Source organism: Anabrus simplex, chromosome 2, assembly GCF_040414725.1.
Source record: "Anabrus simplex isolate iqAnaSimp1 chromosome 2, ASM4041472v1, whole genome shotgun sequence".
NCBI classification, from domain to species: Eukaryota; Metazoa; Arthropoda; class Insecta; order Orthoptera; family Tettigoniidae; genus Anabrus; species Anabrus simplex.
This window is the reverse complement of record NC_090266.1, coordinates 141,748,239-141,892,417: the sequence shown is the minus strand read 5'-3', so window position 1 is coordinate 141,892,417 and position 144,179 is coordinate 141,748,239.

Below are 144,179 nucleotides of genomic sequence, written 5' to 3'. Positions count from 1 at the left end.
AAGGTGAACTCTACATACTATCAGCAAGAGATTCAACACACATGTACAATACAGACATCTCAGCACTGTATGGGAGGGTGAAAAAATCAGGTATAGGTACATCAAGATAAAGCATCCAGTCACACCTTTCGTTCGACTCCCTTTTTCTTAGAGAGAATGGAGATGGAAACAGTAATCCATGCAATTCCTTTTACTGACATTCCGATGAAGGCACCTGATGGGTCAGCCATGGACTTCTGTGTATTTGGAGTCCTAAAAAGGGCTATCAACTGCATTTCGAAAGCTTGTCAGGAGGAGGAAATATCTGCTGCAATGGAAATTACGTTCTCGGGTTATAGCTAGAAAGGCTGACTTTAAAATTGAGCATGGTCGTTTGTTGAAACGTGGCTTTCCATGATCCAGAATGACCTTCTATAGCTACCGGCTCGTACAGTCATAAATGTGGGCATATATGACGATGTTTTTAAACTGAGTATCATGTTAGGACAAACTTTGCAACCTGTACCCATTTTGTAGACAAATAATTTGATGATTTTATCTCAAACACTCTTTGAAACGAAAGGAATGCCAAGAAGATCCGTTGTATACCTATAGGTCGTAGTCCGAGAACGCCTGATATAGAGGATGACAACAATAACATTTGAAATTAGCAAGCCTTTCGACGGATTCAGAGTGGGATAAGCATTTTACACCTTCAAGTACTTATAAAATGCTTTTGTTCAGTAGGGCCTAGAGTCTTATTTTGTGTCCGACATCCTTCAACTGCAAACATTTTCAGTTCAAGAGAAATCAGTGATACTTAATATTTTCAGTACCGAGCTGTATAATTGGACGAATCCATTTGTAGTCTTACCGGTAGATTTCACTCAGGCACGCAAGTAGGCAAACAAGAACCTTGGCATTGCGACAGGAGCGAAATCTAAATGAACGATCACAAGAGGAGTTCCGCTTAGTTATCCGTATTCTAAAGACTAAGCACGGACCCTATCAACATCCACAAAAGGACTCTGCCTATTTACGGAGAGAAAGTTGTGTCCGTCCAAGAAGTGTGGATTTGAGGCCGTGAAATTGTAGGAGTTCAAACAACTGTGAAATATGGAAGGCGGTGTGACAGTCGATCAAGATCAGGTGCATTCATTAGTGCCAGTGATGAAGTGGTACGGGAGAACATTCTTCTTCTCCTTCTTCTACCGCTTTTCCTGCACCTGTGGGGTCGCGGATGTGAACTGTGTCGCACGTGTGAATTTGGCCTTATATGGAAATATGTAATCACTATTGCGTGTTTATGTGGTGGTTGGCAGTGTAGTGTGTTGACGTAACAAGAAGTAGGGAAGTGTTGGGACAAACACAAACACCCAGTCCCCGTGTCAGAAGAATTAATCAGACGCGATTAAAATCGGTACGGGAGAACAGACATAGTACTAAATCAATTATACATGATAAAAGAACAAGATACTTTCCATCGTCATTTTACGCTTTGACAAACGCTTGAATAACTTCGGTGAATATGTTGAAAAATAAAGGATTGATGCCGAAATAAAACAGTGCGCTTTCTGTCTTTACCTGTTCACCTAAAAACTTCTGGAAGCTTGCTTCTTGATTTGTCTTCGTATGTACGAGCAAATGTACTGTTGATACATTCAATATCTGGCCGAGTGCTCTCGGCAGTAATGCCATATCCGTAACATATTTACGCTTCAAAATCTCGCCTTATTGATCTAGTTCATCGAAGCATAATCTTCGGAAATTCACCCGATTTAATTCTGATTGAGGGAGTGTGGAATGAAGGATTATTTATTAACATTTAGCAACTAAATTCCAGGTAATTTATAGGATAATTTTTCATGGAACCATAATGAAGGGTTAGCTGCAGGATCCTCGTAGTATGTCGAAAGTATACGTCTCAGTGTAAGTAGTACAAAAACAATGGAGATAGACTCTAGATATATTACAACTACCATCTTTGAATATCATAAGACTTTCATACCACCCTGAGCGTTATAACAAAAGTAAACACATGTGTAATATTCTTCAGTTTGTCAATTTCTAATTATATTGTTGATTGTAATAAACTGGCCTGTTACTGTAGATACGGTTAACCATTCTTTTAGAAAATTTCAGTATTCGCGTACAATGAGCATTGAAAGAGTCAGACAAAATTTAATATAAAGCCATGTTTGAAGAAAAATACTATTTACTGAGTTTTCCTAAAGAGTATAAAATGGGATATTATGTGAATTTCAGATGACGCAACTATAACACAGAGCCACACAATTTGTCTACAAAAAAGTTAAATATACTTGATCCAGCTGTGAAGTATGCTCCAAAAATAATCATTTTAATTTTAACTTCTGTTTGATTTCTAGAGTCTAATTACCATAAAAAGATATACACTACACAGTACTTAATGAAGAAGAAATATGAGCACCACACATGCAACCACCTATTACGTGAACCTTTGACGGGACGATGGGCGCATCCTGGGTGAGGCAAAATTCAGGGCCCATCACATCGAAAAATAGGTTTCATTAGTACTAACATTTCAGAATTTACACCCTGAGGATTATAATATAACCCAAGCCTTGCACAAAATTTACGCTGTTCAGACCTTGTTGGAATATTCATTTGAATTCGTAATAGACTACATTTATAGCACTTCCGTCAACTTTAACATTGCTTCTATTTTATATCCCATTACGCAACTAAACTCGTATTTTTCATAATGATTCAAGACAACCTGAAAACGACTCTGATTATACTCGATTTAAACTGATCTTCAACTTACCGAGGGACAAATTTATTGCAGATTCTCTTCATAACAGCTTCAACTGATTGGATGACAAATTCATCAAGCAGCATTGTCTTTCACGAGCCTCAAACACATTGTGGTACATTGAGTTAGTAATATTTGTTCCGAACGTAAAATATGACACACTAACGGAAAAAATATTCAGATCTATCTTTAGGCTAATATTGTTTTAGGTTTTATGTTTCACGGTATGCATGTGAATGACTGGTAGAGGAGAAGATTTATTTCAAATGATGTTCAAAGTTCAACTACATTAAACAAACTTATATTCTTCAGAGAAAAAATCCGTATAGAAGGTACACTTATAGGAAATATTTTCTACTTTTAATCTCATATATTCAATTCTTCACATTATAATGTAATCATAACATATCATCTCCCATAAACCTAAAGAATTCCGTTTCCATTTAATTTCCAGAAATTAAAACTTTAAAAGTTAAGTTCTTGTGAGTTTGTAAGGAAATCTATTTTTTCTTCGCTCTAACGATATTAACACTGTTCTATACTGAAATGGTTTATTTTCCAGAATAACACAGTTGGAAGGATGACAGAATTGAAGGAGGAGATGATTTTTTTTATCTTCAGAGAAACATCTTTACAGATGAGACTACCCTATTACAACATCTAAAAATATCATTCCCATAAGCACTGAAATACTGTGGAATATTTTGAACATAAACTTTACGCTGACTTCAATTAGTTCATTTTGAAATGTATTTTTGAATTTATATTATTTCTCTATGTGGACTTGCACTAAATTATCACTGCTTGTTTGATTCTTCAACATATATCGTATAAAATAAGTATGTATATCGATGGATTTCTGTTAAAACCTCGTATGTCCAAATGCTCTTCCTACCCATTATATTCCTTAAGACGGAACACGCCTCCCAGCCAATTATTTATATTCAGTCCGTCAGAATAATTTCCGTTGTGTTCATTTTCCTATGCTGACATGTGAAGGAAATGAGAATGAACCTTAAATTTATCTTAAGTGCCATTCAAGCAACATCCCTACAATAAGGTCCACTTTTCTTTACATGTTACCGTAGTAAAATGAACATAACGAAAATAATTCTGATTGATTGCATATAAGTATGTGGCTGGGAAGCGTGACCAGTCTTGAGGAATATATTGGATAATGGATAGGAAGAGCATTGGGACATACGAGGTTTTTAAGAAAACTATCGATATGATACCGACAAAAAATTGCGTTCAGACAATGTAGGAAGTGACCAGTTGACCAGTAATATTGGTTAGGGAAGTTAATGAAACCCTGAAACGCATGCGTGCTCACTTCTAGACTTACTAGGTACATCACTTTATTCACTTACGAATATTTCCATATGCAAAATATTAAAATTCTTTTAAAATTATTCGTCACTGACACACATGGAACGCTTGTTGCAGTCACAACAAACTTTTATCGAAGGTCAGCTTAAAGATAAAGTCAGAGATTGGGACCAAAATGTTGTTTTATCGGCTCTACACACGTCCGAAACTGACTAGGTGTCAATCCAGAGTCCGTCGTCTGGTTGGTCAGAATACAAAATAAACTTTTCACATGCTGTAATTCCGCAATTTGACCGACAACAAACGCCAATGTGCCAAATAGCACACTCAAATTGAAAATTATTTAATTATGAGCTTCAGCCGTAACGTGCCTCTAAAATCAAAGAACTCTGCGCACATTTACCAGGCCATTAATTACTGCTAAGTCCATCTTTCAAATGAAACGTGAAGATATTAATCTGTTTTTGTGGGTATTATATTTGAACATCAACTTCTTTTCTTGAGTCCAGCAATTTCATCTATATAGGCTAGCGATATTAGAAACAGCTATGTTGATATAGCATATCGTCGCTTCACCGGTAAAACGTTGTATTCCGCAAAGCTCTTCCTATCAATTATTCTCCTTAAGAGTGGTCACGCCTCCCAGCCACATGTGGATATGCAGTCCATCAGAACAAATTTCGTTGTGTTCATATTTTCCTATGCCCACGTGTAAAGGACAATGAACCCTACTGTACCCTACTGTAGGAAAGTACGTACGTTTGCATTGCGTATTTACGCACTCCTAGGGTATAATGCACGTAAGGTTCATTTTCGTTTATTCGTCGATATAGGAATACGAACACAACGGACATTGTTCCGATGGACTGCGTATCCATATGTGGCTGGGAGGCGTGACCAGTCTTAAAGAGAATAATGGAGAGGAAGAATATTGTGGGATACAACGTTTTACGGGTGAAACTACAATATAGTAATTGTGGGAAATTACCCATTTACTCGCGCAGTCATGCAGTCTTCACTGATATACCACTGCGTTTTTTAAGAATGGCTTACTGGAAACAATGTCCATGCTTTAAAACGGAACGTTCACATGTCCATAAATGAGTGACTGAGATTACGTTTACATTGTCCATTTAACTTTCATGTACGTTACTGCATTTGAAGTCTCAACTATACAGAGAGGTAAATTCTTAGACGGTGTATTATTATCTTGTATCATAAGAAGGTAGCGTTAACACTAAATGGTATTTTCGCTTTAAAAATATATTACGATAAGAAGAAACTGGTATACACCAAACGGTTGGTTGTGGTGAAACACCTTCCGCAGAAATTTCGTATTCCAACCACTGTGCTTTAAGACAGTTAAAATGAACTACATTCTGCTCTTCTGACAGGATGTGAAGTTTATTCAGTTATTTCTCATTAATTAAAATACCGCACAAGTTATGGTGTCCCTAATCTTTGAATGCTAAATTCTATTATAATAAATTGTGTTTTAGTTAATAGTAGATTAACGTTTTCTCGACCTGCGGTGTTTGATCCCGTGTTTTCCTTATTATTTATTTACGGTGTAAGCCGATGTACCTAAATTTATTTCACCAATCGCAAGTGGACCCTGAGAGTTGTATAGAAGAACTTCTTATAATATTCGCAGTAATAACTGAAGACATAAATTGGAACTTACATTCGCTATTATGGAATAAAATGTATTTCAAGGTCAAATTTCAGCTAGTATCCCTGTAAAGAGATCAGACGAGGCACACTTCCCTCACGACCTAATGATCTACTGTGCCTGCAGGATAATTTCAGCTAAAGATACGCCTGTACGGCAAGAATGTAAACTTTCTAACGATATTCGAATAATAGCTAAGTTATAGACATTAAGTAATGCTACCAACAAAGGCAAAGAAGCCTATAAAGCATAAAACAGCAAATATACTCCCGCTTGCAACCGCTCAGGTGGTAGCTTCTTCCCAAAATTGAAGAGAAAGTAGGAATCAAACCACTCTCAAAAAAGAAATAAGAAGAAAATATTCTGCCTAGAGGGCTGTGCATTTTCCAGTAATTGAACATAAAACCAACATAAAAGATCTAATGCGAAAAAAGAAGACACATTTAACAGATTACTGATTGTACAATCACCACAAAAATATACAAATACGGTATTTTTCAAGACTCGCATCCTGAACTCAAAAAAACATCACAAGTCACGTTTTAAGTTAGCATAAAATTCGCCGTTACGAGTACCGACTGCGTCGTTTTATTCGTACTGATTGAAATTCATTCCGTTTTAAAGAAGATGTAATCAAACTTTCCACACAATGCTACTTTACATGTAACGTTCTTGGCTTCTATCATTTACGTTATTACTGAAGTATATAGTGCGAATACACAATAAATTGTCATACATTTCACACAACTTTAATGTTATCCTTTCGAGTGAAGGAATTCGAATGTTTCCTTATTTCTAATGTTTAGCGAGGGTCTTATATAAATAATTTTGTAACTATTCTTTCATGTTGTGTAAATTTTCACACATCGTCATCAAGGCTGTCATTATTCATATGATTTTACAAATAACAGCTTAACGAATTGGGAATTCTAGAATCAGGAATAAAGACAGAGATAGGACGAATTTTAAACTCTATTTTGGTCTATTTTATAGTTATCGAGATAATATCATGAGTGTGATAGAATTTTGTCAGAGCAGTTATTACTGCAGTGTTTGATATTCTCTGTTGTTTAATCTTGTTTTTGTTATGTATTAAAGGATACGTAGCTTCAGTGATCTAACATTGACATTTTAATGGTAGTTTACGTACAGTAATATGTGTGAATGATTATATCGCTAGCGCTGAAGACGCTACACATCTACGCTAGTAACTGTTATAAAACTGACACGTATAACATTGTATGCTCATTTTAGGAAATGTCTATATTCTTGTAATTTAAAACGAAGGCTTTCTAACGTGGCCACGGTCCACATGCTCAGTTTCCATGGCCTGCTACCTTGATTATAACACAGAAACAACAGCGCACGGTACATTTCTTTGCCATAGCGTTAGAAATACCACGTGTACTAGGAATTCATACACCTACAACCCGCACGTGTTCAGGTCACGTGGTTACAAATGCAGACGCCCTCAACACTCACTCGTACCTATTCATGAAATTTCGCAGCTGAGACGCGTATTGATTACAAAATTACCCAACCTATCCTGTTGAGAGGAGCTCCGCATGTTACAATATGGTAAGGTTGTCACTGAATGTGTACTGGGGTACTGAAAGGTGTGTATCGATGTAGTAGCTATAGTGAATAGCTAAAGAGAAAAGATACAGAGATAAAGAGTAAACGTTAAATAGTGTGTAAAGAAGCTCACGGAATATAGTTGTTAGTACAATATGATTTCTTTGCATGCTTTACCTGTAAAAGTTGGCTGTCCCCATAGATAGTCTTCAGAAGCGTACGTATAGACCTAACAGCTAATTGTAGTACTGTATTATATAATATTTACATGTTGGTGCAGAGTCGTGGGGCAGTGCTGTCGGCCGTCATGGTGGTAAGTCCCCCTTGCTCTGTCCACCACTCGTCATCGTTAGTCCTCTACTTGTTTACTGCTCCTCATTGGCCAAACACGCACACGAAACACTGCTGCACTCATTCCACTCCACTCCACTGTCACACTTGTTCCCGTCGCGGCGCCAGACCTACAAGGGCGACACCCATGGTATTTCTACCCGAGTACTACCCGCGAAACAACCCCCCAAGCCAAGGAGCGGAGCGGAAAGGACGGGTCGCCGAGTAGGGAGCGGACTGACTGGCTGGCTAGCAGAGCACACGCCGTCTGCATCGCGTACCGCGTTCCATCACCATAGCAACGACCTTGGAGCACGTGCGATCAGGTCGCGCATCCACCATCAAGTTAAACGCGAGATAAGGTGGGGCCACAGCCAACAACAGTTCACATTACTTGTCTAAATAGCACCATCCGTTAGTTACTTAATTTCTCAATTAGAACCATACAGAGCTATTTATTTCCTACTTCTCTGAACTCACCGCCCCATTCACATTCATTTCCTAGCTTATAACAGCTCAGGTGGGATGACGCAATGGAGAAATATCAGTATTCTTTATTTTAAAGAGGGGGTTTGAATTTGTGTCACTTAATGCACAGAGGTACATGTGAGGCAGAATCATTTCTACACTAAGAAGACACATTTGATTTATTAAGTGCGACTAGTATCCAGTATTCGGGAGATAGTGTGGTCGAACCCCGCTGTGGGTAGCCCTGAGATGGTTTTCCGTGGTTTCCCATTTTCAAACCAGGCAAATGATAGGGCTGTATCTTAATTAAGTCCACTATCGATTCCTTCCCATTCCTAGCCCTTTACTATCACATCGTCGTCCGTAAGAGCTATCTGTGTTGGTGCGACGTAAACCAACTTGCGAAAAAAAGCATTTGATTTAAACGTTGCGGTCATGATGGTTCAACGAAGTTATCCGTAGCTTCTCACTGAGACGACGCTATTCGAATCTCAGCCAATGCATATGAAAGTCCTTGAAATGGGAAGTCATATTTGAATAAACGCAAGGCTCAAGGTTGCATGGCTTGTGATCACGAGATTATTATTATTATTATTATTATTATTATTATTATTATTATTATTATTATTATTATTATTATTGTCCGGTTCCATGGACGCAAATGCAAACTCGTGTCCTCATCCTGAGGTTGTGCAGCTCTTTTCAGGAACACCCCCATTGGAGGAGAGCTGCATGTACCATTTCAACCACATACCAGCCCTCCTGCCATTCTTAAATTCCTGGCAGTACCGAGAATCGAACCTGGGCCCCCGAGGACGGCAGCTAGTAACACTAACCGTTACGCTACGGAAAATGGTCAGCACGTTGGCCTTTGGTTTAAGGGGTCCCAGGTTCAATTCCCGGTCGGTCGGGTTGAGAAATTTTAACCTTCATTAGTTTATTCCTATACCTTGGAACGTCTCAGGATTAGATTTCGTCTTCGGTAGGTCCCCATCCTCACAGATCCGCAGGTCGCCTACACGGCGTCAAATCGAAAGAACTGCAGCAGGCCTCTCCGGAGGCCACGCGCCATTATTATTATTATTATTATTATTATTATTATTATTATTATTATTATTATTATTATTATTATTATTATTATTATTATTATTATAAGGCGCAGTGATAGAGCCAATAAAATACCAACCCGACTTTCCTGGATGTGGATCCCAGTGAAATCTAATGGGATTTTTATAAGTACATAAATTCGAATCCTAAACTAAGCCTGGGTAATCATGCACCTCACATAGAACTGAGATGGTGCGGTTAAATAATAATAATAATAATAATAATAATAATAATAATAATAATAATAATAATAATAATAATAATAATAATAATATTCTGCTCACATGCTGAGCTCCTACTTGGACGTTTTAATTGCCCCATCTCCAACAGCGGTACGATATGCTCCTGGACTCGAAGGTTAGTTAATTTTGCCCAAGCAAACGCGGAGTTGATTTACAAACCCGAGGTCATTAACATGCCGAAAAGTGTGACATGGAATTCCAAGATGCTCGATCGCACTTCAAAATTCAACTAACTCTTCATCGAGGAGGAAATCCATAAACTTGGGGTGATGAGACGAACACTCTACTTCTGATCCTTTGTGGTAACAAAGATTATCAACTGACTTCAGTGACGCAATTGATTAATCGTCGGGCTCCTGTTCCGAAGATGGCAGATGCGATTCCAGGTAAGGTTAGTAATACTCGAGTGTGCGGAAATGTGATAACTCAACGTCGTTAGCACCCGTCATGTTAAGTAAATCCTCTATGTGAAACTTCTGGCACCCTGGTGTCTACTACACGACTATTACTATTATTATTATTATTATTATTATTATTATTATTATTATTATTATTATTATTATTATTATTATTCGTTCATATTTATGACTAAGTGGTAGAACGTTAGCGTTTGTTTAGAGGGTTCCCGGGTTCTATTCTCGACCGAGCTGTTACATTTTATCAGGCTGAAGTTAATTTCTCTGGATCAGGGAATTAGGTTGTTTACCTAATACTCAATTCTAGCCATTAGCCACCGTTAATAACACATGGCAGACTCCATTCACTACCATCAGAATGGAAAACTTAATTTCAAAAATTCCCACGCATTAACAGGATTTAGAATCAAGACCGCCTTAGCGAGAAGCCAGAGATGATGTCATTCGGGTAGCACACATCGTATTATTATTATTATTATTATTATTATTATTATTATTATTATTATTATTATTATTATTATCATTATTATAAATAATAAAATAAAAGAAATAAAAACCAGTTCAGGTTCAGTTTCCAACTAAACAGAGAGGAGGACTTTTTTGCATATCGATGGATTCCTCTCAAGGTCTCATATGTCCAATTGCTCTTCCTTCCATTATATTGCATGCGATAGATCACGCTTCCCAGCCACATAATTATATCGCCGTTCCCGGGACAAAACATCCTATGTGATAATATTTTTGGAGATATCGTCGCTGCCGGGACAAAACCTCATATCGACGGCTTACTTCTAAAACCTCGTATACCTCAGTGCTCTTTCTATCTACTATATTCCTTAAGACCGGTCACGCCTCCCAGCCACATCTGAATATGCAGCGCCTCAGAACAATTTTCATTGTGCTCATTTTCCTATGGGTGTGTGTAAAGGAAAATGAACCTTAAATACATTATACTGTAGGAGTGCGTAATTTTGCTTTCAAACAACATCCATACAATACGGTACGGTAAGGTCTATTTTCCTTTACACGCCAGCACAGGAAAATGAACACAACGAAAATTATTCCGATGGACTGCATATAAATATGAGGCTGGGAGGCGCGACCAGTCGTAAGGCATGTAATGGATAGGAAGAGAATTGGGACATACGAGGTCTTAGAAGTAAGCCATCGATATGTAAAATATTTTAGTTTAGAACATCGGCCGGTAAGGTTCTGTCATCTTTAGGTGCAATATTGTGTGAATATTGTCAAGGCATTCTCGCTCTTCATAATGTATGTGCTGCGGGTCAGTATATCTCCGAAAATATTATCACATAGGAGGTTTTGCCCGGCAACGACGATATACTGACCCGCAGTACATACAGTATGAAGAACTAGAATGCCTTGAAAATACTCAGCCAATATTGCACCTTAGATGACAGAACTTTACCGGCCGAAGTTCTTAGTTAAAATATTTCACATAGGTGGTTTTGTCCCGGCAGCGACGATATGAAGGCCATCAGAATAATTTTCGTTGTGTCCATTTTCCTATGCCAATGTGCAAAGGAAAATACATGATACTGTAGTATTGCTTTATTTCGCCACGCAAACAACATCCCCAAAAATACGCTATGGTAAGGTCCATTTTTTCTTTACATGCAAGCATAGAAAAATAAACACAACGAAAATGATTCCGATGGACTGCATATCAATATGTGGCTGGGAGTAGTGACCAATCCTAAGGAATATATTAGGTAGGAAGAGCATTTGGACATACAAAGTTTTAAAATAAAGCCAATATATATATATCGTCGCTCCACCGGTAAAACGTTGTATTCCACACAGCTCTTCCTATCCATTATTCTCCTTAAGACTGGTCACGCCTCCCAGCCACATATGAATATGCAGTCCATCAGAACAATGTCCGTTGTGATCGTTTCCCTATGCCGGCCACTAAACGAATATGAACCTTACATGCTTTATACACTAGGAGTGCCTAAATACGTAATGCAAACATACATTCCTATAGTACGGTACAGTAAGGTTAATTTTCCTTTAAACATGGGCACGACATATTTACCCACTCCTAGCTCTTGATGTATTTAATGTTCATTTTCCATTACGCACGCGCATTGAAAATTTAACTCAACGAAAATTGTACTGATGTACTGCATATCAGTACGTGGGTCGGAGGCGTGACAATTCTTAGGGGATATGGTAGATAGGAAGAGCATATTTTTTCCTGCAGCGCAATACTAAGACACTATAACAGATGCATTATACGCCTCGTAAACCTTGATCAATGGAAGCAGATCGCTAGTCGAATGTTTAGAAATGCAAAATATGGCAATCCTAGGGAAGTTAGCGCACAAAATATTAAGGGAATTAAGTATCCCTCAGATACAACACAATTGATTTCGTTCTTATAGTTATTTGTTTAATTTCCATTAAATTTGTTCTCTGAAGATTCACGCTTTTGCACTAACACTATTATCCCTTTTTAACACTAAAATTTCAGAATAACATTTTCAGTTCATTAATAATAATAACAATAACGTGGTAAGATAGTGGACTCAAACAATTTAAAAATGGAGGGGAAATTTTGTAACGAGAAGGACCAAGCATTCGGCATGAGCTACATTCTTCCTTTATCACCAAATGTGTGACTTCCTGTTGATAAGAGGATACGCGTGTAATGCGTGTTTCACGTCACCGTCAGTTCTCGTCGCGACCGCCCTCTTATTGAGCGACTTGTATTATATAAGATTTTACAACCTGTTGATATACACGTGAGTACTAAGAATTGCGTGAGTTATTTACGACCTGACCTAGAGCTACTTGATATGTGATGAACGATTATGTCACTTGTTTAGTCATTGACTGTCACGTTATTCAGCTAAATCTTGTCTAACGAGCACATATTTCTTTATATTTTAAGTATGACACAGGGAACCGCGGAAATCGAGTCGAGTGTCGGAAATCGAGTCGAGTGTCGGCTATTGTATTCGGGAGACGCTTGAGTTCGAGCCCCAGCGTCAGCTGTCCTGGTTTCCCATTTATCCTTCCAAGCCACAGCTAATTCGTTCCACCCCTTTACCCAATTTTATTCACCACTATTCATTTCATCTTCATTAGCTCCTCAACTGAGGTTGCCGTCAGGAAGGGCATTATGTTGTAAAAAAAAGCCATATACATTCATCTCATCTCATCCCAGGCCCCTAATCGTTCGACTCGTTGACTGAATGGTCAGCTTACTGGCCTTCGGTTCAGAGGGTTCTGGGGTTGATTCCCGGCCGAGTCGGGGATTTTAACCTTCATTGGTTAATTATAATGGCCCGGGGGCTGGGTGTTTGTGCTGTCTCCAACATCCCTGCAACTCAAACACCATATATAACACAATCCTCCACCACAATAATACGCAATTACCTACACATAGCATATGCCGCCCACCCCATCGGAGGGTCTGCCTTACAAGGGCTGCACTCTGCTAGAAATAGTCACACGATATTATTTATTATTATAGACCCCGAATCAAGAAATTGGTCTATTGGATAGATGTACACTGGAGACTGCCAAGCCAGAGCGGTAAAAATGTTCAGTGAGAAGAACATGGTTTTAGTTCCCAGTAATTAACTCAAAAAATTAAAACCAATATTTCTACTTCTCGAGAGGCACACGGACTCGGGATTCATTCAATCTACGACAGAAATGATTACCTGGTTAATTTCCGTGTGTAAAATATCAAAACCCCCCACCACAGAAAGTGCAGAGTTTACATTAAGTTAAGCGATTTACCTTCCATAACACAGGGGCCCTTTACAATCATTACGGATTTGTCCTTTCCTAGCTTGGTTAGACTATGACACAGTTATTTCGCTTACAATAATTATACTTACGATTACATTATAATTAATTACTAAATCTTATATCTAGGCACTTATAATTTGCAATATTAAAGATATTTGTTGTATGTCTCATGAACAACTTCAGGGATTTTGTTTACGTCGACTTGCCGAAATCTTCGTCCCACACTTCCTTTACGTGATTGTAAATCTACAGATATGAGGCTGGCATAACTTGGGCTCAGAAAGCCAGCATTCTACCAACTGAGCAATTCAGCTTACTTCGTATGGTGATTTTATAAACTAATTCATATTAACTTACTAGCCATGCTCCATTGCTACGTGGTTAGCGTGCTGGCCTTTAGTGAAAGGGGTCCCGGACTCGATTCTCGACCAGATCGGAAATTTTAAAATTAATTGGTTAATTCCGATGGCGGTGTGTGTGTGTGTGTTCCGTCATTCATCATAAATATGGCCCCATTCTAACAGACGCGCAGGTCGCCTATGAGCCGTCAACTCGAAGGACCTGCACCAGGCCTCTCCGTAGGCCACACGCTATTATTATTATTATTATTATTATTATTATTATTATAATTATTATTGTACCGGGCGGTACACCTCTACACCGTTTATTTAAAAGTTGCGCCAGTTGAAACTCCTCTTCTGGAGGAAGGTTGAACTTTATCTACTCTATTAATTCTCTACTTTCTCAGAAGATGTCACCACGTGGAAAATTTTGAGTTTTTGAACTGTGTCACTTTTGATGTGTTTTTGTTTAGCTTGAAGTAAGAAGTGTGAACTTTCTCTTCTAGAGGACACTACTGAAGATCAACAATAGTGCAACCTAGTGCGGAGTCAAAGAACTATTTTGTTGAAGAAATTTTTATTTCAAATGTTTGTTCTTTGCTAAATTTCTTTCTGTTATTGTTTAAGTTGGCTGAATACCCCTCTCTTTCCCCTTGTTTTGCATGTAGCCAATCCCGAATTTCTTAAATTAATTTCTATCCAATCAGATGTATCTTCCCCCAACTTGAATCGATTGCGGGGTCCTAGCCAATAAAATAATTGTGGGCGGGTGTTTTCATTCCCCTAACGCCTAGAACCTTCCACGAGAGGTTATAAACTGCTGATTTTTGGGTCTCCGTGCCACTTCTGTTCCATCTTTCAGTGTATTAAGTACATCGCAGGAGGCGGGTAGCGCCTCTTTCTTCTGCAGCGGTCAACAATAAGGTAATGGCCGATTAATAACTTCTTTCTTTGCTAGCTCAGCAGTTTAACTTTCGGGGCGGGTTCTAAGCGTTCAACCATGTAACCTTTTCCTAAAATGTAACTACTCTTTTCATATATTCTCTTTTAAAGCTTCATTCTGGGATAGAGAGTGCTAACCCTCTCGAGCTCCCACTCATATTGTTGTGAGGTGAACTTAGTTTTCTCAATCTATTCTTCGTTAACGTAAAACAAATTGTTCTCTTCTTAAGTCACCTCTTTAGTATGGGATTAGCCCTTGTATTAACGGCCTAGCGCCAAGTAGGTCTTAAACAAAGTGTATTAGGAGTGCAAGTTCGCCTCCTCTCAAATTGTTTTAGAGGTCATTTAATTAACCTTCTTGTCATTTAATAGACCTCAGTAGGTTGGGTATTTTACCCCTGTGTATATGTCCTTTGAGGACAGCTTAAAGGTGGAGTTTGGTGTGGCCTGGGAGAGGCTTAAAATTGAGAGCGAGTGGCTCTTTTGAAAATGGTATATTGTATGCCTCGAGGAGGCTTTTCAGTGTAATTTGGAGCAAGGGCTCCTAGGTATGAATGGGGTTTTCTGCCCCTCTGTTAAAATTGTGTTTGGGGTAAAACTGAGCTGATTGCCCAAGAATTATGTTTCTGACTTTTGAAGCCCCAAATGGGGTACCTATGTAAATGTATTTTTCAATTGTGTTTCGGCTACTAAGTACCTGTTCTATTTGTTGTTACCTAATTTTGAAAAGAAAATATAACCTTGTTAAATTTTAAAATTAATTTCACTTTAGTAGCTTGAGATCTATTCACCACCCAGCACCTTCTTTCACGCATAACTACCACCAAAAACACGGTAACAAGAGGTAGCAGAGCGTGGTTGAATGGGTCTCAATTTAGCCCCTTTTGACGGCTAAACACTGTTTTGATCCGAACTCTAACCATTTTCTCAGTTGCTGGAAATTTTTTATTGAGGTTGTTCAAAATTTTTGTTCGTCATCATGCCCGGCCCTCGCGATGTTCTCCTCCTTAACTATTTGCGCAAAGAGGAGTTGATCTACGAATTAACTATTAGAAACGTGCAATCTGGAGGCACGGTTGCTATCGACACTAACAAACTTAGAGAGTCCCTTGATTTGCCCATTTCCATCCCCAATTTGGGAGAGAAAGAAATTGATGACTCTCTTTCCACGATCGTCGAGAATATTTCTGGGCTAGCATCTGTAGTTAGTTTTTTTGATGAAAATGATCCGTCTCTTAATCAAATTAAGCGTGTGCAAGGCAGACTATATCACTTTTCAAATAGAGTTAATGATCTGTTGTCTCTAAAGGTGAATGACGTTCAGAGGAAGGAAGCTAATACGCTCCTTGAAACTATTTCTGAATTGTCTAGTAAAGTCACTCAATTGTTAACTGGGGAAGTTCCTCCCAAATCTGATCAGCCCACCATAGTGAATGCAGGTAGTGAGGAAGCGCCTCCCAAGGGAGAAGTCAATAGGATAACCGTTGCTGCTCAAACTATCCCGGCCCCATTGGACACCGAATCTGAACGCCGTGCATCGTTGAGTAACATCCGTTCTGAATTAACTCCCTTACCATTGAAACCTTTACCTACTATGTCACCCGGGTCTAGCAGCTTGCCTCATCCATTGGCAATGTTGCTCAGAGGTATTTCTAAGTTTTCTGTTAACACCACCAGTGATGTAATTTCATTTTTAAGATTTCTAGTTGAATTTCAGGATCACGCCCTTGTGTTTTCTCTTTCCCCTTGTCAAATTTTGCAAATTATCTATCCTTATGCTATTGGTGTTCTCTCAGATAAAATAGTAAGAGCTATTGCTGAACAGTCATCTATTGAAGATTTTCACGCACACTTGCTTGCAAATTTCATTCCTGCCCGCGCGAGGTCATCTCTGATTCAGAAATACTATTATCGGGTACAGCGCTTGGATGAAAACTTGGCTGATTTCATACAGGACATTAAGTTTTATACTAGGGTGTTTGCTCTCCACTTCCCTGAGGATCAGATCGTGCAAGCTATTGTTGAAGGGATCTCCCCACCCTACAGGTCATATTTGTGTTTCGCGGCATGCCCGCAAACTTTCTCGGAACTTGAAGCATTGGCCGTCTCAGCGGAAGGAGTTAGATACGCCGATTCCTTGCGTGTTGCGAAAGAACCCCCGCCTTCCTTTAGTAACACTCGGCCTCCACCTCGCCGATCAGTCACCCCTCGTAAATGTTATGCTTGCGGGTCGCCTGACCATCTGCGCAATAAGTGTCCTCTGATCAAGTCTAGTAGTGCAAATAATGGAGCTGGTTCATCACAGGGCTGTTTTAAATGTGGGGCTTTCTCACATATCGCCAAGAATTGTCCCAATTCGAATAGCACCCCCTCCTGCTCAACTTCTGGGGTAACTTCCAACAACAGTCAAAAGTGACCAGTGGCTTCGGCTGAGTCAACTAATCCATCTTCCCAAGGCTCAGCCCCTGGCAAAAAGGTCGAGAATTCAGGGAACGATAAGTCTTCGAATACATCTTTTGAATGCCCCAAAGAGTGTCTTAGGATTGCGGCGGATATCCCCGCACCTGTTCCTTTTCTTAAGATTGAGATAAATAACGAACCTATAACAGCTCTATTAGATTCAGGCAGTGTTTGTTCCATTATTTCGGCTGAATGGTACTCCAAATTGAAATCTGTTTGTAAACTACCTGTCTATGACTCTTCTCCTGTTAAATATGTTTCGGCTAATACATCTCCATTAGAAATTCTAGGTTCCTTTCTGGTCAAAATTCGTATTTTTAAGTTTACATGGAAAATCAAACTGTTTGTGGCTAAGCACTTGTCTTGCCCCATCATACTGGGAGCGGACTTTATTTCTCACACTGGTCTTGTGCTCGATCTCCAGTCTAGGTCGTGCACATTCAAATTTGCTTCTAGTTGTAAAATCCCACTATTAACGTGTAATTCTGTGTCATGTTTCTCTATTTCGCCTACCCAGGATGAGATGTTGTTAGACCTTAGACATCTACCTGAGGAGCAGGCTAATAGTATTCGTAAATTATGTCAGTCATTTCCTGAGGTATTCACTGATACTCTTGGTGTTACTGATCTTATTGAATACAAAATTGAGGTCACGGATTCGATTCCTGTCCGTTTTCCACCTTATAGGCTATCTCCACCTAAAATGAAGGCCCTGAAAGAAATCATCGATCAGATGTTGAAGGATGGTATTATTAGGCCCTCTAAGTCGGCGTATTCATCGCCTATTTTTCTAGTCCCGAAACCCCAAGGAGGCTTCAGGCCTGTCATTGATTACAGGGCTCTCAATCGGAAGGTGGTGTTGCAATCTGTGCCCCTTCCTGACCTTCATTCTTGTTTTTCATGGTTTCGTAAGGCCAAGTTCTTCACTATCTTGGACTTGAATCAGGCCTATAATCAAATTCCCCTTGCCGAAGAGTCTAAACACCTTACAACGTTTGCCACGGACTGGAATTTATACGAATACAACCGCGTGCCTTTCGGGCTCCCCACGGGGGCAGCTGTGCTCACTAGGCTACTAGATAGGGTCTTCTCCGACATCAAATTTGAATACTTATATCACTACTTGGATGATGTCGTCGTGTTTTCGGAGACCTTCGAAGAACATCTAGATCATCTGCGAGAAGTTCTGAATCGCCTTCGTAAGGCTGGGTTAACTGTTAAGTTGTCCAAGGTTGCCTTTGCTAAGCCCTCTATGTCTTTCCTAGGGCATATTGTGTCACCTGATGGTGTAGCAGTCGATCATTCTAGAACACAGGCCATCCGTGATTTTAAACCTCCCAAGGACATTAAAGGCATCGCCAGGTTTATTGGTATGGTGAATTTCTTCAGAAAGTTCATTCCTAACTTTGCTAATAGAGCGGCGCCCTTAAAACTTCTTCGTAGGAAAGGCATCAAATTCGAGTGGGGACCTTCTCAACAAGCCGCTTTTGAAGATCTGAAATTAGCTCTCTGTAATGCCCCTGTCCTTGCTATGCCTGATTTCTCAAAGAAATTCATCGTCCAAACGGACGCGTCGTCGTCAGCTGTAGCTGCAGTCCTTCTTCAAGAGCCTGAACTAGGGAGGCGACCCATCGCCTATGCATCTAGGACTTTGTCGGCTCAAGAAGCCAATTATTCCATCTATGAGCTCGAAGGTTTGGCAGTCTTATTCGCCTTAGAGAAGTTCCGTCTCTATCTGGAACATGTCAAATTCGACCTGGAAACAGATAATCAAGCCTTAAGCTGGGTCTTAGGTAGGCCGCGTCGTACTGGTCGTATAGCCCGTTGGGCCATTCGTATTTCTGCCTTCCAATTCGATGTCAGGCATATCAGAGGTACTGAAAATGTTGTTGCTGATGGACTCAGCCGTATGTTTTCAAACGAGGTCGAGACCCACGAACCGGTCGACAGTTCATCACCTTCCGAGTCCATACTATCCGAGGTTAATGCCATCCTAACAGATGCTCCCATGCATTTTAGAGATATTGAGAAATACCAACGTGAAGATCCGACGCTGGTTCCGATAATGGAAACCCTTTCTTCTGGGGAACAGGTTGTCCCTTATGTTCTGAGGAATGGTGTTCTATGTTGCCCATCGAGGCATGATAAGATGATGAAAGTTGTCGTTCCAGCCGTTCTGGTACCTATGATCTTCAAGTATTATCATGAGACCCCATTAGGAGGGCATCTTGGAATCTTTAAAACCCGTGAAAAGATTCGTGAAATGTTCATCTGGAAAGGTATGGACGGTGAAATCCGTGAACTTGTAAAAGCTTGTAAATCATGTTTGCTGAGTAAACCCACCATGTCCACCAAGGTAGGCCTTTTGTCTTCGCATCAAGCGTCGCGCCCCATGGAACGCCTGTATATTGATTATGTAGGACCCTTCCCCCAGTCAAAGGGTAATGCCAACAATTTCATCTTTGTATGTGTAGATGGTTTTACCAGATTTTCTTGGTTATTTCCGACTAAGCTGGCTACCGCTCAGTCCACCATTACCTGTATAAATTCCATTTTTGCTTCTTTTGGTCCGTCCCAATATATTGTATCTGATAATGCTAAGGCGTTCACATCAAATCTTTTTCGTAAATTCTGTTTTGACTTGTCCATCTCTCATGTAACTACTTCTGCTTATTACCCTCAACCATCTCTGGCTGAACGGGTTAACCGTAATCTCAGGTCTGCACTTATTGCCTATCATCATGAAGATCATTCCAGGTGGGACACGTCCCTGCATTGGATAGCTTTTGCTTTGAATTCGGCGGTTCATGAATCTCACAAGTTTACTCCAGCTTCTTTGATGTTCAAGTTTGTTCCCAACTCGCCGCTCTCTAACCTCTGGTCTCTGAATGACATTCTACCCGAGACAATAGATCCGGATAACATTAAAGATCTTTGGAAGAAGGCTAAAGCCAATCTTAAAGTGTCTCATGAAAAGGTTAGGGAAAGGTATGATCGTGGACGGAGATCCACCTCTTTGAAGGTAGGTGACCAGGTTATGGTCAAAAATTTTGTTCCCGCGGGCAAGCTTGCCCCCAGATTCCATGGGCCATGCATCATTCTCGATTTTCTCACACCGGTTACATTGTTAGTAAGCAATCCAGCCACCGAGAGGATATTTAGGGTTCACCTGTCCCAGGTGAAACCGGTGTAAATTTTGTGTCAACTTGCTTCATATAATTTGAAAGGAATATGATGGTTATATTTTTTTTGAGTTCCACTTTTAAGGCATTCTGCTCCTTCTATTTTATTTTATATGTAAGCATTTCTGTAAACCTCCCCCGATTGTTACACTGCCATCCTGTCCTTGTCACGGCCATTACCACGCTCCCGTCTCCTGCTCCACTAAATACAGTGGCTGGCTTAGATGAAATGCCATGGATATCGCCACGCCGCTGGCCCCTCAATCTACATGCCTGTGCCCTCAAAAAAAAGATGATGGTCCAACACAATTTTGCCACCGAGCTTTTATGTTTCAGTGCCCCCGCAGCCGCGCAGCGCCGTGCAGCAACTGGGGAGGGGGATGGGCCCCCTCCTCTCCAGCGAGGACGACATGTGTACGGCGAGCCGGAGCTCTCCTCCCGGCCAAGGCTGATGTGCGGCGCACGACCTGCTACTGGCCCGCAGCCTGTATATGTTCACCGCGGGCGCGGCGTATTTCAACACCTCTGCTCCCCTCATAGTGCGGGCGAGCGGTATCTCAGGGTACTTGAGGGGTCCGAGCGGCCTCCTTTCGACGCAAGCTGCAACGGCCGGTCTGGCCATCCAACTTAATCTACATCAACTACATGGACAGTCACCATAAGCAATAATTACACTTGCGAATTCAACAACAATATTTGGTGGACATTGCAAAATTTTCTTCACTTTTAAGTAGTAAAAGTTTATCTTCAGAAATTCAAATTCTACAAACATAAAGACTTTCATTCACCTGCAACAACAACATTTTGAAACTGAATTAAGAAATCTTGTAAATGCTCCTGCTATCTATCTTCATATCAACATCATTACTTGGACTTTGTTTCAAACTGATCTCATGCGTCACCCCTGGAGGAACTTTTGGGGGGGGAGGTCTGTACCGGGCGGTACACCTCTACACCGTTTATTTAAAAGTTGCGCCAGTTGAAACTCCTCTTCTGGAGGAAGGTTGAACTTTATCTACTCTATTAATTCTCTACTTTCTCAGAAGATGTCACCACGTGGAAAATTTTGTGTTTTTGAACTGTGTCACTTTTGATGTGTTTTTGTTTAGCTTGAAGTAAGAAGTGTGAACTTTCTCTTCTAGAGGACACTACTGAAGATCAACAATAGTGCAACCTAGTGCGGAGTCAAAGAACTATTTTGTTGAAGAAATTTTTATTTCAAATGTTTGTTCTTTGCTAAATTTCTTTCTGTTATTGTTTAAGTTGGCTGAATACCCCTCTCTTTCCCCTTGTTTTGCATGTAGCCAATCCCGAATTTCTTAAATTAATTTCTATCCAATCAGATGTATCTTCCCCCAACTTGAATCGATTGCGGGGTCCTAGCCAATAAAATAATTGTGGGCGGGTGTTTTCATTCCCCTAACGCCTAGAACCTTCCACGAGAGGTTATAAACTGCTGATTTTTGGGTCTCCGTGCCACTTCTGTTCCATCTTTCAGTGTATTAAGTACATCGCAGGAGGCGGGTAGCGCCTCTTTCTTCTGCAGCGGTCAACAATAAGGTAATGGCCGATTAATAACTTCTTTCTTTGCTAGCTCAGCAGTTTAACTTTCGGGGCGGGTTCTAAGCGTTCAACCATGTAACCTTTTCCTAAAATGTAACTACTCTTTTCATATATTCTCTTTTAAAGCTTCATTCTGGGATAGAGAGTGCTAACCCTCTCGAGCTCCCACTCATATTGTTGTGAGGTGAACTTAGTTTTCTCAATCTATTCTTCGTTAACGTAAAACAAATTGTTCTCTTCTTAAGTCACCTCTTTAGTATGGGATTAGCCCTTGTATTAACGGCCTAGCGCCAAGTAGGTCTTAAACAAAGTGTATTAGGAGTGCAAGTTCGCCTCCTCTCAAATTGTTTTAGAGGTCATTTAATTAACCTTCTTGTCATTTAATAGACCTCAGTAGGTTGGGTATTTTACCCCTGTGTATATGTCCTTTGAGGACAGCTTAAAGGTGGAGTTTGGTGTGGCCTGGGAGAGGCTTAAAATTGAGAGCGAGTGGCTCTTTTGAAAATGGTATATTGTATGCCTCGAGGAGGCTTTTCAGTGTAATTTGGAGCAAGGGCTCCTAGGTATGAATGGGGTTTTCTGCCCCTCTGTTAAAATTGTGTTTGGGGTAAAACTGAGCTGATTGCCCAAGAATTATGTTTCTGACTTTTGAAGCCCCAAATGGGGTACCTATGTAAATGTATTTTTCAATTGTGTTTCGGCTACTAAGTACCTGTTCTATTTGTTGTTACCTAATTTTGAAAAGAAAATATAACCTTGTTAAATTTTAAAATTCATTTCACTTTAGTAGCTTGAGATCTATTCACCACCCAGCACCTTCTTTCACGCATAACTACCACCAAAAACACGGTAACAATTATTATTATTATTATTATTATTATTATTATTATTATTATTATTATTATTATTATTATTATTATTATTAACTTATTACACAATACCATATCCACGAGGATTCTGTCCTGTTATTGTTCTATTATCTTCAGTGGCATACAAGTCTGATCTCTCTCCTTTTATCTGTCTTTTTCCATTCTTTTTTCCTTTTGCTAGAGGTGTAACGTCGCACTAACTCACCGGAAATTTTCGGAACATAAGGATGCGATAGATCTGGAAAGGAATGGAAAAGTAGCGGCCATGGCCTTAATTACGTTACAGGCAAATGCAAACTTACATCTACGCGACGCTGATCGCGTGGCCAACTCGCTCGGTAGTCTGATCTCGATCAAGTCCAAGGAAGAGGAATCTTTTAAATCCGATTGAATTTCTACATTATTTTTGTAGAAATGCGAAGGGATATGAAGAGATTTGAAAGTGAAAGTCAGCATATACCTCGTAACGAGTTATCTGCACGTGCCGGACTGTGTAATTGCATTCGGAAAATTGTGGGTTCAAACCCCACTGTCGGTAGTTCTAAACATGATTCCCCATGGCTTCGCATTTTCACACCAGGTAAATGTTGAGGCTGTACCTTGCCCTGACCTATTCCACCGTCGCCACAGTATCTTCTGAGCACGTCCGACGTAAAATCAATAGCAATAAATTGAAGACCTGAAAGTTGTAATATCATTGGGGTCAAAAATAATAATGACTGTGGTTGACTGAAACAAAACATGTGGGACCGCGAAAGTAAATCGCGGTATGCCACTAGGAACTAACAGTCAGAGCAGAATAATTTTCAGTCATAATATTTATTATCTTGCCTTGCTTTCCAATTTTATTTTCTCAATTTCATTTATTATTAATTATTTTTACGTTTGAGGATGGTCGGAAACAACGTGAACCGGATATCTGAGCGTTAGGAGGTTGTCAGACGAATGAATAATTTGAAACAATAATTCAACATCAGGCTCCGTTGTCATTTTTTACAGCTGCTGAATTGAGCCAATCAGATCGCTTCGCAGGCGAATTCAAATGGACTTTGCGAGGCGGGGTTGCTAAATCTGCACGTGGCTTTAAGACCGGCTTGAGAGACATGAAAAAAATAAGTATGAAACACAAACACACCGTGGGTTTCAGCCGGTGTCACCGGTAGGCTACTTGCTGGGTTTCATCCGGTGTCACCGGTAGGCTACTTGCTGGGATTCATCCGGTGTCACCGGTAGGCTACTTGCTGGGTTTCAGCCGGTGTCACCGTACGCTACTTGCAGGGTTTCATCCGGTGTCACCGGTAGGCTACTTGCTGGGTTTCATCCGGTGTCACCGGTACGCTACTTGCTGGGTTTCAGCCGGTGTCACCGTACTCTACTTGCTGGGTCTCAGCCGGTGTCACCGTACGCTACGTGCTGGGTTTCAGCCGGTGTCACCGTACTCTACTTGCTGGGTTTCATCCGGTGTCACCGGTAGGCTACTTGCTGGGTTTCATCCGGTGTCACCGGTACGCTACTTGCTGGGTTTCAGCCGGTGTCACCGTACTCTACTTGCTGGGTCTCAGCCGGTGTCACCGTACGCTACGTGCTGGGTTTCAGCCGGTGTCACCGTACTCTACGTGCTGGGTTTCAGCCGGTGTCACCGTACTCTACTTGCTGGGTCTCAGCCGGTGTCACCGTACGCTACGTGCTGGGTTACAGCCGGTGTCACCGTACTCTACGTGCTGGGTTTCAGCCGGTGTCACCGTACTCTACTTGCTGGGTTTCAGCCGGTGTCACCGTACGCTACGTGCTGGGTTTCAGCCGGTGTCACCGTACGCTACGTGCTGGGTTTCAGCCGGTGTCACCGTACGCTACGTGCTGGGTTTCAGCCGGTGTCACCGTACGCTACGTGCTGGGTTTCAGCCGGTGTCACCGTACTCTACGTGCTGTGTTCCAGCCGGTGTCACCGTACGCTACTTGCTGGGTTTCAGTCGGTGTCACCGTACGCTACGTGCTGGGTTTCAGCCGGTGTTACCGTACGCTACGTGCTGGGTTTCAGCCGGTGTCACCGTACTCTACGTGCTGGGTTTCAGCCGGTGTCACCGTACGCTAGTTGCTGGGTTTCAGCCGGTGTCACCGTACGCTACGTGCTGGGTTTCAGCCGATGTCACCGTACGCTACGTGCTGGGTTTCAGCCGGTGTCACCGTACGCTACGTGCTGGGTTTCAGCCGGTGTCACCGTACGCTACGTGCTGGGTTTCAGCCGGTGTCACCGTAGGCTACTTGCTATCGCGTGATCCTGTCAGCTTGGAGGCTCATGTTCATTTCCCGCCTTGGCGAAATCTTCTTCTTCAGTTGGTATTCTCAAGCCGGTCTAAAGCCACGTACAGATTTAACAACACCATCTCGCATAACTCATTTTAATTCTCCAGCGAAGTGATCTGATTGGCTTAATTCAGAAGCTGATAAAATGACAACAGTGCATGATATCGAATTTAAGAAATTATTATTATGATTTATCAGGGTGACCAACCATTCAACGCTCATATACCCAGTTCGTTTTGCTCCAGACCACCCTGCGTACGACGCAAGACATTGTACCAAGGGAAAAATCTCGAACATACTTAGGGTCTATGGGATAGGAGATTATAGGCAAACAAACACAATTCTGTTGATATTCAGATTTCACTAACGTTTTGCATGTATCAATTACTGAAATGTATAAAATGCGGGGTATCCGTTATGGCCACTGAATGAAATTTTACCAGAGAAATAGGCAGCTGATTACTGCCAAACCAGTACACTACAATAGTTTAGTTGGTCTGCATCGTGCATGAAACCAGGAGCCATAGAAAATGAAGGCAATTCAGAATAACATCTTCACGAAAATCTGATAATCACTTCTTACATACAGTAACACGATGTCATCCGTACAATATGGTAATAGGATCTTTTACTGTTACATTCAAGTACTTCAATTATAGATATTTTTGTTATGTAAGGAAAATAGTGCTTTTAAAATTAATATGAAAATCCACAGCCTGTTTCCAGTCATTCGAACGGGTCAAGAATGGAATGAAAGAAGCCACCCATCCATCTATTGGCGAGGATATAAATTGTGCCGACCGGCGAATCCTGACGCACTCCTCAGGGGCAATTATTAATTACCAACAGATGAAATTAAATGATATTGGAGAGTGTTGCTGGAATAAAGGATGACATGGGAAAACCGGAGTACCCGGAGAAAAACTTACCACGCCTCCGCACTTTCCAAAACAAATCTCACATGGAGCGAATGGGATCTGAAGCACAGACCCCAGAGGTGAGAGGCCGAAGTGTTGCTACCTGAGCCTCGGAGGCTCCGTCATTTTAAAATTAATGTGGTATATTAAATATAAAAACTTGTGTGAAATGGAAGTGTTTCATGTTTAGTGCTTCCTTACACTGATATCTTGCTCAGTCATAAGCTGTTGGTGTAAGCGAGCGGCATCCAATTTGCAGAATATCCATGGTAAGAACACAAAAAATCTTTCATAGTATCCAGCGTAACAAAATATTTACGTGAACATAACACGGTTCATACTGGTCATTTCGGGCGACAAAATACCATTTGAAACCACGGTCTCTTTTCAAGCCTTATAATATACATTATGGGAGCACATGGTTAGACGCATGAAAGAGCACATGGAAAGCCATATTATTCTTCTTCAAATTCAACTTTGTCCACGGGTGGACATAGTATGTTTTCCCGGACTGAGTAGCTCAGACGGTGAAGGCGCTGACCTTCTGATACCAACCTGGCAAGTTCGATCCTGGCTCAGACTAGTGTTATTTGAAGGTGCTCAATTACGTCATCCTTGTGTACGTAGATTTATTGGCACGTAAATGAACTTCTGTGGGATAAAATTCTTGGCACCTCAGCGTCTCAGAAAATTATCCAAAGTAATTAGCGAGACGTGAAGCCAATAACATTAATTATTAGTAGGATTTTCGACGATATTCCTTATATGTCAGCGGGAATCGATTAGGGTGGGATATAGCAAGAAGTTTGGCGTAAAAGGCTAACTTAAACTTCATGTCAAATCAGTTTTAGAACTTTCAGTCTAATAGCTTCAAGATCGAAGCGAAATAATAATAATAATGGTATTATCTTTACGTCCAACTAACTACTTTTTCGGTTTACGGAGACGCCAATGTGACAGAATTTAGTCCTAAAGGAGTTCTTTTACTTGCCAATAAATCTACCGACACGGGGCTGACGTATTTGAGCACATTCAAATACCACCAGACTGAGCCAGGATCGAACCTGCCAAGTTGGTTTCGGAAGGCCATCGCCTAAACGTCTGAGCCACTCAGCCCGGCTGAAAAGAAATTCATCGATTATGATATCAGTCATCTCGATGGAAAACTAGATAAGACCATATTTTCAATTTTTAAATGTTGCCTACATTTATTTAGAACAATGTTCGCGATACTTTGACACTAACGAGATAAGTCATTTCGTTATAATATTGATGAAATAGCCAAATTATACCTCCAGATTATTCAAGAACACAATATAGTCCCCGGTAAGAATCAGATAAGTTAACCTGTTAATTTTCTGAACATTCCTTATTGAATGTGGCTTCAACCAAATAAGCCAGTTTGTCTTACGTGTAATATATTTTCTGTGGTTATTGTGGAAGTGAACATTATTATCTTGCAAATGAATTATTGGCAGTGAATTTACACAGTTACCTCCGTGAAAGAGAATTATTAAATCTTACTAGCTAACTGTAAACAAATGTGTTTTTAACGCCTTGGTTTTAATGGTCCAGATTAGAAAATAGTACCCTGTCAATATAGGACACGTCAGTTTTATTCGCGATTCAAAGCAGATACATAATTAATTTTTCGAATTAAACAAAATCCAACGAAAACCATTATTTAAAAAGCTGTTTCATATAACGGAGAATGGTTTGACAACATTTGTTGAATTTTTCAATTTTTTGACTTATGTTGCTATTCACTGGAATGAGTGATAAGGTAATTCGTCGCTCCTATGCCAAAACCGCGATGTGACAATGCTCTTACAATCCATGATTTAACCTTAAGAATGGTCACGCCTCCCAGCCACATATTGATATGCAGTCCATCAGAACAAAGCGTTGTCATATTCGTGGTCTTGGCATGGGAGCGACTCCCGTTATATTCATAAGTTACATGTAACATACATGAAAGCAGAGGAATGATTTCTGTTACCAACAGGAGGTCACTAGCAGTGAGGCTAGGCTAAGTTAGAAGTGGAGGGATGAAGCTGTGCGTATGAACCAACTTCGGCAGTGGGGTCTTGTGAGGCTACACGAGGGAATAATGCACTCGTCCATGGAGAGTAAGGGAAGTGAGAATGTACATAGTCGCTCCTATGCCAAAACCACGAATGTGACAATGCTCTTCCTATCCATAATTTCCCTGGCCACACCTCCCAGCCACATGTTGATATGCAGTCCATCAGAACAATTTTCACTGAGTTCATTTTCGTACGCGCTAGTGTAAAGAAAAATGAACCTTAAATACATCATACACTAGGAGTGGGTAAATATATCTTGCAAACACACATTCATACGCTACAGTACTGTACCGTACTGTAGGAATGTATGTTGCGTGAATTTTCCTATGCTAACGTGCACAGAATATTAAGAATGTCGTTTCAATGGCGAATTTACGCACTCCTACAGTATAATATATTTAAGGTTTATTTTCCTTTACACGTCCGCATAAGAATGTGAACAATACGTAATTCTGATGGACTGCATAGGGCTATAAATATGTGGCTTGGAGGCGTCACCAGTCTTAAGGTATATAATGGGTAGGAAGAGCATTGGTACATAAGGGGTTTTAAGAGAAAGGCATCGATATGAAATAAGTTTTGTCTGTACATTGCTCAGAATTTTAAAAAATGAAATGTTTGTATCCTTTGTGTCCGCAGTAGTAAGGAAATGAAGCTTTTAATTGTCCGCCATGTCTGTTTGTCTATACATATGTAAGCGCATTACTAGAAAATGGAAAATTGGGGAATAAGACATTAAAATCTAGGTTATAGATAATTATATTCACTCTGGGTGAAACGGCAGCTTAGGGGAAGTCCTGAAATTTAATTCTCTAATATTTTCTCTAATATCCTATCGATAAATACCGTATGACTTAAACGATAGAAAATACAATATTTGATCATTTATGTCTGAAATACTTTTGCCGTAGTGGCTATAATAACACACTTATTTATTATTACTTCGTCCATATCAACGCCAAGATATTCGCCCGCGAAGCGATCTGATTGGCTAACTTCAGCAGCTGAAAATAACAACGGCGCGAGATATCGACGTAACTTTTTCAAATTTCTTATCAGTACGACCTACGCTCTAACGCTCATATACTCAGGGACCCTGACGATTACACCCATTGTTTTATGACAGAAACTGTATAAAACATGTTACTGGAAAGTTTTCAGTTGTTAAATACGTCGAGAGTAATACATTGGCTTCAATAACCTCGAGGATGAAATGCACAATTTCACAAATCGACTACAAGGAGAACTTTCCATCATGTTCCCACCGATTTGATCCATTTTCAGCATACGATCAGGCCACTGCGAAAACGTTCACCGGATAAAAGGAGCAACAACCATCCTTTTCCTAGAAAAATAATCGAATATTTCTAGAATGCTTCATGAAACCAGCACGAGTCACATTCCCACAACAAACGCACAGCAAGCTCTCCGCTTAACAAACTCATGTTTCTTGTTCGTTTTTTATTTGTTCCCGTAGCAATCCTCATTCGCAATGCAACTAACACAACGATGCACAATGTACTATATCCAGCTCCTTGGCTAACTGGCTGGCTTCCTTGCCTATGATTAAAGGGGTCATGGATTCAATTTCCGGATGGGTCTGCGAGTGTAACCTTCCTTGGTTAATTTTGCTGGTTCTGGGACTGGGTAGGTATGCTGTCTTCAATACGTACCTTCGTCCAGCGGAGGACCCCAGACTCGCGGACACGGAACGCTCAGCAAATCTTCCGAGTTGACGCATTGTAGGCGGTCCACGCGTCTTTGATGACTAGACCCTGTCTATGATGAATTCTAATGCTGGAGACTGGACACACTTATCCAGCCCCCGAGCGATCGGAATTAAGAAGCGAAGGTTAAAATCCAGAACGCGGCTGGGAATCTAATCCGGGACCCCTTGGAACAAAGGCCAGCACGCTAAGCATTTAATAATAATAATAATAATAATAATAATAATAATAATAATAATAATAATAATAATAATAATAATAATAACAATAATAATAATAATAATAATAATAATAATAATAATAATAAACATGAATGATGAAGTCTGCTGACTGACTGTTAAACACAAAATCAATTTTGTTCTTATACCTGTTATCACAGCCGTGAAAACTGGATCATTTAAAAAGTTACCTGCAACTCTGCCTCCACGTGCTCCTAAAGGCTAGCTCTCCGAGTCACAGTAATATAGAAAATAGGCTGTCAAACTCCTAAAATGTAGTTACATTGCGCATACACGGGACATTTTGATATTTGGAAATAAAATTTATCCTGAAGTTTAAGAAAATTACGCTAAGAAACAGGCAAACCAGGGTTTTACTCCACTGCATCGTTCATTCGAAAATATTGGATACAACACCAGGAATTCCCGAAACTCAGATATACGACAAACTCTTGGGGATAGCCAGAACAGATTCATTCAGCCTACTGCAGAAATGAGCACTTTGTGAATTCCTTGGGGGAACTGGATGAAAGTACAGAACTAACAATCCATCTACAAATAGTATTGAGGTAACATGGAAACCTGGTCTGACTTCGTGGCTAAATTGTCAGCATGCTGGTGTTCGGCCACAGGGTTCCAGGTCCCATTCACGCCCGTGGGATTTTAGCCACTCATAGTGAATTCACTACGGATGGGGTCCAGGATGTTTGTTCCATCATTATCATTCCCTAAATTCGCACACAACACTACACCTCCTCCACTATTCTATTTCTAACTTCAAAAGCCGGCCACCCAAATCCGAGAGTCTTCCTGAAACAGGTTCTAATAGGAATATGTATACATTATATACAGTCGCTCCTCTGCCAAAACGACGAATGTGACAATGCTCCTCCTACCCATTATTTCCCTTAAGACATATTGAAATGCAGGCCATCAGAACAAATTTCGTAGAGTTCATTTTCCTATGAGATGTTGTAAAGGAAAATGAACCTTACTGTACCGTACTGTAGGAATCTGCGTTTGTTTTGCCACACCTTGATTCGATTTTGCGAGGTATTTAATCATCCTAAATACTTCAAACGACCCTGCTGTTCCAGTTTTATATATCTCACCTGACATTCGATCCTTTTAGGTTTCTTTCCTACTGGCATCACGTTAGTTTTTAAATGCTAATTTACGTCATAGGCCCTACTCCACTTTTGATGCACCAAGATATTAGATTGAAGGTTTCCAGCACAGTCTGCCTTTAAGAACGAGTCGCCGGCGTAGGCAAAAGTGCTTACTATATTTCCGACCAATAGAATACACTCCCCAGCCCGCACAATAATTCATTCTACCATCAATTCTCTCTGCAGCCTGATTGCTAATAAACATGCCTTTGATTAGTTGTAATAATCTACCACTAGTTCTATAATCCCTTGTTAAGGCTAACTACTCCTCCGTAGGTACTCAGTAAATATACCATGCATACTGTGAACAACAACGGTGGAAGATTATATCCTTGTCTAACCCATGTAAGTACATCGAACAAAGAGTTCATTCTACCATCAATTCTCTCTGCAGCCTCATTGCTAATATACATGCCTTTGATTTCTTGTAATAATCTATAGCTAGTTCTACAAACCCTTGGTAAGGCTAACTACTTCTCCGTAGGTACTCTGTCACATGCCTTATCTAGACGCACCAAACATAAACGTAACTGTTCATTCCTCTCGTAGCATTTCACAGTTATTTGATGCGCACTGGAAATCGGGCCCTGCACTTTCCTCTGAGTTCTGAAACCACACCGGTTGTCATCCAAGTCGCTCTCCGCCATTAATCACACTCTCCTTTCCGAATTGCCTGCGGACACCTTGACCAGTATACAGATCAATAAATTACTTCTATATCTGTTGCAGTTCTTCCCGTGTAGTTACTGTTATAGCTACTCTCTGAAGCCATTTCGTTCCTGACATCTCACTCTATTTTGTCATTTCAGTGACTTGCACTCCCCGTTATGGCCCCACCATCGGGTTTACAAAATATTCTTATAACTGCAGAACATTTGTTGGTAGAATTTCGAAGACCCAACTAGCCTTTTCAGCCAAAAAAGGTAAAATATTACATCCTTGTCCAAATCTTTTAACAAATTTCAACCAGATCTCATTCAAGGAGTATCAAGGTGCAGCAAAGCAAACCGATTAATTTATCTTAAAATCTCCTATGTCTCAATGCTCTTCCTACCGATTATATTACTTAAGACTGATCACTCCTTCCTACCAAATATTTATAAACAGTACATCAGAATAATTTTCGTTGTGTTCGCTAGTGTGTAAAGGAAAATGCACCATAAACACATTATACTATAGGAGTGTGTAAATTCGCCGTGCAAACAACATCCCTTCAATACGGTATGGTAAGGTCGATGGGAATGAACGACAGAATATATCCACACCATTAAAATCCCATGGCACAAACATTCCATTAAACGTCTTGGCCTGCCCCGACGACTAAAGTCCAAGCAAATGAACAACAAATAATGCAGAGCAATGTGGTCAACGAAACGACTTCCTCAGCCATATTGCTTCACTTTATGGATTTCAGCTAAACACACGCGGCTGCATAAATCTCATTAGGTTCAAGATAAAATACCTGATGACCTAATAATCAAACCCAATTACTCCAGGTAAGACCCCAGCAGGACTTTTTAAAATGCTATTTATTCGGGGCGTCGACCTAAGAAGATCTTTTGTCCCTACTTTGCACAGACTGTATGCTGTGAACCTGCGTGTATTTGGAAATTGCGGAAGTGTAAAGTGTTGAATATGAGGAAAGGAACATTAAGGACGACACAAATACCCAGTCCCCAGGCCAAGGATATTAATTCCCGGCCGGGAATCTAACCCGGGGCCGCTGGGTGACAGGCTGACGCGTTGACCCCTACACCGCGGGACCGGACTCCCAGCAGGTTACATTATTATTATTATTATTATTATTATTATTATTATTATTATTATTATTATTATTATTATTATTATTATTGCCAGCCCGAGTGCTCAAATACGTCAGCCTAGTGTCGATGGATTTACTGACGGGACAGGAAAGCGCAAAGTATGGGAAGGAAGCTATTCTTTTGCTTTACGTCACACCGATACAGGTAGGTCTTATGGTAACGATGGGATAGGAAAGGCCTAGGAGTTGGAAGGAAGCGGCTGTGGCCCTAATTGAGGTACAGCCCCAGTATTTGCCTGGTGTGAAAATGGAAAACCACGGAAAACCACCTTCAGGGCTGCCGACAGTGGGATTTGAACCCATTATCTTCCGGATGCAAGCTCACAGCTGCGTGCCTCTGACCGCACGGCCAACTCGCCCGGTATGGAAGGAAGCAGCCGTGGCCTTCATTGAGGTACAGCCCCAGCATTTGCGTTGTATGCAAATGGGAAACCACAGAATATCATCTTCAGCGTTGAAGACATTGGGGTTCAAATCCACTAATTCCGGAATACGGGATACAGGCCGCAATTAAGGGACTGCTGATATCGAGATCGGTACCGCGTATCCAAATTTCTCGGTTACAGTATCATTATTCTGGATGCAATAGTGTTATATTTTTCACGTCTCACTAACCACTTTTACGGTTTTAGAAGACGCCGAACTGCCGGCATTTAGTCCCGTAGTAGTTCTTTAATTTTCCGGTAAATCTATCCACACGAGGCTTACGTATTTGAGCACCTTCAAATTCCACCGGGCTGAGCAGGGATCGAACCTGAAAAGTTAAGCTCAGGACGCCAGAGCCCAACGAAAGTGTTATATGCTATCGAACAGATTCTACTCATATTGAGGTTCATCCATCGAGTTAATTCCTAAACCAGCCTTACCTCCTCATTCCTAGTAGCCTCCTATCATTTTTCCCACATGTTTGTACTGACAATCATTCATACTACGTTCATGTACGATTAAGTTACTTCCGATGTATGTATAGGAAATAGAAATAAATCGAATGGAATACTTAAAAAATAATGTAGTAACAGCAATAGATTTACTGAACTATAGTTGAGGAGTGTCTGTCCAAACGGTGCTATTTCCACCTTAAGACAGTTGTGGGACAAGCGCAATACACGTAAAATGAAAGACACATGGAGTCCACCCACGATAGGGTTTTGTATAAATTTTCAGAAATTACATCTATCCATAATATCGATAGCTTTTTTGTAACACCTCCTAAGTCCCAATGCCCTTCCTACCCATTATATTCCTTAAGACTGGTCACGCTTCCCAGCTACATATTTATATGCATTTCATCAGAATAATTTTCGTTGTGTTCATTTTCCTATGGTATTGTGTAAAGGGAAATGGACCTTACCACAAAGTATGGGGATGTTGTCTGGATGGCAAATTTACGCACTCCTACAGTATAATGCATTTAAGGTACATTTTCCTTCAAACAGCAGCATAGGAAAATGAACACAACGAAAACTATTCTGATGGACTACCTACAAAAATGTGGCGGGGGGGCATGGCCAGTCTTAGGGATTATAATAGGTAGGAAGAGCGCTGGACATACAAGGTTGTAAAAGAAAGCCGTCGATATTCAACTACTGTAATGAATGTGGACTAAATACTGATCTATTCTTGGAAGTGGAAATGGCACCTTTTGAACATACACTCCTAAAATTACAACTAATATTGCTTTAAAGGTAAATACCTTTTTGCAGCTAACCAAGGGCTATTTTTAAAAATTTCGTTTGTTAATTTTTTTCTTTCGCTGTTGATAAACGGGGCGTATAGATTGAATCCAGACATTTATCTATTCGTGATCACTATCAACTATGAATAGATGTAAAATTCTACAAACCACAGTTCATATCCTCGTTGCGCCTGCGAAAACCGCTATGCGGTAATGCTGTGGAAGAAATACTGGGAATTCCTTGGCATCCTTCACACAATATTGAACTGAAGTATTTCACATAGCTTTCTCCGCAGGCCCAACAACGATTTGAACTTGAACTTTATGATTATCCAGTTTAAGCATAGTAGCCTATATCGATGGCTTTCTTTTTAAATCTCGTATGTCCCAATGCTCTTCCTCCCATTACATTCCTAAAGACTGGTCACGCCTCCTAGCCACATTTTTATATTCAGTCCATCAGAATAACTTTTCCTATTCTGATATGTAATGGAAGAGAATTGGTAGGTAAAGCATTGAGACATACAAGGTTTTAAAAGAAAGCCATCGGTATTCCGTAATACCATTCCCTTTATTTCTGATGCTGACGTTGTAAAAGTAGTTAATTAACGTATTTGGCAAGCTGAAGGTGAATGCAGACATTCAGTGACCTTCTTTGTAATTCTCTCCAGTAATAATGTCCAGACGCATTTCAATCCTTATGAACTCTATAAATCGTTTGCTTTCAGTGTAATTAACAAACAGATTAAGTTGTTGGAACTATATAACATGTACCTATTTACCACCAACATTGAATTAAATGCACTAATTACATTTTTCTGTGAAACTGTGACTCTAGAGCAGCATTAGGAGACAGACCTACATAATTTATGCACATGTACTGCACAGAATCGTTCTTTAAGAGACACAATGGACAAGAAATTTCACGGCATGCCGTGTTAGAGGTGTCTATTAATCTGAATATCGATGTAGCAAAAAAAAATCACATTTCTAGTTCGCGTTCATATTCTTCTTTCAGGTAGGAGGTACATGTCTTCTTGTATACGTGTAATGCAGATTATCCTCTCACATCCTAGCTTCCAGATTCGGAGAAAATCCACAATATAATATACCTACTGAAATGGGCGTGAGAAGGTGTAAAGGTCATATTTATCAGACGTGTATGTATTCCGGAGTGGAACGCTTTGCAAAGTATTTCTCCTTAGTCCACAGAATAAATGTATTATATGTAGTTGTCCCCTTAAAACACGTTTTCCTTCAACTCACCTTCGAGTTGAAAAAGCTTACACAGGACGGAGGCTTAGCACAATATTGAATGGACAAATCCGTCTCGTGTCTTCTTTGACACAACTTGTGTGTTTGATCTCAAAGTACGAATATTGGTGAGAAATCGCTCCCTTCTTATGAGTTAAATTATTTATCGTATCTCTGTAATTAGTATGTTTATATGGATTCGTGACAGGCTTAGTCTCTCTTCTTAATGCGGAAAAATCAAAAAAGATTTCCATAAAACTTAAGTAGATGATAAGAAAGGGTATTCAGTTCTGATATTAGCCTTGGATTAAATTGGGCAAATTCAAACACATTCACTCACGTCATTTCTTTAGATATCGACGTCCTTTTAAAACTTCGTATGCCCCTATGCTCTTCCTACACATTATATTCCTTAAGACTGGTCACACCTCCAGCTACATTTCGATGGCTTACTTCTAAAACCTCGTATCTCCCAATGCACTCCCTATCCATTTTCTTCCTTAAGACTGGTCACGCCTCCCAGCCACATTTCGATGTACAGTCCATCAGAACAATTTTCATTGTGTTCATTTTCCTATGGTTACGTGTAAAGTAAAATGAACCTTACATACGGTAAACTGTAGCAGTGCTTAAATTCGCCATGAAAGCAACATCCCTACAATACTGTATTGTAAGGTCCATTTTCCTTTACACGTCTCCACAGGAAAATGAACACTACGAAAAAGGTTCTGATGTATTGCATATAAATATGTGACTGGGAGGCGTGGCCAGTGCTAAGGAATATAATTTGTAGGAAGAGCATTGCAACATACGAGGTTTTAGAAGTAAGCCGACGATATTTATATGCAGTCCATCAGAATACGTTTTCTTGTGTTCATTTTCCTATGATGATGTGTAAATGAATGGACCTTACCGCACCGTACTGTAGGGATGTTGTTTGTATTACGAATTTATGCACTCGTACGGTATAATGTATTTAAGGTTCATTTGGTTTAGGCATAGGAAAATTGAAACAACGAAAATTATTCTTATGGACGTGAGCATAGGAAAATTAACACAACGAATATTGTTCTGATGGACTGAATATTCATATGTGGCTGGTAGGCGCGACCAGTCTTAAGGAAAATAATGGATAGGAAGAGCATTGGGAGATATGACCTTTCGCCCGAACAGCGACGATTCTTTCTCGAAGCGAGGTCAGTGACGGGATTAAGTCTTGAGATATCTGAAGTATGTTCAGATCTAGAGAGTGTGAACTTATTCGTCACACGTCAAGAGAAAACTGGAGAAAGGGGGCAGTCCATTTTTACATACTGCTTGTTTACTCACTAACATTATTTCACAGATGGACGTGAATGGATAGACAGGTTAAGGATCTTAAATCCTAACAACATTCCCACTTGCGTTCTACCCACTCCAATATGAAATGTTGTTTGAGTATTAGTCGAAAATAAGAAGGAAACGGTTCTTTCGTACCGACTTACCACACGTAAGCACTGTGTAAATTTGACCGTCATTATAAGTCGGTAAACACCTAAGCGTTAAATACAATCAAGCGTGGGAAAACAGTGCACTCCGAGCACTTACCCATCCTCGAACTATCGTTTTCTCCTCCCAAAATGGGGAGAAAAATGATGGAGCATTGTCGTTCACTACTGCGCCTCGTCATTTTGTGGAAGGAGAAATGAACAAACTGCGTTCAGAGAGGGGAGCATGCTTTGAACGAAGATTTTGTCTGTTTATTGCTTAGCCAGTTGCTTTGGTATTTGGGCTGTGTTAAATATCGTATATTATGGATATTATCTGTGTATTAATTTCATACTAATTTTTTACGTTACCAGTTCATCACCTCAGTGGCAAAATTAAGCTTTTCTTGTATTTCTACTCTAGTTATCCTTCAACATGTAATGTCCTTTATCAGTACATTTTCACGTTCGGATTTAGGCATATTTTCATGAAGAATTCGTTTATTAACTCATACCAATTTTACTGTTAATTAAATTTGTATGATGGTTAAGAATATATTAATTGAATTCTATTGACTTTATAGATATATTTTCAATATACATTGCTATACCTTTCAGCGTTCAGTATTCAAGCCTTCCTGAATTAACTAAGCAAATCCAGAATCCTCTACCTACAACCAGCTCTATGGAATCCTTCATTTCCGAACCTCTTACCATTAAATCATTTAAAACTGATTCTATTGCTCTCTCTGTGCAGGAACAACATTGCCAGATAAGAACTAGGACTTCGTTATTCTTCTAGGACAAATATCCTCTTCCACATCATGATTCCACCTAACTTTCACTCCCGTACACCGTAGTCGGTCTGAAAAGGAATCGATATACAGATGTTTCATCTAAAAACTCATCTCTGTCTTTAATGAACCATCACTGATCTGCATATAGGGAATTCAACAATGTAGCAGATTTCGTATCAGAATACTGTTCGTCGCAACTACAAGCTCATTGGATTTTTTGTTAACGACAAGAAATACGTAGAAAAGTTTTGTGCGAATCTCTGTCTTACTATCAAAAACATTCTGTGCAACTGCCTTCAACTGCTTGTTGTGTGACAGTCCACAATCAATATCCTTTAAAGTATATCTATTCTTCCATTGTCTAGTGTATCTTATTTCTGAATGCTAATGAATTCTTTTGAAACTTCTCACTTACTTTATACTAAATATAAATATTCAGGAAATTAACAATTATATTTTCTCCAATTTTGAAACATATTCTTAGGACATTGAAGTGTTAGTGGTTTATAATATTTTTAAATCGATAGCTTTATTTTAAAACTCATATGTCCTAATGCTCTTCCTACCCATTATATTCCTTAAGACTGGTCACGCCTCCAAGACAAATATATATATATATGCAGTTCATGAGAATAATTTATGATGCGTTCATTTTATTAGGGTAAAGTTTAAAGGAAGTGTAACCTTACAAAATTCTACTGTAGAAGTGCATAAATTCGCCGAACAACTAACATCCCTACAATACGGTATGGTAAGGTTCCTACGCGAACTTGTAGAGGAAAATGAACACAACGAGAATTATTCTGATGGACTGCATACAAATATGTGGCTGGGAGGCTTTACCAGTCTTAAGGAATATAATGTGTAGGAAGAGCATTGGGACGCATGAGGTTTTAAAGGAAAGCCGGAATATTACACAAAATTATTCTAAAAGCAGTTCTGACAATGATTGCAGAACCTGTGAATTTTATTGAGATGTAATCATACCCGTTAGACATTGTAACCCAGTCCCACATAACTACCAGACTCGTCAGTTCTGTCTTGCTGTGGAACATGTTTTTATCGTATTGTATTATTGCAGTGGAAGTGGGTAGTTCTTTTACATTCTTCTTTAGTATATCGTCGTTGCACCTGTAAAACCTCGTATTCAACAATGCTCTTTCTATCCATTATTTTCCTTAAGTCAGGTAACGCCTCCCAGCCACATATGTATAAGTAGTACATCAAAACAATGCTCGTTATGTTCGTTTTCCTATGCGGGTGGCTAAACGAAAATGAGCCTTAAACGTATTAAACTGTATGAGTGCGTAAATACGTCATGCAAACACGCACCTCTACAGCGCGGTACAGTAAGGTTCAATTTCCTTTAGCCGCTGGCATACGGAAATGAACACAACGAACGTTGTTCTGAGGGACTACATATCCATGTGTGTCTTGGAGGGGTGACCAGTCTTAAGGGGGATCATTGATCGGAAGAACGTTGGGGGATACGAATTATGTCTTGTGCACCCTCGATAGTTTATATTTAATCCAATTAACCCAGTTTAGACGATCTTGAACTGGAAAAGTAGTAGCCATGTAATTATTTAAGGTGCATCCCCAGGCTTTTCCCGAGAATCGAACCCGTCATGTCCCGCACTTTAGCTTACAACTATATGACTCGCATCTAATATCGAACTATCTTAGTTGTTCTCTTATTACTTATTTGATTGCTTTGATATCTTATGGAATAAAAACATCTCTAAGTGTCTTTATATTGCACTGAATGTCTTACCTTCTTTCAGTGCCTTTTTTATTGCTTGTGGTTTAACGTCGTGCTATCTCAGATTAGGTTTTCTAAACAAATGGCAAAGGGATAAGACTGGGAAGAAACTAGCTGTGGCCTTAGTTATTGTACAGGGGAAGAGTTTCCCTGTTGGAAAATTTCACCTTACCTAATATCACCTTCGCCGTCGCATTCGCTGTTAGGCCTAAGTACTGCTCTCAACATTCTGTATTTATTGAAAATTTCCCGGTGTGAAAGTTAGAAATTTTGGCAATATTCAGAGTAGCCGAAGGTGGAGTTCCAATCAAACATCTCTCGTATGACTACTCAGAGCTTCGCCACGCAGTCAACTCGCATGGTCTTCCAGTGTTTCATTGTGAAGTGATCTTCACCTTGTGGGTTCGAGTGGCCTGTCTCCCTTTTACACTACGAGTTTCAGTCCAATGATTGTCACTCAATTTCTCATCGCCAGTGAGTGCCTCATCTATTACACCCTGGGGTCTTCTTGAGTAAAAATATATTTAAGACGTCGTGAGATACCATCTTCACTACTCCCCCCGCATTCAATGCACCCATCATAACTCAATATTCGTCAACTCTTCAAACTTGAAGTTAGCAGTCTGATAGTATTTACTGTTTCTCCTTGCTGATGCTTCTACAACTGATTGTTAAGAGAATTTGCTGTCCTTAGCACACAATATCCGACGTTGGTGGGAGCCCCTGGGTATTCGAGGCATACAGTATTTTGTTACGTACATATCCTGTAGTCATTGGAAATTCCTCTTATTCTGAAGGTACCGATTTGGCCGTGCGTTTAATGGCACGTAGCTGTGGACTATCATCCTGGAGATAGTGTGTTGGAAACCCACTGTTGGCAGCTCTGGAGAAGATTTTCCGGGGTTTCCCATTTTCACACCAGGCAAATGATGGGGCTGTACCTTAACTAAGACCACAGCCGCTTCCTTTACACTTCTGGTTCTTTCCTATCCCATCGTTGCTATAAGACCTGTGTCGATGCGAAGTAATGTAAATTGTACAAAAAAAATCTTCTCAAGGTTATTATAGTTATCCTCTCCATTTAACCCGAAGGGGAAGAGTTCCCTTGCTGGCTAAATTCACCATACTACCGTCGCAGTTGCGGTTAAGGACTTCACTGGGCTGAGTAGCTCAGTCGGTAGATCGCAGGCCGACTGTGCCCATATTGTCAGGTTCGTTCCCGGCTTATCCAAGTGTTTGTTTTTTGAAGGTGCTCGAATACGTCAACCTCATGTCGGTAGATTTATTGGCACGTAAATGAAATACTGAGGGACAAAATTTCGCCTCCTAGGAGTCTCCAAAAACCATAAATATACAGGGCGTATCCGTGATGACGTTACAAACTTTCAGGGATGATGGAGGACGGCAAATGGCTCAATTTCAGATAAGGAACCATATTCCGGAATGATTGAGTTGGATGTTAAGCAAAATTCTACTCATTTAAGTCCGTTTACCTCGACAAGTTTCACAAGCTGCTCCATTAAAAGTAAATGTTCGAAATGGCTTACACCTGCATCAATGCAGGCATGGCATCGTGGACAAAGTTCTATAGTAACCGTTCGAATGTTCCAGGTGTCGTTTGGACAGCTTCGCAGTCAGCGAGAATTCGCGCCAAGAGATCCTCTTCAGTCTCAACAGGTGTCCCATACACAAGGCTTTCCCCAAGACTCCACAAAAAGAAATCAATTGGGGTGAGGTCAGGTGAACGAGTGATCCACGAAACAGGACCGCCTCTTCCTCTCCACTTAGCATGGAATGTCTGATTCAGGTGTTCACGAACACTCAGGTTCAAAGTGAGGTGGGATTCCATCATGTTGGAACCACGTCCGTTGACGAAGGGCGAGTGGGATGTGATCCAGGAGCGTGGGTAGTACATCTCCACTGTGTACACTGCTGCATTTCGGCTGGAGGGAGGAAGAAACGGACCTACTAAATAATCATTGACTATGCCTGCCCACACGTTGACTGAGAGTTTGTGCTGATGGCTCTTCAAAACATGACTATTTAGCTATTGTGACTATTTAGCTATTGTGACTATTTAGCATTCCGTCTCTTATGAAACAGGCTTCATCTGTGAACATCACATAGGCGGGAATGTGATGATCGATTGCAAGGCGCTGCAAGACCCATTGGCCGAACACGACTCGAGGTGCGAAGTCAGCTGGGTCAAAGACTGCACTTTCTGTGGATGGTACGGCTGTAGCTGCATTTCACGTAATACTTGCCACACAGTCATATGGAAAACATTCATTATCCGTGCAACTGTTCGAGTGCTGATTGCAGGCGCCTCATCCACGCGAGTAGGCACTGCATCTTCTAAGTCGGGAGTCCGTGTAATTCATCTTCCTTCTCGGTCATTGTACTCAGGTACCAATTGCCCGGTTCGCTTATTCGTGGGTACAGTCGTGGAAGCATGGTTTGGGCAGGATGTCTCCTACGTGGATATTTGGTCCTGTACAACCGTTCGGCATCTCAGCTACTTCCATTTGTTTGCGCATACACGAACACCATATCTGCAAATTCCGTAACCGGGTACAACTACATTTGGATAGGGCTGATCAATATGCCGCCTCAACCCGTGAACACTGACTGAAGCCTATAGTACAGATATCGCAGACCGATCACGTCAGCACACAGTACGCCATCTGCATTTTAGTCGTTGAGTTATTATCCCAGCCTCTTCTGCTCGTCGGAATTGTAGTGGTAACAGTATTGGTCTACTAATTCCAAGTTAACGGGTTCAAACCCGACTGAGGCCGGTGGCTTGTAAGGGTGTTTAAGGGTGGCTTAAGGCACGTTAAAGAACTACTACAGGACGAAATTCCAACACCCCGGGGTCTGTTAAGAACGGACGGACGTTAAACAAATTGGATTATTAATAACTTTAGACTCGATCGTGTCCGGATTACGGTTCCTCATTTCAAATTGATCCATTTCCCGTCCTCCATGATTCCTGAACCCTGCATGGTTAGTGGAGAGTAAGTGAAATAATATTATTAGTTTAAAACTTCAGTTAACATTCTGTAGTTACTGAGTTATATTTACAAACATCTTGTCGTTGCCGGGACAAAACCTCCTATGTGATTATACATTGGAGATATACTGACCCGCAGCACATACATTATGAAGGGCGAGAATGCCTTGACAATATTCACACAATATTGCACCTTAGATGACAGAACCTTACCGGCCAAAGTTCTGAGCTAAAATATTTCACATGGCAGTGACGATGTCTTCATTTTACACAGTGAACTAATCTTATTCCTGGCTTTTTCCCCAATTCATGGGGATGAATACACTTGATGTTGATGTGGTTTACATTTGAGGCAGGTCGTCAAACCGATGTGAAGGAATGTATCCACTACTGCAGTGTGATGAGATGTGCGCTGTGTGTGGGAAGAAGAGTGTGTTTAAACGAACACAAACGCACAGACTCAAACCAGGGGAATTAACCCTGCGCAATTAAAATCCTCGATGCGGCTAAGAATCCAACTCGGGGCCTGTGAACCGAAAGTCGATGTACTGACCATTCAGCCAAGTAGCCAAATATTTCATTAATCGATCTAATAATATCTTATCCCATTGTTCTACAATGGGTGATATATAAGTTTCTGCTTATGACTTTAACGGTGGTGAATTCGGGAATCCCAGCCTCTCTAACAGTTTTTTGCAAGTTGCTTTACGTCGTACCGACACAGATAGTTCTTATGGCGACGATCTCTAACAAATAAACTATTGAGTTATAAGACTATGTTTCTAGAAATTCTTGCTGGCTTAATACAGCCGTTGTAAGGCAGACCTTCCAAGGTGAACGGGTGCCATCTGCTGTGTATGAGAAACTGCGTGTTAATGTTTTGGGGGGTATAGTTTTTTTGTGTGGTGTGTGATTCAAAGGAATGTTGGGGGTAGCCTAAGCACCCAGTCTCCGAGCTAAGGGAATTAACCATTTAAGATAAAAGTAACTTAGCACGTTTCGGAATCGAACCCGCGACCCCGACTGCCGAAGGCCAAGACACGGGACACTCTTCCATGCAGCCGAACAAGTACAAGGTAATAAAAGGAATAGCGTATTTACGTTCAATTACGAAAGTATGACTACGCTAAAGTTGAAAAGACCCTCCTTGTAAACTCATATAATAAACCGTTTTATTCATTTATTCACATGAGTCATTGGATGAATGGTCAGCGTTGAGACCTTCGGTCCAGAGGGTCCCAGGTTCGATTCCAAGCCGGGTCGGAGATTTTAATAGCCTTTGATTAATTCTTCTGGCCCAGGAACTGGGCTATTGTGGTTGTACCAACACTTTCCTTTTCATATTCAGACTACACTACACTACCAACCACCACAGGAATACGCCACAGTGATTGTGTCCCTCCATTTAGGTTTGGCGTCAGGATGGACATCGGGCCGTGAAACACGGCCAAATCCACATGTACGACACATTTCGCACCCGCGATCCCACATGCGTGGGAAAGGCGGTAGGAAAAGGAGAAGAGAAAGAAGTTCATTTATTCATATGCACAGTACTATGAAGATGTTACAAAATATAGTAAACTGAATTCTTCACGAACTCTTTCTGCACTCCTACCGGGCGAGTTGTCCTTGTGGTTAGGGGTGCGTAGCTGTGAGCTTGCATTCATGATAGAGTGGGTTCAAACCCACTGTCGGCAACCCTAAATATAGTTTTCAGTGATTTCCCATTTTCACACCAGACAAATACTGGGGATGTACCGTAATTAAGGCCACGGCCGGTCCCTTCCCACTCCTAGGCCTGTCCTATCCCGTCACCATAAGACCTATCTGTGTCCGTAAGACGTAATGCAAATTGTAAAAAAAACTTTCCTGCACACGTTTTATTAATAAATACTATGTAGTAAATTAATCAATAACATTATTCTCATTCTTATTCTTCCTATTCTTCTTCTTCTTCTTCTTCTTCTTCTCCTTCTTAATACTTGATCAATAATCACGGAAGCCTGCAGAAATTCGATGTACTATATAACCATCAGTTTAATATACGGAATGTGTTCTACTTGGATGTGGAGCAATATATGGGATGTTTTTGGGTTTATCACTTTTTCCAATTATACAATTACCTTTCGTTTGTTATTACAACCACAAATCAGCAATTTTCTACTATTTCTTCCATATTTAACTTGTATATTTTTACTATATTTCATGAAGTAATTCATAAATATTCCAACAATACTTACGTTGGGAATAACGGGAGACCGAGTGAGTTGGCTACGTGGTTCGACTCAAGTACATGTGAGCTTGAATTCGGGAGATACTGGATTCGAAATCCACCACAGGTAACCCTAAAGGTGGTTTTCTGTCCTTTCCCATTTTCACACCAGCAAAAGCTGCGCTGTACCTTAATTAACGTCAAGAATGCTTTCTTCCCAGTCCTAGCCATTTCTTATTCCATCATCAACAAAAGATCTATCTGACCTTTCGTGGTGTTAATACACTAGCAAATAAAAATAGCATCACTTAAAATTAGTACGATTTTATTTGGAGGAACATAATTTTTATTTATGGCAAAAGATCAAGTAGGATATTTATTTGCACGTATTAAAATTGAAATTAACTTGTCAGGTTGGTGTTGGGAGTAAACGTTCGTCTCAGACGAATAAAGTGAGGAATGGGCCGAGTTGCTGACCGCGGAATGGAGGCTCTCCTATATCGATTTTGGTGCAGCAGTCTGAATTGCACTGGACACCTATCGGGGATGTTCCGCGGTAACTCTCTAGTAGAACTTGTAGTAAGATTGCTGAAAGGCGTGGCGGCACTCTTTTGATCACCTCTGTCTACCTATCACACGCTTTCATGTATATTGTGTTTCTTAAAGAGAAACATCTAGACACATTTATCGCTAATTTTATCATTTATATCCACACCACGAAAGGAAATTACCATAAAATCAAATGAAAACAGTTTGCTCATCATAACCCATAATACCCCTCCTTCTACTTTTGCCGTTATTTCTCACCCACACACACATACATTTGTGGGGTCGCGGGTGAAAAGTTTGTGCCACATGAAGCCTCCCCCCATGTTTAACGGCGAGATACCCCTCCTGACGTCAACCCTATTTAGTCCAGTCTATAATTTGCTTTACATAATACCAACACAGAGAGGTCCTATGACGACGATGTGATAGGCAAGGACTATGAACGGGAAAGAAGCGTTCGTGACTTTAATTAATGTTCAGACTGGTGTGAGAATAGAGAAACCACGGAAAATCTTCTTCAGGGATGTTGACAGTAGGGTTCGAACCCACCATCTCTCGAGGGAAATCTGACAGCCAAGTGACATAAAATACGCAGTCACTCACTCGTCCTATCCCTATTATTAGATGGATGTATTACTACTGCGTGTTTGTAGTGGTTAGCAGAATGGTATATTGCGTATATCTTCGCTGCTGTGCCAAAACAGCGAATGTGACAATTCTCTTCCTGACCATTATGTCCCTTAAGCCTGGTCACGCCCTCCAACCAATATTAAAATGCAGTCCATCAGAACAATTTTTATTGAGTTCATTTTCCTATGCGAGTGCGTAAAGAAAAATGATATTTACTGTGACGTATTGTAGGAATGTATGTTTGCATGACAAATTCATGATGATGATTGTTGTTTAAAGGGACCTAACATCTAAGGTCATTAGCCCCACGTGACTTGAAACCTACTCCTAGAGTATCATGTATTTAAGGTTAATTTTCCTTTACACATGCGCATAGGAAAATCAGCTCAAAGAAAAATATTATGATGGACTGCATGTCAATATATAGCTGGGAGGTGTGATCAGGGAAATAATGGATAAGAAGAGCATTATCACATTCGCGGTTTTGGCACAGCAGCAACTATATACACTGTCTGACAAAAACGATAAGCATCCAGAAGGAGTGGTTCAATATTATCCCATTTCGGCATACCTGCATACTATTGATGTGAGATTACAAGGATCAGTAATGTGTAGAACGCCTATCAGAGTGTCTTCGTGATGGCACCGTTCTGCTGTTGGTAAGTTGTTACCAGTCAACTGATGTGAGTAAGACCTCCAGAGACGACTGCGTACAGTACGAAGCACTCGCCATGACTCGCATACGCGTTAGACTGCCTATCCACCAATTGACAGCATTTGGCGGAGTCCGCACTCTGAGACTGCATGAGGCTGGTTGGTCGTATCGTGCAATTGCCAGGCATGTTGGCCATTGAGATGTCACAACAGTGGCCCGATGTTGGACTCAATGGGTACATGGAGGAAACCAATCACATCGAGCAGGTATGGGTCGACTAAGAAACACCACCTAGAGGGAGGACCATCGTATGTTGCGCCAAGCATTGCGGGATTCCATTACTTTGGCAACCTCAATCCGCGAACATACTGTGAGATCCCGCTCAGTGTCTCGACGTCTTGCATCCACCCGATTGGAATCCTACCGCCCCATGCGTCGGTTTCCATTGACACCAAAACACCACAGCCTGAGTTTAGAATGTTGCTTTTCCCGGAGTCACGGATAGAGAATGACTGAGGTCGCATCATTTTCAGTGATGAGTACCGCTTCTCCATAACTTCCGATGACCACCGTGTGTGAGTCTCGCAGCATCGAGGGAAGAGGGCAGATCCTGCCCATGCTGTGTAAAGATACACAGGCGTAATCCCAGGCATCGTGGTGTGGCGAGCCATAGCAAATATCTTCACCTTTAATAGTGCTTCGGCAGACTTTGATGGTACAGCGATACGTTACAGATATTCTGCGTCCCCACGTCCTACCCTTTATAGCACAGGGCCCTGGGACAACGTTCCAAGAAGGTAATACACGTCCACACACAGCACGTGTGTTTATGGACTGCCTAGATTATGCTGAGGACCTCCCATAGCCAGCAAGATCCCCGGACCTCTCAATCATTAAAAACGTGTGGGATGACATTGGAAGGGGACTCCGTTCCAGCACTATCCTGCGGTATCAGAAGGGACAGCTACAAAAACTGTGGACGAACTTACCTCAGGAGAGGATCCAAAGGCTCTTTGACATCATTCAGAAGGGCATGCACTGCAGCCAGGAATGGTGCGACACCCTACTGACCTGACGCCAACATGACCTTGTCTCTCTCATTCCATGTTGTAATCTGTTCAGTAAAGGCACATGGTCTTTCAGCATATCGCCGCTGCTGGGACAAAACCCCCTTTGTGAAATATTTTAGCTTAGAATTTCGGCCGGTAATGTTCTGTCTACTAAGGTGCAATATTGAGTGCATGTCGTCAAGGCATTCTCGCTTTTCATAATGTATGTGCTGCGGGTCAGTATATCTCCAAAAATATTATCACATAGGAGGTTTTGTCCCGGCAACGACGGTATGTACTTTCATTCACTTTCAACCACTCCTTCTGGGGGCTTAACTATTTTGTCAGGCAGTGTATGAAGAGGGGTGTATTAGGACAAATACAAACAGTTGAGGAGCCTGAGAAATTAATCAGACGCAATCAATATCCCGGACCAGCCCGAAAATCGAACCAAGGGCGTCCTGATTAAAGGGCTTTAAATGTTGATCTTTCAGCCAAGCAACTGGAAATGAAACGAATAAGAATAAGAATAAGAATAAGAATAAGAATAAGAATAAGAATAAGAATAAGAATAAGAATAAGAATAAGAATAAGAATAAGAATAAGAATAAGAATAAGAATAAGAATAATTAGGTGTGGCTATTGCTGGCCTAATGCAACCATTGACAGGCAGGCGGCATCTACCGCGTGTGAGAAATTGCGTGTTACTGTGGTGGGAGAGAGTGATGATTGTGGTGTGCGGGTTGCAGATAAATTGGGACAGCACGAAAACCTAGTCCCCGAACAAAGGGAATTAGCCTTTTTAGGATAAAACCTCCAACCTGGCCTGGAATCGAACCCGGGTTCCTGGGAGCTAAATGTCATTATACTGCCCATTCAGCCAGGGAGCCGGACAAAATGCAGTTATTTGGATACGAAAATGGCGTTTGGGGGTAATGATGGTGTTCTTTTATTCCACTGCCTGTCTCATTTAGGTCGGTATACTCTTGTAATTATTTCTCTTTTTTACCTTTTTTCTTATTATTTTTATATTTTAACACATCTTTTAAATGTTTAATATTAATATGTTAGTGATTTCTTACGTTGGTTGGTTGGTAATTAATGTTTAATTTCTGGTTATTTATAGGCATAATCAAGTAATTGTTAAATATTATTAAACTGAGTGATTTTTAAGCCTAACTATATTTGTTGAGTTGTAACTGTCATTACCGTCAGACGTGGGAAATGCTGATCAGGTAGGATATTTATTTACGATTTATTGATTAGCTACTCACCACTGTAACGAACCCAAATGTATTACAAACTAGCTGTCCAGAACTACTTTGTTTTGCATGAGAATGAGGAATACCGAAGTAATATTACTAATAGCTTCTTTTGTTTATCATATCAGTATGGTCAAACCAATGGACTGTCCCACTGAAATGACCAATATTCGCCTGTGCTCTTCTAATCTGCTTGTATTTCTTTTAAAGTTATTCACTGTACGAACGAGCGACCTCCTGCAGTTTGTGCGAAGATTAAGAAAATGAAGAACAATTGAACCAGTAAGTACCTATGCATGTTTTAAGACTAAGCTGTCATGTTTCTTGGACTAGAAGGGAGAAGTTGGTTTTGCAACAATTTTGAGTAGCTAAGCAATTCATTTGCCGTTGTGGGTGCCGTTTGTCAAGTTGGTAATCGATGGCTTTCTTTAAAAACCTCGTATTTCCCAATGTTCTTATTACCTATTATATTCCTTAAGACTGGTCAGCCTCCCAATCACATATTTATTTGCAGTGCATCGGAATAATTTTCATCGTGATCATTTTCCTATGTTAATGTGTAATGGAATTCATAATGCATTTATTCAACATCCTCAGTGTATGTATGTTCAGTCTTCAGCCCTAAGGCTGGTTGGATCCTCAACAGCTCTGCCATCAGTTGTTACAGATGGCCTAGGCATCACTGAAGAGGCGTACTAGGGAAATGAGGAGTGAGGTAGTTTCCCGTTTCTTTCCTCACAGAGTCAGAAGTTGCTATTAGATATCAGTCTGCCAAGCCCACTGAAATGCATGCAGCAACCGACCCTATGAGCAACGTTTTCACACCATTCATAGCAGGGACTGGCTGCACAAGGAATGGCATTATTAGCATCGCTCATACCTCAGTCACTTTCATATTGTCAAAGCCAAGGATAAGACAGAGACAGATCAATGAAAGTAACAAAATTGCTCTACCCCATACCAGAAGAATAGTGCACTGTAAATACTAGGTCCTGCCAGCAAAGGCATACATCATCAGTAATAGACGAAATTTGAGTGATAAAAACTACTACAATACCGTGTTCAAGATGAATGCAGGTGAGTACATAAGGTAAACGATATAAAGTCGAGTGAAAGGAAATATTAAGGTTTTTGCACGAATGCCTCAGAAATTGACACTTCCGTAGACTTTATTGAATATTAAAATTATTATTGCAGTCCACTTGAGCCATGCATGTCCGGTGTTCGCTCACGAAGTCCTTTTGAATACATTCACCCCAGGCAAACATGCAATGCTCAAGGTGAGTTCTATGATCCAACACGGTGATGTACTAGTTTCTATAAAATTCGGTGAAAAATGTGTTCAATCTTTCTGAGTAGGCTTAGCAATTGCATAGTATTATGCTAAAGTGAATCAAGTGACATTTCAAAGAAGAGAGTTAATGACACAGAATGAAAGCATAACAAATCATTCTTATGCCAGAGAAAACCATGTCGTTGGTGCACTTGCAAAACCTCCTATCCCACAAAGCTCTTCCTATCCATTATTTTGTCCTACTTGTTGGCTGAACGGTCAGTGTACTGGCCTTCGGTTCAGAGGGTCCCAGGTTCGATTCCCGGCCGGGTCGGGGATTTTACTCTTCATTGGTTAATTCCAATGACCCGGGGGCTGGGTGTTTGTGCTGTCCCCAACATCCCTGCAACTCACACACGACACATAACACTGTCCTCCACCACAATAACACGCAGTTCCCTACACATGGCAGATGCCGCCCACCCTCATCGGAGGGTCTGCCTTACAAGGGCTGTACTCGGCTAGAAATAGCCACACGAAATTATTATATATCCATTATTTTCCCTAAGACTAGTCAAGCATCCCAGCAACATGTGGATATACAGTCCATCAGATCAACTTTCGTAGGGTTCATTTTTCTAAGGTAATGTAAATGAAAATTAACCTTAAATGCATTGCTGCAGGACTGCGTAAATACGTCATGTATATATACATTCCTACAGCTCGGTACAGTAAGGTTCAATTTCCTTCACACGTTCGCATACGAAAATGAACACAACGAAAATTTTCCTCATTGACTCCATATCCATATGTGACTGGGAGGCGTGACCAGTCTTAAGGAGAATAATGGATAGAAAAGGCATTGTGGGATATGAGGTTTTGCCAGTACAGCGATGATGTGTTATTGGTACCACAACAAGATATGAATATGATGAAAGTGAGAATCAAGCAAAGAAGGCAGCTAAGGATAATATGATGGCAAGCATAATTGGCAGTCATACGAATTTTAGTGAAAAATGGAAGGGTATGTATAGGTATTTTAAGGCAGAAACAGGTTCCAAGAAGGACATTCCAGGAATAATTAATGAACCAGGGGAGTGTGTATGTGAGGATCTTCAAAAGGCAGAAGTATTCAGTCAGCAGTATGTAAAGATTGTTGGTTACAAGGATAATGTCGAGATAGAGGAGGAGACTACGGCCAAAGAAGAGATAAAATTTACATATGATAACAATGACATTTACAATAAGATACAAAAGTTAAAAACTAGAAAAGCGACTGGAATTGATCAGATTTCTGGGGATATACTAAAGACAATGGGTTGGGATATAGTACCATATCTGAAGTACTTATTTGATTATTGTTTGGTCGGAGGAGCTATACCAGATGAATGGAGAGTTGCTATAGTTGCCCCTGTGTATAAAGGAAAGGGTGATAGACATAAAGCTGAAAATTACAGGCCAGTAAGTTTGACATGCATTGTATGTAAGCTTTGGGAAGGCATCCTTTCTGATTATATTAGACATGTTTGTGAAATTAATAACTGGTTCGATAGAAGGCAATTCGGTTTTAGGAAAGGTTATTCCACTGAAGCTCAACTTGTAGGATTCCAGCAAGGTATAGCAGATATCTTGGATTCAGGAGGTCAAATGGACTGTATCGCGATTGACATGTCTAAAGCATTTGATAGGGTGGATCATGGGAGACTACTGGCAAAAATGAGTGCAATTGGACTAGACTAAAGTGTGACTGAATGGGTTGCTATATTTCTAGAAAATAGATCTCAGAGAATTAGAGTAGGTGAAGCTTTATCTGACCCTGTAACAATTAAGAGGGGAATTCCTCAAGGCAGTATTATCGGACCTTTATGTTTTCTTATCTATATAAATGATATGAGTAAAGGAGTGGAATCGGAGGTAAGGCTTTTTGCGGATGATGTTATTCTCTATAGAGTGATAAATAAGTTACAAGATTGTGAGCAACTGCAACGTGACCTCGAAAATGTTGTGAGATGGACAGCAGGCAATGGTATGTTGATAAACGGGGTTAAAAGTCAGGTTGTGAGTTTCACAAATAGGAAAAGTCCTCTCAGTTTTAATTACTGCGTTGATGGGGTGAAAGTTCCTTTTGGGGATCATTGTAAGTATCTAGGTGTTAATATAAGGAAAGATATTCATTGGGGTAATCACATAAATGGGATTGTAAATAAAGGGTACAGATCTCTGCACATGGTTATGAGGGTGTTTAGGGGTTATAGTAAGGATGTAAAGGAGAGGGCATATAAGTCTCTGGTAAGACCCCAACTAGAGTATGGTTCCAGTGTATGGGACCCTCACCAGGATTACCTGATTCAAGAACTGGAAAAAATCCAAAGAAAAGCAGCTCGATTTGTTCTGGGCGATTTCCGACAAAAGAGTAGCGTTACAAAAATGTTGCAATGTTTGGGTTGGGAAGAATTGAGAGAAAGAAGAAGAGCTGCTCGACTAAGTGGTATGTTCCGGGCTGTCAGCGGAGAGATGGCGTGGAATGACATTAGTAGACGAATAAGTTTGAATGGCGTTTATAAAAGTAGGAAAGATCACAATATGAAGATAAAGTTGGAATTCAAGAGGACAAACTGGGGCAAATATTCATTTATAGGAAGGGGAGTTAGGGATTGGAATAACTTACCAAGAGGGATGTTCAATAAATTTCCAATTTCTTTGAAATCATTAGGAAAAGGCTAGGAAAACAACAAATAGGGAATCTGCCACCTGGGCGACTGCCCTAAATGCAGATCAGTACTGATTGACTGATTGACTGACTGAGAATTAAAATGGCGTTTAGTGAGGGAAAGTAATGTGTTTTACAGTTCTTGCAAAGTTATAAAACGTAACTCGTTGATGCTAAAATAATAAATTCAGATTCGTCTGATCATTAATCACTTACATTATTCCTTATGTCGATACAAATTAAATCTGAATAGATACTAATACTAATGGCCTGTGACCTCCCGAGATGCCTAGTGGGGGGTCTTTAGAGTGACACCATACAGGCGATCTACACGTCTGTGAGGAGGGGGCCCTACATAAGATGGATTCCAGTTGTAGAAATACCCCGCCCCCGAGTCAGACGAATTAACTAGTGAAGGTTAAAATCATCGACCTATCTGGGAATCGAAACCGGCACCCTAAGGACCATAGGCCATGATATAATAATTTAGCCATGGAGCCGGCCCTCTTAATAGGGAATTCCTACAGTAAAGGTAAATATGGTTATTTTACAGTAATCTACATTTGCACATTATGTATTCATAAGTGTTGCTCAGTTTATGTTATCGTACTGCATAACAAGATATGGATGTGAAGTAGTGAAGCTCAAGATCGTTAATATATTGAAAATGAAATTGAAAATCCATAGCCTGTTTCCAGTCATGTGATCGGGTCGGGTGTGGATTGAATGAAGCCTCCATCTAGTGGCGAGTATAGGAGTTGTGCCGGCTGACGAAGCCGTTCGCACTTGTCGGGGACTGCGATTAATGATTCACACATGAAATGATATTGAAAAGTGTTGCTGGAATGAAATATGACAGGGAAAACCGGAGTACCCGGTAAAAAAACCTGTCCCGCCTCCGTCTTCTCCAGCACAAATCTCATATGGAGTGACCGAGAACCACGGAACCCATCGGTGAGAGGCCGGAGAGAACATTTCGTTTTTATGACTATCGAAGTACTCCACATGTTTTATTGTAAGTATGATGTAAGGAAGACCTTCTTTTACAAAATTAGTCAAACAATATTTTCATACTGTAAGTAAATAAGTTGTACATCCATGCAAAACCAACAGACGTTCTGACAGCAATCGAGAAAATTAACATGGATCTGGAGTAAATGGTTCTACCAGCATGGACTTATTTTGAACCCACAAAAGTCCCAAACTATAGTAATTGCCCACCCTAGACTTATTTCCGACAATTTCCGCATGTCCATCCCCGACGTACAACTTCAAAATCAAGTTTTGCCCTTTTGCAAGAGCGTAAAAAATCTCGGAGTAACCATTGACCAGCACCTCTCGTGGACGGATTAGATAATATCTGTGAGTAGACGAGTTTTTGCTACGTTGCACACATTAAACAATTTCAAATTTACTTTTCCGTTCAGTTTAAAGAAGAAACTAGTTGAAACCCTCGTTCTTCCAATATTCGATTATTGTGACGTAGTTTACAAAGATATGAAAACCGAGCTTCGAGATAAACTACAACGTGCACAGAATGCCTGTGTAAGATTTATAAGTAATCTGAAGTTTTCAGATCATGTTACCCAGTCTTACGTTGACCTCGGATGGCTACGCCTTGAAGACAGACGCAAGCTGCATACCCTGACTTCATTGCACCGAATCCTTACCTTACAATCCCCATCTTACCTGTATGAACGATTTCATAGCCTTTCTGAACACCATGATAAAAACGCCAGAGCGCTAAGCTCGACATTGCTCGCTATTCCTAAGCATAAATCCTCAACCTACAACAATTCCTTCACTGTTGTGGCAAGCCTTCCGCAGGAGGTCAGAGGGATATCAAACCACGGAAGATTTAAAAGTATGTGTTCAAAACATCTCTATGAAACGAGCTCGTAGTGCGACAGTCTTCTTCTTCCTCTTCTTCCTCTTCTTCTTATTATCATTATTGACTATTATTATTATTATTATTATTATTATTATTATTATTATTATTATTATTATTATTATTATTATTATTATTATTATTATACATCAGTAGTGTTAGAAAGTACTCAGCTGTGGTTTCCTGCATAGTCATCCTTATCCCTATCCCCATTTTGCAATGTTTTTCACCCACAGTAAACACATGAAAACTGAACATTCGTCAATGTGATATACTTCTGGAATTAGACAAATAAATTGTAAATATTAGTAGGTTTATCTATATTATTATTATTATTATTATTATTATTATTATTATTATTATTATTATTATTATTGAAATTGTAATTCGTTCTTTGTTGTATGTTAATTTCTTCGCAGGAAGCAAAATGTTAGTTTATATTGTGTATTATAATAGTTATTTTTATGTACAGCAGGATAGCATAGTACCGTAGTAATTTGCTTCAGTCTCTTTTTTCATTTATTCAGTATGTTATATATTTTTATGTTAATTATGTATTTTCACTGGTTAAGTGTAAGACAGGGACACTTGTCCCTAACTTTGCCAGTTAAAATAAATCATGTCTATCTATCTATCTATCTATCTATCTATCTATCTATCTATCTATCTATCTATCTATCTATCTATTTTCTTTCGATATCACGTTTACTCACTTGTTTACGTCTGATTTAAGACCATTCATTTCAGATGAGGAGGTGGCATGAGTAACATCATGTATAGCCCACTGCTTAACTACCCAGCTGGTCGAGGTACGAATTCGACAGAACTGAGGGTAACATTTTAGTCTCTGAAATCATATGCTGTAGGAAGGGCTGCCGACCCAAACTTAAAATAAATGAAAGACATCGGTTGACACAAGAAATAACTGGGATAAATTGAAGAAGGTTGCAATAATACGTATACCAATTTATACGCTTTTCAGTAGTAAAACCTACAATGTTTAGCTATGGCAAACCCCAAACCACTTGACGGACAGCAAACATTACGCAGTTAGGAACGAAACAACAAATGGAGGAACAAACGGACAATGAGTGGAGTGACAAATGCTAATTCTTAGAGAAATATTGATTACCGTTTGCATATACTTTAAACTAAAGGAAACAACAAATTACAATATTTTAGTTTAAATTCAATTTATTTTAATATATGGAAGATACGATAGAGTGGCAAAAGAATGAACAAATAAACACCTAACTTCTGCAGTACCATTTCTTGAAATGTGTATGAAAGTCACATTCGCTAGTGGTTTGTGAACCAGCAAATGCCCATGAATGACGTAAACGCATATTAAGAATTATGAATGGCTAACAACCTTTTGGAAACTCAATATTCTTTCTTCGCATGTAGACCCAGAAATCTCCCATGAATTCCTTTTGAAAATCGAGTATCTCAACATATTTACAAAGCTATTACTTTTCACAAATCAGTGTCTCGATGTCTTTGGTGAACCAAAGTATGAGAAATGGTATACTTCTATTTAGAAGACACAGTCATAGTTACAGATAGCCTACCGTCCCTTCCAGCGTGGTTATATTTAACGTAGGTTATGTCTCTAAAATGTCTTGGGTGGGGGCGGTAGAATAATATCCACGGTATTCCCTGCCTGTCGTAAGAGGCGACTAAAAGGCAACCCAAGGAGTCTTTACTAGGGAGCGTGGATTGGCAACAACGGGCCCTTTGTGTGAGTCCTCACATTGCTTCCAATTACTTGTGCAGGACTCATCACTTTAATTTATCCTACCCGAACTCTCTTCGTCAACTCTTGTTCTTTTCCGACCCCGACGGTTTTACGGGTATTACGTATGGAGGCCTAGGGAGTCCTTCATTTTCACGCACTTCGTGGCCCTTGTCTTTCTTCGGCCGACACCTTCGGTTTTCGAAGTGTCTGATCCCTTCCTTTTTATATATAATGGATGATTGCCTAGTTGTACTTTCTCTCAAAATAGTAATAATAATAATAATAATAATAATAATAATAATAATAATAATAATAATAATAATAATAACCAACACTACTCTAAAATGTCCGTCTGAATTATAAGGTGCTATCGTCTAGGACAGAATACGTATAAGAGAAAGAACAACGCATATCATTTACCGAATAATGAAGGTAGGATACAAAAAAGGTAAAAACTTAAGTTGAGATAGAGAGAGCAAACAACAAGGGAAATAAAACGGAGGAATCTGGCACGTGTGGTTATAAGCAATGCCAGGGTCAACTCGAGGCCCCGAAGAATAAAATAATAATAATAATAATAATAATAATAATAATAATAATAATAATAATAATAATAATAATAATAATCACGAACAAACCAAAACACATGGTGCAACAGCCCCGAAGGGCCGTGGCCTCCCAAGCGACCGCAGCTCAGCGCGAAAGCCTGCAGATTACGAGGTGTCGTGTGGTCAGCACGATGAATCCTCTCGGACGTTATAGTTGGCTTTCTAGACCTGGGCCGCCATCTCACCGTCAGATAGCTCCTGAGTCAGATAGGCTGGGTGGTCCTCGAACCAGCTCTTAGATCCGTGGAAAAGTCCCTGACCAAACGAACCTGGGGCTTCAGAGTAAAAGGCACGTATGCTACCCCTACACCGCAGGCCCGTAATTTTTACTACTACTAATACTACTAATAATAATAACAATAATAATAATAATACATTTTGCTGCCATTTAGCCTACCACAATATCAGTTTCGACTTCCTGTTTTCCTGTTCCGGGTTGAAGAAGAGACAGAATTATGTCGTGTGACCTATTACAGATCTTTAAAAGTGAAAACGGTAACTACTATTGATGTTTTCAGAGGCGCCGTTGGGCCGGAATTTCGTCCAGTTGGAGTTCCTTTATATTCCCATATTTCTAACGGCACAAGGATAGCGTATTTTAACACCTTCCATTACCTCCGAACTGAATCGAGATCGAACCCACCAGTTTGTAATCAGAATGCCAGCGAACGACCGTCTGAGCTATTCAGCTACTCAGCCCGGCGTTTGTCAGTCAAATACTTCCCAAATGTTTCACCAGATATCCTTTACTTGCGGATTTAGTATGACATGTAACCAGAATGAACATTCTTCCATGCTTCATAATTCTAAGTACTGTCGCAGGGTTTGAATACGCGAATTTGGGAGTGGGAGTTCAATACTTTACCACTGATCCGAAGATGAAAGTAGATTTGTGCAGGACTTACATAAATACGATACTAATGAGACTTGAGAAATGCGAGCATGTAAGACATCATATTGAGGTCGAAAGCCGTACCCCGTAAGGGCCGGGTCATTTACTGCGGAGAGCGAAGCATACAGGGTTAAGTTCTCTGGTTTTCATCGTTGTTATTACGAAACAAGCGTAGTACATGCTTTACTTGTCAGTGATGTATAAAATTTGACTCATATAGTTCTCGAAATAATATAGATGGCTGCAAACTACACCTGAACATGTCATATTCTTCCTTTCAAATCATTTCAGAGCTAACTTATGTCTACTCGACAGCAGTGCGTACGTAATGGCGGCCGTGCGAACATAGACTGAACAACGGAAGAGACCTAGGAGATAACACACAATATTTATGTACTAATTATTTCGTAGATGCAATTATGAAAGAACTAAAAAACCAAATAAAACCAACATCTGCCGTATTTTGTTAGTTAAGGTTATACACTGAATATTCTAACATAATGAAAAAATCTACTAATTTCAAGCCACTATTTCCATGGTAAGGGATCCATCAATTGTATTACGGTTTGACAGATATGAAGTAGACAGTATGAACTCAAATACAGTGAAATAAAAATGAAATGGCCTTTGCCTTTTAGTTCTGGGAGTGTCCGAGGACATATTCGGCTCACCAGATGCAGGTCTTTTGATTTGACTCCCGTAGGCAACCTGCGCGTTGTGATGAGGATGAAATGATGATGAAGACGACACATAGACCCTGCCCACGAGTCGGCGAAATTAACCAACGTTGGTTAAAATTCCCGACCCTACCGGGAATCTAACCCGGGGCCCCTCTGACGAAAGGCCAGAACGCTAACCATATAGCCATGGAGCCGGATGGTGAAATAAAAAACTACCGAAGCTGAAAACTAGTATTTAATTTTAAAATCCGAAATAAGTAAAAAAATGCCAGTTCGAAGGATTAAAATATATGAAAGTGAGGAAGCCTCAATGTTATATACGACTGGATTAAAATAAAAATGGGAATCATGTTCAAAATGTCTAGGAAATTAGTGACGGAACTCCTTAGAAACGCGACTTCTCGCACCTCCACTGATGTTCTACAGGTAGCACCAGGTGTAGGATATTCCCCGATTTCCAGAGCTGCAAACTCTCCACTCGAAGATATAATTTTCATTAAAGTACTCCACCCACTCATCCATATCCCTTGGCCACAATAAATTAGCAAGCGTTACAAGATGTCTCTGTTCGTGCAGAGTGGTCCATTGTGAGGGAGGATGAAATGCGCTCAGTGTGGTAGCGGAGAAGGGAGAAGCACTTGAATAGTGACGAACCACAAGCTCAGCAAAATGAAGTATTGACACACGCAGACGAATTAGCATAAGCGCCTTAGAGGTAGCACAGTTTTAAACACTATCCGCCCACTTGAAGAGGAGTGTTTCAAAGGATTGGAGGCAATGTCTTTAATTCGATGAGGAATGTGTTGGAACTTCAGAGAGCTGTGGCGTATACAGTGTGTACTGCGTACAGTGGAAGGCTGACTGAGTAACTTACCGAGAAAGGTGTCGCTGGCTGAACCTAAGTAGACCGAACTCGATAGCTGCAGTCGCTTAAGTGCGACCAGTGTCCAGTATTCGGGAGATAGTGGGTTCGAACCCCACTGTCGGCAGCCCAGAAGATGGTTTTCCATGGTTTCCCATTTTCACACCAGGCAAATGCTGGGGCTGTACCTTAAGTAAGGCCACGGCCGCTTCCTTCCCACTCCTATCCCCTTCCTGTCCCATCGTCGCCATAAGACCTATCTGTGTCAGTGCGACGTAAAGCAACTTGCAAAAAAAGAACCTAAGTAGGCCGGTTCGATCTCAGCTCATGGCGGTGGTGTTTGAAGTTGCTCAAATACTCCAGTTCCTTATCGGTATATTTTGGGTACCCGGTGTCACCGAAAGTCATAAAAGTAGTCATGACAGCAATAATATATACTTTTGTTTTACACTTTGCTTTACGCCGCACCGACACAGATTGGTCTTATTGTGACGATGGGACGAGAAACGGACAGGAGTGGGAAGGAAGAGTCCGTGTCAGCATTTGCCTTGTGAGATAATGGGCAACCACGGAAAACCATCCTCTGGGCTGCCGACAGAGTGATTCGAACCGACTATCTCCCGAATGCCAGCTCGCAGCAAGGAAGATAAGTCAAACTGTAGCTGACAAGATGGGATGACAGTAAACAAGTTTATGATGCAGGCTAATTGACGACCAAGTTCTAAGACCACGTATCTGGCAATGCTGTTCGTATCCATTACATTCCTCAAGACTGGTCACGGCTCCCAGCCACTTACGGATATGTAGTCCATCATAACAATTTTATTTGTGTTCATTTTCCTATGTGAACGTGTAAAGGAAAATGAACCTTACCGTACTGTACGAATGTATTTCTGCGGGCGCATTCATACACTCCTACAGTATAATGCATCAGTAAACTGCCGAAGTGAAAGTGTTATGGGGATTTCAAATGATATGTACCTAAATGGTATCCTTGAATTGGTGCATTCTGAATATACAGTTGGGTTGAAATAACCACGCTAATGTTCCCGTTATAAGCGTACAAACAGCCACACATTTGGACGGGCAAAACATACAGTCTGAAACGTGTAAAAACCATTTAATACTAAGTGAATTCGCATTAGGCAAACAAACTTCGAAAAATGTTCGTATAGATGCTCATAGCCCAAGTCAAAATCCGATTCTGAATATAAGAAGTGGTTGAATGTTCCCTGCCAAATACAATGTTCATAAATAAACTCAAAATATTGTACACTTTGTGTAATAACATTCTCATGTGAATTTATACCCATTGAGGTTTTTAGAGATGTAGCATGTCTTGGACGTAATTTACTGGCTGGCTTATGCTTATGTGTTGTACTCTATACAGCATCTTACTGTTCTAGCTCATTAATATCTAATCATGTTTTGCAGTTGCATGCGTGGTTTGGATCGTTGTTCCATATGCGTCCTTCTATTTCTCCTGAAATACTGCTCCCCGGGGACAGCACGTTACTCCCAGAACGTGTGACCCAAGCGATGCTTCAGCAACGAGGTCTTCCGCATTTTCTACGCTCATGTGACGAAGAATCGGATATTTGAGAAGGAAATGGACCTAGATGTACAGCATAAAAATGTTAATGAATCCGTAATAATTAGGCCTGCCGTGTCTGAGACAATGCCTGCTGTGGATTTTCTAAAGCCTGAGACACGAACTGAGAAAAAGTATCCCACCCTATCTCAAACAGAAGTCTTCCTAATTCTAGCAGTGAGAAGAACCAAAATATTAATTCTGCTCCATGCCTGTACTTTTTCATAAGTCCTCGAAAGGAGTAGCACTAAAATTTGAAAGTAAAGGTCCTTTAACTTACACAGCGTTTAGTAACATCCACTCATAGAAATGTCTTCACTTAAGTTAAATTTGGGTAGAAAAACCCAAAGCAACGACATGGAGCTTAGTAATCAAGAGCACTAAGTCACTTCGTGAATTACAGTACATGTAGAAGGTCTAGTAAAGTATTTAAGTTCCTGGTTTTAGTAACATTTGTAGACTATTTTTGATATTTTACCCCAAGACGTTCGTCAATAAACAGCCTCATGACGTATAAGACAACATGTCAATTGAAGGTTTGCACAATTTACACCATACCGAATCCGAAAAATGATACAAGGCACACAAATACTGTATATTGCACATTGCGATCTTGCACGGTGCATATCGTAGTACCTCAATCATCTTTACAGCATGCACCGAAGATGCGTCTGAGACACATAGTGACGTTAAATCCATATAAGGCTGGGTATTTGTCCGATAGAATGAATTTGTCGCTTGTAAAGTTGGTGCTGTTATACACAGCACGTGCAGAACTGAGGTAAACATGACAAGATTACCTATTATTGCTTCGATCTCATTCGAAATGCGCCATTCCTGCAAGTCATGGTGACAAGTGGATGCCACCGTTCAATCTGGAGAGAATCAGAGTTATGTGTCCAATGTATGCTGAAAGTTAAAGAAATCATAAATTGATGCAGATCGACAGATCACGGAAAAGATCTTGTACGGCATAACGGTCATTTTTGCTTCCAGCGAGTCGTAGGCTACTGAAACTTCGTTACACAAGATCTTCGGAGTGAATGTGTCAGATCAGATAATGAGAAATTTCGTTTTCGCCGAAGTACTGATACAAAATCGAATTGTGACGAAACCTCCGCTTAGACCAAACCATAGGGCAGCTCGAGTGAGGTGGGCAATAACATAGTCCATGACATTAAGTGGAAGCGTACACTCCTTTCTGATGTGTATTTACAATCCCAGGCGCATTCCGGCGAGGGATGGAACGAGCCCCACATCTTGGAAGGCCAGCCGTAAGAAGCAAGTTCCTTCATGTTTGGGGATGGGATTTTGTTCAGTAGACATGCGGCTCCAACTCCTATCCATATTCCCATGACTCGTCTAGTATACAGAAACATCGTCCTCTAAGCTGCAGATATAGGATTTTCTGTCATTGTGGCGGGAGATTTACTCTAGTGTATGATAATGCTCGTGCCCATGGAAACAGAGTGGTCAGTTATTTCCCTGATACAAGTGTCTTACAACGAATGCTGTGGCCAGTATGTTATGCGGACATGAACTGTGTTGATTATTACTTTTATTAAGTACAGCTTGCATTGTGTGGAGAAACAATTATCAATATATGAATGGTGTATGTTGTACAGGGTGGGAAAAATAAAACTGGCCCGGGAAATATTAACAATAGGACTGAAGCTAACGAACGTCACAGAAGATGGTGGAAATGGCCACCGTTGATTTCGATGAAGCGCTCTGCTCGGTTTATCAAACTGTGAGACAAGCCTAGCAGTTCTGCCTGAGGGATAGCACAAATAGTGTTCTGCTATGGCTCTTCCAGTTTGCGAAGATCATTCGAATACACCTGACTTCAATTTGTCCCACAGGTAAAAATCACAAGGAGGGAAATCATGCAATCGAGGTGGCCAATTGATCGCACTGCCTCTGCTGATGGTCCTCTGCTCACCGAACACCTCATGCACTCGTGAGAAGGTTGTAAATGCGGTGTGTGCTGTTCGTCTGTATTGCTGAAAATGCCCATAGAGTCGTTCATCTTCTCTGAGTTGATCCACATATGGATTAAAAAGTGTCTGGACATTAGGAATTTAGTGAAAGAATCGTGTTACGACGCGGACACCGGACAATGCGCACCACACCCCAAACTTGAGATTATGGAACGGCATTTCGACTCACCAATGGGAATTTCTGATGCATAATGGCACGTGTTCTGTGAGTTCACATACTAGACAGGCTGAATCAGATCTCATTTGAAAAAATGTGCATCCAAATGTCTTGATTCTACTTCACACAGAAAAATTTGGCAGTACTCAACACTCGAAAATGCGTCTGGACACTTCAGTGCATGCACAACGGTACATTTTTAAGGATACGGATGCAGGTACATTTTGATAAAGTTTCGACACGACGACCTCTAAAATCGAACTTGCACAGATAACCGGCGTTTAGATTTCGTAGGACTTCGTTCCAAGCTTTCCTTCTCTGGAGCAATGCTTTTCTGGTGTTCGAAATCCTTTGCGATAATTACGGTCTTCATTCGCTGCAGAGCCTATTTCGCGCCATTCTGCCACTAAGTTTAGCATTGCAGATTTTGTTGGAGGTTTTCTCGAAACACTTCCAGTTTTAAACACCTGCCGAAAGAGTAACGTACATGTTTTCCACGAATCGTGTTTCGCCCAACACTTGATAATAGACATGCGCTGTTTTATCGTGAGCACCATTTTGTGCTACATTCAAGTGGTCTCTAAACACGTCTGCTCCTCTCCCTCGTAATGACACAGCGATGTATTCGGGACAAAGTATGCGGGAGATGCGCACGCGCGGTCATGTGACAGCAACCGATTGGTGCATCGAAATCGCGGTTTCCAGCATTTTATGCCATGGTCATTTCTAATGTTCATCAACAAGGGCCAATTCCTCATCGGACTTATAAATCATACCCGTGCCAGTTTTATTTTGCCCACGCATTTTTTAAATCCCCAGGAGCACGTCGAACTGAGAAAGTAGACGGAAGTTATGAAAGCCTTACTCTATAATTATTCAGAACCACCAAACTACTAGTTGTAGTCTTGTAAATATGCCCTTCCTCTGTCGGTATAATCGTAATCAGTCTGGATCGATTATTGATATCAACGAAGCACATACTCCAATGCACAAACAAAAAGTAAAAATCACTTATCCCCCGTGTTATACATTGGAATGGTATTAACTTATAGATATTCTCAAACGAAGAATTACATTTATATCTCCTTTTTTCAGATGGAGTGTCAAATGTACTGGTACAAACCCACTAACCGAAGGGTTAATCCTTGCTACTTTTAAACCTATTTTTCTCACACTTATATGAAGTACACTAATGTATCTACTGATTTCGAATGCGATAACGAGCGATAGGCATAAACATTGCTGATATCCAGTTTTAAAATAAAATGGAATATTTCTGTGAAAAAATGAACTTATACGTTTCTGAACTTTGATTGTTTCAGCTCTACTTATCATAAGGAGGAAATTAAATGAGAAATTTAAAATAATTTTTGAATGGGTTGAAAAAAATGACTAGTATTTTTAAGACACGTGTAGCATTCAAAATGGTTTAAAATGAGAGATTTTTAAACGTTGACAATGAGCAACTTATTTAATTGGAGTCATTGACAGGGTGGCTAAGGCCACATGTGTTCAACTTCACTATAGCCAAAATAGCGATGATTCGAACAGTCATAATTATAGTAGAACAGTGCTAGATCCTTAGCCTATGAAAATTGAATGATGAACAGCACATAATTTCCAATGTCTTTCTTCTGGTCAAACGAGATTGTCAAATCTACACCATACAACGAATTGGACTTTCGAGCAGGACCTCTCAGGGCTCATGCACTATGCACGGTGCAAAAGACGACTTCGCTTGGTTGACCAGAGTGCGAGCAATAGCGCTGTCTCTCTCTTACCCCACGCCTGTCCCGCTCGCTCCTCCTGTCACCCTCTTCATGACTTGCTCCGTAGCGCTCCAAATCCGAACAGAGTTGAGCTGAGCTTAGCCGAGTAGCCTAAAGACGAAGCGTTGGTCCGAGCTGAGGCGAGCGGGACCGATGCACTGTGCACAGGAACTTTGAGCCGCTGTCTGCACGCGTGAGATTTTGGGAGTTTGAGAGGCCTTGCTTTAGAGTGAAAAAATGTATTATTTCACATAAAATACGTTCCTCATGATTCCTTCAGCGAGTTCTACGTTAATAACGTGACAGCTAAATAACTAACATGGTCGGCAGTCTTTCTGTAGCGAGCGACTTGGCGATGCTGTTAGGGTCACGTAGCTTTGACCTTGCATTCGCGAGATGGTGGATTCAAAATCCAACTGTCCGCTGCCCTGAATATGGTTTCCGTGATTTGCTATGTTCGCACCAGGCTGTACAAGGCCACAGTCACTACCTTCATTACTACAGTCACTTCGCACTAGGCAAAATCATTGAAGTTATATATCGTTTACTGAGCGACTTAGCTACGTGATATGCGTAAGATCGCGTTGTAAGTTCGATAAAGCTCTGCCTTGATAGAGAAGGAAGAGGAAAAGGAGGTTATAACAATCGCTATCTTGCGTAAGCTGTTCAGAATTCTAGTCTTATTATTTTTCTCTTAGAACAAAGGTATACCCCAGACATGTTGTATCATGTTCTAAACACATCAATCGATGTTCTGTTCATATGTTGCATCGAGTACAGTGTTCGATTCTAGTCTTGCTATGTTTCAATCTGATCTTCTTAGAACAAAGGTATCCCCTGACATGTTCTAAACACATGTTGTGTCGAGTACAATGTTCGATTCTAGTCTTGATCACTTATTTAGTGTTTTGAACGCATCAATTAATGTTCTGCTCACATGTTGAGGTTAACAACATCGAGTGCAGTGTTCGATTCTAGTCTTGTTATGTTTCAGTCTGATTTAATGTTTTAATCACATGTTGAAGTTAACAACATCGAGTACAGTGTTCGATTCTAGTCTTGCTATGTTTCAATCTGATCTTCTTAGAGCAAAGGTATCACCTGGCATGTTCTAAACACATGTTGTATCAAGTACCGTGTTCGATTCTAGTCTTGATCACTTGTTTAGTGATCTGAACACATCAATAAATGTTCTGATCACATGTTAAAGTTACCAGCATCGATTCTAGTCTTGTTATGTTTCAATCTGATCTTCTTAGAACAAAGGTATCCCCTGACATGTTCTAAACACATGTTGTACAGTGTTCGGTTCTAGTCTTGATCACTTGTTTAGTGATCTGAACACATCAATCAATGTTCTGATCACATGTTAAACTTAACAGCACCGATTCTAGTCTTGTTATATTTCAATCTGATCTCCTTAGAACAAAGGTATCTCCTGACATGCTCTAAACACATGGTGTACCGTGTTCTATTCTAGCCTTAATCGCTTATTTAGTGTTTTGAACACACCAATCAATGTCCTAATCACATGTTGAAGTTAACAACATCGATTTTAGTCTTGTTATGTTTCTTTTGTAATCCACAAGTCTAAACATGCACAATAATGTTATTGCTGCACACTCATGGCTTGGCGATGCATGTTTGATAAAGCTATTCCTTGATAGAGGGTCAGGAGGCGGAGGAGGTAGGGGAGGAGGAGGAGGAGGAGGTAGCCATAACAGCCACTGCAATCTTGAGTAGTAACCTCTAAGTAGTAATTAGCGTCGGGAGGGGCATCTTGTTGTATGGTCTCCTTCAAGATGGCAGATGAGAGGTTAGGTTCGCAAATGCATTAAAGTTGATGTTAGCTAACGGAATTTCAAATTATCCGCCACCACAATTCAATGGTATGTAGCTAAAGCTAGCAGCACGGTACTCAGTAGATTAAAGAGAGCATCTAGATAGAATTTCAAATTGTCGCCACCACATGTTAAATGTATGTAGCTGAAGATAGCAGCACGGTGCTTTGTTGATTAAAGATGACGGATGACAGCGTACGGAACTTTTTTCAAATTGCCCGCTACTACGATAAGGATAGCAGCACGGTGCTCTGTCGATTAAACATGGCGGATGACAGCTGTCAGAAAAGCACGTGGGTTTGTTCCCAAACAAGAGCACGTGAAATTTTTCAAATTGCCGCCACTACATTTCAAACATAAGTAGCTAAAGAGGGCAGCACTAAGGTTAGCGATGCAAGATGGCGGATGACAGCTGTTTCGTAGAAATTGCCCACTACTACGATAAAGATAGCAGCACGGTGCTCTGTTGATTAACGATGGCAGATTGTCAAATATAATTTTTAAAATTTTCCGCCGCCACATTTGAAAGGTAAGTAGCTAAAGAGGGCAGCACGCTGCTCTGTTGATTAAATATGGCTGCTTTTCAAAAAAGCACGTGGGTTTGTTTCCAAACAAGAGCACGTGGAATTTTTCAAATTGCCGCCACCACATTTCAAGGGTAAGTAGCTAAAGAGGGCAGCACGGTGCTCTGTTGATTAAAGATGGCAGCTTGTCAAATACAATTTTTCAAATTGCCCGCCACCACATTTCAAAGGTAAGTAGCTAAAGAGGGCAGCACGATGCTCTGTTGATTAAAGATGGCTGCTGTCAAAAAGAATTTTTAAAATTATCTGCCACCACATTACAAAGATAAGTAGCTAAAGAGTGCAGCACTGATGTTTGCGATGTAAGATGGCGGAAGACAGCTGTCAAAAAGCACGCGGCTTTGTTTACTGATTCAAATCTCGCGCTAGTAAGGTTTAGTTGGTAGCACGGAGGTTTAGGCCCGTCAAGATAGCAGCACTCAGGTTAGCGATACGTTGTTGTCGATGATAGCTGTCAAAAAGCAGTGGCTGTCAAAAAGCACGTGGGTTTGTTTACCAATTCAAATCTCGCACTAGTCAGGTTTAGTTGGCAGCACTAAGGTTTAGGCCCGTCTAGATGGCAGCAGCGAGGTTAGCGATGCGTTGTTGCCGATGACAGCTGTCAAAAACGTGGATTTGTTTACAAATTCAAATCTCGCGCCAAAATTCAAATTTCCCGCTAAAATTCAAATTTCCCGTGGGAGGAGGAGCGGGCCCCTGGGAGCCGGAGGAGGAAGCGGCCGAATCCCTGACTTTACCTACTCTTCTTAATGTGTGAATGACGAGAATCGGCGTCATCTTGCGTGTGCGAGTCTGTAAGAGAATGACAGAGTCGATTTCAGTCGGCGTGTGAACACTTTGTGAGGATTTTTCATATAGCCTATAAAGCGATTCAGGCCATCTATGTCCACGTTTCGTGCTAATAAAATGTATTGCAAATATCTTGAAGTTCATGGCCATCGTAACTATACATATCTTATTTGCGCTAGCTAAACTGTTGAAAATAATAATAAAATATGAATAATGAAAATAATAAACATGTTTTAATAATATTTCCGGTAATAATTCTCTATAACTATTTCACGAGGACAAGGAATATGAATTTTGAATAACTAATAATGTTATTTTATAGCCATCTTGGTTATGGAATAGCGTGTGTTAAAAAATGGGATATATGTCATTTCCTTGAAGTCTAGAGTTAAGTTTATCACTGTAAAATCTTGTGTAAGAGAATTTTGTTATTATGGGATCTTTCTCAGGATTAGATAAACGAGCTCTGAGATGTTATGAGGAAGAAGATATCCCCTCGAAATGATGATGATGATGATGATGATGATGAGGAGGAGGAGGAGGAGGAGGAGGAGGAGGACGTTGCAAGACCGGTTTAGCTTGGAAATGCTCCCCCTGCAATTATGATGACGACGTTTTGGGACAGGTTGTGCTGGAGAGGCCCCTATAGTAATAATTATGACGCATGAAATTTCGGGACTGGCTGTGTGAACAACGTCAGTGTGACGTAGATATTTTTGTAATACATGGCAATTTATGAACAGAGAAATGCCCGTTTAAAGTCAGTGCGTGATGTGCTATTTTTGACTGTAAGTGGTTCCATTGTCTAAATACTGCTCCTGAATGAGAGCGTAGGTCTACGTCACGTTACTTCCCAATAATGCCTTCTTGTACAGAGCTTAAATAGTAGCTTTTTAACCGACCCGAAAGATGGATGATAGGTTGTACTTTGCTGTTGACATTTGTTTGATTGCTTGGACATTGCGTATTAGGGTTCCATTAATCGGCTGTTGCTGATTATTTTTTATATTATCCGCACGTGTGAGTCTATTTCATTTTTGGTTTGATTTTTGATAAAGCTCGTTAGTAGTATATCAAATGTTACTGTTATATTTTCCTTTAAATATCATATTTTTATGTAAGGCAAAATAATTTGAAATGAAGATTTTAAGTTCAATAAATTTCAGTATGCACATTTTTGCCTACCGTTTGAACTAGTTACGCGTTTGTCTGAACTCTGTCTACCGGTCGGCGAAGTGACAAGGAAAGATCCGTTACTACCACAAGATTTCAAGAGCTGGATGTTACTAATGGAGCAGCTGTTAAAAATGACTATCGACGGAGTTGACCCAAGGGTTCAGTAAGTATGTATGTATGTACAGTCCAGAGCATATCATATTGTCAATGGTTCTAATTTCCAATGAGTTTTCATCTAATGTAATGTTAGCAGAACCTCCGTACCATTTGTTGGCAACACCAGCTCCTTTAATGAGCCAGTCTCTCATTGGTCTGACGGATATTTAGGCAAACAAACACTAACCTATTGTACCATGAACCGCTTACGGTCTGGAAAATTAGTTTATTCAATGTCAAGTACTGCAACGGCACGGCCCTGGCATGCATTTTCTGTGCAAGGAACCGCAACGGCACGGCGCGGGCATGCATATTGCGAGCAAACTACGTCACAAGTTCCACGCTGGAAGTTGACCTCGAGGTGACGCACCGATCACGTGCACAGCTCATGGTGATATGGAAACTTCTAGAACATATTCTGCTAACTTTGGATCCCGATGAGAAATCAATTGTTGAAATATTTCATCTTGTAGCCCGTTGTTGAAAGGCAAACATGCTCAAATTTCGTAAAAATCGGCCTAGAGACTTGTGAATAATTCCACTGTAAAGAAATTCAATTCTTCCAAGAGGGGAGGAAGTCGAACCCAGCAGAATCATATAAAAAACCAGGATTTTCTGAGCAGAAAACAATTCTCGACTTGCAGCCGACATTCAAACATGCTGACTTACGCGAATGTATACGCCGAGACTTGAACTCAGTCGTTATGAATTACAACTCTACGATAACTATCTTCAACGAACTTACAATACAATTGTTAGTCTTGAACTCTTGAACTTAGAAACTTTCAATCACTACGATGCTAACTTAGATTTCTCATAATTTCCAAAGTGTTTACAAGAACGTGTGATATTAACTCACTTTACGGAACTTCATATTTGAACTATAACTCGAGTGAACATAAATGGTTAAAACTAGTATTCATCTTAAAAGTTATATTAACTTGGAACATTCATGACTGATAAATGTGAGCATATTGAGACAGTTTTCTGATTGACTAATTAAACACCCAGTGTATTAAAACAAACGATTTCATAATAGTGCCTTAAAATATATGTTTAATGACAGTTATTTGAAATAATATTACGGCTAAGCATTAATCACGAGTGTATAAAATTGTGCCGCATTCGACGCTTTATAACACTACGGGGAACTTATAAATATTTACGTGTTAGAATATTTCGCAATTGTTAATAAACGTTTCGTCTTCGTGTGAAATACTTGTAAATATATTAGATCGGTGCTTTTATACAAACAGTGATTCCAATCCAATGAAATTTAATAATTTCACTGCCAGTGGTCAGACATTGTACGTGTGCACTTTATAAAATACTGTGGTCATCTTACGATTTTCAAATATGAGTTATGCTAGATAAGACACTCACAAACCTGCTGTTATCTTGAGTCGACGTGGGAGAAGGAATGTGGTTTCTACGTTGGAGATGAACGTGGTACCTTGTTTTTTTGCTATTTGCTTTACGTCTCACCGACGCAGGTAGGTCTTATGGCGACGATGGGATAGGAAAGGCCTAGGAGTTGGAAAGAAGCGGCCGTGGCCTTAATTAAGATACAGCCCCGTCATTTAACGTGGTACCATTGGGATGACAATACGACACCGGCTGCCTATGGTTTCATCTTGCTGTTCACGGAACCGCGTCTCTCTATATTCTAATCCTGAGTTCCAGAGTATACAGGTGATATCAGTGCATTTCAAACCATCTTAAGATTCCATCAGACTTTCTTATAAGTGGAACATTGGAATCAGTGATTTCGTTGGCAGTTTTACAAACAATTATCTGATTCTCATTTGAAATCATATTACTCTTGCCGTATTGTCTAAATGTTAAATATCGATCCTTAACCACTTAAGCGGGGAGCTCGGTACATACCGGCTCACTCCCAGGAGGGGAGCGATTTCCCTGATTGAAGAAAATATTTAATTACTTTATTAAAAACAATTTTAGGCCATAATCAACTACTGAAGGGCCCGAAGAGAAATATTTACTTGAATATAATGTATTTAATTGTTATAAAATTCTATTATTTTAAATTTTTCTATACTTCGTGCAAGAACAAACTAAGTACTAAGTAGCAAAGCTCTGGTTCTCGTTTACACAGTAACGTTTACCTGAATATTTTAGACAGTTTACTAACAATCTCTGCCTGGAAATAAATGTTTCTGTATATGTAAATTGTAGATTTACAAAGTTCACATGTACTTAAAAGATTCACAATGGAATAAATTATAATACTCACGAAATATTTTGTTATGTTGGTTAGCGCTTTCGAGGGATCAAGTTTATATCGCCTCCCTACAATTCATAAGTGACATAAACGGACTATATTACACTACAATACAGGTAATATTTACAGTATTTACAGTCTTCACAGTGTTATGTTTTTTACACCTGTTCATTATGTCACACACGGAAGCAGATCATATTATATAACCTGTCTCGGCGTCGCATAATTTATATGATTGCATTCCGAAACGCGATTGTTTTCTTGGTATGTAAACTTTCCACCCTAGCCACCCTTTCCATTGCAACAGGTTCACATCAATTGACACTTTGACATCAGGGGTATAAGTTTCCGAAAATTTTGCTAACAGGTGGTCAAATACTGGATTTATCTTGAATATTTTGGGAGGAACTTGTCCATTATTCACTTCATTGTCAGAGATATGTAAAACTCTGTGAAGGAAAATCTAATAATGATAATAATAATAATAATGTTATCGGCTTTACGTCCAACTAACTACTTTTAGGGTTTTCGGAGACGCTGAGGTGCCGGAATTTAGTCCCGCAGGAGTTCTATTGCATTCCAGTAAATCTACTGACAAGAGGCCGACGTATTTGAGCACCTTCAAATACCGTCGGTCTGAGCCAGAATCGAACCTGCCAAGTTGAGGTCAGAAGGCCGGCCAGCGCCTGAACCGTTCAGGCTACATAGTCCGGCGATAAAAAAATCTCTTCTGTGTAATCCGCTCATAGAAAACAGGCGTAGTGAACAAGCGAATTCGATAAATATAGTGTCCTAATTTAGGTTTCTGTACAATCCCCTGCGGCATCATTATGGCCATAAGAAGCTTTATTTCGTCCTTATTTGTTCGAACCGGTCTTGACCTCGACTCCTTCGTTTCATCCTACTAAACTGGGTTTATGAGCGATTTACTGCCGGGCATCTTTTGTCTGTTTAGCTATGTTCTGGCATATATCGTCATAAAAAGTAATTAAAATATTTCGCTCAGTTTCTTTTTTCCGTAAAACTCTCCCTTCACATCACGGTGGAATTTTGGATCAAAGCGGGACCTTCTTTGTCCATTTTCAGTATAAGTTGACGAAGAACTTGCACTGGTTGTACTGTAATCAGTATTATATTCGCCACTGTCACTGCCACAGTCGCTACTTGAACTGAAATCGAACACGTGCGATCTCTTTTGCGACTGCTGTACATTCGCATCAGCTGGGTTCGAAACCTGTACATCCGAGCCTGCAGTACTTATTCCAGGTATGTTCATGTCACTTACGAATTCGCCTTCGGCAGGACTTACTTCACTACTATCACCATTCACCCCACTAAATTCTAACATTTCGTTTATCATGACCCGTAAGTCGTCTTCCTCTTACGGTGGGGGCCGGTAATTCTAGCGGAAAAAATGTAAGAAGAAGGATCGAACAGAACACTGATCTCTGCAGTTCGGACGAAATCATGAACTGTGCCTGCATTACGGATGCGCACGGTAATAATTGTTGTGTGACTCGCGGTAAACACACACTCCAGTCGTGAAGGAAGAACTCAAGACTGGGGATAATAAAACAGGTCACAGTTCTAAAATGTCATCAGAGAGGTCTGTTCAGTATCATAATCTCTAGAAATCTCTTCTACAGCAATATTATTACATCCAAGGGACGATTAGGCCTATGAGCTAATGCTTCAGCGCGAAGCTATTAGGTCATAGGTCGTTCTTGACCGGACGTAAGCTGCGTTCTTTATGATGCAACTCGAGGATGACACATTGGTATTGGGAGAACAGAGTTGAAAACATTCACATCCGAGGGCATACTCATCCAGAATACGCTGCTGAAAAGGAAATAAACCTCTGCAGGCAGGCAACTGAGAAAAAATGTAATTGAATCGGCGGAAATATCCGTGTTCCCCGCCGAACAAGCGACTTGTAGCCGCGGATCTCGCCGCATCGCCCACCGAACGGGTTAAATGGACTATAGGACAGAAAGCTATAAGAAGATAAACTTTTGCGATGTTTTCTAAGTGTTAAATTATTTAGAAATACTTTAGTAAAAGTTGGTAAATTTTTCAAGTGAAGGATAATTGTTTTTGAAACAAAACTCTTTTCATTTTTACATTATTTAGACAAACTTTAAGAATAACTTCATGAACTTTACAAATGAAGAAATGATTATTTTTGAAGTGGAATATTTAATATTATAATATAGGAAACAACTCTGATATTATGACAGACATTCTTTGCCATTGATTCAATCTCAAATATCAAGACGATAAAAAACCTATTCATAAGATATTATGCTTTAATCGAATATTTTGAGCCAGAAATAATAGGAGATGCACACGTCAAATTCATTGAGATGAATAAATTAAGTTTTTAAACCCATCTATTATTTTGCTCTGCATATACCTCTCTCTGTACCTGCTACATAAGAACCGTCCACCCCTAAGTGTGAATCTCATGCCTTCATCACTGATCATTTCTCGGTACAGTATGAAGTGAGAAATGAAAGATGGGGAGTAAATAAAAAGTGAGCCTGAGTGTGTGGTCCGCACGCATTTTATTTTTAAAGATGTACGCAACTTGACGAACTTATATTTTGTGGAAAACTTAGAAAATACATTGCTACCTGATGCTATGTTGCCTTAGTATAACTATACCTTGAGAATGTAGACAAAGTAATGAGCATCAATATTATTTCAATTATGTAAACTAGAGCAAAACCTGACTTTATAGGAACCATTATGAACGGTAAAACCGTCCATATCGGAAAATTATCCCGGTCCCGTGACTTGTGGTTTAATATTCATGAAAGTTTACTTGTATTTAGCGGAACCTTCCTAGCACTTTTCAGATCTAAGATGACCGAGATATGTATTGCTACAACGAACTCGCGAACAGCGTATTTATGTTAATGTCAGTGCAGAAGATTACATGGGCATATATCTTGATGTTGAGACAGAGAGGACATTAGAAAACATCTAAGAGTTCGTCGCCCAATACCTCCACGGAAAGGAACCGAAATTGATGACGATGAATATGACAACGTAACCGACGAAGAAGGCGGTTTACGTAGCGTGAAGTCCTACCGTCATGCTCTATCAGCCGTATATAATATTCAGGTCTATTTCACTCACGAAAAATAACGCGGAGAAGTTCGACATTATTTGGCGTGCGCGTATTTTAATTGAGAACCGTGCTATCGGGGATAGTTGTGTCCAGCGTACAATTATGTGTATTGAATAAGTGTGTATACTGCAATAATGTGCACTATGAGGTGGTTCTATGCAAGAATATATCTGCGTTAGAGCTGATGAACTAGTATATCGTCGTTGCCGGGACAAAACCTCCTATGTGATAATATTTTGGAGATATACTGACCCGCATCACATACGTTATGAAGAGCGTGAATGCCTTGGCATTATTCACAGAATATTGCACCTTAGATGACAGAACTTTACCGGCCGAACTTCTAAGCTAAAATACTTCACATGGGACTTTTTATCCCGGCAGCGACGATATATAAGTGTAAGTGTGTGGTTAGTAAGATTCGGATGTTAAGGAAAAGTCATATTTCTTTCCTGAGCTTATTTTACCAGAAATCAGAAAAATAAGTGTGGATGATGAGTCCCTGACCCCGTTTAAAGCAATTTTATGTTGCTAATAAATGCGTGTTTCGGCCGTTTCCATTGTTTCGGTAATATTTTTCTCATTTATATATATATACTAGCAAGATACCCGTGCTTCGCTACGGTATTATACTGAAATTTATAATTGAATGCTTATTGTTTTAGATATATAATCTGCCGAAATTCGCGATCTGACTCGTTTTTTGCGAGAATCCACCAAAATTCCCGATCTGACTCGTTTTCTATTAGATTACGGCACGTTTCCTCCCATTTTTCAATCTTCTTTTCCAGCAATCGATTCCGTACTTCCCGGTCCGTAAATCTTTGCCATCTCTTCCTATAATCATTTTTAATATGGATAAAATCCTTCAGAAGATACGGCGTGGTGTCATATTGGGTGCCTTGGCGGCAATGTACCCGCGGCTGGACTACATTCTTAGTCATTGCTCATCCAGGAGCCGTTTCTAGCGCGGATCGCACGTTTGACGACGGTCCGGAACATTATTATTATTATTATTATTATTATTATTATTATTATTATTATTATTATTATTATTATTATTATTATTATTATTATTATTATTATTATTATTATTATTATTATTATTATAATTATTATTATTATTATTATTATTATTATTATTATGTGTTGCTGGAATGAATGATGACAGGGAAAACCGGAGTATCCGGAGAAAAACCTGTCCCGCCTCCGTTTTGTCCAGCACGAATGTCACATGGAGTGACCGGGATTTGAACCACGGAACCCAGCTGTGAGAGGCCGGCGCGCTTCCGCCTGAGCAACGGAGGATCCTTATAAGTACATTAAGGACAGTAAAATCAATTGGTCTCACCTCCTTTTACACACCACCGCCGTTAAGTTTATTTACCGCCAACCCCCCCCCCCCCGAAAAAAATTAAAAGAAGGCGTGTTTCTTTAAGTTTAAAGGAGATTCCAAACACCAATGTTCACGTCTATTACCTCCAGTTTTGAGATATATGTATCCCCATAAAAATAATTCACTTTTTTCACTTCATTTCACACTGCTTCCCCCCCCCCAATAAGTGAACTTTCATGCAAAAAAAATTGTTTGTTTAATAGTAAAGGATCTTCTAAATACCAATTATCGCGACTCTAACTTCTTCAGTTTTTTATTTTTGTGTCCACATGAAAGGAATTCAACTCCATTACACTCCCGCCCCCAAAAATGGTTTCCCCTACAAAACGCGTTTTTCTTTGTTTTCAAAGGAGATCCAAATACGAATTTTCACGTCTGTAACAACTTTAGTTTTTATTAGATGTATGCATTCTCATACAATTAAGTCAATTTATTTTTCAATTCTTTCACCCCCCCCCCCACTTCATTGGATTTTCCGAGAATACGTGTTTCTTTACTTTTAAAGCAGATTGCAAATATCAAATTTCACGTCGATAACATCTTCATTTTTGAGATATCAGTAGCCTAATTAAAAGGATTCAACACCATTTTCAGTCACTTTTACCCCCCTCCACCCAAGTGGTATTTCCGAAAACTAAAAATACACGTTTCTTTATGTTTAATAGAGATAAAAAATCATTTTTCACTTCTGTAACATGTTAAGTTTTTTAGATTTACCGTAAAAGTTCTCATTTAAAAATTTCACCCCTTTTGAGTTCCCCTTAAGTGGAGTTTCCAAAAACAAATCACCTATGTTTCTTTACATTTACAGGAGATTCCAAACACCCACTTTTTACGTCTGTAACATTTTACGTTTCCAAGATATTCTGTAGATATAGTCTTTCAAAAAATTCACCCCAAATTGTCACTCCTATTTAACCGCCATTAATTGGATTTTCCAAAAACTAAAAAATGCGTGTTTCTTTATTTTTAAAGGAGATCCCTTATATAAATTTTCAGTTCTGTAATATCTTCCGTTTCTGAGATATATGTATCCTCACTAAAGGCATTCAACCCATTTTTCACCCTTTTACACCCCTCCTATTGGGATTTACAGGAAACAAAAAAATACGCGTTTCTTTATTTTTAGAGGAGATTCTAACTACCAATTGTTACATCTGTAAATTTTAAAGTTTTAAGATGTAGACACACTCATTTTATAAAATTCACCGCCCTTTTCACCCCACAATAATTGGATTTTCCAAAAACGAAAAAATACGTGTTGCTTTACTTTTAAAGTAGATCCCTTATACCAATTTTCAGGTCTGTAATATCTTCAGGTTCTGAAATATAAGTAGCCTCATTAATGGCATTCAACCCATTATTCACCCTTTTACAGCCCTCCTATTGGGATTTTCCGAAAACAAAAAATACGTGTTTCTTTATTTTTAAAGGCGATTCTAAATACCATTTTTCACATCTGTAAACTTTTAAAATTTTCATATGTAGATACACTCATTTTAAAAATTCACACCCCTTTTCACCCCCGCCCCCATTATTTGGATTTTCCAAAAACGAAAAATACCTGTTTCTTTATTATTTTAAAGTAGATCCCAAATACCAATTTTCAGGTCTGTAATATCTTCAGGTTCTGAAATATAATTATCCTCATTAAAGGCATTTAACATATTTTCACCCTTTTCCACCCTTCCTATTGGGATTTTCCTAAAACAAAAATATACGTGTTTCTTTATTTTTAAAGGAGATTCTAAATACTAATTTTTACATCTATAAACTTTAAAAGTTTTGTGATATATATAGATACACTCATTTTAGAAATTCACCCCTTTCTCACCCCCCCCCATTAATTAGATTTTCCAAAAACAAAACATACGTGGTTCTTTAGTTTTAAAGGAGATACAAAACACCAATTTTCAGGTCTGTAATATCTTCAGTTTCTGAGATATAAGTATCCTCATTAAATGCATTCAACGCCTTTTTCACCCCTTTCCTCCTTTCCTATTAGGATTTTCCGAAAACAAAAAATAGGTGTTTCTTTATTTTTAATGAAGATTCTAAATACCAATTTTTACATCTGTAAACTTTCAACGTTTTGAGATATAGATACACTCATTTTAAAAATTCACCCTCCTTTTCACCCTTCCATTAACTGGATTTATCAAAAACAAAAAAAATACGTGTTTCTTTATTTTTAAAAGAGATCAAAAGTACCAATTTTCAGGTCTGTAAAACCTTTAGTTTCTGAGATATATGTACCGGTATCCTGATTAAAGGCATTCAACCCTTTTCACCCTTTTTCGCCCCTCCTATTGGGATTTTCTTAAAACAAAAAAATATGTGTTTCCTTATTTTTAATGAAGAGTCTAAATACCAATTTTTACATTTGTAAACTTTAAAAGTTTTGAGATATAGATACACTCATTTTAAAATTTCACCCCCCTTTTCACCCCCTTAGCGGCGGAATATCCAAAAATCCTCTCTTAGCGAGCACCTACATCTTAATATGAATGTATCTTCAAAATTTCATTTCATTATGTCCAGTAGTTTTGGCTCGGCGATGATGAATCAGTCAGTCAGTCAGTCAGTCAGTCAGTCAGGACAAGCTATTTTATATATATAGATATATAAGGTCATAATTGTTTATATTTTGAACATGTTTGTTTAAAATGAGGCGTCGTTTCAAACAAGGTATTCGTAAATTTTATCAACGTAGAAATTCTAACACATACATTCCGAATACTGTAGTAGATATGCTTTCTTATCCTTTCCCGAAATAGACAAGTGCCAGGTTCAGAAGATCTGATTCTGAAAAAGAGCTGTTGTGTGGACGGCGCATTGAGGAGGATGTCACTTCAGTAGATATATTTAGCAGAGAAGCAATTAGCAAACGAAAATTTCCATGTTTTCTCTCTCTCATTCCATTCTTGACGAATCCAGGAACATGTTTGTTTAAAATGAGGCGTCGTTTCAAACAAGGTATTCGTACATTTTATCAACGTAGAAATTCTAACACATGCTTTCTTATCCTTTCTCGCAATAGACAATTGCCAGGTTCAGAAGATCTGATTCTGAGAAAGAGCTACTGTGTGGACGGCTCATTGTGGAGGATGTCACTTCAGGAGATATGTTTAGCAGAGAAGCAATTAGGAAACGAAAATGTTCCAAGTTTTCTCTCTCTCATTCCATTCTTGACGAATCCAGTTACATACCCCTTTCCCTTTCACCATCAATGAATTTGAATAGATCGGTCACACTTCTAGTTCGCCAGTGAAGTGCAGTGAAATTTTAAAATTAACAGTTTGTGTGAAGGAGTTCGGTGAAGAGATCTTCAGTTATGTTATGACGGAACGATTCTCGTTTGTAAATCGTCAGAATTTAAGATAGTGGCAGTAAAGCGATTTAATGTGAATACATATTGAAACTTTTAATGTACTTCAGCTCTGTTATTTTGCATGATTTAATCTGTCTTCTGAACTATCATTAATCACTTTTGGTAGTTATGACGTTTAATGTTAGTAATACTCTCATATTTGCTACCTACAGTATCACTAAATTCCATAAGTCATATTTCACCTTTCTTTCGATCATATTTAATTAGTTTTTAGGGCACATTTGCTTGTATATTTTGTACTTCTTTAAGTCATAGACTTCCGAACCCCAAAGATTTTCTACTACCGGGCAAAATCAAAGAAAAGTATACTGCTGGATTATCTAACGGAGATATGCACTTAAAATTGTTATGTTATTTTTAACCATCTTTTATTAACTGGAATCCCGTATGCTGCGAAAAGAATTCCGGTCCCTTGGGTTTCCGTTGCGGACATGTTTACTGTATAATACATGTTTAAAATGATCCCAACTGCGAATAATGCGCTACTACCATATGCTTGGACAGGAAGGTTCCATTACGACTACGAGCAGACTCCTAACGTGCTAGCCATGTCAGTTACGGCTCTCTTTAGCAAGGGTGGCTAAATCATGGGTAGCTACTCTTGCGGTGCCAGCCTGTTAGGAACTTGGTTCAAATCCCAGGCTGGTAAAAATATTGTTCGTTTTGCGCTGTTTACAGTGGCATGTGATATGGCCACGTATTTACCTATTTCTTCCAACGATAGACCTGAAAAGACCATTTTCATCGGATGTTACGTAGCGAGGTTGGACTACGACATGATGGTCTGTAGGCAAGAAGCGGGTTACTCTGCATGTTCAGCGCTGCAAGTGCTCGAAATGTTGACCACCCAGGTTTATAAAGTCTTCAGCATGACGTTGTAAATATATTCTTGCCCGTTGTAACATATGAGGTATGCTTCAGTGATCAGTTGCCGAAGTTAACCACGATTTTCAGGCTCCTATCCATACACTACCTGCTTTAAATGAACTCACTGAAGAAGTAAATCGACGTAAGCTCAGGTGATCTGGCGGGCCAGGGAACGGGTCCTCCCATTTCTGTTCATTCTTTAGGAAGTGAAGCATAAAGATGGTTCCGGACGAATACTGATTATTGATATGGGGTCCCGTTATTCTGAAACGACATTCGTAATCGGTCGAAAATTGGCACGTTTTGCAGCAACATGGGAATTAATTGTGAAGAATATGAAGGTAGCGTGCTCGCGTCAGATGGCTATCGATGAAATATGGTCCGATTGTGTAGTTGACCAGTATCCCACACCTGATATTCACGCCACAATGTGCTTTAAATGCATCCTGTCTTATCCTAGAGGGACTACTCGGGCTCCAATAGTGCATATTTTCGTAATTCACACTGCTGTGAAATCGTGATTGATTAGAAAACAGAACTCTTGACGAAACGACAGCATCATTGGTCACACTGCGTAACGCCCATTAGAAAAAATGTTACTTGAACATCAAAATCACGTCCTAGCACCAGCTTGTGTAACTGCACATGGTAGGGTGAAAAGTGTACATATGCAATATTCGTATAACAGTCGACCTGCTGCTGTTGATCTGTCGTACAAGTGTCCGTGTACTAATATGACGATAATTCAGGACAGCGTCATAAAACAGCCTTTTCATTTGGACCAGATGTTAGAGGACCGTCTCTAACAGGATATTTAGAAGTATCCTAGCTGACCGCAATCGTCATTCAAGGTTTTGGAAAGTATTGATAGTGGGTAGTCTTCTGTCATGAAGGTGCAGCAACTCGAATACAATCTGCCTTATTTTCCCATAAATTAGCTACACATCAACGTACTCATCTTGAAATATATCGTAAGTGAATGACTAAGTGCTGTGATGTGGCCTGGTAGGTGTGGATAAACATTGCGTCACCGTTCTAATGAGACACTGTCTTTGAAAAAGAAATTGTATGTGGTTGAATTCGAACCACTACACCACCAATAATGAAGTGCCACAGGAAATCTGTAGATTATCGATTCACGATATTCGTGTACCGGTGAAATCTAATTCTGGCACGTTAAAGAAATCATACGGAACTAAATTCCGACACCCTAGTGTCTTTTTAAAATCTATTCTTGTATTGAGGTTCGATATTTATGACATAGTTATTTCTTCTTGTACATGTATCATCAGTGATGATAGGTCGATGTAACGAAAACAATAGTTCCGTTTGTCCTTTCCAATGCGAGGATTAGAAACGATAACAGGTGGGCTGAAGTGTCTTACGGAAATTCTTTAATAGCAGTAGTGGATCGGTTATTTAGATGTTTAGGTTTCCAGTATTAGTTTAGCAATTAAAGATTAAAAGTTTACAATTTCTTATAAAGAATGCAGAATAATTTACAAATAATATATACATTAAGTTTTTGTGGCTTTAAGTGAATTTTATTTCTCCTAAGGAAGTAAGGTTGTTTTAGAAACCTTAAATATTCCAAAAAATTACCACTTAACGCATTTACAATAAAAGTAAATATTTTTAAGCACATAAAGTTGACATTTAAGTGATACTTTTACTGTGTATGAGACTTTAAAATTATATAATCAAATAATAAACAATATTACCGAAAACACTGTAATGGAAACTAAACCAATGTGTATTTCCTATCCCCTAACGGTCTCCATTTTGCATGGTACTGTATGTGCGATTTGTTCTCTAGAGTTCACCAGGAAAGTATGTTCCTTTCCTAGCAACTCTGCCCCAGCAGTTAGGTGACTGCATGTATTTATAAATACAAATCTTCGCTGACTATGCGTGTAACAACTTCTGTTACGTACACCTATCTTAACTTATTTCATCCCTTATCGTTTATTTGAAGTCGGCTACATAAAGAGCATACGGATGGAATACTAGGATTGGTCCACATTATACAGGTGTGAAAATGATTAGACTGAACACCTGTTTCGATTATTTTCTTTATCACAATACTTTTTACCCCTATCCATACAAATGACCATTAAAATCCCTTTGTGCAGCAGTGGAACCCTTCGACGAGTCACTTGTCTGTTTAAAGAAAATTTAACATTTCTTAAACATTACATCAGCGATGCCACTGCAGCTAATTACACTCTTATATTAATATTTAAGTCCATTGTTGAAGATTTTTAACTTGTCTTTTCAGTTTAATTAGATAAAAGAAAATCGCATGAAGAGGTGTTGTGATATTTGTTTTACTTTAGCACTGGTATATTTCACTGCACTACACAAACTCTTCGAAACTGGTAATAAAGGAGTGTCAATTGACCAAATAAGGAAGTATAATCTCTACGAAATATTTCAAAAATTACAAGTAATATTGTGTTTCACAAATCTTATTTAGTCGAAATAATATTTGATTGAAAGGTATCAAGTTCCATGCTGCAAACTGGAAAGGCAACTGAGAGAGATAACCAGAACTAAGGCTCTTTTATGTGGTTGCATTTCCTTTGAGTCTAATAATTTTCACACCTCTGCAGTGCCGAACCCATTTAACTTGGGAGAGGGGCAGGAAATAAGACAGATTATTTATATACAATTGTGTGAGTGTCAATTGTTTATAATAATATGCCATACAAATTCTATCTGCCTGCTGTCATTTCTTGACATATGCGGTACTTTTGTAACCACCTCTTGGCACAGACTAAAGTGTAGCTTCCACCGATGTCCCAGTTTCATCCATAGCTGTGACAATATAGAAGCTGCTGGGGTATGTATGGATGGTGCTGAGTGATGAAATTCACAGCACAAGCAGTGCATCTGAGTGCTGGTGCTGCTTATAGGATCAGTCTTGCTGCAATAGCACATTCTGGCCCAGTGGGGAAAGCAATGGCAAACTACCGCACTCTTCATCTTGCCTAGTACGCCTCATTTGTGTGCTACCGTTGGTTATTGCAATTTCCTTGTAACCGCATAACCTTTGATAGTGCTATTTGAGGATCCAACTAGCCTGTGGGCTGAGGACCTAACAGACGGAAGAATTATATTTGGACTTAGCTTCTCTACCCCAGGAAATAAGAAAATAAGCCTTTCAATACTCATCAATATTTATTCTGTCCGGCTCCATGGCTAAATGGTTAGCGTTCTGGCCTTTGGTCACAGGGGTCCCGGTTCGATTCCCGGCAGGGTCGGAAATTTCAATCGTCATTGGTTAATTTCTCTGGCACGGGGGCTGAGTGTATGTGTTGTCTTCATCATTTCATCCTCATCACGACGCGCAGGTCACCTACAGGCATCAACGAAAGACCTGCACCTGGCGAGCCGAACATATCCTCGAACACTCTCGGCACTAAAAGCCATACGCCATTTCATTTCAATACTTATTTTGTTGGTATATGTTGAAATTTATAATTTGATATTCCGTACATGTGGTTTCTTCGTACATTATGCCTACAGAACTAAGGTTAAGTTATGAGTGGGTTCCCACCTTCCAATACTTATCAATTTCCGTATAATAGGTTTATTAATTACATAATATAAACCATCTTAATCTCTAGTAAATGTTTCGTTCCTATTATGGAACATCTTCAGCTAAAATTTGACAAAATGGCAAGACAATTAAAACACATTGATGTTATTTTGATACAAAAGCTAAAAGGTATGACAGAATGGCACGAAGATTAAAACATATGATTATGATGATGAAATAAAGTTAATTCATGTTGGTTAAAATGTACACGTCTCCAACATAAGGAAGAACCTTATCGCCGATTTTACTTCGTCACTTGAACATTGACTTGTTGAATTTATGCCTATAGTCCAGGAAGTTACCTAGGCTTCATTTCGTACACAGTAGTCGGCTACTTTACTCGATTTTATAATCGATTCTATTACATACACCTAACTTAAAATCTATCCCACAATCGGAATATTAACATGTTATCATGTAGAGAAGTATGAGGTGATATGCAGATTTCGCTCACTCGCTGAGCAAAAGCCAGTGGTGCACTCACCATAAATCTTGGTTTGTGCGAAGAACAATTGCGTCCTCTAATTGCAAGGCAGTGATGCAATGCTCGCTCAAATTGATATCATTAAACCAAGTAACTCTGAAACCATCAAATTAACGGCAACAGAACTTGATAACAATACCAAATTTCATACACAAAGACTGTTTCCCTGACTTCTGAGAGACTGTAAAGACAGGCAACTCTATATTATAAAGAGTAGAAGTTGTGAAATATCTCCGAAATCTTTCGCCTCAGCTAATTTTCTTTTAACTCAGCACAATTGGAGGTTATTATGAAAAGCGGACAATCAATGTTGGTTCAGAAAGTGTAACAAGAGGCAAGATCACTGTAGGTGGAAATATTAAAAGTGATATAGGTTAAATTGGACACAATAAAGACAAAAAATCCACAACCTACCTCCCCCTTTTGATAGAGTAAGGTGTGGATTAAGGAGAAAATATCCAATTACATTGTTATTTGGAAGAAGTTAATCAGGAAAGAACTTGATCAAGTTCACATTTTATGGAATAAGTCCGAGAATAGCACTAATTAACAGGTGTGGGATGGAGAATATTCCATTATAAGGTGTTATAAATAACAATAATAATTATGCTAAGGAAAAGAATAATGTCACTGAGAAAGTTGTCTATGCGGCTAGGGTTATTTGTGAGCTGCATTCGGGAAATATTGGGTTCGAATCCCATTTCGGTAGCCCTAAAATTGGTTTGCCGTGATTTCCCACTTTCACCGCAAGCTAATGCTGTGGCTGTACCTTAATTAAGTTCACTGCCACTAACTTCCAGTTCCTATGCTTTTCATATCCCTGGGTCGCCGAAAACCTCCGATGTGTTAGTGAGACGTTAAAACACTAGCAATGTAATAATGCTATTGCTTTTGGGTCCCACTGACTACTCGTTTCACGTCTTCGAAGACACCGAGACACCGGAGTTTTGTCCTGCAGGACAGTAAAGCTACCGACACGAGGCTGACATAATTGAGCATATTTATATACCACCGAACGGAGCTGGGATCGAATGAGCCGACTTTCGCTCAGAATGTCAGCGCTTCTACCGTGTGAGCCACTCAGCCCAACAAATACTGTATTATTATTAATACTAACAAACATTCTGCACGTGATGTAAGCTAGTACTGGGATCTCTGGAGCCACGTGAATTATTTTTCCCCTTTTCGATCGGGTGACATGAAACCAATGCCCATACCTCGTAATCCACCATACAATTCACCGGTACACGAATCTCGTCTGTCAGGGATGAGATCCAACAGCGAAGATATTTCGATAGCCAAACACCCCAAATAGAGTAAGAATAAACCAGGCTGAGTTGCTCAGACAGTTAAACTCCACCTTCTGATCCCATGCTGATGAGATCGGTCATGGGTCAGCAAGCTAGCGTTAGAATATGCTCAAATATTACAGTGTTAGTATGTAAATGAATGACAAAATTCTGGCACCTCGGCGTCTCAAAAATTTTCATAGTAGTTAGTGGCCACCAGACCAATACCATTATTAATTAGAATAGGTTCAGACAGATCTTATAGTAACAATGGAATAAGATAGGACAATGGCAGGGAAGTAAGTGACGTTGGTATTAGTTAAGATAGACAGCTCTAGCATTTGCCTGGTGTGAAAATAAGAAACCATTTAACGTCGTCTTCCACGGCTGCCGAGAGAGGGTTCGAACCCCGAATATAAGTTAACAACTGCGCCGTCAGAAGTGCGCTGCCCATTCGAGTAATAAGAAAAAATTTGAAAAGTATGATGCCTGTCACTTCAAGTTTCGTTGTTGATGAGTTTAACCAGCAACGATCATGACTCCACAGCTGATGACAATTCCACTTCAAGAATGCAACCCGCAACACAATTCTCAGCGAGACGATTGGACCTATGCCTACTGGGCACTGACTGTAAAGATGTTACCTCGTAACTCATACGAAAATCCACAACGTTTTTCCAGTCATTCGACTGGGTCAGCACTGGAATGAATGAAGCCCCAATCTAGCGGCGAGGACAGAAATTATGCCGGCTGCCGAAGCCTGTCGCACGCCTCTGGGGCAATGATTAATGGCTGACAGATGAAAGTAAATTATATTGAGTGTTGATGGAATGAAAACTGACAGCGAAAACCGCATTACCTAGAGAAAAAGCTATGCCACCTCCGCAGGCCAGCGCACTGCCACCTGAGCTACGGAGGTTCCTAGGTCGTAACTCATATACAGTATACGTACAAATTTATTTTCCTCACATCCGGTTCCATGACTACATTTTTGGCATGCTGGCCTTTAGTCCGAGGGGTCTTGGGTTTGATTACTGGCTGGATAGGGGATTTTAACTTTCTTTACTTAATTCCTCTGAGGGTTAGGTGTTTGTGCCGTCTTCAACATTAGCATACATCTTCAGTCAGGCCTTATCCTCAGAGATGCGCAGATGGTCTGGGTGGCATCAGATCTAAAGTGATGCACTAGGCCTCTTCGAAGTCATATGCCATTATTATTATTATTATTATTATTATTATTATTATTATTATTATTATTATTATTATTATGTTCTTCATATTTGGTGAAGTTAACTATGGAGCGGGGAGTTACGGTAAATGGTGGAGCGATCCCGCCGAGGATTGCTTGAAGGGCAGTGAGGATCGGTATAGTTCCTACTGCATATTAAAAAAATAATGTTATTAATTTTTCAACCCACTTACTACGTTTAGGTATTTTGGAGATACCAAGGTGCCAGAAGGTTTTCCGCACGAGTTCTTTTACGTGCCGGTAAATCTTGCTACACAAGGCTGGCGCATTTGAGCGCTTACAAATACAATCGGACTGAGCCGGGATCGAACCCGCCTAGTTGGTGTCAAAAGACCAGCACCACCACATAAACATTGAAAAGGAGAGAGACTAACTGCAGGCTTGCTTCATCCATTTCAAAACTGATGCTTCGTTTTCATAGCCCTCGATTTTTATCACTGCAGACTGATCATTGCACAAGTAGCAGATAATTCTTCTTTCTCAGTATTTGATCTCGATGACCTTCAGAATCTCAAAAATTTTCATTCAATCACTGTTATTGAATGCCTTTTCTAAATCAATACGTGTGCTTGTCCTTATTAATTCGATCATCTGAGATAAGCCAAACTGAATTTCTCCCAACTCCACCTCAAATTATCTCTCCACTCTTCTGAAAAAAAAAAATTCCGCATTTAAAAAGATTTGAAAGCGTGAGGTATTAAACTAACAGTATAGTAGTTTTCACACTTATCAGTACCTGGCTTCTCGGGAATAGATATAACAACATTCTGCCTAAAAGCGAGTGGCTCTCCTTTTGGATTATACATTTTACACAATAAATGGGATAAACACGCCGTGCTCGTTTCTACAAAGGCACTCAGTGGCTCAAAGGACATATGATCAATTCTAGATGCCTATTTAGGTCTCTCAAAGTTCTGTCGAAATCTGACCTCAAAATTGGGTCTCCCATTTTGACATAATAAACAGACTTGTCTTGCTTCAGAGCCGTATCATCTAATTCTTTCACCGGGCTGAGTTGTTGAGGCGCTGCCCTTCTGACTCCAGTTGTAGTTTTCTGTGACCGCTCACAGCCACATGATCTGCACTTTACGTGGATTACGAACCACATGGACGTGACTTTTCAGTTTAGAAAACCAGAGATGTTATCTGGATTTTGAGCCATGACCGCCTTGTTGACAATCCAGTGACATTGCTACTTGGCTACTATGCTTCACTTATAATCAAACGCGTTTGTGTCCTGAAAGGTCCTTGTTTGCGTTTTTCTTCTTATCCGTCAGTTATTGTAATTAATCCATACGTCTGCCTGAAGAAATCTTCCTCACAGATTGGTAAGATCACTTCATCCGTTCATTCAGTAGTTAACCCAAACATCATAACGCTGTAGCTCTGATGGGCCTTTGCCTACGAAGCGACTGCCACTCCCTCCGAAGGCAAGCAGATTACGAGGTGACGAGTGGTGACGGCGACAAATCCTCTCGGCCGTTATTCTTGGCCTTCTAGACCGGTGTCCCTATCTCACTGACAGATACCCCTCAATTTTGATCACTTAGGTTGAGAGGACGTTGAACCAGCCATCATATCCAGGTAAAAATCCCTGACCAGGCCGGGAAACGAACACGGGTCCTCCGAATGAGAAGGAGGCTCGCTACCCTCAAAGCCGACATATTCATTAGTTAACTTTTACAAATTCTATTGAATTTCTAAGGTTCGTTCAAACAATCTCACCCTTCTACATCTCCCTCCACCCCTTATTGATGTTCCAACTTCCTCCAGTCCTTCTAACTTATGATAAAGCAAAGTCATCTCCGTACAGGCCATGAAGATCCTTGGAGATATGGTAGGTTATATCGTCAATAAAGTGAGCTAAAATTGTTATCTCTACTCTCGCCCACCATTGTCCAATTTAACCCTGTACTCATTTTTAGAGCAGGAGGGCCGCATACCTGCCAAGAAGTGGAGATTTAGTGTCTAAATTTATCGACTTCCGAACAGGGAATCAAACGAGCGTTTATGGACTCGACAAGGCAGCCTTGTGGTAATGTTCTTTATTTACTTATACCTCCTCTTCCTACACCTGTATTATATTTCCACCTTCGTTTTCATTCTATTGAACTTTGTTCCAAAACATTACAAAATTTACCTCCATGATACAGTAGAACTTGGTTAATTCGAATATGAGGGCTCGGAAAGTAACTCTAATTAATAATGAATTTAAATTTAAAATATCCGAATCTCGAATTTCAAACCGTCCCTTGTTTTTCAGTGGCTCCCCGAGTTGAAATGACAGTAGAATATTGCGAAACAATACCATGCCTAAAAATTTAGGACTACATGGCATTTTACCATAGGAAACATTTTGAAAATAAACAAGATTCGTGTACGTTCCCGTGTTAGTTTAGGATAGGTAGTATAGCCAACCGTTGTCACTTAATCTATCTCCAATTAATGATTGATATATTACCCTGTAACCATACTCCAACTTCCAAGAATTCAGTACTCTTGGAATGCGTCATTTCACCTCATAATAATAATATTATTTGTTTTTACGAACTACTAACTACTTTTAAGGTGTTTCGAGACGCGGAGGTGCCAGAATATAGTCCCGAAGAAGTTATTTTAAGTGCCAGTACGTCTACCAACACGAGGCTGACGTATTTGAGCACCTTCAAATACCACCGGGCTGAGCCAGGATCAACCTGCCAAATTGAACTCAGAAAGCTAACGGCTCAACCGCCTGAGCCACGCAGCCCGGCTCGTTTCACCTACTGAAAGTTAATGTCAATAAACTCCACTTAGAGTTCTGAATTTAAGTGTTCTGAGCTTATTTACACGGTTACGGAAACTAAAGTATGCTACCAAGAATATCTACTTAAGGAACATACCATCAGGCGACCAAACTTGAACCTTTTAACTTCGAGACAGGTACATTTCCGTTTCCAGCACGAGCATTATTAAAAGCTAATTTTCTCTTTCACCCAGGCAGCGTACCATAATCCTTAACGCAATTTTGTGAATGTTCAATTAGGGAATTTTGTAATTGATCAAGATATAATATTCGAATTAAACACGAATTTTAACAACGTCTTCTATGGAAATGTCAACGGACACTAGAGAAGTTCACGTTATTCACGAATTCGAAGTTAACAAGCTCTCCTCTGTGTGTATGTGTATCTACGGTGTATATTATTCTTGGTATTTCTCTCTCACTCTCTGCCTACCTGTCTTCACTGATGTCTGAAACATCAAATTGTTTCGTATTACTACATTGTTTTCAACGTCCGACCCGTTGGATGAATGGTCAGCGTACTGGCCTTCCGTTCAGAGGGTCCCGGGTTCGAAAGTACTGTAAAGAAACACGTATTCTCGGACAATCTAATGAAGGGTGAGTTGAGGTGAAAGAATTAAAAAATAAATTGAATTAATTGTATGGGGGTACTTACATCTAATAAATACTAAAGTTGTTACAGTCATGAAAACTGGTATTTGGATCTCCTTTAAAAACAAAGAAAAACGCGTTTTGGGTGGTGGGGGGTGGGATGGAAGAATCATCTTGAGGGGCGGGAGTGAGAAGGAGTTAAACTCCTTTCATGAGGACACATATCTCGAAAATTGCAGATGTTAGAGTCGTGATACTTGGTATTTAGAATATACTTTACTATTAAAGAAACAAGTATTTTTTGCCGGAAAATTAACTTAAGGGGGGTAGTGTGAGAAGAAGTGAAAAAAAGTTAATTATGTTTATGGGGATACTTATATATCAAAACTGAAGGTAACAGAGGTGAACATTGGTATTTGGAATATCCTTTAAACATAAAGAGACATGCCTTCTTTTTTTGGTGGGGAGGGGGGATAAATCATATTAACGGCGGTGGGGTGAAAAAAAGAGATGAGACCAGTTGATTTTACTGTTCATAATGTACTTATAAGGACCCTCCCTGGCTCATGCGGTAACGCGCCGGCTCTCGTCGCTGGGTTCCGTGGTTCAAATCCCGGTCACTCCATTTGAGATTTATGCTGGACCAAGCGGAGGCGGGACAGGTTTTCCCTGCCATCATTCATTCCGGCAACTCTCTCCAATATCATTTCATTTCATTTGTCATTCATTAATCATTGCCCCAGAGGAGTGCGGCAGGACTCCGCAGCCGGCACAATTCTTATCCTCGCCGCTAGATGGGGCTTTATTAATTCCGAATGACTGGAAACAGGCTGTGGATTTTCAATGTACTTATTCTGATCATAAACCGATAGTGTTTAATGTTTCCTGTGTTCGTTTTCAAGAGCCATCTTTTCCTTTGGAAAAGTCTCCTGGCATATAAATAAAAATTTAAACACATTTGAAATAAAGGATAGGAATGAGATTGACCGTGCAATTGTTCACTTCTATAGTAAGGTCAACAATGCAAGGAAGTATGTCATTTGTATCGCCAGAAATCCCGCGCAATTGCCTACGCGCGACAATGGTGCTGGTTACATTGTCAGCAATGACAATGGCGGCAGATGTAATTTACCGCCAAGTAGTCGTTTTGCATCTAGCTGTGGGGTCAATAATAATAAAAATAATAATAATAATAATAATAATAATAATAATAATAATAATAATAATAATAATAATAATAATAATGGACCGTTGTTAAAATGTGCGGACCGTGCTGGAAATAACTCCTGGAAGGGTAATGACTACGAATGCAGTCCGGCCGCGGGTTCAGTACCACCACGGCACCCAAGCCGACACCACGCTGGATCTCCTCAAGGATTTGATACATATTAAAAATGGTTATAGGAAAAGATGGCAAAGATTTAGAGACCCAGCTGACCGGGTGGAGTACCTGGGCTTAGCCCGGGAAATACGAAACCGATTGCTGAAAAGAAAGATTTGAAAAATGGAAGGAACTTTGCTGTAATCTCTCAAAAAGATGAGTCAGATCGCGAATTTTGACGGATTCTCTCCGATAACGAATCAGATTGCGAATTTCGGCGGATTATATATAAAACGTTAAGCATCCAATTATAATTTTCAGTATAATACCGTAGCGAAGCACGGGTATCTTGCTAGTTTAACATAAATATAAACACTGCAAAATGTAAACTACGAGAAATTTGTCCGTAATTTCGTCCCCACCAAATTAATTTTACCAAACATACTCCCTATAATGAATTACTTAAAGGCCATTTTCTTGGTAATCTTTTTAACACAGTCTTTCAAGGCTGCTCGTGGGAGTTTGAAGACTTTGCTTGCTCGCTTGTAACCCATTGTCTAGTCTTTCACTGACTTAATAACGTTTTTGATAGCCTGCTTATGCCACTTCTTGCTTTCATCCATCTGAATATAATAATACACTTCAAAATAACAAATAAAATGACCGGGCGAGTTGGCCGTGCGCGTAGAAGCGCGCGGCTGTGAGCTTGCATCCGGGAGATAGTAGGTTCGAATCCCACTATCGGCAACCCTGAAGATGGTTTTCCGTGGTTTCCCATTTTCACGCCAGGCAAATGCTGGGGCTGTACCTTAATTAAGGCCACGGCCGCTTCCTTCCAACTCCTAGGCCTTTCCTATCCCATCGTCGCCATAAGACCTAACTGTGTCGGTCGACGTAAAGCCCCTAGCAAAAAAAATGAAGGAGGACGAAATCACGAACATTCCCTATTTTATTGTAATGGCTGCTCCAGTAACACACGCCAACCACCTCACTGTACCTATTACATGCCAGGAACTACACCACAGGACTGAAATACAGTCCAGTATTTCATGCACATATCAGTGCTCACTCTGGGAATAACAGGCGGCTCTTAATTTGAATGCTGCACTAACTCAGCTCAGCGTGAAAATTGAATCCTCCTTGTACACGGAAACTAAACGTGGTGCACACAACAACTCTCACAACATGATAAAGGGATGAGGCTACGCGTCTGCACGCGGCTGAACATTAAACACCAACCGTACATACTGAAAATCCCTACGGGGTCGAAATTACGTGCAGGATCAAAATTCCCCCCCCCCCCCCCACCTTACTAGTCTCAAACGCAGCGAGAATGACTGCTGGTACTAACAGTTGGGTTGAATGGCAAGAGGGTACTCACAATGAGGAGATAACAACCAGGTAATGAATGAACTTCATGAATGAAGCTGTGTGTAGTAACATGGTTTGGTGGTGGAACATCTGAGACGAATGGAGGCAGATTGATTACTTAGGAGAATAATGCAATCGGCCATTGAGGGAAAGAGAAGTAGAGGGAGAAATGTGTGACGATGGTCAGACTCAATTCTTAATTATTTGAGGATAAGATGTGTGGAATAAACTAGAACATAGACCTACAGTACCTAACAAAAATATAAGACAACCAAGGAAAATTATTTAATGAACTCCTTGTCCTACATTTAAGGTACGAATTCGTCTACAAATATGTTATGGCTTCTTAGTGTTTATATAAGACTTACACTAAACAACCGTTGGAATATCGAGTGACCTTCAGAGTAATAATTGTTTTTTAAACATTTGTAGGAAATCTGTAAAAATACCCCACAGTTGGGTGAAAAGGCCACCCTGTTTACTAAACTACAGCAAGTATACGGCTACTTATATCTTTTTAATACGCCTTCAAATGAGTGTATATTTATGTAAAAGACGAAGGAGGAAAGTTTTCTGCTGTTTTGAACACACACTTTGCATCCGGGAGATAGTAGGTTCGAATCCCACTATCGGCAGCCCTGAAGATGGTTTTCCGTGGTTTCCCATTTTCACACCAGGCAAATGCTGGGGCTGTACCTTAATTAAGGCCACGGCCGCTTCCTTCCAACTCCTAGGCCTTTCCTATCCCATCGTCGCCATAAGACCTATCTGTGTCGGTGCGACGTAAAGACGCTAGCAAAAAAAAATGTTGAACACACTCGCTTCTCAATTTGGACAGTGACCGTAACCTCAAAGATAAGACGCTGGTGGGGGATATAATTCTGGATCTGTAACATGCTTCATACCCTGCGAAATTTCAGAAAGGACAAACCCAGAAGAAACTCTACTGTACTTTCATCATTCGGCAATTTTTGCAATATGCACTCCGTTTACTGGGCATATAGGAAAAAATTAAGTAAACATATACCTTCTGTAGTACCCCAAATGTGGGGTATTTTGTAGGTTTTCTAAATGATTGAAAAAATTATAACTCTTAAACTTAATTCGATATTTCAACGGTTGATTTTTATAAGTCGTATATCAACAAGAATAACCCACAAAATATTTTCAGATCAATGTAGGATGTAGAATCAGGAATTCATTAATTGATTTTTGCTGGTGGTTTTAAAATATTTTAGGTACTGTAGTTGCAAAAGTTGGAAACTCTTAGTTAATTCACACAGACTTAAAGACTAGTATCTGAAGTGCATAACATTATTTAATGAAGAAATATTTAGTTAGCGAATTTTATATTTATAAAAATATAAAGGGATCATGCCCCTGATGTGCGTACTATATCTCAAAAAGAAATTTATATACCGTACGGGAGACATTTCATGGAATATCCATCCATTACTCAAATCAATTACCACTGTAGGAATAAACACATCTCTTAAGAGAGTAGTGCACCTGATCGCCGGGTGGCCGACCCGGCAGGCGGTTGCGGCGCCACTGGGTCTGAAGGATATTGAACGATTCTACACACCGCTTTGGCTCATCTATGTGGAATGCAGGGGCTCATCATAAATTGCAATATATTCCTTATCTTTATGCAGTACTCATTCAGCAGGGCTTTTTTATTTTCTCCGTTCGTTTGATTTATCTTCCCTATTGCAGTTAATTCAGGTGCAGGTTTACTTCGAAAGAATGTCTTGAGACTCCTGTCGGTGCATATGGTCCATTATTTACTGAACGGAGATACGACAAAAGTAAGAATAGTGACTTTTCCTCCAAATCCCTATGTCGGTGGGTAATAGGGTAATTTTTCTTCATTTTCTTTCCAGCCCAGGTCTGTACTACATGCGGATTAAGCTATATTATACGGCTGGATCGCTTGCCTGCCCCAACGCAGTGTGGTAGGATGTATTCACTATTGCATCTTTCTACGTTGGATCACATAGTGGAAGATAGGGTGAAAACTATGAGTCGAAAATTAATATGATACCCTCGGAGGCCCGGGTACGAATCCCGGCTCTGCCACGAAATTTGAAAAGTGGTACTAGGGGATGGAACAGGGTCCACTTAGCTTCGGTAGTTCAGCTGAGTAGAGGGGTTCGATTCCCACCTCAGCCATCTTCGAAGTGGTTTTACGTGGTATCCCACTTCTCCTCCAGGCCTGTCCGCCCCCGTAGCGTAACGGTTAGCTGCCGTCCTCGGGGGCCCGGGTTCGATTCCCGGTACTGCCAGAAATTTAAGAATGGCAGGAGGGCTGGTATGTGGTTGAAATGGTACATGCAGCTCACATCCAATGGGGGTGTGCCTGAAAAGAGCTGCACCACCTCGGGATGAGGACACGAGTTTACTTCACTTCCTCCAGGCAAATGCCGGGATTGTTATTAATTTCAGGTCACGGCCGCGTCCTTACCTACTCCTTGTCTATCACTTCCGATCTTCCCATCCCCCTGCAATGCCCCTGTTCAGCATAGCAGGTGGGGACGCCTGGGCAAGGTAGAGGTCCTTTATCGCAGAGCATCCCCGACCCAAGGTCTCACGTTCCAAGATACTGTCCTTGAGGTGGTAGAGGTCGGATCCCTCGCTAACACCGAGAGAAAACTAACCCCAGAGGGTAAACATATTAAGAAATAAATACATGAATTAATACGAACATAAACACTTACAAGAATTAACCAGACGCGGCTGAAATCCTTCACCAGTCTGGGATTTTAATCCAGGGTCACTACGTTGATCATTCCGCCTAGGATCCGGGGAACTAGAAAGATAAGCACCTATAACTAATATGCTACGTTTAACCTAATATCAGAAAGTACCAAGTCCCACGAGGTAAATTGGCCAAAACATATCCATGTAGCCATTTTCGGGACACATGATCAGCAGCAACAGAACACTTTGTTTAATTAACGTTTTTCTGTACGTTGATTTCATTGACATTATTTAATTAAACTGTGCCTTCACAAAAAGAACTTAAATTTGATCCTTGTATATTTAAATAAAGTCTGTGTTCTGATGAATACAGTGAAATTGATGACTTTCAGAGGGAAGAATTTTAGAGTTTCAATACCAAAACACACCATATCCATTCACTTCTCTTGAATATTATTTAAACTGCAAATGTTTTAACAGAAATACTGTTGTATACAAATGCATTTATTACGTTAGAAGACAATAAAATTGCTATAATGAATTTTCACTTGTAATTTTGCACTCCGAACGTTTTCATCTCTTCTATAAAATGTTAGTTTTGGATCTGGTAGTTTTGGAAATAACCCTCTCATTTGTATTAACACTAACAAATTAGAAACACGAAAAATAACGTAATTGGGATCACGTCTACTCTGTGAAAAGCTTATGATTGGGAGTGGAGTGATATATTCGGACAATCCTCGGTACGTTGCACATATTTAAAATTGAGTTTGAGCTATTATGTCAGTTAGCAGTGCACTCGTCTCTGCTGTTTCTCCAGAACCATATCGACAAAGTCCTGAGCAGTATCAACACGTCAAGAGGCGCCTCATTCTTGGCCCAGCCCCAAACTTCTGTCTGCTTCTATCTGTTGACGTAGCTCAGATCAGCACCGCCTGACGTTTGTTTGCTTTTAGAAGACAGACTGTGTGCGTACTTCACAACTGTTACGTTACCGCACTTCTTTGCAGAATAAAAAGTCTTTTGTTATTGAATCTAGTGGTCCTACTACGCACCATGGGCGGCCATCGGTGACAAATCACCTCTAGTATGTAAGATACAAGCAAATATCGAGAATGTTAATGATCGGAAGATAACATACGAGACATACACATGCTAGTCAAAACAACGGCAGGGAACAGGTCAACAAAGCAATTGAAGCAACCCCTTGAATTAATGTAAGTGTAATTTAATCATGAAAGTAACAAAAAAATCTAACTCCATTTTTTCTCTTTTTCGGTGTTATGATGGAAAACTATTGCAAGCTTAGCCTACTATCCGTGTATAAAATAAAACACCCAGATCCGAATGTAACTAGTCAGTTACAAGCAGTTTATTATTTTGTGGAAATCACAAACCAATTTATTCCATGGAGTTAGCGAGTTTCTCCTTTCCACAAATTACCTACCGTTAGTTGGCAGCACTAACGCATGCCAACAGAAGATGAGAGTGTCACAAAAACTATAACTTTCGACTTCCAGCGAAATCTCCCTGTTCCCATCACAGTCATCTGTGATGAATTCCGCTTCAAGCATATATGGGTGGAGAACCTTGGTGTACACGAAATAGCAGACAACAAACAATCAAAGTACACTTACTTTGTGTAGGGTGTACTGAAGTTTCCAGTTTGTTAATACACTGCGGAAATAAAAAACAACTAGTTACAGGCACATATAATTGTACTTTAAATAACTATCGTTATTTGATATTTCCAGCTTGTTTATATCAAGGTACTCCTGCAATTTAAGAAACTATGAAATTGGTTTAAAGGGAAACATGGCCATAAAATAGCTTGTTCTCTCTCCTGTGATATTTGGTTTACACGTTTTTGATTTCCGTGATTCAATTATATTTTATAATACGACGAATTTGATATGTTTCCGTTCTTCGAAATAGTGTGAAAATTAAAATTTAACTATACTGTGGCTATTTAAATTCTACCAACATATAAACATATTGTCAGAAAACGTTTTTTAATCGCATATATTTTTCCTTTCATATTTGCTTTACGTCACACCGACACAGATAGGGCTTATGGTGACGATGGGATAGGAAAGGATTAAGAGTAGGGAAAAAGTGGCCATGGCCTTAGTTAATGTACAGCCTCGGCATTTGCCTGATGGAAAAATGGGAAACTACGGGAACACACCTGGGCAGCGAAAAGTAGGGTTCGAAATCACTATTTCGCGAACGCAAGCTGGTAGGTGTGTCACCCACACACCGCAGCCACTTCAGTGCATGTAAGACGGTTACATTGATATTTAACAGACGCTACACTTCGTCATGTAGGGGAGTCGATGCATCCATCCACTGATTATTGAGTGATATCCATTCATTAATTGACTGACTAAATGGTGCGGTTAGAACTGATAGACTGTGTGAATGTCGTGCCTTGAATTGAGCATCGTGTGCATATTATTAATGAAATAAAAACATTGTACCTGAGAAAACCATCAGTTTAGCCGTCCTTCTAGTAAAAAATAGAAGGTCCGATACCGGATGGACCTCCCCCCCATGGCACAACAGCCCCGAATGGCCATGGTCTACCAAGGGACCGCTGCTCAGCCCTAAGGCCTGCAGATTACGAGGTGTCGTTTGGTCAACACGACGGAACCTCTCGGCCGATATTCTTGGCTTTCTAGACCGGGGCCGCCATCTCACCGTCAGATAGCTCCTCCATTGTATTTACGTAGGCTGAGTTGACTTCGAACCAGCCCTCAGATGCAGGTAAAAATCCCTGATCTGGCCGGGAATCGAACCCAGGGCCTCCGGGTAAGAGTCAGCCACCCTACACCTACACCGCGGTGCCGTCTACCGGATGGAAAGTCGGCTGGTATTTCAAACTGCTAAACATGACAACACTCTGTCATTGGCTTGCGTTACATTAATAAAATCAATTGGGGCAGGATTCCGGTGCACTATTGTCCTTTAAAGTCTACAGCAACATAATGGATTTTACCCATTGAGTTGGCAGTGCGTTTGGAGTCACGTGACTGTGAGCTTGCGTTCGGAGGATGGTGGGTTCGAATTCCACTGCCGGCATCCCTGAAGGTGGATTTCCCGTTTTCACACCAGGCAAATGCTGGGGCTGTATCATAATTAACGCCACGGTCGCTACCTTCACTATTCAAGCTGTTCTTCATCCTTCCATCGCTGAAAACTTTCGATGTGTTAGCGCGACGTTACATCACTAGCGAAAAGTTAAAAATAGTGTTTTGGGTAGAAATCAGTATCTGGTCTCCTTATTTGTCGCAATGATATCAAAGTGACTGTATAACATGCCTTCTTCTCCTTCTTCTGCCACGTGCCCCACAGCCTGCGGGGACCGCTGGTGTAAATTGTGTCGTCCATGATGTGGACTCAGCCCTGGTTTACGGCCATATGCCGTTCATCATGCCAACGGTATGTCGAGGGATGTAATATTCACATTTACATGCTTCCATATAAATGCATTTTGTATAATATTTGCTTTATGTCCCACTAACTACTTTTACGGTCTTCGGAGACGCCGAGGTGCCAGAATTTAATCCCGGAGGAATTCTTTTACGTGCCAGTAAATCTACCGACACGAGGCTGACGTATTTGAGCACCTTCAAATACTACCTGCCTGAGCCAGGGTCGAACCTGCCATATTGGGGCCAGAAGGCCAGCACGTCAACCGTCGCGGACCCTCTGAGTCTTCAAGCCAGGTGAATTAATCAGTAGTGTCTAAAATCCAGGGTCCATCCTGGATTCGAACTCGCGGACTTCCGAAAGGAAAATAGACCTTACCGTACTGCATTGTAGGGATGTTGTTTTAAAGCGAAATTACGCACTCTTACAGTATAATGTATTTAATGTTAATTTTCCTTTACACACACCCATAGGAAAATGAGTGCAACGAAAAATTGTTCTGAAGGGCTGCATATTCATTTGTGGCTGGGAGGCGTGACCGATCTTAAGGAATATAATACATAGGAAGAGCACTGGGACATACGAGGTTTTAGAAGTAAGCCGTCGATATACTCTCTTGCGGCAACTCGTTAATCATGTTTCAATCAGTGTCATCTTTTGCCAGACATTGAACTATCTCAAGATACCATTACTTTAGCCTACATATAGGTATCGCTTTCTGTTTGGAGTTTCCACATAGGAGCCCGCGTTGGAACATTTTAGCGAGATTTGTTTTCACCCCTTAATATTCTCTCCTTATTGTTTATTGCCACTACTTGTAACCTCTGCACCCAATCACTGGCCAGTCCGCCGTAATAAAAGGAGTTCACAGTTTCCCGTGAGGCACCTTCTTCTGATCACCTGCTGGGGTACGGATCTCACTAAAAGGCAACTGGCCACTGGGGCAACTATAAGGTAGGCTACTAAGTTTTAAACATAACGTAACTCTAAAATATTCTATGCCGATGGAGATACCTTGGTACCTTAGTACGTAAGGTATAAGGCAGTACTATCACCTTGCCTATTTTTATATCAGGATATCGTCCTTGACGGGACAAAACCTCCTATGTGATAATATTTGTGGAGATATACTGACCCGCAGCACATGCATTGTGAAGACCGAGAATGCCTTGACAATATTCACACATTATTGCACCCTAGATGACAGAACCTTACCGACCAAAGTTCTAAGCTAAAATATTTCACATAGGAAGTTTTGTCCCGGCAGCGACGATAATTTACATTTCAAAATTCCAGAATTACGTAGGATTTTTGCAGTTCCGTAATATTCTAAAGGAAGCACGAGTGTGGACGTCCGTTATCCATTGTCCTTTTCCTTTTTTATTTTGCAATTTGCTTTACGTCGCACCGACACAGATAGGGCGACGATCGATGATGGGAGAGGAAAGTGCTAGGATTTGGAAGGAAGCGATCATGGCATTAATTAAAGTATATTTTCAGCTTTTACCTAGTGTAAAATGAGAAAATATTTGAAAACCATTTTCCTCTTTATCAACTCTATTTTGGTGACTAGAACGTTTCTAAATTTAACATTCTACTTTTTTGATTTTCGGATGAAGTTCCGCCTTGTTCATAGCCACACGTGGAATAGATTTATCTTCTGCTTGAATGGGCGTCGTAACAGATTAGGTCTCGTTGAAATTTTACGCTTTGGGATGGTGTTGTATGTTTCGGTACCCCGTTCTATGTGTGTGCCCTCTACTTTCCTAAATTAATTCTTGTCATTTTTTTTTGGAATATAAATATGTCATCGCTAGTCAATAGTTTGAACTTTGCTCCTGCTAGATTTCGGGATTCTCTCCCCTTCTATTATTGAGTTGTTGTTGCCTTTCTTTTATTGCTAAAAGGGCAAAGAGTGTTTTGACTGTGCTTTTCCCGTACCTGAAGGCATCAAGGAATCCAAATTAGTCCTTTTTAATCAGCTCTGAGGGAAAGCTGCCTGTTGTGATGTTCTTATGCATCATAAATTTTATTACTCATTAATAGAAATTCTTTATGTAATTGTTATTCAGAGTTATCGATCACCACCGTAATGATGATAATAATAATAATAATAATAATAATAATAATAATAATAATAATAATAATAATAATAATAATAATAATAATAATAATAATAATAATAATAATAATAATAATAATAATAATAGCAACGTAATTTGTGTTTTTATTCAAGTCGGGCTAAATATCTCAGGTGGTAGAGTGCTGGCCTTCTGATTTGAAGTTGACAGGTTCGATTTTGATTCAGCTCGGTGGTATTTGGATGTGCTAAGGTAAGTCAGCCTCGTGTCGGTAGATTTACAACTACGTAAAAGAACTACTGCGGGACAAATTTACGGCACCTCGGCACACCAAAATTCGTAAAAGTAGTTAGTGGGAAGTAAATCCAATAACTTTATTATTATTATTATTATTATTATTATTATTATTATTATTATTATTATTATTATTATTATTATTATTATTATTATTATTATTATTATTATTATTATTATTGTACCGGGCGGTACACCTCTACTCTGTTTATTTAAAAGTTGCGCCAGTTGAAACTCCTCTTCTGGAGGAAGTCTGAACTTTATCTACACTATTAATCTACTAATTTCTCAGAAGATGTCACTACCTGGAAATTTTTGAGTTTGTGAACTGTGTCATTTTTGATGTGTTTTTGTTTCGCTTGAAGTAAGAAGTGTGAACTTTCTCTTCTAGAGGACACTACTGAAGATCAACAATAGTGCGACCTAGTGCGGAGTCAAAGAACTATTTTGTTGGAGAAATTTTTATTTCAAGAGTTTGTTCTTTGTTAAATTTCTTTCTGTCATTGTTTAAGTTGGCTGTATACCCCTTTTTTTCCCCCTTATTTTGGATCTAGCCAATCCCGAATTTCTTTAATTAATTTTCCACCAATAATGTGTTTCTTCTTCCTCTATGTAGGGGTTTCTTTTCCCTAGCCAATAAAAATTTTGTGGGAGGGTGTTTTCTTTCCCCTAACGCCTAGAATCTTCCGCGAGAGGATATAAACTGCTGATTTTAGGGTCTCGGGGCCACTTCTGTTCCATCTTTCAGTGTATTAAGTACATAGCAGGAGGCGGGAAGCGCCTCTTTCTTCGTCAGCCGTTCAACACCAGGTAATGGCCCATTAATAACTTCTTTTCTGGCTAGGTCGGCAGTTTAACACTCGCGGCGGGTTCGAAGCATTTCCATCATGTAACTTGTTCCTAAAATGTAATTACTCTTTTCATCTTTTTCTTGTAAAGCTACATATTGGGATAGAGAGTGCTAACCCTCTCAAGCTCCCACTCACATTTGTTTTGAGGTGAACTTATTTTTCCTACCTATTCTTCGTTAACGTAATGTAAATTGGTTCTTTTTAAGTCACCTCTGTAGTATGGGAGTAGCCCTTGTATTAACGGCCTAGTGCCAAGTTGGTCTTAAGCAAGTGTATCAGGAGTGCGGTTAGCCTCCTCTCAAATTGTTATTTTAGAGGTCATGTAACCAACCTTCTTTTCATGTAATAGACCTCAGTAGGTTGGGTATTTTACCCCTGTGAATACGTCCTTAGAGGACAGCTTGAAGGTAGAGTTTGGTGTGGCCTTTGAGAGGCTTAAATTTTAAGAGCGGATCGCTCTTTTGAAAATGGAGTGTCATATGCCTCGTGGAGGCTTTTCTGTGTAATTCGGAGCCAGGGGCTCCTAGGGATGAATGGGGTTTTCTGCCCCTCTGTTAAAACTTGTGTTTGTGGTAAAACTGAGCTGATCGCTGAAGTCAGGGCGTGAAGCCCAAAACCTGTAAATATTGTATCTCCCCTTGTTTTGCTACATTGTACCTGCCATGTCTGTTATTGCTTTGTTTTTGAAAAGAAAATATAACCTAGTTAAATTTTAAATTAATTTTACATTAACTCTGATTCCGTAGTTTGAAACCCATTCACGCCCGCACCTTCTTACGCCTCTACCTACCGCTAAAACACGGTAACAAGTGGTAGCAGAGCGTGGTTGAATGGGTCTCAATTTAGCCCCTTTTGACGGCTAAACATTGCTTTGATTCGAACTCTAACAATTGTCTCAGTTGCTGGAATTTTTTGAGTTTTTCAAAATTGTTCTGTCATCATGCCCGGCCCTCGCGATGTTCTCCTCCTTAACTATTTGCGCAAAGAGGAGTTGATATACGAGTTAACTATCAGAAATGTGCAATCTGGAGGCACGGTTGCAATCGACACCAACAAGCTTAGAGAGTCCCTTGATTTGCCCATTTCCATCCCCAATTTGGGAGAGAAAGAAATTGATGATTCTCTTTCCACGATCGTCGAGAATATTACTGGGCTAGCATCTGTAGTCAGCTTTTTTGATGAAAACGATCCGTCTCCTAATCAAATTAAGCGTGTGCAAGGCAGGCTGTATCACTTTGCAAATAGAGTTAATGATCTGTTGTCTCTAAAGGTGAATGACGTTCAGAGGAAGGACGCTAATACGCTCCTTGAAACTATTTCTGAATTGTCTAATAAGGTCACTCAATTGCTAACCGGCGAAGTTCCTCCCAAAACCGATCAACCCGCCACAGTGAACGTAGGTAGTGATGAAGAGCCTCCTCAGGGAGAAGTCAATAGGATAACCGTTGCTGCTCAAACTATCTCTGCCCCATCGAACAACGAATCTGAACGCCGTGCGTCTTTGGGTAACATCCGCTCTGAATTAACTTCTTTGCCATTGAAACCTTTAACGACTATGTCACCTGGGTTCAGTAGCTTGCCTCATCCATTGGCAATGTTGCTTAGAGGTATCTCTAAGTTTTCCGTCAACACCACCAACGATGTAATTTCATTTTTAAGATTTCTAGTGGAATTTCAGGATCATGCTCTTGTTTTTTCTCTTTCGCCATGTCAAATTTTGCAAATTATCTATCCGTATGCTATTGGTATTCTCTCTGATAAAATCGTAAGAGCCATTGCCGAGCAATCATCTATTGAGGATTTCCATGCCCATTTGCTAGCTAACTTCATCCCGGCTAGGGCCAGGTCCTCCCTGATTCAGAAGTACTATTACCGTGTACAGCGCTTGGATGAAAACTTGGCTCATTTCATACAAGATATCAAATTCTACACTAGGGTGTTTGCTCTGCACTTTCCTGAAGATCAGATTGTGCAGGCTATTGTAGAAGGTATTTCGCCATCCTACAGGTCATATTTGTGTTTCGCGGCGTGTCCGCAAACCTTTTCTGAACTTGAAGCATTGGCCGTCTCAGCGGAAGGAGTTAGATACGCCGATTCTTTGCGTGTCGCGAAAGAACCCCCGCCTTCCTTTAGTAACACTCGGCCTCCACCTCGCCGACCAGTCAATCCCCGTAAATGTTATGCTTGCGGGTCGCCTGACCATCTGCGGAATAAGTGTCCTCTGATCAAGTCAAGTGGGACAAGGAATGGAGCAGGGTCATCACAAGGCTGTTTTAAGTGTGGGGCCTTCTCACATATCGCCAAGAATTGCCCAAACTCAAATAGCACCCCCTCCTGCTCAACTTCTGGTGCAAATTCCAGCTATGTCAATAATAAAAGGTGACTAGTGGCGTCGGCTGAGCCGACTAATCCATCTTCCCGAGACTTAGCCCCTAGTAAACAGGTTGTAAATGCAGAGAACGACCAGCCTTCAAATTCATCTTTTGAATGCCCTAAAGAGTGTCTTAGGATTGCGGCGGATACCCCCGCACCTGTTCCTTTTCTTAAGATTGAGTTAAATAACGAGCCTATAACAGCTCTCTTAGATTCAGGCAGTGTTTGTTCCATTATTTCGGCTGATTGGTATTCTAAATTGAAATCTGTTTGTAAACTCCCTGACTATGACTCATCTCCTGTTAAATATGTTTCGGCTAATTCATCTCCATTAGAAATTCTAGGTTCCTTACATGTCAAAATTCGTGTTTTTAAATTTACATGGAAAATCAAATTGTTTGTGGCCAAGCATTTGTCTTGCCCCATCATACTGGGAGCGGACTTCATGTCTCACACTGGTCTGGTGCTCGATCTTCAGAGTAAGTCGTGCACATTCAAATTTGCCGCTAATTGTAAAATCCCTCTATTAAAGTGTAATTCTGCATCATGTTTATCTATTTCGCCTACCCAGGATGAGATGTTGTTAGACCTTAGACATCTACCTGAGGAGCAGGCTGATAGTATTCGCAAATTGTGTCAGTCGTTTCCCGAGGTGTTCTCTGATACTCTTGGTGTTACTGACCTTATTGAATACAAAATTGAGGTCACGGATTCGATTCCTGTTCGCTTTCCACCGTATAGGCTATCTCCACCTAAAATGAAGGCTCTGAAAGAAATCATCGATCAGATGTTGAAGGATGGTATTATTAGGCCCTCTAAGTCAGCGTATTCTTCGCCTATTTTTCTAGTCCCGAAACCCCAAGGAGGCTTCAGGCCTGTCATTGATTACAGGGCTCTCAATCGGAAGGTGGTGTTGCAATCTGTGCCCCTTCCCGACCTTCATTCTTGCTTTTCATGGTTTCGTAAGGCCAAGTTCTTCACCATCTTGGACTTGAATCAGGCCTATAATCAAATTCCCCTTGCCGAAGAGTCTAAACATCTTACAGCGTTTGCCACGGACTGGAATTTATATGAATACAACCGCGTGCCTTTCGGGCTCCCCACGGGGGCAGCTGTGCTCACTAGGCTACTAGATAGGGTCTTTTCCGACATCAAATTTGAGTACTTATATCACTACTTGGATGATGTCGTCGTATTTTCCGAAACCTTTGAAGAACATCTAGATCATTTGCGAGAAGTTCTCAATCGCCTTCGTAAGGCTGGGTTAACTGTTAAGTTGTCCAAGGTTGCCTTTGCTAAGCCCTCTATGTCATTCCTAGGGCATATTGTGTCACCTGATGGTGTAGCAGTCGATCATTCTAGAACACAGGCCATCCGTGATTTTAAACCCCCCAAGGACATTAAAGGTATCGCCAGGTTCATTGGCATGGTGAATTTCTTCAGGAAGTTCATTCCTAATTTTGCTAATAGAGCGGCGCCCTTAAACCTTCTCCGTAGGAAAGGCATCAAATTCGAGTGGGGACCGTCTCAACAAGCCGCTTTTGAAGACCTTAAATTAGCTCTCTGTAATGCCCCTGTACTTGCTATGCCTGATTTCTCGAAGAAATTCATCGTCCAAACCGACGCGTCGTCGTCGGCGGTAGCTGCAGTCCTTCTTCAAGAGACTGAACTAGGGAGGCGCCCCATCGCCTATGCATCTAGGACTCTCTCGGCTCAAGAAGCAAAGTACTCCATATATGAGCTTGAAGGTTTGGCAGTTTTATTTGCCTTAGAAAAGTTCCGTCTCTATCTGGAACATGTCAAATTCGACTTGGAGACAGATAATCAAGCCTTAAGCTGGGTCTTAGGTAGGCCGCGTCGTACTGGTCGTATAGCCCGTTGGGCCATCCGTATTTCTGCCTTCCAATTCGATGTACGACATATCAGAGGTACTGAAAATGTTGTTGCTGATGGACTCAGCCGTATGTTTTCTAACGACGTCGAGACCCATGAACCTGTCGACAGTTCATCACCTTCCGAGTCCATACTATCTGAGGTTAATGCCATCCTAACAGATGCTCCCATGCTCTTTAGGGATATCGAGAAATACCAACGTGAAGATCCGACGCTGGGTCCGATAATGGAAACCCTTTCTTCTGGGGAACATGTCGTCCCTTATGTTCTGAGGAATGGTGTTTTATGTTGCCCATCGAGGCATGATAAGATGATGAAGGTTGTCGTTCCCGCGGTTCTTGTGCCTATGATCTTCAAATACTATCATGAGACCCCATTGGGGGGGCACCTGGGTATCTTTAAAACTCGTGAAAAGATTCGTGAAATGTTCATCTGGAAAGGTATGGACGGTGAAATCCGTGAACTTGTAAAAGCTTGTAAATCTTGTTTGCTCAGTAAACCCACCATGTCCACCAAGGTAGGCCTTTTGTCTTCGCATCAAGCGTCGCGCCCCATGGAACGTCTGTATATCGATTATGTAGGACCCTTCCCCCAGTCAAAGGGTAACGCTAACAAGTTCATCTTTGTGTGCGTAGATGGCTTTACTAGATTTTCTTGGTTATTTCCGACTAAGCTGGCTACCGCTCAGTCCACCATTACTTGCCTAAATTCTATTTTTGCTTCTTTTGGTCCGTGCCAATACATTGTATCTGATAATGCTAAAGCTTTTACATCAAATCTGTTTCGTAAATTCTGTTTTGACTTGTCCATCTCTCATGTAACTACATCTGCTTATTACCCTCAACCATCTCTGGCTGAACGGGTTAACCGTAATCTCAGGTCCGCACTTATTGCCTATCATCATGAAGATTATTCTAGGTGGGACACGTCCCTGCATTGGTTAGCTTTTGCTTTGAATTCGGCGGTTCATGAATCACACAAATTTACTCCAGCTTCTTTGATGTTTAAGTTCCTTCCCAACACGCCGCTCTCTAACCTCTGGTCTCTGAATGACATTCTGCCCGAGACAATAGATCCGGACAACATTAAAGATCTTTGGAAGAAGGCTAAAGCCAATCTTAAAGTGTCTCATGAAAAGGTTAGGGAAAGGTATGATCGTGGACGGAGACCCACCCCTTTGAAGGTAGGTGACCAGGTTATGGTCAAAAATTTTGTTCCCGCGGGCAAGCTTGCCCCCAGATTTCATGGGCCTTGTATCATCCTCGATTTTCTTACGCCGGTTACCTTATTGTTAAGTAATCCAGCCACCGAGAGGATATTTAGGGTTCACCTGTCCCAGGTGAAACCGGTGTAATTTCTGTGTTAACTTGCTTCATATTATTTTGAAAGGATATGAAGGTTATATTTTTTTTTGAGTTTCACTTTTAAGGCATTCTGCCCCTTCTATAGGATTTTGTTTCTTATGTAAGCATGTTTGTGAAACCTGCCCCGACCCATTAAACTGCCATCCTGTCTTTGCCACGGCCATTACCACGCTCCCGTCTCCTGCTCCACTCTACACAGTGGCTTAATGAATACCATGAATATCTGCACGCCGCTGGCCCCTCACTCTCTCTCTACAAGCCTGTGCCCTCAAAGAAACATGATGGTCCAACACAATTCTGCCGCCTAGCTTTAATGTTTCAGTGCCCCCGCAGCCACGCAGCGCCGTGCAGCAACTGGGGAGGGGGATGGGCCCCCTCCTCTCCAGCGAAGACGACATGTGCCCGGCGAGCCGGAGCTCTCCTCCCGGCCAAGGCTGATGTGCGGCGCACGACCTGCTACTTGCCCTCAGCCTGTATATGTTCACCGCGGGCGCGGCGTGCTTCAACACCTCTGCTCCCCTCATAGTGCGGGCGAGCGGTATCTCAGGGTACTTGAGGGGTCCGAGCGGCCTCCTTTGGACGCAAGCTGCAACGGCCGGTCTGGCCACCTCACTTCATCAACATCAACTACATGAACAGTTACTATAAGTAATGATTACACTGGGGAATTCAACAACAATATTTGGTGGACATTGCCAAATTTTTCATCACCTTCATGTATTAAAAGTTTATCTTCAGAAATTCAACTTCTACAAACAGAAAGACCTTACTTCACCTGCAACAACAAATTGTGAAACTGAATCACACAACATTCTGAAAATCTTGTAATCTATTTTCATATTCACTTTATAACTTGGAACTTGTTTCAAACTGATTTCATGTGTCACCCCTGGAGGAACTTTTGGGGGGGGAGGTCTGTACCGGGCGGTACACCTCTACTCTGTTTATTTAAAAGTTGCGCCAGTTGAAACTCCTCTTCTGGAGGAAGTCTGAACTTTATCTACACTATTAATCTACTAATTTCTCAGAAGATGTCACTACCTGGAAATTTTTGAGTTTGTGAACTGTGTCATTTTTGATGTGTTTTTGTTTCGCTTGAAGTAAGAAGTGTGAACTTTCTCTTCTAGAGGACACTACTGAAGATCAACAATAGTGCGACCTAGTGCGGAGTCAAAGAACTATTTTGTTGGAGAAATTTTTATTTCAAGAGTTTGTTCTTTGTTAAATTTCTTTCTGTCATTGTTTAAGTTGGCTGTATACCCCTTTTTTTCCCCTTATTTTGGATCTAGCCAATCCCGAATTTCTTTAATTAATTTTCCACCAATAATGTGTTTCTTCTTCCTCTATGTAGGGGTTTCTTTTCCCTAGCCAATAAAAATTTTGTGGGAGGGTGTTTTCTTTCCCCTAACGCCTAGAATCTTCCGCGAGAGGATATAAACTGCTGATTTTAGGGTCTCGGGGCCACTTCTGTTCCATCTTTCAGTGTATTAAGTACATAGCAGGAGGCGGGAAGCGCCTCTTTCTTCGTCAGCCGTTCAACACCAGGTAATGGCCCATTAATAACTTCTTTTCTGGCTAGGTCGGCAGTTTAACACTCGCGGCGGGTTCGAAGCATTTCCATCATGTAACTTGTTCCTAAAATGTAATTACTCTTTTCATCTTTTTCTTGTAAAGCTACATATTGGGATAGAGAGTGCTAACCCTCTCAAGCTCCCACTCACATTTGTTTTGAGGTGAACTTATTTTTCCTACCTATTCTTCGTTAACGTAATGTAAATTGGTTCTTTTTAAGTCACCTCTGTAGTATGGGAGTAGCCCTTGTATTAACGGCCTAGTGCCAAGTTGGTCTTAAGCAAGTGTATCAGGAGTGCGGTTAGCCTCCTCTCAAATTGTTATTTTAGAGGTCATGTAATCAACCTTCTTTTCATGTAATAGACCTCAGTAGGTTGGGTATTTTACCCCTGTGAATACGTCCTTAGAGGACAGCTTGAAGGTAGAGTTTGGTGTGGCCTTTGAGAGGCTTAAATTTTAAGAGCGGATCGCTCTTTTGAAAATGGAGTGTCATATGCCTCGTGGAGGCTTTTCTGTGTAATTCGGAGCCAGGGGCTCCTAGGGATGAATGGGGTTTTCTGCCCCTCTGTTAAAACTTGTGTTTGTGGTAAAACTGAGCTGATCGCTGAAGTCAGGGCGTGAAGCCCAAAACCTGTAAATATTGTATCTCCCCTTGTTTTGCTACATTGTACCTGCCATGTCTGTTATTGCTTTGTTTTTGAAAAGAAAATATAACCTAGTTAAATTTTAAATTAATTTTACATTAACTCTGATTCCGTAGTTTGAAACCCATTCACGCCCGCACCTTCTTACGCCTCTACCTACCGCTAAAACACGGTAACAATTATTATTATTATTATTATTATTATTATTATTATTATTATTATTATTATTATTATTATTATTATATTTTGTTCCACTAAACTTTTGTGGTTTCAAAAGACACCATGGTGCAGTAATTTTGTCCCGCAGGCGTTCTTAAATCCAAATGTTAAAAAACAATATGTTATACTAGCTCTAAGAATGTACCTCTAGATGTTAAGGTTACTGAAAATATCTTAATAACTAAAACTTATTTCCCACCCAAATTTTTTTAACCCTTGTCGGTGTGTCTACCTAAGTATTCCTGGATAGTTTGGCAACAATTGAAATACGTATTTATTTATCATTTTAAATAAATATTTTCAAAGTTACTGGACATACATGGAAAGAAAGTAACAAAAATTATCTCTAGACTATTCTAACAACCATGTGATAAATTTCCACATATACTGTACATTTACTAAAAACTCATCTAAACTATTCTTATAAAATTTGGAATCATCATCATTTCTTAACAGAAAATCCTCTGTCACATTTACTGTATATCTGGACGTAGTGATGTTCATTACAGCTCTCGACGCAGAACATAAGGTACAGAACTACCGTACAAGTACGGTACAACGATATATCTAACCGACTGTCGTCTTCAAATTGCATTGTAAAATGATATTGCCTTGTGCTGAACAATATAAGTGCAGCGTTAGAAGAAACCCTAGAGCTCGACATTTGAAATCTGAGTTACACGTGGCTGGGATAGCTCAAGACTTCCGAGTTAACTGGGACCAGAAGGAATCCTTTCAAAGAACGTGATAAAGTAGAAATTGATATCAATTTCATCTGTGATAATAATAATAATAATAATAATAATAATAATAACAATAATAATAATAATAATAATAATAATAATAATAATGGCGTGTGCCTGGTACAGGTGTTTTGATTTGACTCCCATAGGCGACCTGCGCGCCGTGATGAAGATGAAATGGTGATGAGGTCGTTACATACACCCAGTCCCCGTGCCAGGGGAATTAACCAAGTATGGTTAAAATTCCCTACCCTCCTGGGAATCGAACCCGGGATCCTTGCGACCAAAGGCCAGCACGATAACCATTTAGTCGTGGAATATCTGTGATGAAACTTATTGTACTTATTATATCTCATACATCGCGAATATTTTGCTCAGACAGTGATGTATTGAACGATTACTTCTGGAACTTTCGATTAGTACATTATGGACTGTACTGGAATTTATTCCAGCTTCTCCACTCACTGGGCGTCAACGAGCATGCTCTGTTAGGTAGTAATATAACCGGCCAACAGGAGTAATCTTAATGAGGGCACAGAATCTCTCTCTCTCTCTCTCTCTCTTTCTTTCTCTCTCTCGCTTATTTTCGCTCTGTCGTTATGCATGGTTCATGGCACTCTCGATACCAAAATATGAACGTCAAAGTCACTCATTTCTATCCAACATGTCTGTAATGAGGGTCCAACTAATTACTGACTAAGAAATTTCAAGAGACCGAGGGTCAAATCCAGATGGGGCTGAAAACCTTAGACTTTAGGCCCCTTTAAACAACATGCGTCATCATCAAACCCAGATGATGACATCGACCTTCTCAGTAGTCCTCACAAATCAGAGTGTTCTTCATTCAAATCTCCACGAGGAGATTTAAATCGGGGCATAAAAGCCGACTGAATTACTCAATGGCTTATTACCAAGGCGACCAAGATTCTAAGCCCGAGAAAAGCAGGTAGGACTTTTGAAATATGTTCGTGTGTAAAATTGGATGTCCCGTGACTATGATCACGATGTCAGCAGTTACGTAAGACTACAAGCTTTAGTTTAAATTTGCTTTATGTCGCAACGATACAGGTAAGTCTTATGGTGATGATGGAATAGGAAAGAGCTAGGAGTGGGAAGGAAGCGGCCCTGGCCTTAATTGTGGTACAGCCCCAGCATTTGCCTGGTGAGAAAATGGGAACCAAGGAAAACTATCTTCAGGGCTGCCGACTGTGGAGTTCGAACTCACTATCTATCGAATGCAACCCCACAGCTGCGCAAATCTAACAGCACGGCCACTTGCCCTTCCTTTGTCTTTCTTTCTTTCTTTCTTTCTTTCTTTCTTTCTTTCTTTCTTTCTTTCCTTCTTAATCACATTTCCCACAGTCTGGTGAGGTAACGGGGGTGATCTGTGTCGTAGATGTGGACTGGGCCCTCCCAGAATGACCTTCCTCACAACCATCCTTCTTCCTGTCCTCGGCTTTGGAGGATAAGAAAAGCAGAAGGAGCTCAATATGACGAAGGTTAAACTCAGTTCCTAATGCTTTAAGGTTAACAGGTATGGAACTAAACGAGGCCAAGGTCCTAATTACAAACAGAGGATTGTGATAGCGTTTAATAAATTCACAGAGGCTTGCGGACTGAAGACACATCTGTCTATAAGGAAGATGTACGCATAAAGCTAAAACCAGGACTGTCTTCCACTTCAGGCCAGCTTCTTCCGTTTCCTCTACACTACGGTCGTCCTCCTCGGCCACTCTGTACTGTGCATTGCAGTGCAGCTTTTCTCTCCGGTTTGGTTGACTTCTGTCTGTCGTATCTATACCGATGACTGCGCGACTGCTGCTGTGCCGTACTCGATGGGACGTGAGAGGCCATTGGCGAAGTTGGTGGTGGAGAACATGCTGCGTTGCTCATAGACTTGGTGTATAGTAATTTAGGGATATCTCGACACGCTAAGCAAAAACCTCTAATTTTGATCATGCTTTATTTGAAAAATATTTCAATTATTTCCCAGATGATTTTGTACACAGTTAGTTTATGTTTTCTATTATTTATGGAAAGAAATAACATTTCACAACATGTTAAATTATCAAATAAATAAAGGATGCAATAATGTGCACTTCTCCCGCACTTAGGGAGAACCTGACACTAGGTAGGACCTCCGAATAGTTACGCAACTATTGTACACAATGGGTACATATAAAATGCTCATCGTTTCCAATTTCCACACACATCTCTTGGAACCATTTCCTGCATTCCCCACTACATTGGACCCATGCCTCATTACGACCAGTAATTCTCAGAGAAAAGAAGACTGCTTGAGAAACTAGCTTCCCCGTTGCGCACGCCGAGTTCTCGTCGTTGTCCTTCGATTTGAAGGATTCTTTTCATTTTCGCATTTCCTATTCTTTAAATTTTCCCGATAAGCCTGTGAAGTCAACGTGGCGGATGAGAGCGGAAGAAGCACATCCCTATTCATACAGCTTATGCCTTATCAAGCACATCCGGATCTTTGCAGTGCGTTGAGTGTCCGTCGATTATGAACCGAATCCTGCCCCGAGGTTTGTAACGGTTTAGGTGATCAAGGAATAATAATTAGGACATTTTAACAACAGATCCACTGGACATTCCTTTTGAGTGTATCTTTGCCTTACCCCTTTCATTATGACAAAAGGTGGGATAGCATAGTCAGTAGCATTACCACACACCATTACTGTTACCGTAGGTCCCTTTTCTGCCGTGGTGCTGTGAAACACGTTTTTCTTTCCTTTTTCACTAATAATCTTCCCTTCCTTAAATATGAGCTGAACACCAGTTTCATTGTCATTCAAAATATTACCAGGCTCTTGAAAAACCCAGTCATATCCAACCATTGCCTTTTGGTTTTTAAATATGCTTCTTAACACCATTCCTCTGAGTGAACCTAAAAGCCAGTTCTCGTATGTCGGTCACTGTTCGCCCAAACACTTTAGAATGGAAAAGGTTGACTAAATGGTCCTCCATAGCTTTGTCAATTGTTGCTCCTTTTTCCAGTTTTCTATTGGTAGATATACCAGATAGTATTCTGGATCTGAGTGTATTCCTTGGAATACTGAAATACTTCGCAGCTGTTGCTAAAGTAGTTCCATTTTATTTCACGTCCTTAAAAGCAGCAGCCATATCTTCTGCATTGCATCGTCCAAGCAGACCTTCGTACACATATTTCCGTGACATCCTCCACCTATAACCATTTGGATGCAAAACTATTAATGCGAAACTTCTACTTTATCATCAGTCTCCAACCTTCGTAATTTGAGTTTAAATTAACACTACAAACATTATTATAAAAATATCGCATTACAAAAATATTATACATATCCTAATACACTACATTGTCATCATTTATTACTCCTACTAAACCGTAGAATTAACGTACCATTAAATCATGTCCCCAAAAATGTATCCCGATTTAGAGATTCAGGGAGATCTCGACAGTGTCGAGATCTCCCAGCTTGTCGTGTCTAGATCTCCCCGAGTTTCATTGGCAGGCAAGAGTTCGTAAAACTTACCAACCTGAAGGTTTGGCGATTTGGAAATGACATCACCGCTTCTCCGAAACTTGCTTAGTGTGCCTAACCTAAAACATTATCTTGAAAGTATCGCATATCTACCTATTTCGTTACACAACCTACTCATCATATTATAGCAAGTTACTTTTAAATCGTATATCACTTACTTACTCACCTTCAATTGTTCATATGCCTTGTATTTATAGTGATAATCTTCAGCTAATATGATGACAATGAGCACAAAACCATACGGCTCCAGTAAATGTAGTTGAAAGTTTGACCTGTGCAGTGCTGTGCTTACCAGAGGCGCTAACCTTAAAAGTGTCGAGTTCTCCCTCATGTCGGGATCTCCCTAAGTTACCTTATAATATGGTATTAGTTCCTTTTATATTGCTAGCCATAATACATTTTACGGAAATAAGGAAATACTACTAGCGCTATTGGAAGGAGAGGCGTTCAACTATTATATGTTTTTGTAGTGGTAATTTGTAGAAATGTGCAATGAGCGAGTCTGAGCCCATTCTTTCTCCACCTCAACTGCAATCAATCACTACTGATCTGCATTTAAAGCAGTCGCCCAGGTGGCAGATACCCTATCTGTTTTTTCCTAGCCTTTCCTTAAATGACACCAAAGAAATTGGAAATTTGTTGAACATCTCCATTGGTAAGTTATTCCAATCCCTAACTCCCCTTCCTATAAATGAATATTTGCCCCAATTTGTCCTCTTGAATTCCAACTTCATCTTCAGCTCGCAGAGAACAAGCGTACTGCAACAACGAACAGAGAAAAACTCATAAATGAACGAGTCTGGACATATTCGAAACAGACTCGTTGCTGCTCTGTCGAAGTAAACGACCTGTGAACAGTGAGGAGTGTGAATGAACCTGAACTCGAAACTCGATAGCAGGCTCGGTATACCAGACCACTCGATGATATGACATCTTTTAATTGGCACATCATATACATTGTTAACTCACACATACATTCTGACCACGGTCCCCTGAATACAGAAAGGCGTATTTATTGAGTGATTTTTCGTCATTTGTTACCAGTTTCTTACTCTCCTTTTTATTTTTAGGGCATTCTTTCACTTTTACATAATTATTCTATTATGTATAGCAATTCGTTACATTTATTTCTTTATTCTGAGTCTGTTTACGTTGGGTAATCAGCATATCGATGACTTTCATTTGAAACCTCGCATGTCCCAATGCGCTTCCTGCCCATTATTTTCCTTGACTGGTAGCGCCTCTTTGTCACATATTTATATTCAGTCTATAAGATTAATTTTCTTTGTGTTCATTTTCCTATACTAATGTGTAAAGGAAAATGAACCTTACACCCGACTCGTTGGCTTAAAGGTCAGCGTACTGGCCTTCGGTTCAGAGGGTCCCGGGTTCGATTCCCGGCCGGGTCGGGGAGTTTAACCTTAATCGGCTAATTCCAGTGGCCCGGGGGCTGGGTGTTTGTGTTGTCCACAACATGCCTGCAACTCACACACCACACATAACACTATCCTCCACCACAATAACACGCACTTACCTACAAATGGCAGATGCTTCCCACTCTCATCGGAGGGTCTGCCTTACAAGGGCTGCACTCGGCTAGAAATAGCTACACGAAATTAAAATTTAAAATGAACCTTACCACTCCCTATGTCGCAACAGCCCAGAAGGGCCTTGGCCTACCAAGCGACCGCTGCTCAGCCCGAAGGCCTGCAGATTATGAGGTGTCATGTGGTCAGAACGATGAATCCTCTCGGCTGTTATTCTTGGCTTTCTAGATCGGGGCCACCATCTCACTGACAAATAGCTCCTCAATTGTAATAACGTAGGCCAAGTGGACCTCGGACCAATCCAGGTAAAAATCGCTGACCTGACCGGGAATCGAACCCAGGGCCTCCGGGTAAGAGGCAGGAAAGTTACCCCTACATCGTGGGGCCGGCGAACACCATAAGTGCAAATCACCTAAGGCATAGGAGATGTGTGCCACTGTCCCACACGTAATCCATAACCCTGCTGTGAGATATATGTATTAAATACTGGCCAGGGGTGCAGAATTAGGAAATAACTGCACCACACTCTTTTCGAAGAACATGTGACATCAGTCATTATTTTCTAAACTGGCTTTAAGTTGCACCGACACACATAGGTTTTATGGCGACTATAGGAGAGAAAAGGGCTAGGAGTGGGAAGAAAACTACCATGGCTTTAATTAAGGTACAGCCCCAGCATTTGCCTTGGGTGAAAATGGGAAATCACGGTAAAACATATTCAGGGATGCTGACAGTGTGGTTCGAACCCACTATTTCCGGAAAGCAAGCTCACAGACGCGCGCCCCTAAGCGCACGACCAACTTGTTCTGTATATCTGTCATTGTGATGTCGCCAGGCTACATTGTAAATATCAACCACAAGCTATTGCAATATACCTGTCAACCTACTGAGTTTAAACTTACCTATCTCCCAACTGTCAACACATCAGAACTGAATTCATTTTTTCTCCAGTTAAAAAGAATTCGTCGTTCTTAAGATGTTCACTCAAAACTTGATAAAGTTCTGAAGCTCTTAGAAATATTGACCGAGCCATTCAGATATCTCATAAACTTGGCGGAAATTCTCAAGCCGTTCTTATCGCTCCTAGCCGTTCTGCTCACATTCCATATCATTGATCGTGTGTGTAGCAAGTAGCACGACGTCTCCTAATTAGTTTACATAGTTTACTTAAGAAGTATCGAAAAGCTGTTACCGCATAACGTGTGCACCTACATACATAACTGTACGTAAGGAATACAACCTAGAACCGGAGGAGCAGGGAGTCTAACGTTTACACCTGTCATTCTGAGGAATGGTTACTTTCAGTAGCTGTTCTAGAAGTGGAACGCGCTAAGGATATACTGAGTCATAAAATAGTTAAAGACGACTTATTTGACTATTAAACTGGTTTCCTTTCTTAGGAAACAGAATAGCGCACGCTACACAGATATGAAGGAACGTACCATATTAAACAGTATTCACTTAGAAGTAACTAACCGGCGGGTTGGCCATGCATTTAGGGGCGGACAGCTCTGAGCTTGCAACCGGGCGAAAGTGGGTTCGAGCCCCGCTGTCAGCAGCCCTGAAGAAGGTTTCCCGTGGTTTCCCATTTTCACACCAGGTAAATGCTGGGGTTGTACCTTAATTAAGGCTCCGACCGCTTCCTTCCCACTCCTAAACACTGCCTATCCTATCGTCTGTAAAAGACCTATCTGTGTCGGTGCGACATAAAGCAAATTACTACTACACGAGTAAATGAACGAGACTAACTTCCAAAAAAGTTGCCGTCAGCTGAATGCTCTATTATGTCGCCCAATGTGCTTACGCGTACCGTACCTAACAGAAAGTACAGCGAGGATAAAAATAAATGACATGTATTAAACAATGTGTCTTGAACGTTTCTTATTGAGAAACAATGTACTAAAGTAGCTAATAAGTTAACAAACCTTGATTCTGATAGGTTCGTTCGTAATCCATCGGCGGATACACATGGCAAGTTTTTTCTCGTGTCAGCTGTATGCTGCATGTGGGCGTGCATTGTCCTCGTGAAAAAGCACATCACGTTCCTGTCGAGGAAATGTCAGTAGCACGGGGACAACAACCTGTGCAATGTATCGGGCACTGGTTACGTTACACCAACTCTAACTGCTAGTTGTAACTGAAGCCTGGGGTGTGACCGGAGTGTCGTGGGCGAATGCACTCTGGAATAGGCCGCTCATCAAGTATACGCCGTACACGGGTACGTCCATCACTTGCATACAGAGAGAACGTACTCTCGTCAGTGAAGACAACAGAGCGCAATTCCCCTCTCCACTCCACTCTTTCACTACACCAGAGTAGCCGTGCTGTCAGTGGTAGCCTGGCCAGAGGCTCAAGTTATCGTAATGCTGCTGCAAGAAGACGGTTCCCAGAGGTGCTCAATGACACAGCAGGTGCAACATGTGACCGAATTTCATTCCTGGATGATGTTCGGGTCGGCCACCGCTGGGCGCACAACGCGTCGATGTTGACGTGCGTCTGTACGACGTGGAGCCTGGTTTACGGGTGTAGAAATGTTCCACAGACCACTGCTGAAAGAAAGTACACTATACTGTGCCCAACGCCCACCAGCTTCCCGCAGGACAAAAATGCGACCTCGTTCAAATGGCTACAGGAACACGTACTCGTTGCAAACACTGTTCACCTCTAACCTCAGCACAGTTACTGCCTGCAGTGCCGCACGGACTGCCTTGTTCGTGACAAACGAAGCACTAACACAACAACCCCTCTACCTTGGTGCCACTGAACACAGCCTTGAGGATGTTGCATGTTTTTTACGGCAGTGTATTATTGTTCTTGGTGACATCAAGAAAAGGAGAGGACATGTTTTAACGAATGTAAACATGTAGCCCAGCGTATAACACATTCATAAAAAGTCCTTTCCAAGTAATTCCAAATTCTTTAGATATTTTCGTATTTTATATTTACCGGAGAATATGAGTTTCGTTATATCTAATAGGACATATTAAACACAGAGCGAGTTGTCCGTGCGGTTACTGTCACGCGTAGTTGTGTGCTCGCTTTCTGGAAATAGTGGTTCAAACCCCACTCCGGCAGCCTTGAGAATGTTTTCCGTGGTTTCCCATCTTCAAACCAATCAAAATATGGAGCTGTAACTGATTTGAAGCCACCGTCGCTTCCTTACTACTGCTAGCCCTTCCCTATCCCAACGTTGCCATAAGATCTATTTGTGTCGGTGCGACGTAAGCCTAAGCAGACTGTCTAACGAAGACTCTACATCGTCTTACTTAGGTTGCGTTATCCGCTCACCCGTTTCATATTGATGAATAATAACGTCTGAAGTTCAGCCCGTCAAAAGGACTGGAGTGACGGTAGGTGAATGGCGAAGCCCTCCCCACAACAACGCATCTGCATGCGAGCCCGAATAAAAAGACGTACTTTGAACCTGTCAAATGAAGATAATCCGTAAAGACGATATCAAGAAACTGTCCACTCTATCTCAGGTAAAGTACCAATTGGACGAAAAGATCCTGCGAAGCTTCTAATATCAGGTAAGTCGGAACACTTTCCTTTCAGTGTTATTCCGTAGTTTCCTCTATACATCTCCTGTAATATATTAATACTGCGTTTTCACTCAAGAAATGAGTATCCTCTCTAAAGTTCTTTGCTTTGAAAGGCCACTCTGTTCACAGCTGATGTGCTTCTACCGGTTTATTTACCGAAGCTTAATTTTGTGAACATCACTCACTCGCGTAGGATGATGACAACATCAGTGAAGAGAGACAGCTCTCAGTGTATGAATTTCCTTAACATTTCTTAAGCTGAAACAAAATGGTAATATATTTATAAGTAAACTGACTCGGGAGGGCGTAAAGCTCTGAAGGTGCTCAAATACGTCAGCCTCGTGTCGGTAGATTTACTGGCACGTAAAATAACTCCTGTAAGAGAGTACATCATTAATCTGTTAAGCAATATTTCACAGCGGTAGTCGGACAGGTTTTTCGCTCAGCATTTGGGCACCATTACTAGTTTCTGGGTCGTATTAATCGCAAGTCTTATGTTTCAGTATGTTAGTGAAGTTATTTTGGTAATAAATACTACTGTTCAAAGAAAGTTACTCTAGTCATTAAAATGACACAACCTCAGCATTTAGCTGCACTTTAAAAAGTCAGAGAAAAACATTTTAGGAAGGTATTTCATAACAGTTAACCTTTGAATATAGAGTATTCTAAAACATGTTATGTTTCTAGCATCTTAATGAAGAGGAATATTAGGCAATGTATTGTCTTTTCATTAATTCAAAACGAATTACATAACTTTAACACGCTTAGAAGAACGTCGAGAAATTAACGATATACCAGTCCACTGAATGTACAGAGTGGCCGGGCTGAGTGGCTCAGATATTTTAGGCGCTGGTTTCCTAAACTCAAATTTACAGGATCGATCCCAGCTCAGTCCAGTGGTATTTGAACGTGCCTCGTGTCGGTAGATTCACTGCAACGTAAAATCAGTCTTGCTGGACTACATTCCGGTACCTACGCGTCTTCGAATACCGTAAACATAGTTAGTGGGACGTAGAATATAATAATTATTATTATTTTACGTATGCAGAGAAGAGAGTGGGAAGTACTGCTATCGATCCATCAAGTACTTCTCGAAAACGACGAAGTTTTGCTGAGCAAATTCTATTATTTTCCATAAAGGACAAGAACCCCTAGCTTGGGCCTTTCTACAGAACCGATTATAGTTATTTTCGCTCGACCATGCTATAACACGCTAATTAAATCTGGCGTAACTGTATCAAAATAACATGTGTTATGATATTGCCGTTACGGAGTGAGCTGGCCGTGCTGTTAGAGTCACATAGCTGTAAGTTAGCATTCGGGAGATATTACGTTCAAATTTCACCGCCGGTAGCCCTAAAGATGGTTTCCAATTTTCACACCAGGCAAATACTGGGGCTGTACCTCAATCAAGGCCACGGCCTCTTCTTTCCCAGTCATACCCCGTTCCCATCCTTACGTCACCGGAACCTTCCAATGTGTTAGTGCGAGGTTAAACAATTAGCTACAAAATATACTGCCGTTCGTTAAAGAAATGTTGTTATTTCAACTATCTATTGTTAACTTACCATATCCGAAAGCTCCATTTTCCACATTATTTTGACGAACGAAAATATATCGATGGCTTTCGTCTTAAACCTCGTATGTGCCAAGATGTGATCAGTTTTAAGGAAAATAATGAGTAGGAAGAGCATTGGGACATACGAGGCTTTAAAAGAAACCCATCGATATGAAATTGACCATAGTATCAAAAAAAATTGTGCGTAGACATCTTCGCATTTGTTGTAATCCTTCTTTCACACGAAGACAATAAGACGATGCGTCCTCCTTTTGTTAAAACAATCAGGAATCCTTCCAAATATACAAGGATTTCAAGGAGAGCAACATATCAAGCCACGCTCCAGGCAACAGGTGGATGAAAATATCACGAACATTGCCAGAATTCTCACAAGTCTCCCCTCTGCCCTCCTCAATTGTTATGTAGAGACTTTCGCGTGTGAACGTTCGCAGCTGAGTGAATGACTGTAATTCTACCCATTTCAGCACGGTATAAGTGGTTACAACATGACTGATGAGTAATCGATATATATTTTCTCAGATCCATCATTCTACGAGAGTACAACATTAAACTATTAAGTAATATTTCACAGCGGTAGTCGGACAGTCAGGCTCCATAAAATAACATTATTATTATTATTATTATTATTATTATTATTATTATTATTATTATTATTATTATTATTATTATTATTATTATTATTACACGCTTGAGGAAGTTGAAACGATAGTTGTAAATAAACTCCATTTCCATAAATAAGAAGGAGTAGATGAAATTAGACCTGAAATGATGAAGTATAGTTGGAATGCAGGGAACAAATGGCTTCATTGAGTAATAAGAATAGCATGGAGAGCTGGTAAGGTACCTTCAGATTTGACAAAAGCAGTAACTGCTCCTATCTGTAAGCAAGGGAACAAAAAGGATTGCAACAACTATCGAGGCAACTCATTGATCAGTATACGAGTCACCGGGCGAGTTGGCCGTGCGGTTAGGAGCGCTCAGCTTTGAGCTCGCATCCGGGAGTTAGTGGGTTCGAACCCCACTGTCGGCAGCCCTGAAGATGGTTTTCCGCGGTTTCCCATTTTCACACCAGGCAAATTCTGGATCTGTACCTTGATTAAGGCCACGGCCGCTTCCTTCCCATTCCCAGGCCTTTCCTGTCCCATCGTCGCCATAAGACACATCTGTGTCGGTGCGACGTAAAGCAACTAGGAAGAAAAGTATACGAGGAAAAGTATTCACTGGCATCCTGGAAGAAAGGGTGCGATCACTGGTTGAGAGGAAGTTAGATGAAAACCAGTGTGGTTTCGGACCACTAAGGCGCTGTCAAAATCAGGGTTTCAGTATGCGCCAAGTAACTGAAAAATGCTACGAGAAGAACTGACAGATATATTTATATTCCTTACATCTAGAGAAAGCATAGGACAGGGTACCGAGGGATAAATACCTTAGACGTACAAGGTTACTATGGGATTAAAGGTAGATTATTAAAATCAATCAAAGGTATTTATGTTGATAATAGGGCTGCAGTGTGAATTAATGGTAGAATGAGTTCTTGGTTCAGGTTACTTACGGGGGTTATGCTGTATAATTTTACCTTTGTTGTTGCTAGCTGGATCATCTGAAAGGTATAGAATGTCAGGGAGGGATGTCTGGTCTATGCTGACGGCTTGGTCTTAATGGCAGATTGTGCCGAAATGCTGCAGTCTAATATCTTTGAACTTGAAAATAGGTGCAATGGGAATTTTATGAAAATTAGCCGTTCGAAGACTAAATTGATGCCAGTAAGTAAGAAATCCAAGAGAGTTGAATGTCAGATTGGTGATCCAAAGCTGGAATGGGTAGATAATTTCAACTACTTAGGATGTGTGTTCCCCCCGTATGCTAGTGTAGTAAGTGAAAGTGAAACAAGGTGCAGTAAAGCTAAGGCAGTGAGCTCGCAGTTGCGATCAACAATATTCCGTAAGAAGGAAGTCAGCTCCCAGACGGAACTATTTTTATATCGATCTGTTTTCATACCAACGTTGCTTTACGATAGTGAAAGCTGGGTGAACTCAGGACATCTCACTAATAAGTTAGAAGGTAACATACATGAAAGTAGCGAGAATGATTGTTAGTGAAAATAGGTGGGAACAATGACAGGAGGGTATTCGGAATGAAGATATACAGGCTAAGTTATGAACAAACTTGATGGATGAAGCTGTGCGCATAAACCAGCTTCGGAGGTGGGGTCATGTGAGGCGAATGGATGAGGATAGATTACCTAGGAGAATTATGGACTCTGTTGAGGGTGTAAGAGAAGTAGAGGGAGACCAAGACGATGGTGGTTGGACTGATTTTATAAAATTTTAAAGTTATGATATGGAACTAAATGAAGCCACAGCACTGGTTGCATATAGATGATTGTGGCGACGTTTGGTAAATTCACAGAGGCTTTTAGACTGAACGCTGAAAAGCATAACGTTCTATAATGATGATGTATGTAAAGTATGTACGAATTATTATTATTATTATTATTATTATTATTATTATTATTATTATTATTATTATTATTATTATTATTATTCCTGGACTTTTCCAAGTTATTGGGTGTATATTTATGGACCCGTTGCATAGACGGATGCCTTTCCTCTCACCATCACTGTTATTAGTAGTAATAGTGTCCGACTCGTTGGCTGTATGGTTAGCGTACTGGCCTTCGGTACAGAGGGTCCCGGGTTCGATTCCCGGGCGGGTCGGGGAACTTGACCTTCATTTGTTAATTCCAATGGCCCTGCGGCTGGGTGTTTGAGCTGTCCCCAACATCCCTGCAACTCACACACAACACAAAACATTATTCTCCCTCACAATAACACGCAGTTACCTACACATGGCAGATGCCACCCACTTTCATTGGAGGGTCTGCCTTACAAGGGCTGCACTTGGCTAGAAATTGTCACGCGAAATAATAATAATTTATATTAGTAGTAGTGAATTTGCTACACATTTTTCCAGGATTGTGGTTTAAGGGAAGAGTGCCGGTTTCTTATCCAAATGCTCTGAATATAGTGGGTTCGAACCCTACTGTCGGCAGCTCTGAAAATGGTTTTCCATTTTCACACCAGGTAAATGCTGGAGCTGTACTGTAACTAAGGCTAAAGCCGCTTCCTTCCCACACCTAGCCATTTCCTGTCCCATCGCCGCCATAAGTTCCATCTGTGTCGATGAGGTGGTATGCCAATTAAAAAGAAAAACAAATCCTTAAGTCCTTGCGATAGCCAAACGATATGACTGAGGTAACTCAGTTCCCGCGTCGTCTACCACGCAGTTGTGGGAACGTTCATTATTCAGCTTCGTAGTTGTGCCACATGGGAGTTAGGTTCACCCCGTTTCCAAGGAAAGCTGTTATAATCCAGTTGCAGCTGAGCGTCTTGTGTTTTAGTGTGGTTTTCACCGACACATGGATTGTATATGATTTCTGTCACAGGGACTGAATGCAGCGTGATACGTGAATTAATGTCATTGAGACAGTGGAATTTCGCAGGAATAAAATAAGAGGAATCTGATCGAAACAGAATTATACTTCATTCTTTCGATGAACGACATTTATAAATAATGTGCTGTGTCGTAGTAACCCCTAGTAATAATAGCAGTAGTCAGCTACGGTTTTCCTATTAAATAAGCTCCTCCCATGTAGTATAAAATTTCTTCAGTTATAACATGCTTACTGAAATCCTATTCAATGTAAAAAGTTCAAATACCGTACTTACAAAATATTGAGCGATAAGTAATTGCACGATTATCTATATTATTATTATTATTATTATTATTATTATTATTATTATTATTATTATTATTATTATTATTATTATTATTATTATTATGATTATTAACCAGCGATCATTCTCGCAACGTTCTTGCCTCTTACCTATAATTTACGATTAAGATATCCTGCGTCCACTCAGTACGGGAATGTTGGTCTGATATCAGACCAGTGGAAGATAAAAAAAATATAGTTTCTTACGGGAGCTGACTTCTTTCTTATAGAATACTGCTGATGGTAACTGCGAGCTAAGTTCATTTGCATTGTTGAACCTTGACACAGTCTCGTTATAATGTATTGCCGTTCCGGGAGAATACACATACTAATTGCATAAAATTATCTACCTGTTTCGGTTTTATATACGCAACCTGATATTCAATTAAATTTCTTTTGTGATTAAATATAATACTACAATTATATGAATGTCTACATTTATATATCGTCGTTGCCGGGACAAAACCTTCTATGTGATAATATTTTTGGAGATATACTGACCACCAGCACATACATTATGAAGAGCTAGAATGAATTGACAATATTCACACAATATTGCACCTTAGAAGACAGAACCTTACCGGCCAAAGTTCTAAGCTAAAATATTTCACACAGGAGGTTTCGTCCCGGCAGTGACGATATATTATATCCATATTTTATTTAGGAGAAATATTTTAATTTGTGCATTATGTAGTATAATAGATATTTTACGTGTATTAGATAGCAGAATATAGAACGAATTATATTCTGATTTTATATTACATAAGTTCTAATTGGTTAAATTTTAGATATCGTCACCTAACAAACAGTACCTCGTATCTCACAATGCCCTTCCTGTCCATTATGTTCTTAAAGCCAGGTCACCCCTCCCAACCACTTGTGCATGTGAAATCCATCAATACTATTTTCCGTTGTGTTCATTTTTCTATGGTTACGTGTAAAGGAAAATGAACCTTACCATAAAATACCGAATGAATATATGATTGGATGATGTATTTACGCACTCCTACATACTCTACTATATATAAGGTTGACTTTCCTTTATACAGAGGCATACCAAAATGAGCACAACGGAAAATGTCCTGACGGACTGCGTATGCTTAAGGGGTTGGGAGGCCTGACCAGTCTTAAGGAAAGTAATAATGGACAGGAAGTGCGTTGTGACTTACGAGTTATTGTTTCTTGAGCGTCCAAACGGAAAATTGTCTGCAACTTTGCTAGGGAAAATAAATCATCTATCTCTCTCCATAAATATGATAGGGAAGTAGATACAGAATAAATACTCAGTTTATTTTTGCTATGGTATTTGTTTAAAGCCACACTAGCTGGCATAAAATATATCGTCGCTGCCGGTACAAAACCTCCTATGTGAAATATTTTAGATTAGAACTTTGGCCGGTAAGGTTCTGTCATATAAGGTGCAATATTGTGTGCATATTGCCAAGGCAGTCTCGCTCTTCATAACGTATGTGCTGCGGGTCAGTATATCTCCAAAAATATTATCACATATGAGGTTTCGTCCCGGCGACGACGATATGTAAGGACAGGAAGATGGAAGTCGTGGATTTTATTCTGTTATGGCCCAGACGTTGAACACGTGTTGAAATGTGAAACCACAAAAGCACCATCCTCAGGACTGCCAACAGTCTGGTTGAAACTAACCACCACCCGAATATGCCTAGGCAACTACACTGCCCGTAACTCATAACCAGCTGTTTACATCGAAGGTAAGAAGTATTAGTCACAATTTGTTATCATTTTCATGTCGTCGCTCCTATGCCAAAACCGCGAATGTGTCAATGCACTTCCTTTCCATTACTTCCCTAAAGACTGGTCACGCTCGCTAGCCACGTATTGATATACAATCCATCAGAACAATTTCCGTTGAGTTCACTATCCCAAGCGATCGGGCGAGTTGGCCGTGTTGTTAGGGCAGCACAGCTATGAGCTTGCATCCAGGAGATAGTGAGTTCGAGCCCCAACGTCGGCAGCCCTGAATATAATTTTCCGTGATTTCCCACTTTCACACCAGGCAAATGCTGGGACTGTGCCTTACTTAAGGCCACGCCGGCTTTTTTCCCACTCCTATGTGCTTCCTATTCAATCGTCGCCATAAGACCTTTCAGTATCGGTGCAACGTAAAAAAAAATATTAATAAAATGTTTCCTACGCGGGTGTGTAAAAGAAAATGAACCTTAAATACGTCAGACTCTCGGAGTTGGTAAATATGTCATGCACACACACATTCCTACAGTACGGTACAATATGGTTCTTTTTCCTTTACATATTAGCATAGGTAAATGAACTCAACAAAATTTGTTCTGATGGACTTCGTATCAATATGTGGCTGGGAGGCGTGACCAGTCAATGGATAGGAAGAGCATTGTCACATTCGCGGCTTGGGCATAGGAGCGACGATGTATATTATACACGTTTTCTGTCTGGACTGGTGTAACGTTTGAATTTATGCTTGTAAACTTCCCTTAACGTGAACTCCACATCTACAAATTTCTGTTAACATGTAACGTGAGGGGTCGTTTCTCCTTCCATGCCAGTTAAACAAACACACGTCGTAAACTGTACTATATTACTGTTTATTATAGAGTTTAAGCTGAGACCAGACAGGTATGCTAGTTCACCTGAAAGGACTGGGTTTCGATTCCGTGACAGAAAGATTAAACGTTTAAAAACGAGATTTCCACTTTAGGAGAGGCACAAATTTCCGACTATCAGACAGCCTACAGGTTAATTCCTAGGACAGTGGCTATCAGGTTCACTCTACACCACTTCCGCCGAGAATATGGACAATGAAAGCTTTCAATTTCCACTCCTCTTAAGGCCTTAGTGGTATGTACGGAGACGTTTTTACCTTCTCATCATATTCAGACAACACACCACACTACCAGCCACCACAGAAACACGCAATAGTGATTACACCTTTCCATATTTACGGTTGGCGTCAGGAAGGGCATCCTGCCCTAAAACAGGGTCAATTCCACATGTGCGAAGGAGTTCCCACCCGCGACCCCACAGTTGTGGGAAAAAGCGGTAGCAAATAAAGATTGTCAAGGCATTCTCGCTCTTCATAATGTATGTGCTGCAGGTAAGTATATCTCCAAAAATATTATCACATAGGAGGTTTTGTCCCGGCAACGACGATGTATCGACGGCTATATTTTAAAACCTCGTATGCCTGAATGTTATTCCTACACATTATACTCTTTCAGACGCTTCTCCTTTGTTGTGTTCATTTTCCTATACTGATATATAAAGGAAAATGGACCTTGCCATACCCCATTGTAGGGATGTTGAGAAGAAAATCCGTCTATTCACGTTCAAGACTTCTGTGCTAATGAAGTTTTGAATTTAAGAATGCTTTACCGTTTGTCTAATACAAGTGGTACTTTCGTCCGTCAACAGATGGTTCACCTTCCGAGTTCCAATAAAGATGTTTCCTGTTCCATCCCATGTGCGTGCGAAGTAAACAGGAAGGTCATCTACTGCATTCATCCCTGATTCGCATTACTAGAATCGCCCATACCTCAGTTCTCTTCATTTTGTTAAAACTAAGGGCGAGACTGTGGCAACTCAAATGAAGTAACAAATATCTTCTCACTGGGCCTTCCGTCTCCTGGGCTCCCAGCATTATTAGCGGGCGGACTGGCGGGCGATGAGGGCAGCGTACACTATTCAACCACAGTGATGTTGTGGCTATGTCAAATGCCGTGAGGTTAGGACGAAGTTCTTCCAGTCACTCTCTACCACTGCTGCGATATCCGAATTTGAAATAGAGGCAGAAAATAATTAAAGAAAAAGGGCAGAAATACATGTCATTTTCAATTTACGTTGTAAGAAATGGGTTATTTTCGTTCATTGCTGTTTATGTACTTTGTCCGGATACAATAAAGTGTTAGGCCTTCAACCCAAAATATTTTAATAAGGCACGCAATTAATTACAGTTTTCATTATTACATTTTAAGAGGTGCTTTGGAAACATTTCTAAAATAAAACGGAGTTAAGCTGGATAAGCTGTGGCTTGTGGCAGTTTCGGTTTAAATTATCTGATAAACTCACCGAAAATCCAATCATGCTTACCGCGAATAACATCAGTGTGGTTTTTTTTGAATGCACACTGTTTATCTATCTGGTAGATGTATTTAAATTGTTCTTGTACTTTAATCTTTATAGTAAATACCTATGGCCTCACTAGTCATGATGATGAAGATGGTGATGATAATTTCGTGTGACTATTTCTAACCGAGTGCAGCCCTTGTAAGCCAGGCCCTCCGATGAGGGACTGCGGCATCTGCCATGTGTAGGTAACTGCGTGTTATTGTGGTGGAGGATAGTGTTATGTGTGGTGTGTGAGTTGCAGGGATGTTGGGGAGAGCACAAATACCCAGCCCCGGGCCATTGGAATTAACCAATGAAGGTTAAAATCCCCGACCCGGCCGGGAATCGAACCCGGGACCCTCTGAACCGAAGGCCAGTAAACCATTCAGCCAACGAGTCGGACATGATGGTGATGAAACTCCCTCTTGCCATTTTGAGGCTAGCTGTTATCTTTGGACGCCTGTTAAATATTAAATACTATTTTCAGATATTCAGTGAACAAAGAAAGTCACACCACATTACAAAACTGTGCAAAATCAAGCAGTAAACTTCATCAATTATGTATTTTATTACTTTTAGCTTAATGAATAACAGGAATTTTACTTCAAAAATTGGAAATACTGTCACGTCCATCCAAGGAATTGTAAATCGTAGCTTGTACAGCTTAAACCCTGTACCTTTGGAGATTGTAAGAAAAAATTATATGATGTCAGTTTTCTTTGAATGAATAAATATAAGAAAATAAAACTGACTGTTTATATCGAGCGCAGTATAAATCAATCCGGAATATCTTGAAAAGGTATTTTTTTAAAGATTATAGCGTTTTGTTTTAAATACTGCACCCCAATCAGCATTTCACTTAGTAGTGGAGGAGAGCTTTGCAATCATAAGTGAATGTCAGTGCTCCCTGCAAAGTGTGCTCGCTCTCTCGCTTCACTGTGACGTATACTTGTTACGTAGGCAGCCCGGATTTACGTCACGCCGGCCCAGCCGCACTGGGCTAGTCTCAAATGGCGCCCAGCTGAGCACCTCTGTTCTAGCCCATATCAGATGACATTGAACACCGCAAACACTATGTCTTGCCAGCAAAGGCATGAAAAGTGTTCACTTAACGGATGTTAATTATTTTGTCAACTTTTGTGAATGAATCTGTATGTGGTCGTAAAGGGCCGATATTTCATCAGGGTAGAACTAAACTAGGATAGGTGGTGGGAGGAAATAAAAATGCGCTAATAGTGGTCGCTTAAATAATCAAGTGCTTGCATTGGTTACCTGCGTGGCTTATGCACAACCTGGCACGCCGCTGAGTGGATATTGTAGCGCACTGTAGCATAGGCTGTGTTATTGTTTTGCAGGTTTCGGCGATGAGTTGCAGAAGGCACTCGGTATTTTCTGACTCCAATGTCTAAACTGTCGTTCCAAATGCGTCCACGGGAAGAAGTATAATGGCGTTAAATCTGGTGACCTTACGGGGCAAGGGACAGACCCTCCTTTTTCTACCCATTCTTACGGATGTGTCTCAATGAGATGGTTAAGGACAGCTAACGTCCAATGTGGTGGAGCTCAATCGTCTTGAAACCACCAGAGGTGGGAGTTCGTGGCGTAGAAAGTGTGGTTAGCGTGCGCCGGTTAAATGGCCCTCATATAAATACGGTCCAATTAGGCGATCACCCAAGATTCCACCCCATACATTCACTCCCCATTGCACTTGATAGACTGCCTGTCGTAACGAGAGGGGATTGTCAGCAGTCGAGTAGTGCATGTTGTGGCAGTTGCAGGTACCATTTTTGTGGTATTACGATACGTCCGGGAACAGGATTTTCGAGAGGAATGCTACATCCATTTCCGGATTTCCTAACAGCCACTGTCAGAAATTCCTTCAAACTTCGTAGAGATCCTAGCTTAGCTGTCGATTTTACGGGTGACATTTATGCGCATGCACTTTTCGTAGTACGGAAGCCTGGTTGATATTTACCTGTTGTGAAATTGCCAGTGTGCTTGTGTCTGGGGTATTGCAAGCTGTGTCCAGAACAGTCTCTTTATTCTCACCAGATGTTTTGGTCTTCTATCGGACAAGTGGTGTCGTCTGAAGTAACTCTGCTGTTCGTAACCGTCCTTCAGCACTGCGGAAAGTCATTTCAGTCGGATATCGCCTATCCGGACACCTTTTCAGATGCAGACGTAGTGCCTAAAAATCATTCTCTTGCTTTCGAGTAGATAAGGAACATGTTAACATATTCGTCTGGTGAACACATGACGAATGACTAAAGCGACTTCATCCCGAACGTAGTCCGGCTTCATGGCTACATGGTTAGCGTGTTTGCCTTTGGTCACAGGGGGCCCAGGTTCGATACCCGGGAGGTTCGGGAATTTTAACCATCATTGGTTAATTTCCCTGACATGGGGGCTGGGTATATGTGTTGTCCTCATCATTATTTAATTCTCATCATGACGCGCAGGTCGCCTACGGGAGTCAAATCAAAAGAGCTGCACCTAGCGAGCCGAACCCGTCCTGGGATCTCCCGGCACTAAAAGTCATACGCTATTTCATTTCATTTTCCCGAACGTACAGAAGTGCAGTGTGCGCAACGCACAAATGTAATAATATCGGCATTTTACTGTGAGGCACACACCTTAAGCATTGAAGCTTAATGTCGATGTAACAAAAGTGTGGTGTAGGATTTGAACAAATTACACTACGCTCCGATAATTGATAGGCTGGTGTTTGGCCGCATTTGTTACACCACAGCTGTGCGTAAGATTTGTATTAAGAATGCCTTAGACTACGTTACTGATATAGTTCGCTCGTTCGTACGCTTTCCACGTAATTTTAACCGCTGATTTCACGTTTTTCTACACTCGTTCTCTTGGCATATCTTAATTTGGTAACGTGGAAGACAGTCGTACTATAAATGATTGAATGAATGTCATATTTTTCGAACGGTCTATGATCACATGGCGGGTACTATAATAGAGTACAGAATCGTTTGCAGACGTGTTTACAGTGCATTCGTAGAACTAGTATACGGGATGCTAGCAGAAAAATATCGACCTCAAATGATGTTACACGTTTGGTCGGCTGTAGAATAAAATATTTGTACAGACTGCAGATTCACCTGGTATACGTACAATACATGGTAGGAGTAAGGAACTGGAATCACGTACAAGGAGGATGTGTAGAGTAATAAATAACTGGCAGGATTGTCAGTGACTGCAAATAGATCTCGACAGATTCTTGAGATGCACGTTGTGAGTTTCACCAAGGAAGAAAAACCTTCAGTTTTAATTTCTGTTTGATGGGGTGAACGTACCTCATAGGGTACCTAGATGATGATGTAAGGAAATATCTTCACTGGAGTAATCATATTTACAAGTTGGTAAATCAAGATTACAGATCTCTTCATACGGTTAGGAGGGTATTTAGGGGTTGCAGTAAGTGTGTAAACGAGAGGTGGGTAAGTCGCTGTTAAGACCCCAAATATAGCATGGTTTCGGTGCGTGGTATCCTTACCAGGATTACAAACCGGCTCCATGGCTAAATAGTTATCGTGCTGGCCTTTGGTCCAGAGGGTCCCGGGTTCGATTCACGGCCGCGTGTGAGATTTTAACCTTAAGTGGTTAATTCGCTCGGCTCGGGAAATGGGTGTTTGTGCTGTCCCCAACATCCCTGCAACTCACACACCACACATAACACTATCCTCCACTACAATAACACGCAGTTACCCACACATGGCAGATGACGCCCACCCTCATCGGAGGGTCTGCCTTACAAGGGCTGCACCCGGCTAGAAATAGCCACACGGAATTATTATTACAAGAATTACTTGATTGGAGATCAGGAAATGACCCAAAGGAAAGCAGCGCCACTTGTTCTGCTTAATTTACGACTAATGTGTCATGATTTTTATATTTTAATTTTCATTATTCACTGATGATGGAACTATAGATTCGCAAAATAAGTTTTGAATTAAAATATTTTAATTTGTGCTGATATCGACTATTCTTAATTTGATTGATTGATTGATTGATTGATTGATTGATTGATTGATTGATTGATTGATTGATTGATTGATTGATTGATTGATTGATTGATTGATTGATTGATTGATTGATTGATTGATTGATTGATTGATTGATTGATTGATTGATTGAACCGTAGCATTATGTTCGTGACCTATGGAAGATGAACCGAGTCAAAACCAATTTATACAATTTTATATTAATGATACGTTTTATTCAATGTATTTTAATACCTACTGTATGCACGTAGTGCATGAACCCAAAATCGTGGACTATACTGTCCATCGATGACCTTGACTTGTCCAGTCATGTGTCTCTATATTACTGTGTACGAGGTGAGTGCAAAACCTCCCGACCCACACTTTTACAGATTTCCTCCTATCACAATAGCAGCAGACCTATTAATTCGCCACATGAGGCCGAGGGGAAAAGAACCCGGGACTCACGAGGCAGAAACGCTAAATCTACTTGAAGAAATGAGCAGTATTTAACCAATTCTTCTTCTTCTTCTCCTTCTTCTCATCAATTGCTTGTTGAACACTTGCTGTTGTCGTTGTTGTTGTTGTTGTTGGGTAATTATGTTTTAACTTTACTTTAATATCACATTATTGTAAATGATCATTTTCACCGGGATATTACCAATTGTAGTTTTCTTAATAATAATAATAATAATAATAATAATAATAATAATAATAATAATAATAATAATAATAATAAAATAATAATAATAATAATAATAATAATAATAATAATAATAATACTTGTCTGTGCACCTGTTTGGAAAAAGACACTCGCAATTAAATGGGAACGTTATTTTAGCCCGGTTTTACGGCCGGATACCCTTTCCTGACCCAACCATATGTAGAAGGATTCATTCAACTATTACGTCTTTTTGCAGTAGTTGACAGTGTAGTGTGTTATTGTGTGAATAAAAATGAACACGAACACACTGTCTTCGAATCAGGGAAATCAACTTGTCCTGGATAAAATTCGCAGGCAGTTCCGGAATCGAACGTGGTACCCTACGAATCGAAGGCTACTATGATCATCTTTAAGCCAAAGAGCAGGAGAAGTAGTATTTTACAAAAGAAAACATCAACTTTTATACATAGTTGTAATCGGGCATTTATTCCTCCTGCTGAACTGTATGCGAACTTCCCTTCTTCGTTCCTTTTTATCTGTAGTGATTTCAATTTCTTTAAAATTTAGAAGTCGTTCATTCACCTTCCCGTTTTAATCAAATTGAGGATCTCTCAGTGTCGTCCTGTATATCGATGGCTTACTTCTAAAACCTCGTATACCCCAATGATTTTCCTATCTCTTTTTTCTTCTTAAAACTGGTCACACCTCCCAGCCATATATTTATCTGCATCCCTTCAGAACAATTTCCGTAGGATTCATTTTCCTGTGCTAATGTGTAAAGGAAAATTAACCCCCTTAAATGCATTAAACTGCAGGAGTTCGCAAATTCGCCAGCAATCTTCATCCTTACAGTATGGCGTGGTAAGGTCCATTTTCCTTTAAGTATTACCATAGGAAAATGGCAATATTTTGCAGTTTGCTTTACGTCGCACCGACATAGATAGGTTTTATGGCGACGATGGGACAGGGAAGGGCTAGGAATGGGAAGGAAGCGGCCGTGGCCTTGATTAAGGTACAGCCCCGGCATTTGCCTGGTGTGAAAATGGGAAACCACGGAAAACCATTTTCAGGGCTGCCGACAGTGGGGTTCGAACCTACTATCTCCCGAATACTGGATACTGGCCGCAAGGAAAATGGCACTAGGAAAGTTATTCTGATGGACTGTATACAAATATGTGGCAGGAAAGGAATATAATGGGTAGGAAGAGCACAGAATTGTTCATATAATTCTGGAAGAAGTTAGACCTGCCTATGAATAGCGTTGAAAAAATAGCTACCACCACCATACGAGGATCTGTACACATCCTGAAATCTCATCTGTTCGGACCTCCACAATTTAAAAAATTCGTATCACCGCTATATTTCTATATGATAAAATATTCTGTAACCTGATATGCTTTACTTTGTCCATTGCAGCATCCCCGTAATTGGGGGAAGTCGTTTATTCGTTCAATAAATATATATAGCGTTTATTTTCTTCTACACGATAGCATAAGAATATGAACACAAAGAAAATTATCCTGATGGACTGCATATAAACATGTGGTTGGGAGAGTGACTAGTCTTAAGGGATATAATGGGTAGGAAGAGCATTGGGGCATCCGAGGTTTAAAAAGAAAGCCATCGATATGCAATCCATCCGAACAATTTTGTTTGTGTCATTTTCGTATGCCAATGTGTAAGGGAAATTGAACCTTACTGTACCGCGCTGTAGGAATGCATATCTACATGACGTATTTGTGCACTCCTAAAGAATATTGAATTTAAGGTTCATTTTCGTTTACCCTCCAGCATAGGAAAACGAACCCAACGAAAATTGTTCTGATGGACTGCTTGGCTGGTAGGCGTGGCAGCCTCAAGGAGAATAATGGATAGGAAGAGCTTTGTGGAATACCAGGTGCAGCGACGATATGAAGAGGAACGTGTTGGAACAAATACAGTAATGCCCAGTCACCATGTCAGAAGAATTAATAAGACTCTAAAATCCCCGACTCAACCGAAATTCGAATCCAGAACACTTCGAACAGAAGGCCTCAACACTGACCATTCAGCCGACAAATTTAGTAAATTAAGTAATTATAATTAATTATAATTTATCTCTTAATTTCCAAGTTCTTTTATCTTTTTTAAAATGCTATTTGTTAGGCGCATCGACCAATGGAGATCTTTTGCCCCTACTTGCACCATGTGATATGAACCTGCGTGTACTGTAATTGGAATGGAGGAAGTGTAGAGTGTTGAATGTGATGAAAAGAACGTTAAGGACGACACAAACACCCAGTCCAAAGGCCAGGGATATTTATCATTTACAATTAAAAACCACTGACCTAGCCGGGAATCGTAGACGGGGCCGCCGAGTGACAGGCGGACGCGTTGCCCCCTACACCGCGGAGCCAGAGTCTTTTATCTTCATTTTTGGCATTCGGTGTTAGACCATGGAGCCAACAGATCTGTACGTTTATTAACACTATATATTCACTGTGAAACAACGTGATGATATGTACTTACATATATCAGAGACCAAGCTGGATAGCTGCAGTCGCTTAAGTGCGGCCAGTATCCAGTATTCGGGAGATTGTAGGTTCGAATCCCACTGTCGCCAGCCCTGAAAATGGTTTTCCGTGGTTTCCCATTTTCACACCAGGCAAATGCTGGGGCTGTACCTTAATTAAGGCCACAGCCGCTTCCTTCCCACTCCTAGCCCTTTCCTGTCCCATCGTCGGTGTAAGACCTATCTGTGTCGGTGCGACGTAGAACAAGTAGCAAAAAACAAGAAAAAAAACATATATTAGAAGAGCACAAACACAAAGTTCCCGATTCAGAGAAATTAATGATGCACAGTCAAACTCCTTGGTTCGGCAAGGAACACAACCCAGGTCGCCTCTGAACAGAAGACCTGTACACTGACCATTCAGCCATGGAGCCGGACATTCCAAGTTATTTGAAATTATTTAAGAAAAGACTAGGTAAGCAATTGATAGGGAATCCAGCATCCGGGCTACAGCCCTAATTACAGATAAGTGATCATCGTTTGGCTGATTAATATGCATGCTGCTATTTTCCTGCCTGCATTGTTTAGGTGGCGTCTTTATACTTGTTAAAGGGTGGTTTAATTTTGCTTTTTCAAACGCAATTGAAATTGTATGTTTCATCTGTTTGTAATGACATGGTCCGCCTCTGTGGTGTACTGGTTAGCGTGATTAGCTGCCACCCCCGGAGGCCCGGGTTCGATTCCCGGCTCTGCCACGAAATTTGAAAAGTGGTATGAGGGCTGGAACGGGGTCCACTCAGCCTCGGGAGGTCAACTGAGTAGAGGTGGGTTCGATTCCCACCTCAGCCATCCTGGAAGTGGTTTTCCGTGGTTTCCCACTTCTCCTCCAGGCGAATACCTGGATGGTACCCAACATAAGGCCACGGCCGCTTCCTTCCCTCTTCCTTGTCTATCCCTTCCAATCTTCCCATCCCTCCACAAGGCCCCTGTCCGGCATAGCAGGTGAGGCCGCCTGGGCGAGGTACTGGTCATTCTCCCCAGTTGTATCCCCGACCAAGAGTCTGAAGCTTCAGGACACTGCCCTTGAGACGGTATAGGTGGGATCCCTCGCTGTGTCCGAGGGAAAAACCGACCCTGGAGGGTAAACAGATGATGATGATGATGATGTAATGACATGCATTTAACAGATTTCTTTTATACTTTGTTACTTTTTAACGTTTGTATGGTTCCTCTTAGTACTCTCTTATAATCCAGACTGATTTTTTTAAGAAGAGCCTCGACTTATCGGGGCACCAGGTATAGTGAACTCGTGTCCTCATCCCGAGGTGGCGCAGCTCTTTTCAGGCACACCCGCAATGAAGGTGAGCTGCATGTCGTCGCTGTCGGAACAAAACCTCCTATGTGAAATATTTTAGCTTAGAGCTTTGGCCGGTAAGGTTCTGTCATCTAAGGTGCAATATTGTGTGACAGTTGTCAAGGCATTCTCGCTCTTCATAATGTATGTGCTGCGGCTCAGTATATCTCCAAAAATATTATCACACAGGAGGTTTTGTCCCGGTAACGACGATGTGCCATTTCAACCACACAGCAGCCCAGCTGCCATTCTTAAATTTCTGGAACTACCGGAATCGAACCCGGGCCACCGAGGACGATGGCGGCTAATTACACTAACCGTTACTCTACGGAGGCGGGCATTGAGGGACTGAAAAAGAAAAGGAAAGAAAAAGCCGAAAATAAATTAGATGCAATAATATTTGATAATCGATGCTTTGTCGGGGATTCCCACACATTGGTGTGGAATACGGTGCAATGCATGCGTCGCTGGTGAAGCGCAATGCGAAGCGCTGTCTCCCCAATCAATGCTGTGCCACTTCTCAAGCCAGTCGAATGAAGATACGCGGGATGGTGTGCCAGTGGCAAGCGCTAGAGTAGCAATCTTGCCCGCAAAACGTCACACCAGCTGGTGTACGCTCGGCTCACTTCGGGTGAACTCGGTCCATATCGTTCGGTTCCGCGCCCTCGCTAGTGATGTCAGCCACCCCAACGTGCTTATTGCAGGACACTGCGCTAGAAGCAGTTAAATAGAGAAAGATTCGACGCATCAGCATGCTGTAGTTTACACCAGAGTACGTAGATTTATTCACGAATACAACACAAAACAAATCATACAACGGATAGGCCCCACTTTTTACAATAAATTATTCCTATTTCTTTCCTATATATAAAAATTATAGTTTTACAGTAAGAGATAGGAAATACAGGATGAAATGATGATGAAGACGACACATACACCCAGCCCCCGTGCCAGAGAAATTAACCAATGATGGTTAAATTTTCCGACCCTGCCAGGAATAGAACCCGGGACCCCTGTGATCAAAGGGCAGCAGGCTAACAATTTAGCCATGGAGCCGTAGATTACTGCAAGTAATTTAGCTCCTTTCAGCCACTCCGCATGCATGTATGCTTTCAATCACATGAACGAAATCGGACAATCTTAAATCTAACCGATCTGCGTGGCGTATTCGGTTAGTCGTTGTATTTCTGTTTCCAAAATAACGGGGTTCAGTCCCTGCTTACGTCGGTAGCATTTAAGGTAGTATAAATGGAGCAGTTTTGTGTCAACTAATTTCGGCAAGTTGACAACTGCGAAAAAATTCCGATATACCGTAGATTATTTAACCTTTACCAATAGTATTATGGGCAAAATCAATATGATTGCTGTTAGAATTAAGACTCCTCGGCGGAAATTTAAAATCTCGCTCACGTCCTCCTATATCTTATAAATAAAACTGTAGGGGGGCCGCTGTCTGTAATTTCCTTTATTTTGCCTCATGTTGATAAACTTATCCTTTTTAGGTCAACTCAAGACCGTACCAGTGTTTTTTAGCTTTTATGTCTATTTGATTGTCTATTTGCTCCATCATCACTGGTTAACGGCTGTATGGATCACGACCGAACTTAATGTTTAGAGTCTAGTCTTCCAGTCGCAGGTTTCGATATGCACGACATGTAAAAATCACTGAACAGACTGTGGGTTCATACGAAGACCAGAAGGGCTTTCTAAATTTTCTCCTGCACTATTGATTGTAACTCGGCCATACTTTATATTTAATGAATGGATGAAAACCATAACGATATAAGTAGCATTTCGGTCATTCAGAGAAAAAGGCATTTAAGCATCTTCAACACTCATATAAAGCATGCTATTTGTAGTTATACCACCCATCACTAGAGCGCAGAATATTACTGCTATCACTTGTATCTCTTTGCTGGTGAAAGGATACATCCTCCCGGAGTTACATCCTGCACCTAAGTCCTTTTTTTAATGTCACTTATACCGTTATGGTTTTCATCCATTAATTTAACAATAACTAAATAGACTGGGGGTTTGTAGGAAAAGCATAACAGTTCTTTTTTATGTTTTCTCTTACAATATAGATTATATCTCGACCAAACTTCATATTTAGAGTCTACCCATCTAGAAGAAGGTTTCGATATGCATGAATGAAAATCTACAGCCTGTTTCTAGTCATTCGATCGGGTCAGGAATTGAATGAATGAAGCCCCATCTAGCGCAGAGGATAGGAACTCTGACGGCTGCCGAAGGCTGTCGCACTCGTCTGGGGCAATGATTAATGAATGACAGATGACATGAAATTACATTGGAGAGTGTTACAGGAATGAAATATGACAGGGAAAACTGGAGTACCTGGAGACAAACCTGTCTCGCCTCCGCTTTGTCAAGCACAAATCCCACATGGACTGACCGCAAACACACATTCATACCCTACGATTCGGTAAGGTTCATTTTCCTTTACACACCTGGATAGAAAAATGAACACAATGCAAATTGTTCTGATGGACTGCGTATCCGTACGTTGCTGGGAGGAGTGACCAGTCTTAAGGAAAATAATGGATAAGAACAGCATTGTCAAAAGCGTACGAGGGATAATAAGGCAGATGATTAAGGAAAATTCGATTTTTAGACCAAGTTCGTGGGACGTGTCTTGCATGTCACTTGAAGGTGGGTAAAGTGGACAAATAAATAGCCATTTTACCATTTTCGATAAGTCAGATATTAAGGGAGGTATCATCAACGTCAGAGCGCCGCGCCATACCGTACAATAAATTAGGAAATCGTCCTCAATCTCTCACGATTTTCTTAAGCTTCATCACATTTCGCGTTAGTGCCACGCGCTTTAGTAGGAAAGTATGATTTTAAAATGTCGCATTAAACGTGTGAATGTTACTTCGCATTAATTCCTGAAGGAAACGTGTAATCCACTGCAAATTCCTGTGCGCGGAACGGTGCTAGTTTGTAATATAATAGTCGTAATATCAATACTACGTTTCTATCATCCTCTAAACACTAATGGTTTAAAAAACACTGGACACCAGGAAGGCTGCTCTTCAGATGTTCTATTAACTTGTCACTAGTTCTGCCTATATGAGTGTCCTGCATTTGACCATTCTTAAATCCTAATTGCATTCCTAGATACCAATGACTTGGGCTAAGTTTCAATCCACGAATCTGAGAACGTTTGATGATCCTCCAACCAAAAATTATGATAATGATGATGCAGATAATAATATCAAACTCGTTGGCTGAATGCTCATCGGATGTATTGTCCTCCTGAAGACTGGTCACGCCTGCCAGCAACACACTGAACATCAGAACAACCTTCGTTGTGTTCAATTTCCTGTGCTGGTGTGTAAAGGAAATTGAACATTACATGCATTATACTGTAGGAGTGCGTAAGTACTTCACGAAAATATACATTCCTACAGTACGGTACAATGAGGTTAATTTTCCTTTACACACGGGCATAGGAAAACGAACCCTACGAACAGTGTTCTGATGGGCTGCATATCCATGTGCGGCTGGGAGGTGTGACCAGTTTAAAGAAAAATAATGGATACGAAGTGTAATGTCATAATTCTGTAACGATTGTGAAAAACAAGGTAACTGATAATGCACTTCCTTACACGCATTATACTGTAGGAGGGACTCATGCATACATTTCTGCAGCAGGCCTATGCTACAAGGTATGTACGGTTCATTTTCCTGTACACGTAAGCATATGAATATGAACACAAGGACAATTGTTCTGATGGACCGCATATCCGTACGTGGCTGAGAGGCATGTCCAGTCTCAAGGAAAATAACGGTTAGGAAGTGCATTGTCAGTTACCCTGTTTTCCACAATAGTTACAGAATTATACGCGGTATGCTCGCGCAACGACGATATAAATTACTATGGTCTGAAGTATGATTCCTTAGAGCAGTTCTATACTCGGTCACCTGTTATTTATTTTATATTTGAATGACATCTCTTCTAAGTTGGAAAACTGCAACTACCATCTCTATGCCGACGACCTTCAAATCACTGCCACACAAAAGTGAATGACATAAATGCAGCTATTGAAAAAAGAACCGAAACTTAGAGCAGATCGGCCGTTATGCAGCTGAGAATTCTCTCTCCATCAACCCAACGAAAACACAAGCTATCATACTAGGGCAGAGAAAACTGCTTACGCATTTACACAGTCTACAACTTCCAGTTATTCAACTAAATGGCGTTGCTATCCCATTATGTAAATAGTTAAAAAGCCTTGGAGACACTATAAATGAAACTTTGAACTGGGATGAGCATGTTATTATCGTATGCAGGAAAGTTCATTCATCACTTCATCCCCTTAAGATTCACCAGAGCGTATTACCTCTCAACTTAAAAATAAGACTGGTTCAAACACTGATACTTCCAATTTTTAACTATTGTGATGTTATGTTGCTGCATGCTACCAGTGAACAAAGTAGGAATCTGCCGAGAGCTTTAAACTCCTGCATTAGATTTATTTTTTCATTGAATTTTGCCTCGCATGTATCCCCTTTTTATGCACAACTTTCTTGGTTAGAAGAAGAGAAGCAGAGAAATCAGCATGTATCAACCCTTATCTATCGACTCTTGAATGAAAATATACCTGAATATCTCTCCAGTAACATCCGTTTTCTATCTTCCTTTCATGACCGTGACACGCTTTCTGGGTCAACAATTGCAATACCTCCACATCATACACCTGCCTTCAGTAATTCTTTCATTGTGTCGGGCGCTAGAATATGCAATGCTTTACCCCCTGAAATTAGAAATTGTTCCTCATTAATTATCTTCAAAAGACAGTTTAAAGATTTCCTCTTGAATACGTATGCTGTATTATGTAGTTATGTGTGAATGCGTGAGTGAATGTCTTGAGTAAATAGTTCCCAAAAGTTTACATACATTACTGTTTTATTATATGAATTCCACGTAGAGTAGTTAATATTGAATTAACTTTGTTCATTTTAGACTTAGGATGAAGATCTTTTATTTTTAGAATATATTAAGTTGTATTGTTGTTATATTTTATACAGTGTATTAAGTTTGAATATTAAGTTTGTATTCATTATCAAGCCGCGTAATGTTGTTAAGTGTAAGAGAGGGCCAAGGGCCCTAACTTTGATGCAAATAAATAAATAAATAAATAAATAAATAAATAAATAAATAAATAAATAAATAAATAAATAAATAAATAAATAAATAAAAGGAAACATCCTACCAAACAAAATAAGAACTGGATACGTAAGACAGCGGCTGCATAATTATCACTTCCTGATAAAGTCGATAAAATGGAAGAGCATTGCACTCAAGATAAGTAAAGACGTAAGAATGAACA